This window comes from Opisthocomus hoazin, chromosome 2 (genome assembly GCF_030867145.1).
Source record: "Opisthocomus hoazin isolate bOpiHoa1 chromosome 2, bOpiHoa1.hap1, whole genome shotgun sequence".
NCBI classification, from domain to species: Eukaryota; Metazoa; Chordata; class Aves; order Opisthocomiformes; family Opisthocomidae; genus Opisthocomus; species Opisthocomus hoazin.
This window is the reverse complement of record NC_134415.1, coordinates 41,897,945-42,007,231: the sequence shown is the minus strand read 5'-3', so window position 1 is coordinate 42,007,231 and position 109,287 is coordinate 41,897,945. Positions and strand designations below refer to the sequence as shown.

The following is a 109,287-nucleotide window of genomic DNA, read 5'->3' as shown; positions in this document are numbered from 1 at the left end:
TGGGAGTTAATCCTACCTGAGGAGGCAGCCTGCTGTATCAACTAATGGAGAGAGTTACACATTGATTTTAATCTCTGCCAACAGATTAATGCAGGGTTTGGGGTTGTTTGGTTTTTTTTGTTTTCCACATCTAAGAAATCTGATGTGCACAGTATAACCAGGACATAACAGGTAGAGAACAGAACTGGAAGGGTTCCACCCTCCCTTTCTCTGGAACCCCAGAATGGCAGAGGCGGGAAGGGACCTGGCCCACTGCTCAAGCAGTGCCACCGCCAGCCAGCTGCCCTGGTCCACGTCCCTCTCCACAGGTGGGGACTCCATTCTCTACCCTGCTGTCTGGGCAGCCGGCTACCAGCATGTTCCTGGCCCTGGGCTACCCCTCCCCAGGGGCTTCCTGCTGGCCCCATTCCAGGTGGTGAGGTCCCCTGGGTCTGTCTGCTGCTTTGCTCCCTCGAGCTCGCTGGGGGTGTGCCCTGGGCTTGCATTCACCCACTCCATGGGTGAGAAACAAAACAGCAGCTACTTCTTGGTAAAGGAAATAATAAATTAACAAGGTCATAGGTGTTTTAGCTAATCTTTCTTGATTATTTCAAATCATGGAATCATTAAGGTTGGAAAAGACCTCTAAGATCTGTCACCCCAATACTACCATGCCTGCTGAACCATGTCCTGAAGTGCCACATTACACATTTTATGAACACCTCCAGGGACGGTGACTCCACCACTTCCCTGGGCAGCCTGTTCCAATGCCTGACCATTCTTTCAATAAAGAAATTTTTCCTAATGTCCAACCTAAACCTCCTCTGATGCAACTTGAGGCCACTGCCTCTCATCCTATTGCTAGTTACCTGGGAGAAGGGACCAATACCTGCTTCACTACAACCTCCTTTCAGGTAGCTGTAGAGAGCAATAAGGTCTCCCCTCAGCCTCCTCTTCTCCAGATTAAACAATCCCAGGTCCCTCAGCCACTCCTCATAATATTTGTTCTCCAGACCCCTCACCAGCCTCATTGCTCTTCTCTGGACACGCTCCAGCACCTCGATGTTCTTCTTGTAGTGCGGGGTCCAAAACTGAACACAGTACTCGAGGTGTGGCCTCACCAGTGCTGAGTCCAGGGGCACAATCACCTCCCTGCTCCTGCTGGCCACACTGTTCCTGACACAAGCCAGGATGCTGTTGGGCTTCTTGGCCACCTGGGCACACTGCTGGCTCATGTTCAGCCAGCTGTCAACCAGCACCCCAAGGTCCTTTTCCGCCAGGCAGCTTTCCAGCTACTATTCCCCAAGCCTGCAGGGTTGCATGGGGTTGTTGTGACCCAAGTGCAGGACTCAGCATTTGGGCTTGTTAAACCTCATACAGCTGGCCTCAACTCATCGATCCAGCCCGTCCAGATCCCTCTGCAGAGCCTTCCTACCTTGCAGCAGATCAACACTCCCGCCCAACTTGGTGTCATCTGCAAACTTACTGAGGGAGCACTCAATCCTGTCATCCAGTGGAATCCCCTCATCCAAACATCTGTGGAAGAGGTAGGCTGAAACACACTACGCGTGATCCGTTGCTTTTTGTTTGTGGGGTTTTTTTTAAAGGCTCCCTCTGTTTTAACAGTTATTGACTGCTGTCTGTAACTAAAGCCGATTGAACACCTGGGGGTCAAGCCCTACAGCCGGGTGATACACTGACAGAGCCAGAAATACGAAAAACAGCAAGGTCTCTCAGCGTCAGGGAAAGCGGGAGTGAGGCTCAGAGAAGCAAATAAACGGCGGCACCTGGGAAAGTAAATTCTTCTTCCCTCTCCTTGAGCTAAGTAAACGCGGGCGAGGAGCAAGCACCAACACCCGGAGGCTCCTCAGGTCCCCCGAGAGGTCCCTTACGGTAAAGCCAGGCCTCGCCTCCCTCCGCGAAGGGCTGGGCAGAGAACGGCCGGGACAACAGCCGCGAAGCCGCCCCGCCGTGCGGGGGAGCGGGGGGAGCCCGGCAGCCGCCCGCCATGCCGCCATGGACGCCGCCGCCCGTGCCCGGGGATCCCCCGGCCGTCAGGTAAGGCGGAAAGCGGTGGGGAAAGCGTTTTCGCCCGCTTTGTTCCTCACGGCTGGGATTTACTTTCTAATTCAGCCGCCGCGCGTGGCAGCCTGCCGTAAAGCGCGCGGCCCAGAGAGGAGGGGGACGGCTGCCGTAAAACGCCGCAAAAAGTCGCACGTCTTCCCCCCCCACGCCACCGCCGCACACGCCCGCCCCGCGGCTCGCACCCTGTCCCCAGGTCCCCGCCAGTCCGTCGGGGCGGCCGATGGCGCCAGCGGCCGGAGGCCGCTCGCTCCCGCGGGCAGGGCCGCAGCGCTCGTAGGGGCCGCGGGGCGGGCGCCACCCCCACGCCATGCTGGCCGCCGCTTGGCTGGGCAGGGGGGCGGTCTGGGGGCTCCTCAGCGGCGCGGGGCGCAGGCGGCCGGGCGGCGGCAGGCCTCTGGCCGGCCGGCCCGGGGCTGCGGCGGCGGGGCGCGGCGGAGGGGCGAGCGGCCGCCGCCATGGCAACGGCGGCGTCTTCTGCGCGGCGGCGGGCGCGGGGGCTCTGGCGGGGGCCCTGAGGCAGCACCCACGGCTGCTGCGCGCGCCCCCGCCCCGCGCCGCCGCCGCCTGGCGCCTCCTCAGCGGCGGGGCCGGGCCGGCGGAGCCCCCCCGGGAGCGGCGTGCGGCCGGGCGCTACGCCGAGCTGGTACGTGACCCCGGGGGGTGGGTGGGGGGAGCGCCGGTCACCCCGTAACGCAGCCAGAGTCCTGCTGCCCACCCGGGCGCGGGCTCTCGCGTCTCCGTTGGAGGCCGCGCTAACGCTGAGCGGTGAGGAGGCGCGGGCGGCAGCTCGCTGCCGAGAGCTGCCGAGGCTCCCCGGCCTGGAAGTGCGTGCTCGCCGCGATGAACCGCGCTGCCTGCCAGGCTGGGGCTTGCCTTCCCGGCCTGCAGCGTTTGCTTTCTTGCTCTGCAGTATGAAAACCCCTGGACGATCCCAAACATACTGTCGATGGCGAGAATGGGCTTGGCGCCGGTTTTAGGCTATTTGATCGTCGAGGAGAATTTCAGCGTTGCACTCGGCGTGTTTGTTTTGGCTGGCGTCACGGATTTGGTACGTTTGCGTTGGTTTGGAAATACCGGGGGGGTAGCGTGGGTTACGGCGATCCCGTTGGCATGTGGTGTTTCTGGTGCAGAATGGAAATGAATAAACAGATTCAGTTTTAGATTGTTTTCTATAAACGGTGTACACATCCTTTGCAACCCTGCGAGGGGAGCTCACAGGCAGCCGAAGGGGACTTAGTGCTGGTGGAGCAACGGGGGGGTGTCAGGGGTCCCTGCCCGGCCCCGGGCGGGCATTGTCCGGTCAGCGCTCGGGCATCCCGCAGTCCGTTACCCTGTGCAGGGCTGCCTGCTGCACCCGTTGTGGCAATAACTCTGCGAATTTCAGAATATCAGTTACCTTTTTTTTTTTTAAATAATGAGAAGTGAATATGTTCACAGGCTTCCAGAACCTGGAATGTAATGTGAAAAAAGCGTGATACAAATATCAGCTGGCAGGTATCATATCTCATCTTAGTTGAACTGGCTGTGTTAGGCGATGTCATTCATGAGAGATCTCTGTAACAGTAGCATGTATAAGCTATTTTTGTTTTTAGTTTTCTAACAGACAAACATTGAACTTTGTTCTCCCTAGTTGGATGGATTTATTGCACGAAACTGGGCTAATCAGAAATCAGCTTTGGGAAGTGCTCTTGATCCTCTGGCTGATAAAATTCTCATCAGTGTGCTCTACGTAAGCCTAACTTGTGCAAATCTTATCCCAGGTGAGAAAATGTGATTACTTGCATGTACTATATAGGACAAAGAAGCTAATTTTACGTACAGTAGTACTTATTGTGTATCTAGAAAGAAGACTGTGTATAGCTTGAAACTCTTGCTTTGTCAGTTGCACTTTGCTGTCTGCTCTTACTAAATTCTTAGAAAACATCCCTCCCCCACCACAACAGACCTGCAAAACAAAAAGCATTACTACTACTGGTTTCAAATGTGCTTTCTTTGGAGCAGTAGTAGTTAGTAGTTGTGTAAAAAGTTTTCTCATAGACTGGATTGTTTCAAGACTTTAGATGAAACCCTTTTGGAAGTCATCTTAAAAATCTGCAGTCATACATAAAACTTGTTCAGAAGCAGTTGATAGTGGTTATTTCTTCTTGCTTCATATTTTTTCATGTTCTGATTTTTGTTTTGGTTTTAATTGTGGACGTGATTTTTCACTAGATCTTGTTGGCTTGGTTTTTCAGTTTCACTTACTTCCATGATCATTCTGAGGGATGTGGTGCTCATTGCTGCTGTTTTTTATGTGCGATACAAAACTCTTTCTCCACCGGTAAGTGCGTAGCATTAAACAAAATTGTGTGAACATGTAATCGTCTTATCTTCAGTATTTTTACAAGTATAAAAAGAATGAATAAACCTTTACCAAAGCTGTAGCTGAGAGATTTTCATCTTGAGATTTGTTGGTTGCTCAAAACTTGGGTGGATATCATAGGATGTAATGCTGTATTTGTTCTTTTGACAGATAGATTTGCAAGCAGAACAGTTTTTCATAAAATGGATTTCATAAAGATGAGTCAGAGCTACTGATAACTTTTTTTTTTTTCCTGTGTATGATGTGTAATAAATCATGTAAGAGCAGTAGCGGTATAGTTCTTTAGTGCTACGGTTGACTTCTGTATCACGCGAAGAGGTATATCAAACAATATACTAGAATTGCCTTTGTTTTTCTTCTCTTTTCTCCTCCAACAGAGAACACTCAGTAGGTATTTTAACCCTTGTTATGCTACTGCCCAATTAAAACCAACATTCGTTAGCAAGGTAAGAGTAGTAACACGTTACAGAAGGTAACTCCTCAATACTTGGGGTGGTGTGTAGTTTGAAGGGAGGAGTGGTTTACTACTACTGCTGAGTGCAGTTTCAAAATAGTGCCAGGTAATTTGGGGGCAACTTAAATCCCAAAAGGTCTTCAAATGTACTCTGTCAGAGCACGTGCTAATTTTGAATGTGTAAGATGCTTTGTTAAAAGAGGGTTCTAAATAAATTTTCTGTGTATAGACTAATACTTAAACCAGTAATAAAAGTGTAAATTGGTATTACTTGCTTTGCACACGTCTTCATTTTGGTCACATTTCCTGTCTTGCTTTTATCAGATGAATACAGCGGTTCAGCTAATTTTGGTGGCAGCTTCTTTAGCAGCTCCTGTTTTCAATTACGTGGACAGCGTGTATCTGCAGACGTTATGGTAACTTCTCTCTTCATTTTTTTTCACATAATTTAATGTACTCTGAAAGAAACTCGTAATTGAGATTAATCTAATTTTGTGGAACACAAAAACAGTGCCCAGATGATGTAATAGACCCACATGCCTGGATTTTTACACATTTATTGTTAACTGACACAGGAGCTAGATATTTATTGGTACTTAATTTACAATGCAAGAAAAAAGTAGTCAAATGAAACTAGTCAAGATCCAGGAATAACAGCTAAGAAACAAGTCTTTAGAATACACATGGTGTACGCAGGCGAAGTGTAAATTCAGACTAATAGAAAAGAAGGGAATGGGAAGAAAGGCTGAATGGGTTCTTTATTTGTTTGTGCCAGAACTGTCCTTGAAAAAGCAACCTTGCTATCAGTAAAAATAGGCAGGAAGTGTTTCCTTATTTTTGCTTTGTACTGTACCTGCTATCTTGAAATCTAGGTTTCTGAAGCCCCTCTGAACAGCACGTGAAGAAATTGGTGATTCCTGCTAGACTATAGGAAGGAAGGGGAGAGATTGAAAGAAAACAGGCACACAGGAGCATACCTCCATAGATAATGGCTGTTCCTTTCACTGCTGTCACTGGAGATCTGAGCTGTATCTGAATCTGAACTAGCTGGTAGCAGGTGTTGAAAGTGCAGTTACTTCTCCTGAGCAGCTGGGTAAGAGTTCAGAACAAAGAGGCCAAACAGCAGATAGCAGCATTACTTAGTAACTTAGTTTAAAGCAGTGGAAGATCAGGTGTTACCAAAAACCTCAAAAAAACTCAAAGCTTTTAAGGAACTAGGAACCTTGATCTTAACAGTCAGTGTGTTTTTTTTTCATCTTGTTGGAAAGCCAAATCTAGAATTGCGTCTGTGAAAGATGCTTACCTTGCTGCTTCTTTGGGACTCTGAGACAGAGTTACCATGTTGTGAGTAACGCAGAAACGCTGCGTGTAGCTTACCGGGGTCTTCTATAAACTCTCTCAGAAATGACCTGGGTGTCCAGGGAGGGCAGCGGCAATGGAGGGGCCGGACTATAGTGGTGGCTCACACCTGAGTGCTGGCAGCTTTTGACTCAGAAGAGCACTGCTAATTTAGAAATACGGTTATTACCCAGCATCTGGGAAGGGAACAAAAGAGGCTGGAGTCGAAACTTGTGCTTTAGTTTTGGAACTTGGTAAAATAAGTTCAAGCCTTGTATGATTTGATCGTTCCCCTTTCAAACAACCAAAGGATAGTTTCTGATGTCAGCCAGTTCTCAAGCTGGTAAAAACTGCGCAGGCTACAAATACTGAATCTTTTGTCTTCCCTTCTCTAAAACAAGCGCTAATATGGTAAAACGTTGGCCTAGTATGCAATTACACTGAAGCATGCTGCGTAGTGCTGAATGGAAGTTCCTCTGTAGATCTCATCCTCCACTTAGTACTGAATTTCAGCATATAAACTGTAAACTGCATTTCTGTAGGACGTAGTCTGTGACTGTATACTGAAAAATACAGAAAACGCTTAAAAATAACTTTTTTTTATTATCGTACTTGGACGCAAACAACTTACAGGAACTGTTTTCCCCAAAGGTGCATCACAGCTCTCACAACAGTAACATCTGCGTACAGCTATTACCACTATGGCCGAAAAACGGTTCAGGTGATAAACGACAAATGAAGTATTCCTGAAGGGACCGGGTCGCGGCAGCGTGGCGTGCTGTACTGCCGAAGGGGGTCGTAAGGCGACTGAGCTTTGGATCAAGGACTTCTGTTTTTCTGCTTAAACCGTGGCATCACAATGAAGTGAAGTTTGAACATGTACTGTGTATATAGACAGAGAGAGACTTTTCAATGTATTTTTAATTTGTTTAAAAATAAGGTTGTTTACAAAAACAAATAAATAATATTCGTAAAGACACAGGTCACTGGTTGCTGCCATGTGCATTCTGAATAATTTTATACTGGTTTTGAAGTCAGAATATGCACTTTTCACCAGCTTTTTTGCCATCTTCATGCAAGGCACTGAGTAGCCTGAGATCTGAGAAGAAAAAGCAGTTATAGGAACAAATTTGTCTTTGTACCTCCACCTAAGTCAATAAACCAGCATTGCTCGTTAGGACTTACTGACATGCGCCAGCTTGCAGCAGAAGAAAGCATGTCCTCAAGGAACAGTATCTTCAGAAACTTAAACCGGAGCAATAGAAATTTTACTTCGTATTCCATGGTGATACGGATAAGCCGTGAAGAGGTACCACCCTGCTCCTTTTTTCTTTTTAAATATGAGCAACAGTGAACTGTACTCGTCAGAGAAGAGCTCTGAGTCTTGGAAAGGTCAGCTGTGCAGTGAAGAGTCTGTGCCCGGGTGGAGTTACGCTTCTCACACTACGTATTTGTTCCTCGTGATCAAAAGAAACTCTCCTGTATCTCCGGATTCTTTAAAGCTTCCAAAGGTGCTGTTTAATCTAAATACCATGGGGGAAAAAGGACGTTTTAAAAATCATCCAAATGAGTGGAGAGAGGGGAAGAAACTTTGATGTGCGTACCGTTAACTCTTCCACTACCTCTGGCTTCGAGAGGTGTACACTGTGACCCCCCTCAGGCAGGAACAACTTCCACGTGTTCTTTGCCTGTCCTCTACTTAGAAAAAGATGCAGAATGAAGAGCTAGGCAGAACAGATCATGTTGATTATAAACTAATGTTTGTATTTTCCAGCAACGTGTGATTTCTTGTATGTCATAAAAAAAGAGTGCATCAATGAAGGGCTTAAATAATTGAAATCTGGTGGTATGTGATACCACTGTATTATTAGCAGAAGAAAAATTGCTGTAGACATCTCATTTGAGAGCACAGTCTCTTTTGTGACTGCATAGGCTTGTATATACAAAGCATTTTAATATTTTTTTTATATTTAAAATTGTATAGAATGGTGCACAGAGAAAACACTTGATTTTTGTTAGTACCTCTTTCTCAACTGCCTTGTGTGTTTTGTGATCTGCTCCGCATCTTACAGCGAAGGGACGGAGGGCAAAACCCCTGGAAGTTTCCCTAAATAGATTACTATTTAGTAAAACGGAGTACTGTTTTTCTTGAAGAAACAGTTTAGAAAGCAGAAATTTACGGTACCGGGTCAGGTCACTCCTGTTTGGTTCTGATCGGTGGGAGTGGGGGTTGGTTGGGGGGTTTTGGGGGGTTTGGGTTCCCCTCCCCGCCCCTTCTTTTTTCTCTTTCATAATCACAGATACATTTGGAACGTGGCATGAGATGGTCAGGGAATGGCAGAACCCTGGTCAGTGAAGGCTCCGCGTTGGCGCGTGTCGTTCGTTACCTGCGGCGATAACGAGTTAAATGTGCAGTTACGCGGTGGTACGTGCCTGAACATGTGTGTTCAATAAAATCCCTCTGGGTGGTGCCGTCGCTGCTCTTCCCCGTTGCGTGTTGGGTGCCAGAGGGTGTGAATTAGCTTGAGAACAGCACAACCCATCTCCCCCCCCCCCGTGAGAAAACCCGGGGCACGCGTGGGCGGCGCGGCGTGTCCCCGCGCGGCCGCCGTACTCCGGCCCGGGGGCGGGGCCGGCAGCGGCTCCGCCCTTTCCACCATGGCGGTTCCGGAGCCGCCGCCGCTGCCCGAGGGCTCGAAGCCGCTGAGCGCGCTCCTCAGCGGCATCGCCCAGGCCGCCTACTACGGCAACGCGGCCGTCACGGACGAGCTGCTGCGCGGGCAGCTGTACCCCGAGGCGCCGCCGGAGGAGTTCCGCGCCCTGCGCGCCAAGATGGGCGGCCTCCTCCAGGTACCGGCCGGCGGCTGCCTCCGGGTGTCCGGCGTCCCCCTCCGCGGCGGGGCCTCCCGTGCGAAGCGGGCCGTGGTCAGCGGCGAACAGACCTGTGCTCGGCAGGCGGGTGGGGAGCTGGGGGCTTTGCCCCCCCTCAGGGAGGGGTGCGTGGAGCGGCGGCCGGACGGGGCGGGCAGCCCCCGGGTGCGGAGCGCTGGGGTGGGCGCTGCCGCCCGGGCGTTAAACCCGCGGCTGCCTGGCAGGGCTTGCGGGCTCGGTCGGCGGCGTTTGGTACCCTCACGTGAGGAAAACAATTAACTGAATGCAGCGGCGTCGTTTCGGCTGGACGATTCCTCCTTCCCCGACCCCCGCACTTAGCAGCGAGCTTCTAACGTTGTCTTCTTCCCTTGCCTAAAGCGCCTGGTTTGACACGCAGGTAGAGCTGCAGCTTGTTTGCCTGCTGCTTTCCCCATCGCTGCACCTCATTTTTACTGCCTGCTGTTCGTATTGCTGAAGGTGTTCAAAACGTCTTTTAAATTACTGTGCTCTAAAGAATCCTTGCCATTACCTTGTGTTAGTATGATGAAAAAAAGGTCAGACGTTTTAAGAGGAATTGGCTTTGCTTGCTTTTATCTGTGCCCTTATTGGTTACAAGGTCAAAAGTAAGCATGTATGTGATTTTTAGAAGAAAAAGTACTGTAAAACGTCTTTTTTTTTCCCTTGTATATTCCTGCTTCTGTATCAGGAGTCGGTGTGTTAGTGCAAACACGCATGCTAGCGCAGCAGATGAATGGTTAACCGCAGCTTTACGTGACCGAATCACTGGGTTCAGTGCCACCAGATTCAGCAGAGAACGCCACTTCGTTGCTCACGGTTACGCTGTGCCCACGCTGCTGCTGGCGGCAGCCTCCCTCTCTGGATCAGGAACAGAACGGCGCGTGCGAAGCGTACCGTGCCGGTTTGGTGTTTGTTTCTTGTCACTTGTGCCTGAAGATGGCTGCCTGGGTGGGCAGCGCAGTCGGGCCTGCCGCGCGTTCCATAAGGTGCGGTATGTCAGGTGGGAAGTACGTTATTGCCAAAATGGGGGGTGTTGCCCCTTTCACCCCATCCACTGCCACTTGTTCTTGCCTTTTGACAGCTACAGTGCTTTCTGGACTGCTCTGTGAGCTAACAGTTTTCTGCCAGGTTATTGAAGAACTCACAGGGAGGGAGAAGAAGAGGAGTACTGCAAAGTTCCTGAGTTTGAATTGTCTCCTGACACAGATCTGACGAGCATCAGAGGAGATTAAAGGAGACAGCTGGGACTACATAGCCAGGAGGGGAGGGGAGCGGGAAGCAAGATGTGTCTGTTTTTCAGTAGCAAGCTATTTTGCTGGCATATTGAAGTAAACTGAAAGGAATGGCTTTTGATACACTGCGCAGTGAACTAGTTTCTCAGAATTGGGCACACTGCCTGTTCTTTGCTCTGTCTCATCAGGTGATGGTGGCCTGCACTACCAGAGCTTGGGAGCCAAAGCCCAGTGAGGATCAGTGTCTGAATCCGTGGCTAAAAGCCAGGAAGGTTTGAGTTCTATCTGACAGTATCACTGAAGAAAAAAGATGTCTTTCCACTGTATCATATCCTTTTAGAAAAATAAATGAATACTCTCTACGTTCTTACCCCCTCCCCATGTATTCTGGCTGATATTTCAACACTTTGCTGTAGATTCCTGTTCAATTCTTGATTCGCTTTTTGGTTTTGTTTTTAAAATTAGTTTCCTCTTGAAATCTGCCTGAGCCAAATTACATGGTTGTACCCATTCTCCCCTGTTCTAGTAACAGTTCTTCAGACCTGATGGTTATATCCTTTTCTTTGTTTGATTTTTTTTGTTTTTTTCCTCAGCTATTTTTCTTGGTGCCTTTTTCTGAAGTGATTTTGACTTACCTCTGAGAGAAGATGTGTCAGATAACACAAGCAGTATATTTCTAGTTATTTCAGTGCAGTACTGCAGTATGGTAACATTAGATAAATGATAACTTCATATGAATAATCTCCAGACTTTGTATGGGCTTTGTTTTTCTGTTTGTCGAAATGGGTAGCCCTTTAGCCATCACTGAAATGTGGCAGCTGCTCAGCCAATATGATGTGGTTAGGGCCAGAAGAAAAGACAGTGCCACATCCAGAGGAAATAGCTAGAGAAACTTAGGTAGGCGAATGTAGTTGACAGATTTGGAATTTGATGGGGAAGCTAGCAATCATTTTCTGATTTTATGATGGGCCCATTAAAGAAATGGTCAGATTCATATGGTGCCCTGAAGAGCCTGGAATTAAAGCTGAATCATAAAGATTGACTCTCTCAGGACTTTAGACTCTCTGGTTTTGTCTGTGAGTTGGTTTTTTTCTTTCCCTCTCAAATAAGTTGAGATGTCATATACTGGACATAATGTTAATTCAGGCCCCAGAAAACACAGATGATTAAGATTATTGGATATTTACCTGTCGTAACATAGGCATATAGCTTAGGAAGATGGCAGTGCGTTGGGCAGAGGATATCGTATTCCCTGTGTGCTGCTTTAAGAACCAAAACTGGCAACAACTGTGGTCTTCAAAGTCATGCCTTCCAATGTAAATTAGCATCTTGCAGTTATCAGGTGTGTCTCATGGTCTTCCTGGCCACTACTCTTCACAGAATCACAGAATGGTAGGGGGTTGGAAGGGACCTCTGTGGGTCATCTAGTCCAACCCTCCTGCCGAAGCAGGGTCACCTACAGTAGGCTGCACAGGATCTTGTCCAGGTGAATCTTGAATATCTCCAGAGAAGGAGACTCCACCACCTCCCTGGGTAGCCTGTTCCAGGGCTCCGTCACCCTCACAGTGAAGAAGTTCTTCCTCATGTTCAGATGGAACTTCCTCTGCTTCAGTTTGTGCCCATTGCCCCTTGTCCTGTCGCTGGGCACCACTGAAAAGAGTTTGGCCCCATCCTCCTGACACCCACCCTTCAGATATTTATAAGCATATATTAGGTCCCCTCACAGCCTTCTCTTCTTCAGGCTGAACAAGCCCAGCTCCCTCAGCCTTTCCTCATAGGAGAGATGCTCCAGTCCCCTCATCATCCTCGTAGCCCTCTGCTGGACTCTCTCCAGTAGCTCTTCATCTTTCTTGAACTGGGGAGCCCAGAACTGGACAGAGTACTCCAGATGAGGCCTCACTAGGGCAGTGTAGAGGGGAAGGAGAACCTCCCTCGTCCTGCTGGCCACACTCTTCGTAATGCACCCCAGGATCCCATTGGCCTTCTTGGCAGCCAGGGCACACTGCTGGCTCATGGTTAACCTGTCGTCCACTAGGATACCCAGGTCCCTCTCCACAGAGCTGCTCTCCAGCAGGTCCGCCCCAAGCCTGTACTGATGCATGGGGTTGTTCCTCCCCAGGTGCAGGACCCTGCACTTGCCCTTGTTGAACCTCATCAGGTTCCTCTCTGCCCAACTTTCCAGCCTGTCGAGGTCACGCTGAATGGCAGCACAGCCTTCTGGTGTATCTACCACACCTCCCAGTTTGGTGTCATCAGCATACTTGGTGAGGGTACATTCTAACTCTTCATCCAGGTCGTTGATGAAGAAGTTAAACAAGACTGGGCCCAGTACTGACCCCTGGGGGACACCACTAGTTACCGGCCTCCAACTAGACTTAGCGAGGCTGATGACAACCCTCTTGAGTTCTGCCATTCAGCCAGTTCTCAATCCACCTCAATCACCTCTTTTCATCTCCTTATGGATGAAGTTCCTGGGGAATTACCAAAGTTTACGCAGTTCAACACACTTTGAAGTTTTGAGCTAAGCAATACACAAACTACTTTCATAGAATCATAGAACAGTTTGGGTTGGAAGGGACCTTTAAAGGTCATCCAGCCTGACCCCTCTGCAATGAGAAGAGCCATCTTCTACTAGACCAGGTTGCTCAGAGCCCCGTCCAACCTGACCTTGAATGTTTCCAGGGATGTGGCATCTACCACCTCTCTGGGGTACCCGTTCCAGTGTTTGACCACCCTCATCATAAAAACTGTCTTCCTTATATCCAGTCTGAATCAACTCTTTTAGTTTAAAGCTGTTACCCCTTGTTCTATTGCAGCAGGCCCTGCTAAAAAGTTTGTCCCCATCTTTCTTGTAAGCCCCCGTTAAATACTGAAAGGCTGCAATAAGGTCTCCCTGGAGCCTTTTCTTCATCAGACTGAACAGCCCCAACTGTCTCAGCCTGTCCTCACAGGAGAGGTGCTCTAGCCCTCGGATCATTTTTGTGGCCCTCCTCTGGACCTGCTCCAACAGCTCCGTGTCTTTCCTGTGCTGAGGGCTCCAGAGCTGGACGCAGGACTCCAGGTGGGGTCTCACCAGAGCGGAGCAGGGGGGCAGTATCCTCTCCCTCAACCTGCTGGCCACGCTGCTTTGATGCAGCCCAGGATACGGTTGGCCTTCTGGGCTGCGAGTGCACACTGCCAGCTCATGTGCAGTTTTTCATCCACCGGTACACGCAAGTCCTTCTTCTCAGGGCTGCTCTGAATCCCTTCATCCCCCAGCCTGTATTGATATCTGGGGTTGTCCTGACCCAGGTGCAGGACTTTGCACTTGGCCTTGTTGAACCTCATGAGGTTCACATGTGCCCAATTCTCAAGCTTGTCTGGGTCGCTCTGGATGACATCCCTTCCCCTAGGCGTGTCGACTGCACCACTCAGCTTGGTGTCATCTGCCAGCTTTCTGGGGGTGCACTCGATCCCGCTACGCAATGCTTGTGTTACCTTTTTGTGGTTGTTTTTTCCTTCCTCCTCTGGGTGGTGGAGGAAGTGGAGCAAACAGCAGAATAGCAACAGAAAAACAGAGTACCTGTTTGTGCAGCCATTTGCCTGGTGTGGCAGTGATCTGCATCTGAAATTCAGAGGAAGATGGGTAACTTTTATGCCTCTGTTGAAGATAATACCTAATCGCACCAAATACCTTCTTTCAGGAGGTGGCCATACTTTATTTTCAAGTACCTCATTTAGAAACCCAGGTCACCGATCTCCATCTGGACAATGAGCTTTTTACAGACACAACTTCATGTCAAGTATGCATGTATTTTGGGGTGCTTGTTTCTAGTGGGTGACTTGAAGGATGTAACACCTAAGTCCTGTGGATACTTTCAGGATCTCTGTGCTAGAGCATCTTAAAAAATCCTGTGGCTTTCTGGTCATTTTGAGGGCCCTCTCTCTTTCACACCTCCCAGTATGGGGTGGAAGGTTGTTGTTAGAGTTGTGGTTTGGAAGTAGGGAGCCTTAAGCTTGCTTTCCTCTCCCTCCATCTACCTAGTGGAAAAATCCATTGTCCTAGCTATTATTTGTGATAGCTCCTTTTCAGTTCTCACAGCTAGCCTGCGTGTCTCTGCCTCTTGCATAAACGGGCTCCTCTGAAGCCATCACGCAGCGATACGGTGTGAGCTGTTTCCTTTTGTGCGAACGGTGTGCCAGGGGGAGGGTGAAGGGAAAGCTGTTCTTGGCCCTACAAGTTGCTTAAGTGAATCTTTAAGCATTTCAGAACTGCAAAACACACGTGCATACTTCAGAGAGTTGCCTGGAATACATCTAGTGTCTCTGAGAATGTAAACGTGGGGTTTTCCGGTGTTGTATTGTGTTTGCTGATAACAGCAAAGTTCAAAAGCGTTCTTCTGTGCTTGTAACATCTTAGTCTTTGGACACGCGTCTCGGATGCTGGTGTCTCCGCAGCACCTGAAGGAGCAAGCTCCATTTGAAGATCTCAGTTGTCGCTTCCTTGTTGATTGTCACATGAGCTTCTGAGCAAATTTATATCAATCTTGGTATTTAATTCATTGCGAAAAATCTGCATGGGTAAAATGTTAACAGCAATGCTGGTGTTTCATTTCTGTGGTTGTATTTTTTCCTTCCTCCTCTGGGTGGTGGAGGAAGGGGAGCAAACAGCAGAATAGTAACAGAAAGACAGAGTGCCTGTTTATGCAGCCAGTTCCTTGGTGTGGCGGTAATCTGCATCTGAAATTCAGAAGACGACAGGTAACTTTTATGTCTCCATTGAAGATAATACCTAATCGCACCAAATACCTTCTTTCGTGTGGGGGCCATACTGTTTATTTTCAAGTACCTCATTTAGAAGCCCAGGAGGTCCTTTGTATGGTCAATATGAAAAAGATTAAATGTCTTATACTGTCTTCTGTTGACTTTACAGGGAATGTAAGCACCTAAATTGGATGGGTTGAATAATGCCTCCTTCCTGTCTCTTGAGGATTTCTTTTCTCTGACACCCATCTTGATGGCTAGAAGCAGAGAGATTCATTGCCCTTGTGACTTAATTGCTGTAGTACTTCATGTCTTCTGAGTAGTAAGCATAGATGTGTAACATAAGTCAACCACTTGCTTGCATTGGAGCTGAGTGTGAAGAAGGTGAAGGACTTTTGGGTATCCTCCTGCCTTCCATCTGTGCAAAGCATAGTGCCTGTGAAAAGTATGGAAATGAGTAAGGGCCACAAAAGGGTATAATATTTACCGCAGCAATAAGCATTTAAATGTTTCTTTTTCCCTGGTCTGTGTATAGTTTAGTCCTGGTTTTGTATTTATAAAAGATGTTGTTATGACGTACTTATTACAGCTCTTTCCTTTCCTGCCCATAAATCTGCTGAATGCGCCTGACATCTGACCTCTTTCTAAAATTCCAAATTTATTTTTTAGAGAAATCATGTTACCTTATTAAATTTGCTTTAAAAAAAAAAATCTCGTTTCTTCTCTTATGTGGAGTATCTTGGAAGGATAGAATTATTTTCTTACCCCCTGCCTTCATACTTCCCAGCCTCCTATCCCATAAGGTTGAGAAACTGGGGGAGATCACCTTTTACAGATTCTCACTCCAGATTTTTTGGTTTTCAAAGACTTCTTCATCCTGATTAAAATACTGAATTTGTCTCCTCCTTACATAGGTTTAATTTACTGTATTAGTTCCAACGGTGATGAAAGTTACTTTCCATCTGGAGTCATTCTGCTGTGTTCCATTTGGTGGCAGTAGGCGATTGGGTTTATTTGCTGCTGTGTTGGAAGCATCCTGGTTCACTCTTCGGCTCCAGGACAAACTGTACGTTGGCTAAATGACAATGAAAATTTCAGCGTGAGGAGTTTCAATATTTTATTATATTTGATTTATAATTATTTATTTTCACAAATACTGAGAGTGTCACCATCTGCCAGAAATGTACTGTATATCTTCAGTAAAATATTAATCAGACTGTACTTAAGTAAGATGTGAGAACCAAGAGCTTGATATCCAACGTGCAAGATGCGCCCAAACTGTATGTATACACTTTATAACATTCGCTAGCCATCTTCCATTAGTGGTTTTCGTTAGGAATCATCATGGTATTTCTACCAGATTTTTCTAATGACTGTGATGTTTCATTTCACTGTTTTCCACCTATTTCTAGTGATTGCTTTTCTTCATGCCTTCGGAGGAAGTCTGTTGAGTAAGAAATTTTTTTATCAAAATCTCGTCTAAAGGCTTGTGAGGGGATAACTTAGTGCCCCTAGTGATTAAAATTGCTCGGTGCATAAAATGCTCTGGAGGAGCACCAGGAAACTGCTGGTGTTTTGGAGGCTGATCCGTGCCACTGTCATGTGTTGTCCCTAAAGACTGTCACTGTCCTGCAAGGGACTGCAGTCGTTTCCCCGGGAAGTTGCTGTTGTTACCTAGAGAGGAGGTCCCAAAGCATTACTGCCCCTGCTTGAGAAGGAAAAGGCTATTGGATCTTCATAAAAGGGGTCTGCCCGTGGGTGAAAAGTTGGAGCAGAAAAACAGCCGTACGGTTCACTCAGTTGTGAAGGATAAAGGCCTCTGCATCTTCTTCAGCAGCATTTCTGCTGACGGCCTCTTGTGGGAGACAAATGACTTCTTGCATTTTGTAATAAGGCAAGAGAGTTGTCATTCTTCTCTCTCCCCAGATAACTTGTGATTCCTGAAGTATGTGGGCTGAGGCAGAACAGCCTCGGTCCAAAGACTGAGATAAAACCATTTGGCAAGAGTTAACAGGAGAGAACTGCTTGCTTTCTGCCATTTAGAATTGCAATTGTGCCCGCATCTACTAACTACAAAGAACTTGGTAAATATACTCATTCTTCTCAATTCAGGTAAAAGAATACAATCTATCCAAATATGCGTCCTGCGTAGCGTTACACCTTCCACGCAGCGAATGACTGTGCTTATTATGAATGGTTGCATTTGTTATTGGACTAGGTGAAAATATACGAACAACAACTTTGCACAGAATTTTGGGAGGGAGAAGTGTCTACGGTGTTATAACTGGGCATACATGAGAAAATTATTATAATCTCAGTTGATGTCTGCCCGGAACAACTGAATAACAATCCTAGTTTTTTTTGGTTTTTTTTTTTTATTTTGTGAAAACCCACTACTATATAGCTCGCTACTCTGAACACAGCTCGATTGCCACCTCTGCAGTGTCTGGTGTGGCAGCATACAGTTTCTCTTCTCAGTATGTAAAGCCTACAGTTACTGCTTCTTTTTTGCCCTATTTCAGTGTCGTCTTACGAGGACAGAAATTTGCTGTGTTACGCTGATGACAATGTTTATGGATACTACCCCAAAACATTCTTATTAGTGCTTCCAATATGAGTTATTTCAGATTTTAGGTATGTGCATGTGCAGTCAGTTCAAATAAGGACAGGTGCATCTGGCAGTTATAGGAATAACGTGAAGTACAGGGGAAAAATGCTTCGAAAGAATGAATTGGAGAGGAAGGCTGGCTGCAGGATGTTACATGGTTGAAAAACATGGACGGGAGTGGTAAGATCAGTGCTTCACTGCCTAGAGCAGCAATTTATTGCTTGTATGTGTCAGTTGGGAAGGACGATGTATCTGCATCATTCTGGATTTTTTTACTACTCACCCTCTTGCCATTTCTCCAGTTTTTGTATTAAGACCTTTCATATTTGCAATACAGTTTTCATTGCTATTTTAATTATTGAAGAGACATGTAGAAGGCAGTGTTTTTGCTGGTAGCTGTGGGATGTGGATATGATGGTGTTCTGCACTGTGAGTAGATCTGTATGAACTGGGCTGTCATTTAAACAACAGGGTGTGAGCAAGCATTCCCATCCACACCTCTATATTACAAAACTGCTACTGCGTGACTATGAGTGTAACTCCTGAAGGCAGGCAGAAACAGGAGGGCTATTATAATGTAGTTAGTTTAATCAGTAGTATTTTCTGTTACTCTTGTGAGATAGAGGTGAAAGGTCGTTTATCTAACGAGGCCAATCCAAGACACATTTCATTTGAGATTGTCAAGTGCTGGTATGCTGTAACAGTGCCACTTCAGTGCGAATGGCTTACCTTACATTTAATAGTTTACTTGACCTTTTGTATCATTATTTTTTAGTGTTCTTATCTATGGAAAAGTGGTAAATCAAAAGAAGTCGGCAGACCTGCGTCACTGATACATAATAGGTGTGGTAAACTCCGTATTGCCCAAACGAAAAGCAAGTCTCTGTCTCTGTCTCTCTCTCTCTGTATTTTTCCTCAATTACAGTGTTGATTACATCTCTGCAAGTAGAGATCTAGTTGCTTTGTCCCAGTTGCGAAGGTGGGGTCTGTCGTGTCTAGAGCAGTCAGGTCAGTGCCAGCTCTTCAGGTTTATAATGACTCTGCATTACCTCTTAGTTTTAAAATGCCCTACTGAAAATCTGCTAATTGTCTGCTAATGGACTTTCAGAACAGCATGCTGCTGAGAAAGGTGGATTCCCTGGTGGTCGGATGCTTCATATTGTGTTGGTTTCCCTTTACGCATCCAAATGTATGGTTCAGTTTGTTGCATTTGTAGAACTTTTGCCAGTAAGCAGTACTTTCATCATTAGTAACACCAGCAAGTTTTGGATGCACTCTTTATTTCTCATATGTATATATATGTGTGTGTGTGTGATTAGCATATGTTGTGTATATACGTGTGTGCACACACACGTGCACAGAAAGGCAATATTGATTATGCTGGAATTCATTAGTTCAGTCTGATTCCTGCAGTGTTTCTTTTGACCTTAGCAAGAGTCTGCTCTGATTGAAGACTAGGGAGTCGGATCTTGCCTTTGAAGTTCATTACTACAAATTAAATGCATCTGCTATACTTAATTAGTATTCATCAAACACATGCTGTATGGAGTATATTTCAAAAAGGAAAAAGACTCCCTTAGGGTTTACATGTAGTTTCATGCCTTTAATTCAGCAACACTAATGCTCCGTTGCCTATTCCCCAAAGTGTGGGGGAAATGCTGAAGAGTATAATGAGGTTCACTGCCATCATCTCAGCACTGGTGATTTACTGGACTAGTGTGAGTTGTCTTTTCGCTTTAAATGTGGCCTACGAAAAGCAGAGAACTTGAGTTGTCTCTTCAATTTGATGCATAAAGAAGGACTAAAGGAAAGGCTGTACACTAAAATGATGTTCTTTATTATATGATACTTTTAAAATCGTGTCTGTTACAACCGGTGTGGAAGAAGATTAGTGCTTGTTTGCTCCAGGAGAGTACTGATGTTGGCAGTGGAGTAAAAATTCTTATTCCAACCTTACTGGTATCACGTGAGGCTGCCACACAGCTGAACAGATAAGAGATTTCTTTCTTTCTTCAAATATACTTTTTTCATTGCAGATGATTGATCTTATTAAGATGAAAGAGTAGTCAGTGGATCTTTTACACTGGGGTGAGCATAATCTCCTATGCTAACACATACATCCTCATTTCTCAGAAAGTTCGGAACAAGAAGAGAGCAACAGAAAGAGCTGTTAATGCACTGAATCACCAACATGCTGTCAAAGGTGCAGAGCTGTGGGATTCACTTGAGCCACTGAAGGTCACAGCTAGTGTATGAAAAAGAAATTTGGATGACACAAGTCAACCTTTTTATAAGCTGAACATCTGAAATTTTCCATTCCTGGTAATGCTTAGCAGCTACAGTCTTGGTATGACATACATTGCTTTTTCTGCTGTGCTAGTTTGTAGCAACTGGATGCAGTATATCCAACAACTTGTTAAAAAAGAAAAAAGCTGACAATACCAAAAACTTAGACTGGTGAAAATGCTGTATGGCTAGAATTATTCCATTTTGCAGCTTGTACTCTCTGGATTTCTTCCAGTCTGGTGACCAAGTTTGATGGAGCCTTGAATTCTTCAACATATTTGGATGACGTTGATTTTTCAGTAGTTTATTTAATAAAAACAAAAAGAAAAAGCATTACTGGCACAAAATAACAGATACTGCAGTTGTTATGTGAAGTCTTTTGTTCATTGATGTTTTAGTCATTGAGCCCAATGGGGCAGAAGTTGTCGCGTAAGAACTTCTGGCATCTTGAACTGCAGTCTGAATGGCTGGTTGTATTTGGCTTGTGTGACAAGGTTTTGGTAGCGGGGGGAGGCTACACGGGTGGCTTCTGTGAGAAGCTGCCAGAAGCTTCCCCCATGTCCGACAGAGCCAATGACAGCTGGCTCCAAGATGGACCTGCTGCTGGCCAAGGCCAAGCCTGTCAGCAATGGGGGTAACACCTCTGGGATAACACATTGAAGAAGGGGAAACAATTACAGTGGGACAGAGGAGTGAGAATATGGGAGAGAGGGAAACAACTCTGCAGACACCAAGGTCATTGAAGAAGGAGGGAGAGGAGGTGCTCCAAGCGCTGGAGCAGAGATTCCCCTGCAGCCCATGGAGAAGACCATGGTGAGGCAGGCTGTCCCCCTGCAGCCCATGGAGGTCCACGGTGGAGCAGATATCTACCCGCAGCCCAGGGAGGACCCCACACCGAAGCAGGTGGATGTGCCCAAAGAATGCTGTGACCCTGTGGAAAGACTGTGCTGGAGCAGGCTCCTGGCAGGATCTGTGGAACCGTGGAAAGAGGAGTCCACGCCAGAGCATGTTTGCTGGCAGGGCTTGTGATCCCGTGGGGGATCCACGCTGGAGCAGTCTGTTCCTGAAGAGCTGCAGCCTGTGGGAAGGACTCATGGTGGAGCCGGGGAAGTGGAAGAGGAGTCCACCACTGTGGAGGAAGGAATGGCGGAGACAATGTGTGATGAACTCACCTCAGCCCCCATTCCCCGTCCCCCTGCGCTCAGGGGGGGCAGGTAGAGAATTTGGGAGTAAAGTTAAGCCTGGGAAGAAGGGAGGGGTGGAGGGAGAGTGTTTTTAAGATTTGTTTTCATTCTCATTGTCCTACTCTTGATTTGGTTGGTAATAAATTAAATTAATTTTTCCTCAAGTTGAGTTTTTTGCCTGTGACAGTGATTGATGAATGATCTCTCCCTGTCTGTGTCTCGACCCATGAGCCTTTCATTATCTTTTCTCTCCCCTGTCCATCTGAGGAGGGAGAGTGATAGAGCTGCTCGCTGGGCACCTGGCGTCCAGCCAGGGTCAGCCCACCACCCGAGTCTGGTTCCATGTGAGACTCCCTGGGCAGGAAGGGTTGGCTGCAACTGACTGAGGGGGCTCCAGGTTCATCCCTAGAGGATCATTGGCTTTAGAACAAGATGAAGTGAGTGGCTTTCTTTAACGGCAGAGTCTGAAATATCCCTTGTAAAAATTTTGTATTTATCATTATAAATACATGCTTTTACACATAACTTTTTTAAAAAAAGTATCTAATATGTGGAGTAAGTCAGAACTGACTGGAACATGGATGGCCTCCACTGTGAAGGATTAGGAGTTCATTATTGGGAAAACCAAACTATTTTTTTGTTTTGGGACCTTTTTGTTGTGTATTCTGAACACTGAAGATTAAGCACAGTGGGTTTCCTGTAACTGTGTTCCACTGTATATAGTAGTCATATACAGGGAAAATAAATCTTACGAATCATACAAGGAAACCAAATCACCCTGTACTTGTTTTAGCCACCCGATGATTTAAAATTGGACTGTTTGAGCAAAGCAAGTGGGATTTACCTTTCACTTTGTTACAGTGCGTGAACACCTTTTTGTAGCTGATAGCCCAAGATCTAATTCAGAGTACTGGGTCTGTTGTAAAGTTGGTAGTTCTATAGTTGTACAGCAAGCCTGTGACTCCCTCCTCCTTCTCGACTCTCTCCTGCTTCTCAGCTCCCTGAGGAGTTCAATATCTGTTTATCTGCTGTCCTTGAGGACTGTGTGTTTCATTTCTAAAGGTGACAGTGATCTTGGAATATGTTTTTTATCCCTTGAATTCTTTGGCACCTTCTCTTAACAATACTGTTTTATATGTAATTCCACATAAGTAAAAATAGATTACAACAGAATCTCACTGAAAGACATAAAATATACTGTGCACAGCAAATGTGAAATAATAGCCAACTTGTCCAAACAATTTTTAGGCTTAAGTGTTTTTCTAAATATTTAAAAAAAAATTTTTGTAATTATCATTTTACATATGTTAATATATTTCTGAAAGCATGTTTTTCATCTCTCTCTCCCTCCTAACAATAAGAAGTCGCAATACGAATATAGTTTGAGTGAAATTCTGTGTTTTTCCAAATAAGGTTAGATTTTTTTTCCGGTTGAGATGTTTTGGGATCTCTGCCAAAAGTTTCCTACCTCAGCTTGGTGGGTAGTTTTTTCTTTCCCTTCTTTGCAGTCTCTATAAACCATGATACCAGGATTATGAAACATGTTCTGACGATATATGCAGACACTGGAGTAGTATCTGTGTAAAAGGCAAGTAAGCAACAGACATTTTTACTCCTTGTCTGACATTTACACATGGCTTTGTTGTCTCTCGTCAGACTGTCACATCAGATGTGCTGTTCTGTTTTACTCTTTTTGCCATTTCTGGTTCAAATGCAGTTTATATTCTGTTCTAACAAGCTGTTTGTATAAGTACCCTTTAGTTTTACATGGTCAAATATGGTGCGAGTATTTTATATGTCTTAATTAGTTGTGATTTCTTTTGTATTTTTTCATAAAACTCAATTTTTACCTTTTTAAAGTGAAAAAAAATGCATAACTTCCTTTTTCTGCAGAAGAAGAAACAGCAGATTTAGGCAGTGTGTGATTATTTTGGTCAGGTATTCATATGGTGCTCACAGATACGTTTACAGAGTAGGTATGCACACATGCAAACATAAGAAGAAAGGTCAGAAATGAGCGCCCTTCTAACACCATTCAGTGACACACTGAGGTTTGTATGCATTGCCTAGGACGAAGATGATAAGCTGTGGTTCTGAGGCTGGTTGGGGTCTTGCAATGTGTCGCATGGTTTGCTTTCCAGTGTTACGGGCGAGATGGGTGGTTTTCCAGAGCTGTGCGTTACTGATGGGTCCTCAAGAGGCTACGGGTTGTTATGCTGCTTCAGACCTCTTGGGACCTCTAAGATGGTTTTCTCTCGAGGACTCTAAGGAGCCCAAAGGCAGGAGCAGCTGATGCAACTTTGTAGAAGGACTCTTCTCCCATCGGTTACTGGATGTGTCTCCTTGTATGCAATGAGTACCCACGTATGTGCTTCTATTTTGCATCTGCTTATAAAGTCTCCTCCTGCATGACCAAAAGAGAAGGATCTGGCTCTGGCTTCTTGTGAACCAGGTTAGAAGAGTGTCAGTCGTTTCTTGCTCAGGGGAGAAAGTGCTTTTGTTCACAGGATTCATGTTATGACCTGTCAATTTATGAATTTATGACGTGTCAGAACATCTATAAAAAATCTCGTAAAGAAAAGAAAGTGATAGAGAAATTTTCCAGTTTGTGTGGACAAATGGTAGGGAGTTTATTGAATATGGGTAGCCCCCAATTTGACTTACAGCCAAAGAAAAACCATGGGAAAAACTAATTGAATTCTTTTTGGCGGCCATAGGCAGCACTATCTTGGAGCATCTGAGTGCTGAAGTTTTTAGTTGTTTAGGCCTGCGACGGTGAAACCTAAAGTTAAATTTTGTTTATCACCAAACAGTTTTCACTGGTGATGTGTCTTGTGCAATTTGGTATACTGCTTGTGTGGAACTTGTTTAGCACTAGTATTTAGCATTTAGCATTAGCCTTTCTTAGCATTAGTAGCTAAATTTGCAGAAGCCTTAGGCCGCAAGCTGTGAACTTTCACCTAAATATATTGAACTTTTACCTGGTTGAGTAAAAGAAGGCCCCAGAGCTGGTTCAAGCCAAAAAGCTAAGGAAGCTACATTCGTTAACAGAAGCTGCAACCTTAGAGATAGGCAAGGGACGGGCCACCTAGAGATAATGGGGGAACCCAATGATGAATGGGAAGACCCTAGACCCCAGTATTACTACTGGTCTGAACTGCGTGTGAAGGCTGGGGGATTTAGACTGTAAGGGTGTAATTGCCCAAGGATATCTTTGTTTGATGTCCCTGTTTGGAGGCATCCAGTTCAAGCTGTAGTGCTATTAATAAAAATTACTTTATAGAAGAATCCCTTTTAGAATGGCTGGGATTGTAAGGGACGTAAAAAATCATCTAGTTCCAACCCCCCTGCCATAAGCAGCGACACCTTTCACTAGACCAGGTTCCTCAAAGCCCCATCCAACCTGGCCTTGAACCCTTCCAGGGCGAGGGCAGCCACAGTTTCTCTGGCCCACCTGTTCCAGTGACTCACCACCCTCACAGTAAAGAATTTCTTCTTTATATTCAGTCTACATCTACCTTCTTTCAGTTTAAAGCCATTACCTCTTATCCTATCGCTGCATGCCCTTGTAAAAAGTCCATCTCCAACTTTCTTATAGGCCTCCTTCAGGTACTGGAAGGCTGTGATAAGGTCTCCCCACAGCCTTCTCTTCTGCAGGCTGAACAGCCCCAACTGTTTCAGCCTTTCCTCGTAGGGGAGGTGTTCCAGCCCTCGGACCATTTTTGTGGCCTTCTTCTGGACCAGCTCCAACAGTTCCATGTCCCTCTTGTGCTGAGGGCTCCAGAGCTGGATGCAGGACTCCAGGTGGGGTCTGACCAGAGCGTTAAATCACCGTGTTATTTCTGTAGTGTGTGTGTCTGCAAGCTCTGCAAACCGCTGTTGTGTATGTGCAGTTCTTGAGGCCAATGCATGTTGTCTGTGGAGGCACAGAGGTGGGGAGTTGTTCCTACAAACTCACTGGAAAACCTCATTACTTGGACAGCTCTACTGATAGATGTCTTGGTTAGGAGCCTAACCTGACAGAAATAGAGAATGCAATGCCCTTGGGGTAATTAAGGGGGTCATTAATATTTAATGTAATTCTATTGGAGAATACTTTCAGATTGATGTTTTGGCTGTTTCATTAAGTCTTTAGCCTTTTTTTCCCCCCCCAAAAAAAAACATTTATTAGTTCCAAGAGCATTTTTGGTACAGCAAATGATGCTTAAATCTTTATGAGAAAGTGAGGTACGGTTTCTTCTGAGCTCCCCAGCTTGGGCTTTGCTCCCGATCAAGTGATTTTTCCCAGCACCAGGGGGTGAGTGGGGACTTTTACAGAGCAGTTGTGATTCCTACAGTGAAGAGTTTGACCTGCTGCTGCTTTCTCCTATAAAGGCTCAGCTGTTAACAACCACCATGGCTGCTACTGGTTTGGGGAATGTGTTTTCTATTTCACTGAGCTGCCAGGAGGGAAAACCATTTTATCCATGCGGAAAGAAAGACCTGCTGGCTGGTATCCTGAGACTGAAAGCTTACCTCTTGTCTGTCAAAGCTGTCAACATGTAACACGAGTTGTCAAAATAGGTGATGAATGACCAAATGGTAAAACACTTTTACTTGCTTCCCTTGAAACTGTGTAGTCTGTAAGTTTGTCTCCTTTAGCTGGTGATCTCTTTGCTGCTGCGAAATGTGTCTGCAAGGCTTTGGGCTAAGGCAGTGATACACTGCAGCGTGAGCCTGGTTTAGGAGTATAGGAACCTTGCTGCTTCCAGGTAGGAAAATGTAACTCTGGCTATTGCCCAGAATAGTACAGAAGATATACAATAGTGCTGTGAAAGGAAGGAAAGCGGAGCCTGGAGTCAGAATTTGGCTCCGAATCAGAGTATATGGCAAGACACCATACAGTTGAGGGGTGCAACTCATGTATTTCATGTTGTTCACTGCTGGAGCATCTATGCTTTGCTATAAAGGAAGCTGACGTGCAAATGTAAACCAAGAGGGAAAATAGCTGAGTTAATCATAAGCTTTTAAGATGCAAACAATCAAGATACACTGAGTAAAAGTGAACACGAATTGTGTTGTCTGTGCATGGTTCATAATAAAGCAAGTTTGTGCTTTGTCTGATTTTACTGACAGGAGCGCTGCCTGCAGAGAGCTACAGTAAGCTCTGCTAATGTCTGCACCGTTACTGCACGCAGGGTAGGGCTGCAACTGTTTTTCTTCTACATGCCTTCAAAATATGAGCTGCTCCAACTTCTACTTTTAACTCTCCTAAGTGAAACAAGATTAAACATGAAGCAGTAGTCCGCGGCAGCAAGTAATTTTCCCAGAATGATTGTAGAAACCTGATAAACACAGTTCTCATTCATTGTATTAAGAGAACAGAGGAGCAGAAAAAAAACCAATCACATGGTTTCTTAAGGGAAGGACAGGTCACGTCACCAGTTCTGGGACTGTTACTGTGTTTGTCTCTCTTTTCCGGCTTTTACTCCCTCCCTTGAATTTTTTTGTGTTTACCATCTGATGTTTATTCTGCCCTATCTGGGTTTCTCTCCGCCTTTTATTTTCCTCTCTGTCTTTAGCAACACTGCATAGAATGAATGGCTTCTGTCTGTTGAGAGTTCTTATTTCTGAATCCAGCTCCTTCAGGAGGACTGAAGAATAAACTATTTTAGACTGAATAACATAACGTGCAAAGTTTTAGACATTCTCAAAGAAAGCAACCTGCTTCTACTGAAGCATAGTTCAGGGAGCGCATGTGTATGCACATTCGTTTTGAAAAAGGTTGAACCTATCAGACTTGTCTGTAACACAGCTGCATGTTTAAGAACTATTGGAAATGCGACATCTCTTTGCCTCCACCCCAAGTGGCAAAATGCTTTCTAAACCATAGCAAAAAATTTGTCTCAAGCAGGCAGAAAACTGATAGCAAAGCTTGGGATTTTTTTGCTGCAATTCAGTTGAGTACAGGCCAGGATGGATGATCTATATTTACATTTTTAATTCTAATATATTTTTAATCCTCCTATTTGACCCTTTTAGTTGCAAGTTTATCTGCTATTAGTAGAATATTTTTTTGGTTCCCTGTTTTATCTCCCTCTAGCCGGTCCAATGCCTATCTGTGCTCTCTGAGGAGCGCTTCCCATTGCCTTTTTCCTTGTACATCTCTTCCTCTGTCTAGTTTAAATAATTTCAGTAGTTTGGAAACTGTTATACAGGAAGGGGGTGGCACTTCCTTTTTTTATGTTTGTTGCTTAAAATCCAAGCTTTTAGTATCTATGTGTAATCTGAGTATGCAGTCATCATTTTAAGATCTGGCTATGACTAACATTATTAGTGAGTGGGCTTGGTCTGTTGCGGTTTTTTTTCATTTATTCTTGTTCTGTAAGTGGTATAAAGCCTAGACAGAGTCTTTAAGTAGGTCCGGACACAGTAATACTGACGATTCTCAGTTTTCCTTCAGCTAAAGATGGTTTTTAGGATGGGGCTGGGGTGGGGGATCCACTTTTTGGAGCTCAGCACAGCAGGTTTGCAGGAAGAATGATCTGACCACAGGAGCATGGCTCAGGTTGTGGTTCATCTGGTGGCTGCCGATTTTAATCAACCTTTCATCCTTCTTTGTCGTCAAATGAGTCTTCATACTGCAGAAAAATGATGTTTCCTGCAAATAAATTTAGGAAGTGGTGTTGTATGGAATTAGGAGTTCAAACTGGTCGTTTCCCACAGACGCACAGACTAATGGTAGAGGCAGGCTGGAGGGAAAATGGTCTGGTCACTTCAGATGCTTTTAAAAACTAATGCTGAGATCTCTTTTGCGTTCAATTGTAAGCTAGGCCAAAAATAGCTGTATATGTGCTTCCCCGTTATTGAACTTCATGTTCAGATGAAACAGTAATTTTAGCAGAGAACATTGGGGTTGGTGAGCTTGTGTGCAAAAATATAACATAGGGGTTTGGGGGGTTTTGCTTTGTGGGAACCTGGGAACCTTGAGGTAGAAAATGGAGGAGTCAGTCAAGAAGCATGAAGGCGACCCACTGAGAAGAGACCTTCTATGTGCACATTTGACAAGTTTGGGTGTAATCAAGCTTAAAAAGATTAGAAACGCAGGAAGGATGTAATTTTGCCAGAAACTTCATCATGCACACACATTTTTCCCATCTGCAGTAGCAGTGAAGTAATTTTATTGTTGTTGCTGTGTATTGCAAGTCCTCCCGTCCAAGAGGAAAGCTCGATGGAAGTCGGAATAACTCAAATCTAAAAATATTTACAAGTCTGCTGAATGTCCATTGGCCTGGTTAGTGTCTCCTTGGCAATGCATTAGAAGGCTATGAATGTTGGAATAAGAAATAGGTATTGCAGAAGATGTATTACACACTAGAAAAAAATCTAACTACAGGCTTTTAAACAATATATATATATATTATTATCCTCTTAGTGATTCACAGTTAGCTCTCTTTCTCTTACCAAACAGTTTCATTTCACTTTTAACTGTATTACAGCTCAAACTAAAGTAAGATTGGGACATACTATGAAACTTGAATAAAAGAAATTCGTGTGATCTCCCTTGCAGAAGATGAAGACTTAAAGATTAGTTAAAACCTTTCTACTTTGATATAGAAGTACTAAATGTATTGTTAAGGTCACTTGTGATTTCTGACTTTCAAATTTGCAGGGGATGTAGAAGCCTTTTGCTTTGGGTTTTTTTCTGAAAGATGGATCTCCATTTCCAAGAGCAAACAAGCAGGCTGTTGCGTCTAATTTTATCTTAATCCAATTCTCAAGAGAGCTCGTGGACTCTAATAAACAGTGTTTGTGAGGCACAACCTACCAAGTCTCTGAAAACCTCCACTGTCTCCAGAAACGTGGGAAAGTCTGCTGGACTGATATCCAGGGAACATCTATGGGAACAGCTCATTTCTTACAGGACTGGATATCTTAGCAGCCCTTGGGAGAGTGTCTGGTTAGTAGATTCTTACAGGGGAGCACCCAGAAACCACAGGGCTGCAGAGATGTTCTCAAATTCCTCCTGTCTAAAGGTACTATTTGCAGAAGAATGTGCTGAGCTAACTTGGACAAATAGCTTGGTGTCGCCAGGACCCGCGTGTGCCATTATGCCCAAAGATGGTGAGACCGGCTTCTGTTCCCCCCCTGCTCCCCCAGGCTTGCCCTTCTTTTTAGATAAGGATAAAGATGCTGCACACCCCAAACCTGCATGCAGCAGGCACTCTCTTTTTGGCCCAGATCCAGTAAGCATTTTCTTCTGAGGATGAGAAGTGAAAGAAATGCACAGTATCCTGACGTTAACAGGAGTTGCTTTTGTGTGATCAAAACGTTTTGGCCGAGTGGGGTCCCTTGACGTGTTCCTCTTGTCTGCGGCTGGTCCGCCCTCTCCGTGCATGCACTCCAGGGGACTGAGAAACAGTTTTGAAGGTTGTATTTCTAAGAGCATCTGAGTTACCAGAGTTGTGATACAGGAATAGCCTCTCAGCCCCAGATCCCCCAGAACTTGGGGGGGTCATTAGTAGGGTGCATGGCACAGTATTGTTTGCTTCTCTGAGCTTGTGATGTCTTTGTGCTACAGGCTGGCAGCAGCCTGTGATTTTGAGGGTCAGCTGGAGAAAATGCCTACACTTGCTGGCATGGCCAGCTCTTGGAGCTCTTCCATAATGGTTGACAAATAATGTTTTGTTTCTGGAAATGAAGTGTGTTCTTTTTTCCCAGTGGATTGTACCAATTGTTGTTTCTCACTAGTATTGTATGCTTGTCAGGCTTTATTTCTCAGGAGAGATAATGAATTTAAGTCTCTCTTCCTGTTCTGTGTACCAAGGCACATGTCTAATGGATCTAATTAAGGCAGTACAAAACTCTCCAGATTATCAAATATTGTTCCATTAAGGAAATAGTATTTGAAGTCTTATTTTTATTGGATGAATTATATTTGAAGACATAGTGGGTGGGTGTTGAGGGTGAATACAAGGAGAAGTCAGTATGACCAAAACTGTTTCTTGTTATTTAAAAGCACCTGCCCAGCCTCTGGAAAGAAAGGTGCAGCCGGTTGCTGAGGGCAGGATTTGCACGTTTGTAGTGTGACATGCTGTCCATAAGCTGTGCTTTCTAGGGGGAAAAAAAAGCATACTTTAGTAAATCTCAAAATACATAATGTGAGGAAATTTTTAATAGCTAATGGTGTTCTTTTACAGACTCTATTTTTGAAAATAGGCTTTTTTTACTTAGTCACTCAAGTGAATAGTCATAGTAATGTAAATGAAATTACTCACTGGCATACTGTAGCTACAATTTTATACTTACTTAGAAAACTTTTCTGCTTTTTGTTAGTTGAAGATTTTTATGTCAAAATAGTAAACTATTTGTGATTACCAATAAAAATTGGAATTAGAATCATGGAATCATAGGTTGGAAAAGACCTCTAAGATCATCAAGTCTAACCGTCAACCCAACACCACCATGCCTGCTAAACCATATCCCGAAGTGCCACATCTACACTTTTTTTCCTTGGTGTCATACTTCTAGCGCAGCTCTTCTTGATGTGCTGTAGAACTGCGTAGAGATCGGACAGTCTGTAAATAAAATGGAGGCTGTGATAATATATTGCAAAAGTATGGTTATTGAAAAATTCTTCACTGAAAGAGTGGTTAGGCGTTGGACCAGGCTGCCCAGGGAAGTGATGGAGTCACCATCCCTGGATGGGTTCAAAAAATGTGTAGATATGGCACTTTGGGACGTGGTTTAGCAGGCATGGTGGTGTTGGGTTGACGGTTGGACTTGATGATCTTAGAGGTCTTTTCCAGCCCTAATGATTCTATGATTCTGTGACTGCTGAAGAGATGAGGTGGCAGGATCTCCATGTACACACACTTCATTCAGGATATAAAGTCAATATAATAGAATGACATGTGCCACTGACAGTACAGTGGCTCAAGTTACTGCAGTAGATTCTGCACTTTAAGGTCTGTTTGTACTAAGTAATTGGCATTGATAAGATATATCCCTCTTGGAGCAATGCTGATAGTGGTTCAGCTGTAGGAGCTGGTGGATAAAATAGGTTTCAACAACTGTAAGTCCTGAGAAGTTTCCAGTAATGATGCTAAAATGTCTGTGTTGTTTATTCCAGCAGTGAAACTGTCTTCATCACTGCTGTGGGAGCTGGACAACATCGGTCTTTGTCCTGGTGGTGGTAAATGCTCATCCGAAGCTCCAAGGGTTTAAAAGCGTGAGGGGGAGACATAGAATCAGATATATTTTATCTGTCTTTAGTTATAAGCACAGAAGAACCGCTTGTGTTTTAACTTTAAATAAATCCTTGGAAATATCAATAAGGTGCATTTACTGTAATTTGATATTCTATGTAATAAATAAGCATTGTTAAAAGTAATGGAAAGAACTGTTTGTAATGCTGTTCAGAATATGAGTGGAAATATATATTTTTTGTCAAGTTAAATTGAAACATTTCCTCAAGCTTAAAAAGAAGTCCACAGTTTAACTGTGGTCATTCGTATGAGCAATGGGGTAGAATTACGCTTGTTTAAAGAATGAGCTGTGTAAGTGTTCGTACAAGAAAGGAGATGGAAAATCAGCAAAGACCGTAATTGTTCTCTCATTCTTTGTAACTTCTATCAAGTTTCCTGTCCGCAGTGAAATGTTGCCAAGTTAAGATGAAGAAGAATATTAAAATGAGTTGCTGTTCTTCTGTGACTTGAAAACCTTTATAGCCAGTAGGTTTTGTTGAGGAATTTCAAAGAAAATAGCCTTCATTAATATCTTCATGCAACTGTACTGAGGTATAACTCATTGATTGCTTCTACCTGCTTCCAATTAATTTTTTTTTTTTTTTTAACAAAAGGAGTTTTTAAGTTGCAGTCCTGTTTCCAAGCTGAGAGGGATTCTAGTCGGAATGATGGACTGTATCGATATGTTAATTTAAAACATGCATCATCTGAGAAATATTCTGCCAAAATACAGTATGGCTGTTATCTTCTGGTTCCTTAGCTGTGTATGTATGTTTGATAGAGCCCTGGAACAGGCTGCCCAGGGAGGTTGTGGAGTCTCCTTCTCTGGAGATATTCAAGACCTGACTGGACAAGGTCCTGTGCAGCCTGCTGTAGGTGACCCTGCTTTGTCAGGGGGGTTGGACTAGATGACCCACAGAGGTCCCTTCCAACCCCAAACATTCTGTGATTCTGTGTGTGCAGTATTAAGCGATCCATATTGTGTGTACATGTGCACACGTGTCTGAGAGAGAGAGAGAAATGATTATTAAGTGTGATAGATGGTTTCCTTCCTCTGGTTTATGTGATGGTATTTTGGTAGCAAAATGTATCAGGGTGCTTATAGTACATGAACGTACAGAGATTTTAAATGTAGCTCGTGCTGGGTCTTAACTAACCATCAATCTGTTGATGATATTTGCCAAACAGGCAAGTTTAACTGTCCTGTATAAACCCTGGTAATGTTGTTTTGTCTTCCTTACACTTCAACTGCAAGCTTGGTCATAAGCTTCCTCTTTCAGATAGACTTAGCAGTTAGATTTATGTCATGTTTCAAGCACAATAAGGAAGTTTGTGTGTGTATTTTATCAGCTTAGCAAAGCACTGCCAGAGATCTTGCTGCATCTGGCAAAAGAGTTGTTGTGAAGGGGGTGAGGTTAAAAGAAACCTCTAAGAATTACAAATGTGATATATTTGACAGTTATAAAATCAAGCCAAGGAAAGGGTTACCTGGTTGTTTGATCTGGTGGATCTGCATTAGGTTCACATTTAGTACAGATTAGATGTTTCTCCATGACACCTTTGCTTCATTCAGTGCAGAGGACGCAGTTTGTGTTCTTGGTTGCTGCACAGGAATAGAACAGAAGGCAATTTTCTGCACAGCTGAACTGAGAAGAAAGCCTGTGTTTTGACTTGATCTTGGTCTTGACAGGGCTTACACATGGTGCTGGGGTCTGAAGTTGCTTTTTCACCTCTGTTCCTCTCCCCTTCACAGAAACCGGCACAAAAGGTGGACATAAGCAGCAGTTGGTGTCACATAACATGTAAGCAGATCCCCACACAGATGTAGTGATATGAAAAATATGAAAACAGATAATATTTCACACAGCTGTTCATAGACAGTCCTGTTCATGTAAGATGTGGGTGTAGGAAAGGACTATAAATCTAAATAGCTTTTCTTTTGAAAATGAAGTGCTTTTTTCACTACAGCATAGTTAGATATTATGGGATAATTACTCTTAAGTTAAATAACTTCATGATAAAAGCAAACAACATATACAGATACGCTGAATGCCTTGTAGAAAAGACAGAGCGGTGCACCACGCATCTGAAATTTTGTAGTAAATTGGCAGGTGCTCCTATTAAGCTGAAACCCTGATACAGGCGAGCAGTTACTTCATGTGGATTGCCATTTCATTTCTCGATCACGTAACAGATGGCAGCTAATCCATTGTGAGAGCGAGGGAAAGCAGTGCTTCCTCTTATAAAAAATACCACAAAACCCTTAGGAGAAAGATCTTATACACTGGATGATAAAAGGCAGCGTAAGAGTTGTAAATCTAAGTTGTTTGTTTGGGTTTTTTAGGGGAGTTGTTTCTTGTTTGCTTTTCTCTTGGAAAAAAACTCAGGGCACGGAGGATGTGGCGGTGTATCTGCTGAAGGTTGAGCACGTCACGATGTTGGCTTTGCTCCCTTCAGAGCAGCAAACCCACCGCCTTTCTCTGTTGCTTATGTGACGTGTGAGCTCTTTGTTTCAGGCTAGTTCTTGTGCTTGTTTTTTTTTCTTACCTGCCTTTTTATTTGAGGCTGCTCCCGAGGTGGCTAAGATCGCATCCTCTGATATTGGTCTGGTCTAGAGGAAGGCAGCAAAGCCTACCCGGTAGCTCACCCCACTGCCAACTTCAGTTCGTCACCGATGAAATGGGGAGAAGCAGCAGGTCTCGCGTCCTCGGCGAGCTCACGGAGCGCTAACCCGTTGGTTTTTAGATAAGCGACACCCAATTTTGCAGACAAGCGCTGTGAAGCACACAGTGTGTGTCCGGCCAAAAGCCACACGCTGCCACGCCCTTGGCTAACGAGAGCGAGATCGTTACTTCCCTGAACATACGGAGTACAGCAGTGGGAATACTGTGTCAAGGAAAACTACATGGAGGGAAATCCCAAGGGTTGCAGTGTTGGCTGCACTTCACCTGCTATGCTCCCTATCGCTGCCTGCTTGGAGGTGGCGTGTTCATTTAGGATAAGCTGCACCCGTTTTGGGTGAGAATGAAGCAAAAGCATCTGCTTGAAACTACGATGGGGAAACTTGGCCACAGTTTCCTCTCTCTCCACCGCTGGTCATCCCCTCCCTTCATGGCTGTATTTAGCAACCATTGCCAGTTAGGCAATGCAAATTTAAGGCTGTAGGATTATCAGCTTTGGAAAAATAGGTGGAAAAAATGGATATCTATTAAAAAAGTGGTTTGGGAAGAATCATTTCTGTCGCTGTGAAGGGAGGAGGAGTAAATGATCCCTTACACCCCCTTGCAAAAGACAGATACAGTATTTATCCTCACAGGGTCCCCTCACGCTTCAGAAGAAGCTGCAATTGCATTTTTAAGGGCTGCTTCACGCTCTCTCTTGGGAGACTCGCGCTCTTGCTGCTGCAGCTTGGCTGGTGCAGCGTTTCCCAGTTTTGCTTCCTTGTCTGCGGTGTGGAGGTGGCAGATGAAACTGGATGTTGCAACGAGCTGGGATGTCTCGTCACTCATTTCAGCCTTGGCTGGGCACATGCCGTGCTTGCCCCAGCTTTCCTGTTTAACAGACCATCACAACAGCAGTATTGTGCCTGACCCAGTGCTCTCAGCAGTGACCATTTGGGTATGCCTAGGCCTTACTGGGGAAAGGGCCAGGCAGACAGTGAGAAGCCTCCTTGTTATCCTGTACCAGTACTGCATTCCCAAAGGCGCTCCCGCATTCCTCATCACTGTTAACGATCCATTACCCTCCAGCTGTCTGGGGACAGGGATCTTGGAGAAGTGGTAGGCGCTTGCAAATTGAGTTTTAATGAAAGTTGTCAGGTTGTTTCCATAACCCAGCTTTGTTTGCACTATCCCTTTAAAGTCCAATCTTTGTAAAACCCCAAATGTGCGACCTTTTCGTAGACTGTTCAGCTTAGACTGTTAGAGAGTATTTTTGATCAAGCTTCTCCCTTTTTCTGCTCTTATTTTCCCTACAGTCAATTGCTTCAGCGGACATGGATTTGAATCAGCTGGAGGCTTTTCTCACTGCCCAAACCAAAAAACAAGGTGGCATCACATCAGATCAGGCTGCAGTCATTGCAAAATTTTGGAAGAACCACCGCATAAAGATCCACGAGAGCATGATCAATCAAAGCCGTTGGGATAATGTCTTGAGAAACATGAACTGGCGAGTCGATCTGAAGGCACAGTCAAGACGCATCGATCAGATAAACACTCCTGTTGCAATAGTTGAAATGGAACTGGGAAAAAATGGGCAGGTAAACTTTCTTTTGCAAAATATACTAACCTGATTTAGCTATGTATGCGCTGAGACATTCTGCCTGGTGCTGAATTCACTGCATCCAAATCAAATCAGTGTAATTTTCACCACTGGGCCTTTAACGTACTTGAACTTGTGGTCCATCTTCGGATACAAAGATACATTCTGGGTGGTGAATGCAATTTTTGCTTGTTTTGTATCTTCATATATGTATTGACAGTTCTCTTTTTGTTAAGCTTTGAAAATTTGAGGATGTAGAAATCAAACATAAAATCAGCTGTACTAGCAGTTACATTAAAATTGTATTCCATGCACTGCAAAGTCAATTAATTTTTTTTTTTTTTCCCCGATCAAATACTAACATTAGGTAATACCTGCAAAATAGAAGCTGAAAAAGAATAAAGTTCACAAATTATGATGGTCAAGCATCCCTTACATTTTAGGACAAATGAGGGGAAAGACTCCTCTTTATTTTACATAACACCTATTTTCATGTTACAAGTACATCTTTATTACCAGTCATGTTGTGCAATCTGGTCTTATCTGCCTGAAAGAGATGTATAGCTCTATCCGTCTGAAGACTGCATTTCTTTTTAATCTTTATAATTCATATGAATGTACAACTAAAGGCACGGCTTCCTATCTTCTCTTTTTCTCTTTTTCTGGCAGGAAATGTGTTTGAGTTTGGTATCTTTTTCCTCTGCAATGTGTTAGCAATTCTTCAAACCTCGTTTCTTAGCAGTAGCTACTGGAAACCATACCATCAGCTAATTTGGGGGTTTTGATGTTAATAGTTAACAGTTAGCAAGTTTCCTTGGATTTCATAATATTTTAATAGCTTATAGCAAAACAGTACCTAGATTAAGTACACCGAAACTGTGTGTGTGTATATAAAAAGGTGGAGTTTTCTGTTCAGGATCTTGAGATTGGATAAAATATATTCCATTAGTGTACACACACACACACGCACGCACGCGCACACACACACCCACACACACCCACACACACACACACACCCACACACACACACACACACACACACACCCCCAGAGTATACCTGTGCAGACCGAGTGATTTACTTGAAACTGTGTGGCTATACCAAGGCGAGAATGAATGTACAAGTAAATTGGGATCCTACAGAGACAGTATATATTGTTGGAAGTTCTTCTGTTGATCCACTTTTTCTCCCAGTCTTTGAAAGCCTACCCTCCCTAGGTGGTGACCCTCCACCTTCCACTTGTGTATCCCTGTAGTGACCGATGCAATAATGGTGTGTGTTTTTAGGTTTTTTCCTAGCCTCAAAAAGGTTGAGTTTTCTGCTCAGGATCTTGAGATTGGAAAAAATTATACTCCATTAGTAACAAATGGAAAAAGTTTTTTTAAAAAAGGGGTTACAGTAAGTAAGTTACAATGAGTACATCAGTGAGCAAATGGGAAGAATACCCGTGTTCATTAAAAAAAAAAATCCTTAACTCAGAGCCACTGTTGTATTTCGTAAGGGAATTATGTAGTTAGTGACTCTTGTTTTGAAATTGTTTCTTCCCCAGTAATGGATGATTACGGTAACATCAATCAGCAAGTACATTTATATTTCTTCCACCCTGTGCAATGAGAGAAAGGGCATATGAATGTGAAGGAAGAATATGCATTTCTGAGGCACTGTAATTTCTCTTACTGAAGAGCCCCACAACGAAACCAAAATGAATTATTTTAGCAATGTGGCTTCATATTTCAAAAGGAAGGGGTTGTGTGGATGTATTTTCTGAACTGCCATCAGACGTAACTTTTGCCTCCTTTGCTGAGGAGAGTAGTGAGCTGTTGGCAAGTCTGATGCTTGGTGCGAATAAGGGTATTAGACTGGTACTTACAGAAATAATCACGGAGTAATTACCATTGTCACCACTTGAGGCAAAATTGGCATTTATTTTAAGAGCTGTGATTTCATGTAGTCTTCAGCTTTGGATTAAATAGGTTCTCTGCTGAAAAGCTTTTGGTTGAGGCAGTTCACATCAGGCTGCACACTCCTGTAATGGGCTGAGTTTTGGGAACCCTGGGGCTGAAAAGGCAGCAAGTGAGTTGCCAGAACAGTTCATCCAACCCTCAGCCTCTTCCCACATGTGTTTGGGAACCTCCTGGAAAGATAGTCGCAGAGACAACTATTGGAGGTTGAACAAGTTGTTCTTGCGCACTGGATCCAGCCCACAAACTTAAAACCATCACGTTTTATAGCCTTTGTACATGTTTTTGCTTTGTTGTTAGCATATTTGTATCTGTTCTAAATAGCAAGTTTTGTAGCACATCAAATACACATATGCTGGTACCTTTCTGAAACTTAATAGAGAGAACATCTTTTCTAAAAGGTTGTCAGTCGTAGATGTGATTTGGCGAATAGTGAAGATCTCCTGGATTTACAGAAGAAAGCTGGCTGATGATTCAGGACTAAATTATTCAGAACAGACTGTTTTCATTTGGGCACTTGATAACAGGGGAGTATACAAATGCATTGATGTGTAATGAATCGGCATTAATTTTTCATGTGTTTTGACAGAAGCAAAGAAATGCTCTGTAGAAAATGTGCCTTTCCAGAGTTTAAAGTCGCTCTGATTCTTCTCCGTGTCTCTGAACTGGATTTAGATCTCTGCCCAGCAGAAGGCTGGGCAGTCTGGTGGCGTGTCTACTCCTTCTGCTTCAATAAGTAACCTTGCTTTCTGCTTGCCATCTCTGAATTTTAATAGGTCAGTTTTTTCATGGTGGAAAGACTGTATGTGTAAGACCTAATGTGGCTAGAAATGGGGAATTTGAAGTGACTGGTTCATAAATGCCAGTAGACTGAGTTTACATGAATTATGTCAAATTTCATTAATATTTTCTGATGATAGATGTTTCTGGTTTTGAGAATCCATTACAACTTGCATACATAAATTCTTACTGTCCTTGACATTACTGATAATACTACAAAATGAACCCTTTCCTCTAAGTACTCTTAAAAACACTTCTAATGAGAAACATTCTGCAGTACTGGTGCTTCAAACTTTGGAAAGTTAGGTTCAGGATCTGTAGCTGACAGTTTGAGGTCTTTTTGTTCAGTAAAGAGTTTACAGCAACATTTAAAGTTTCCTTTATTCTGGCAATGTAGTCTTTATACATCCTGGTTAAAGGCAGATGAACGTGCTATCATGAAGTAGTCTGCTTTGAAAGCCAATTTTCTCGAACAATATGACTAAAAATAAAATCCTAAAGCAGTTGCACTTTAGCCTGCATTTGCCTTCATCTGTTCTTGATATTCAGTGCTCATCACTGCTGGTTCATTCTCTCCTTTTGAGCAGTCCATCTTTTCTTTTGCACAATGGTTTTGTCCTCCTCTATCCCTATACCTTGCTGGCTTTCCCTGAAAACATCTATAGCTCCCTGCCCCCTTCTTTATGTCCTTTTTAATCTTGTTGTCCCTCTCTGAGCATCGCTGTAAAGCTCTTTTGGCATGAAATTTCAACCGGACGCGAATCTGCCGGGAGGGCCAGGGGAATGAGCTGGAGAGTTGCCCTTCTCGTGCCCTTCCTGCCCCTCCGCATCAACGCTGCTCCATATGGTGAACGGTCGCTGCTGCTCAGTGTTAGGTTAGCTGCAGATTTCAGTCACAGATTTATATCTGACCTTGTCATTAATAGAAAATAAATGCATTGGTTTTGCACTGTTCCTTGGCATTAAGATGCATTTGAACTTGTTTTATGGACTTTGTCATGTTATTTTCCATATGAGATGTGCCTCTCCCCTGGGGCTGTGTTCTGCCACTAGTATTCTGGGCTGATTTGCCAATAAGTTTTATTTCCTTGCAGCATTATATATTTTGCAGTTTAATATCTGAGACTGATCAAATATTATACATTAGCGTGAGTATTTGCTCTTGGCTTTTATATGCTTGAACTTATTCACAGAGTGGGTGTTTTTCACACGCATTTCTTTTCAATGTTTAAGGTACTGGTGATCCATGCAACTGCACTTTTGTTGGAGTTTTGTGAGATGTTAAGCAAGTTTTATGAGCAAAGAGTATTTTCTGTCCTAATTGAATATGAAGTCTGGGATTCCACTGCAGGATTCTTCCCAGAAAAACGTGAGGAAATCACGTCAGGATTATGGATTAGAGGGTTTTTCCCAAAACTTTGTATATCTCTTCTGTTTCCTTTTTTAAAACATCTGCCTGACAGAGGTGTCATGAAACTTAGTTAATAGTATACAGTACTATATAGCAAATATGCCGAGTTTCAGCATCCATGCAGGGACAGGAATGACTCTCACACATTGATACAATGCACAGCCGATTCGATTTATTGCTCTGCTTGCGTGGTTATATACATTTTTCACATCTGCACACGCGATCACGCTTATTCGAATAGGCTACAGACATAAATCACGCGCTGTTCACGCACCCCACATTCCCTTATGGTTGGTAACTATGCACTAACGCCAATAGCAACAGACCGCCTGCACATCCTTGAACACATCTTGTTTTTGCTAACCCACACCATGTGCACTATCAGAACTTTCTCAATTGTTATTCTCAGCTGTCCTTTCCAACGGCCCGTCCAGGTATGCTAACTGTTTTGCTTAAGCGGCCTAGTCATGCTGACTCTCAAACTACATCGACCGCAACACAAATACTAAAAGCAACAGCGTAAATTAAGAAATTAGGATAATTTCTTTCAAATTTAAGGGCAAAGAGCAGCCTCTTATTCCATGTCATTTTTCTGAAGTCTAAAATCACCAGGGATATGTATCTTTATGTAAAACAAATATCTTTCTTTAAAGAACAGGCAAGCATTAGTAATAGCCTTCTGATAAATTGAAAATCTATAGTTTGCTAGTTCTGACTGTATTTTGGTTGTCACTTTAAACTCTCACCATCGGGATAAATACTTTCTGGTGAAAGGACTTCCTAGATGAAGTGATGCTTTGCTAGTGCAAGAACTCACCTGATACTGAAAAAAGTAAGAACTGTCAGCTCGTAGTTTGCCTTAGGTATAACACATCTGCTCTCTGCTGACGGCTTGATCCAGACCCTGGTAATTCAGAGAAAATAACAATAATTCAGGTAACAATTCTGATAATTCAGGAGTGTGGAAAGAATTCATAGTGAACGTAGACAATTGTCATGTGCTATATGTAGGAGGTAAAATGCTATCAGGATTTTGGAGGTCGGGAGCGTGAAATTTCATCATTTTTTAGTTTGTATCACTATGAAGATAAAATTCTTTTAATGTTATGGGAAGGAGTGAAGTAGATCTCAAAGTAAACTTCTGGGACTTGTTTTTGACTTGTTAATTGTGTAGATTCTATACAAATTTAGGTTGAAATTTGTATCAACAGTGCTATAAACAAATGATAAGCTGAATTCACAGACGTTGATGAATATTAAAATTGAACATGTTTTCACAGTGTAATAAAAATCTTAGGATTTAGCTTCTATAAATCTCATTACCTTGCTAGGATTACAGACTGAATGCCGCTGAGGATCTGCTGGTGTTTTGCACATTTTTGTAAGCACGGGTCTCTTGGTTTCCCTAGGCTGCCGTTATCTCCAGCAATAGCTTTCGCTGCTGAAGAAAGGTCAGATCAAGAAAACGTCACGAGTAAACTCGTGCTATAGGGAGGAAGGATTATGGCTGCGCTTGCTTTTGCCTTCGTGTGGCTCCAGGTCAGGCTGCATCAGAGCTATCGCTGAAAATAACTTCAGATAATTGACTTCCAGTCCTTTTTGTGTAGGATCTGTTCTGAAAAGACCAACCGTTTTTTGTAGGATATCAGTATGGGTAAAAGTGATGCTTAAGGAGACGAAAAGCAATTCTAGGTACCCGAACCAAAATAAGGGCAACCTGGCCTGTGAAGGGGAAGAAAAAACAACCACCAAACAATTTTTCCTTTCCAGCCTTAATCCATTTTAATTTTTGTAGTTATTAACATTATCAGAACTATTGTTCCAGTCAAAAATGGGAAAGCGCAGATGTTTAGAAGCCGAATCGATCAACTTAACCGCAACAGGCTTAATACTTTTATGTGTTTAAAGATATAAAACCTGGTAAGTAGAAGTTAGTGGAAAAAAATCACCTTTGTGGCCAAGCTGAATGTAATCGCTTGAGCTTTTGTTCACCTTGGAAATTCATGAGCTGGAGAGAACAGTTACGTAAAGCAATACAGTGAAAAGCAAATAAAAACGAGAGAGGGCAAAGGGTTACTCGGCACAGAGAAAACTGGAACATGGTTGACTGACTTAGTTATTTTTTTAATCCTCTGCATGGCACTCTCTGTAGTCCTTTGCTTCGACAGTTCAATTTTCGTCGCCTTATCCTGAAAGCAAAGTGAAATTTGGGGAACAGGAAGAGAATTTTATTATTTGTGGCTGTTGGGATTTTTAAATGTAATATGTTACGGAGATAAGAGCATTAAATTTAGAGATTAAATAACTGTCTGACTTGAATTGTCAGTTTTCCACTGTATATATTTGACATTATTTTTTCATGAGTACCTTGTCTGTTCACCCTATATGAAGCAAGGATATTATAAATTAGTGGTACTAACAGTTTCCATCCTTGTTTATTTGTGCCATGTATATACACATACAGGTGTACAGGCACACGTATATTCCTTGTCAACTGTTTTTACTCTGGAGCTGGATTTGCTGAAGTAATTTGATAATTTGCTATTAAGAAATATAATTATTATTATTGTAAATATTAATAATTGAAGTGAGAAAAATAATTTTGGTTGTAGCTGAGCTCAGGGTATTATGAGGAGAATTCTGGAGTAATTGAAGGTGAGCTGTATGAAGATACATATTGTCATAATGATGCCTATTTACTGCCTTTCATCTGCCTAAATTCAGATTCAGTCCTGGACCCTTGAAATTTTTTACCTTCTCAGAAAATATATTGAGATCTTGGACATTATGACAGGGGACTTGCCATACATTATGTATCTCATGCAATCAACAAATATGTTGCAATCTAACATCAATTTGTCATTCTCGTACAGTGATACAATGTTGCGTATCTTTGATGAAACACCCTCCAGAGTCATCTCTTGCAGCCTTGGGATGCAGACTATGATGAGGGTGGGACAGGGGCAACTGGGTTCAACAGACCTGTCTGGTGAAAATTGTCTCCAGCAAATGCATTTCATCGCTCAGCTATGCCTTCTCCTGGAATTGGTGCTACACATTTGCAAGTTAGTCAGAAGGACTTCCTTCTTCCTTTTCTCATCCATCCCTATGTTATCCCTATCTCTTTATGGCTTTTCTGGAGGTCCTCACCCTGGTTTTCTATCAGCTCCCTTGCCCCCAGACATGGTTGGTCCACTTTTTCAGCGTTTCAGTTCCTTCCCTATTCGCCGAACCTCATGTGGAAGATCGAGCTAAGAGTGTGTCTCTGTTGCTTTTGTATTTTGTGCTTTAGTTCAGTCTGAATGGGTGAACTTCTGAGTCTGGAAATCGGGAGTTCGGTTTCAGCAGAGGGAGAGCGGTTGTTTGGGAACTGTAACACTGGGTGTTGTGTTGGGGGGCAAGGAAAAAGCTGATGGCGTTTAGAGAGAACACGTTGCAGAGGCTGGATGCAAAGATGGCTGATGAGCTTGAATACCTCTGCAGCTCTGGCTCTGTGCTCTAATAAGAAAGTGGCTGTGTCACTAATGAGCTTAGAGGATGGTTATGAGTTTCTTGTGCTTCCTCATCACGTTGCATTAATGGGGTGATTTGGATACCCTGAACTGCATACCCTCCATCAGCAAAGGAATTGGTCGGTTTGAGGCAGGCTGGAAGAGCAGTTGCAACGTGACGATTGCACTACTGCTGTTGTGCAAATAATCGCAGACAACTCCACTGTCTGTGCAGTCCCCCACCACCATGGACTTGGAGCTGTATAGAGACTGACTGCAATTATGCAAATTAAAGCATCACATTTGCGCAAAATGCCACATGAAGACTGGCACAATTTGGCTGTGTGAGCTTGCCCTAATGTAAGCCTAGTCAGACCTTCTGCCCTCTTCAGAGCGTGCCGCCTGGCCTGGGTCACTGCTGGAGGGTAGAGGAGCAGCTCTGCATTTCCCACATCTACCAGCCAGCTAGGGATTCAAGCTTGCTGCAGCAAAGCCAGGCTTTAATTGAGGTGAAATGTAGTGTAAGGCTTGGAAGGATGGAGCTTTAATGTATGAAGTGGAAGGCCTTTGGAGATTTGCAGAAGGTGAGATAAAACTGAAATGGAAAAGGTAGATTAATAAATGCTGCCATTTCTCATTATACTTATACCAAGCTTGGGGCAGGAGGCAGAGGGGACCATGCTTGGCCAATGTGATTGATTCCTGGCTTATTAAAAAGCAACTTTGCAATGCAAAGATTGGGTCTGTTGGCTACCGTGTTGCCAACTGTAAAGGACTCGGAGAGACCGTTTGCCGGTGTGAGGACTCCTAGGGGTAAATATGTAGGAATTAGTGATTTCTTTTGACATTGCCCACCTTTTGTAAAACTAGCAGCATGTAGTTTGGGTGTGAAAGTGAGTATGTTCTGTGAAATAATTTATCTCAGGATAAATCCCAGAGCAAATATTATTTTGTGAAATATATTTACCCCAGGAGGCTTTCAGGGAAGGAGAATGTGGTTGAAAGACCAAAAATTGTAATCACCGCTAGCTTCTTTTTAACAAAAGCAAGAAGTCTTGCTTCATTCTCAAAACAATTTTTTAAAAAGTGGAATTTCTTTGCTGGAGACTCTGTATACAGCAAATCAAAACACCTGGCCTTTTTGCATCTTACCTCCGGTGTAGCTGTCCATCTGCATTCTTCAGAGGACTTGGATGTCAACATTAGCAAATTCTTAGAAAACTCAAGGGAAAAAAAGGAGTTGCTATGAACATAAGTGCCCACTGCCTTAGCTGACAAAGCATCTTGTTTTTACAGGCCTAGCCTGGCCAAGTACATTTAAAATTGTTGTTTTGCCAGTTGGCCAGCCTTCCCACCTTGGACAATATGCCATGTTGCCACTGAAAAGTGCTTTGGAGATCCTTGCAGGTTTGTCATGGTCTCTCTTGAGATCCCTGAATAGTAGTGTTTAGGGGTGTAAATAAGAACAGGTTCTTACTTAGTTTATTTTAATTAGGAAGAGCTGCTGCAGGAGAAGGTATCAGAAGATATAAAATTAGAAAGCTGGCACATAACTGGGGAGAAATGCTTGTAACTCACACCCTCCTTTGCTGCTTAATCCTTTGGATTGTCTTTATTCTGTCTTGAATATATATATACATACTCTTTATAAAAGCTGGACTCCAGCTTTGGTGGTGCAAGAATTGATCCAACAAAAAACCCCCACCCAACAGTACATGATGGCAAAGCAAAGTCACTGCAAACTATACAATTAAACTTGTCGTATTTTTTCTGTGTGTGTTAGTTTTCTGAGAAAAGAGTGAACCTGTGTCATTTCTTTTGATCAGCTTGTGTGTTATCTGCCAGCAGCTTTATTTTTTCACCTTTCTTCACGAATTGAATTCCCACGTGGTGAGCAGTTCTATTAATACATTAGACAGCAGCAGGCATGGGCAACAGGAGAATGCAATTTGTAGGCAGTTCTCAGTATAATCTTTTTATTGAGGAAATATTTCTCTTCCAATTTCTAGCAAGCTATGGCTTTCCATTCTTCTAGTGCTCCTACTCGTATGTCTTGTCCTAGTTAAAAGTGGAAAAGAAGATAAACATCACTTTTTTTCCTTCCTTTTCTTCGTATCATTCCCTTTACAAAAATGTGTAGCGGAGGGATTTTGCTGGCAGCTGCTAGAATTTGTTGGTGTACAAAACTGCCCTTGGCAGTCATTAACTTAGCATTAATGCTGAGGTATTATGGGCTCCCTGTACAGAAATCTAGTTAATCAACATGTGAAATATTTGGAATACTAGCGCTGGGTCTGCATAAAAGCAAGCTCTCATTCCTGCTGCAGATGTTCTTGCTGCTATCAGTTTATACTCCTAGCAATGGTACCTGGGGACTTCTAGATCCCAGCAAAAAAATTTTGGGAGATGCTCATGCCCCTTCCCAAGGGAATGAATTAAGACTGTAGGAAACAAAGCTCTTTTTGCAGATACAAACTTCCACATTGTATAGGTCAGGTTTTCAGCAGATGACTGGCGGGAGTTTGCACCGAAGAAGTCCAAATGTTCCATCTGTGTTTGCAGGTTCATTTACCTCCATATTAAATGGAAGTGTCTTACAGGTGCGCCTTAGTACACTGGCCTTTGCTTTGTCTTGTTAAAAACATATACTGAAAGGAAGGCAGTAGATAGAACTGCCATGGAAAATCTCATGTGGGTCTTAGATGGTAGTTTCAGGTTACAAGTCTTTTTCTTGCAGCAACGTGGACTTAAAGTTCTGACCTTTTCTACTTGTTCTCACCGTTGCGCTACCCGTGTAGTTACGCATTTACAGAGCTGGAAGTCAAAACTGTCTGAGCGAGTCCAAATTAAAGTTTTTTTGTTCCCTCCCCACACTTTTTGTTTTTTCCCAAATTATTTTGAGTCCAGATCAATTTGTTGAAGGGACAGGATGAGGGCAAAACTGAGCAAAAGAAATTGAAAACTCTGCCATGTCATTTAAAAATGCCTTTTTAAACATAGGTCTTCGAAGGATCGCCCATTTTAAATCCTAGGTAGTGGTCTCTTAAACATAAGAAGTAAAGCAGCTTTCCTTGAGCGCTAAGGATAACCTCTCCAAAGTGCAAGCGTTTCCCTAAAGAGTGGAGGAGGAATAGAAAATGAGAGACACGACTGTTGGACAAGTTTGGTATTGTAGACTTAATCTGGAGAAGTGTGGAAAAGGTGTCTGTTTTGGAAATTATCTAAAATGGCATCTGGAGGTGGGAACCTGCTAAGATTTCAAGAACAGAGGAATCTTGGTATTTTAGCAGTGTTAGTATTCTTTGTTTCTAGAAAATATCTCAGCTACACACATTCATGACAGTCATTAGTGAGAAACATGATTGAAATACTTGTCTTATTACTTGTCCAATTAATTTCTCCACTGTTAGGTGGGAAATAGGCAAGCTGAGCTACTAAGTTGGCTGAGTTGGCTGGAGTGATGCTGGAAGTATGGGAACAAGCGAGGAGTAGAGCTGAACAGCAAGCGAGTCCTGACATAGTCACAGTTTTAACAAATGAACTGGTTTGATTTACTGAATCAATTACTGAAAATTAACTGAATTTTCTTTCATTCAGTTGTTACAAGAAATTGATTGCTGTCAACAATTTCGTCATCAAAATAGCTTCCCCCGTTTCCTTGTGTGCCTCTGTTTCTTTTTTTTTTTCTTTTTTTTGTTTTGAAAATACTTACTGAGGCAGTGTGTTGAAGTATAAGCTTCCCAGCTTTTCTCTGGAAGGAGATAGTTGGGAGCAGATCACTGGCAGTTCTTTTGGTTAAGACATCATTGTCCTATCTACAGCTTTATAAGTTGAGGAAATGACTACTTTGAACATAGTTCCAAGAGCAAGTCCTCTTCATTTAGAAAGAGATTCTCATTTTAGCTTACAAAAGATACAAAACAACCCTTTGATTAAGGAACCTCTCTAAGCTGTAATTTTACATCGACCTTGACACAAGTTTTGGTTTTTTTCTGTCTTCCTCTCAAGCTGTCTGTTGCAAAACTCCACAAAGATAATCAGACATGCAAATCTTCAATATATTTTTAGTTCAACTCACTGATGTATATTCATTAATATGTTAATAAGACAAGGAAAGCATATTTTAAATTGCATATGATTAATTTGGTTAATAAATATTTGAAATACAGTCCCACTTTTAAAAGTAACCATATGAGTGATGCTGCTTTTTGAGGATTTTTTCTCTTAAGTCACAAGGAGGGTATGAAGCCTCTTGGTTTAGTGACAAAAGTAAGTTTCTAGTGCTTTTTAGCCTGACCCTGCACAACCAAAGGACCTCTGTCCTGAATTTTAGTCCTCCATGCATCATCACATTCCTAATGATTTAATTGTAATAAATTGTGCCAGTGGAGACCAAGTGAAGATCATGGCATTGTAATTTGAGTTCCCAAACAATGAAAGGATCGAGAGCAGCCCTGCTGAGAGGGACTTGGGGGTACCGATAGACGAAAGGCTGGACATGAGCCGGCAATGTGCGCTGGCAGCCCAGAGGGCCAACCGTGTCCTGGGCTGCATCAAGAGAAGCATGGCCAGCAGGTCGAGAGAGGTGATTGTGCCCCTCTACTCTGCTCTGGTGAGACCTCACCTGGAGTACTGCGTTCAGCTCTGGAGCCCTCAGCACAAGAAGGACATGGAGCTGTTGGAGCGGGTCCAAAGGAGGACTACAAAAATGATCCGAGGGCTGGAGCACCTCTCCTATGAGGACAGGCTGAGGGAGTTGGGCTTGTTCAGCCTGCAGAAGAGAAGGCTGCGGGGAGACCTGATTGCAGCCTTTCAGTACTTAAAGGGAGCCTATAGGAAAGATGGGGACAATCTTTTTAGCAGAGACAACAGTGACAGGACGAGGGGTAATGGTTTTAAACTAAAACAGGGTAGGTTTAGGCTAGATATAAGGAAGAAATTCTTTATAATGAGGGTGGTGAAACACTGGAACGGGTTGCCCAGAGAGGTGGTGGAGGCCCCATCCCTGGAAACATTCAAGACCAGGTTGGACAGGGCTCTGAGCAACCTGATCTAGTTAGCGGTGTCCCTGCTCGCTGCGGGGGGGTTGGACTAGATGACGTCTAGGGGTCCCTTCCAACCCAAAACTTTCTATGATTCTGTGATTCTATAAGGTGGAGTTAGATAGGCAGGTACAAGATGGAAAGAACAAAGTTTCCTTGCGTTTGAATACGGCTAAGCCTCGCCAATGCAAATCAGAGACATGCTCACCCTATATTTAGTTTGCAGCGGCCTAACCAAATGATATAGTCTCAAATTACTACTGGAATTAGAATAAATTCTCTGACAGCTTCTGAACCTTGCTTGAACATGCAAAACTGCTGTAATACCAATTTCTTTAAACCTCTGAAATGAGATTTGAATGCTTACAGGCAATAAACTTTTAAGTCAATTGATTCCATTTCTGTTGAATTGCTCTCAAAAGTGGAGCTGTGCTTTAAGAACTATTAAAAAAATTTCATTCCATTTAACCTGTAAATACGCCACAGGACTTGAGAAAATGAGCTTGATAATGGCATTTTTTTTTAAGGCTTCAGCCTGGAAGGCAGCATCTTAAAAGAACTCGGCATTGAGGAGAGTCTCTAACGTATCCGGTTACACTGGCCCGACATATTTGGTGTGAAGTAATGAGGCATGACAGATCATGAGTGCAGCGCATCATGTTCAGAACCAATAACCCCTTTCAGAAAATTACATTTCTGCTCTAAGCAGTCATTTTGAGTTATCTGTAGCTAATTTTAAACTGCCTGCGTTTATGGAAATGGAGGGCTTGCGTTTCCTGGAAAATATCACCGTGATGCTCAGAGATGGCTATAAAGTGAGACTGTCTGGGAAAAAGCTCAAGTCTGAGCAAACTTAATTAGACTGGAACCTGTTCCTGCCTACAAATATCTTGATTATACAATGAAAACAAACATGACACTTGACAGAATCGGCTTTTGTGATACCGACTGCTGCGAGGACGTGAAAGAGAAGCTGTTGATTCACATGCTCTCTTTCGCCGAAGTTGCAGTCATTGGCAACAGCGTCTTCCCATATTGTTTCTCTTCTTACTGTCCATTTCCACTAGAAGTGAAAAGATACTGATTGAATCCAGTCAACTTCTGTGTGCAGTAAAACGTGCTTTTTTTTCACTGCCATTGCTGTCCTGTGGTGTTCAGGTCACCACCACTGGATTTTGATCAATGAGCCATGCCTGTATCTGGCCAGTCACCCGGAGCTCACCGGGGAGCACGTGGAGAAACCCAGACTGTTTGAGGGAGCGGTAAATCTGGTTCAGTTCAGGTGTCTGCCCTGGACCATTCGCTCAAAACATCTGTTTCCATGGACTCCTGAAGGAAAGGAAGGGTTGCTGATTTGGCTCTAGGGGCCTGAAGTTTGGTGAGATAGATCCCACCCTTTGGTGGAACCCTATAGTGGTTAATGACATCTTAACAACCACTCTTCTCAGATGAACGGTGTGGATAAAACCTTGTTAGTTAGTTCAGCTCAGGGCAGATGAGGCAAACTGTCTCGGGCTTTGTTTTCTAGGAAGCAAAACAGAAGAGAAAGGCAGGGGGATGTGTAGCTGAGTGAATGTCATTAAACTCCGTCACCCAAAGAAGTGCAGGCTGCTGGGTGACAGAGGCCTGTATTTGCATTTAATCGAAACTTGGGGTAAAATTAATGCAAGATGTAAATGAAAGGATAAAGAAACCCTCTGTAAATGCGTGTTTCTTTTTTTAAAGTCATATTAAATAAGCATTAGGTTTGCAGAGTAGAAGTACTTACAGGTTCAAAAGTGCCAAATGCTATGCATGACAGTTAACTGCGCTGATAGGCAGTGATCCAAGAGCACGGAAATATCATCGTGGTCTGGATACGGTGTGTGACCGAGCCACATTGGGTCATAACACATTCCTCTGCAAACACATTGAGCTTAGTGGATGCTTGGGCAGAATAAACAGAAGAAAGACAATACCCCTAGCTGAGAGCAAAGATTTGAAAGACTGTGGACAAATAGATCGGTTTCAAGGACCTGAAGCTTCTCTCTCAGTGGGAGGGAAAAGAAAAAAAGAGAGGCTTGTTTTTCCAGGCACAGAGCTCGAAGATCAAAAAGACATGCTCATCTCCAAAGGAGACTGTTCCCCAGAGCTGCTGGAGGAGAGCTTAGCTGAGGGACTTGCGGGGCTGGATGGTGCTGCCACATCCCAGTGGCCTTGGAGTTGTCTGGGGGATGTTGGCTTGCCGTGATCCTCGTGCAGAAGCTACCTGGTAAGAAAACTGCATTTGAGGAATCTTTGTATTTTATTCTAAACCATCGACTTTTGCTCTGCAGAGGCAGTACTTTATTTCAGAGAGCTTCGGACGTTGCTTTTCTCAGTCGTTGCTTTTTGGAAGAAGATTTTTGGAAGGGTTTGTCAGAGGTGTGATGCTGTGCATTAAGCCTGTGACACAACCTTGTTCCTTCTGCCCCTTCGTGTGCATTTCTTGCACCCCCTGTTTGCATGACAACATGTAGAGCTCTCCACAAGCTCTGCTGGCTCCCAGGAGAGATTTCAACTCACACCTTTCTGTCAGGGCAACAAGCAGAGCAACGGGCCAGAGGGCTGTGTATTGCAAGCACTTATACCCTATTCAAATAGGGTGTGAGAAATTTGCTGTCAGCCAGGAACTTGCACATGACTTCAGTTGCTTGCTGTGCTCTGGACTGGCCTGGCTCGTGATCTCCCATCCTAAGAAGTGACAGCAGTGTCCGACAACCCTCTCTCCTTCAGAGAGCAGGACTTTCTCCTTCAGGCAACGGCTTGTCACCAGGCCTCTCGCTTTGCATTCTCACCGCCTTCCCCATTCGGCACCATTCCCTGCTTGAGCACAGCTCAGCTGCTCCCGCCTTTTATGCCGTTTGCTTGGCTCTGGTTGTGTGTTTGTTTTCTCTCCCACACGGTCTCTGTTTCATTCACTGCCCAGAATAATAAGGGGCTTGTTGAAAGGGTGCTGCTAAGTAGTTTATCTTCTTAATTCATTCTCTCTTTATTTATTTAACATTCATTTTCAGTGTGCATTGAATACGAAATTATTAATTTCTTCATGGTTTTATAGAATAATACAATCCTAGAATGGTTTGGGTTGGAAGGGACCTTATGATCTCGTTCCAGCCCCCCCTGCCATGGGCAGGGACACCTTCCACTAGACCAGGTTCCTCAAAGCCCCGTCCAAACTGGCCTTGAACCCTTCCAGGGCGGGGGCAGCCACAGTTTATCTGGGCAACCTGTTCCAGTGCCTTTCCACCCTGACAGTAAAGAATTTCTTCCTTATATTTAGTCTACATCTACCTTCTTTCAGTTTAAAGCCGTTACCCCTTGTCCTATTGCTGCACGCCCTTGTAAAAAGTCCCTCTCCAGCTTTCTTATAGGCCTCCTTCAGGTATTGGAAGGCTGTGATAAGGTCTCCCCACAGCCTTCTCTTCTGCAGGCTGAACAGCCCCAACTGTTTCAGCCTTTCCTCGTAGGGGAGGTGTTCCATCCCTCTGATCATTTTTGTGGCCCTCCTCTGGATCCGGTGCAGTAGGTCCATGTAAGGGACAGGTCATGTTTACTGTAATAGTATTTATTATTTTGGAGGCTCCTATGTAAACCCTCTTACTGCCATAAAAATCTCGTAAATAAATCATTAAAATCAGTTATGATGGTGTTATAATTGCCATTTCAAGATAAAATCTGAGGGCAGAGAACATAAACAAATTTCCATTGATTCTGGTGCCCGTTTTGAAAAACCCTCAGCCAGAGTTCCCAGAGTGCCTTGTTGGTATAGCCAGCATACATTTCTGATTGTGCACCCATGACTGTGACAGACATCAGTCCTTCTGCAAACCAGACCCCAGTTGCCTCAGACTGAGCCTGGAGAAAACAGGGAACACCCAGTGATTGACCACCTGGAAAAATGTTGGTGTGACTTGCCTGCCCTTTCATGGGCTTTCTTGTAGAGGCACAGCCCATTTCTCCAGGATATCGTTCAGCTGCTTTAACCATGAGATCCTTCTTTCTCTTCGGCAGTTCCCCATCTGCTTTGTTCCGCACCTTCCAGTTTCTGCAATGCAAGTGAGCCTGGGCAGCCCACATACCACAGCCTGCTTGACTACACAAATCCGATTCATTGCTGGGGCACTGCCTGCAACAGAGTTCAGCTGGAAAATAAGTAGTGTTGGATCTTGCCGTGGCAGCCTGTGCTACAGCGCAAATGCGAAAGGACAGAAGGTTGTTTAAGGTTGCCTGGCAACTGTAATTCTGACATTTTCTGTATTTTGATAATTTTACATTGTAGTGCTCTTGTTCCTTAATACAGTTTTTAAGAATAGGGTTGGAAAGGGTTTCTTAAGATTATGCATGCAGAAGATCCTGCTTTGGACCTCCTCCTGTGCGCACACAAGAACATTTACCTGTGGGCAAATAAATTTACTTAATGGTTGCTTGCAAATAAAGGCAGAACATTCGTGATATTCATAAGCCACTGGAGAAAATACTAGTGGGAGTCTTCCAGCCGAAGAAAATCTGAGATGGAGGTATATTGGAGCAGAATATTAGTACCTCCTCATCCGAAGTCAGATGCTGCCTTTTATCTGAAGTGGTTTGCCCAGAGACTTGTGCTCCATGCAAATGTGTGTATTATCCAGCCTCATTCTTTTTTTAACACCTTCCCTTTTCCAGATTTTGAAGTGTGAAGCAATAGCTTTTTATACATAGTGAAATGTAATCATATGGTTATATTGTATGCACTCTAGTCAATAAGGTGACGATCAGGTTTAGCTAGGGGAGTAGGCAATCATGCAGAGAAGTCTAAATTATACTGGTGTGGTATGTTAGGTGTAATGCACCTTGCTTTTGGAAACCAGAGCCTGCCCAGCTACAACTGAAATACACCCTGGGCAGGTGCTGCGTTTTTTTTCATGGCTAAAATGTGTATTTTGCAAGGCTGGAAAGCTAGGCAGGAAGCACGTTATAAAACAACTAGCGTTGGGCTGTGTTTGTCCAAGGAAGTGTGTGTCATGTTTGATAGGGGAGAAAGGTTGTTTTTTTTGGAACATCTGTAGAAGATTGTTCAATGTGTGGCATGTCAACATGCAGGATTTGCTTTTAAAATACTATGCTGCTTTTCTAAATTATAGGCCATTGCTTGAAGATTGCCTAGGCATCAGTTGTAATGGGTTTGCTCGTAGTCAGGGGATTATTTCCAGGGTTAGCTGATAAATAGGGGACTGCTTGAGAAGGGTTAGCTGGGGGTAGGAGGCTCTAGCAGAGTTGCCCAAGGCAGAGTCCCAGGGAGGGCTTGACTCCAGCAGGTCCTGAGATGCAGATCACCTCTCGGCAATGGCAGCATGTTCCTCACTGAGTTTGGGTCATCCTGTTTCTCCCCTGCCTTTCTCTGCTGGTTCTGCTTTCGTTTCTTCTCTTTCTCCCCTTTCCCCTTCTGCCCCCGTGCCCTCAGGGTGCTGCTCTGCCTCTCTCCTCCCTCTTTTCATCTCTTTGGCTTCTTCCTCGCTCTCAAACTTGGTTCTTAGTTTCGTTTCAGCAGAGCTACCTAGGATTTTTTCTTTATTGGAGTTGTGCAGCACAGCAGAGGGCCATGAACCGTCCCAGGTCAAAGCTGCCCTTGACCACGTGAAAGTACGGTTGCTCACCTGGGGAAGGTTCAGGTTTGCAAGGTGTCTCCATTTGCTGTCTCTCTACGTTACTGTACTGAGACCAGTTCTGTGTTATGGAAACAGCTGTTTTTCTAGCTCTGTGGCAAAGCTCATTTTTCTAGGAAGCTGTAAATAGATAAGTTGTGTACTTGGGGTTGTGTGTGTTTTTGTGTTTTTTTTTTTTTTTTTTAAAGCAGCATATGAAATCTTCACTTGAAACTGTGTGAAACTCCTTGTCTGTAGTTCTTCTGTGGATTTAGTGAACTACAATATCAAAAGTAGAGCTTTAAAAACAAGGATGGAGCATATAGGAGTTACTTGGCACCTGCGTATTCTAACATATTCTAAATAATGCATTTTATGTGGTGTGTTTATGTAGCTGAGCTGTGTAATTTTGTTCACGGTGATGATTATGCTGAGAATCAGCTTTGCTAGTTGAGATACACACGAACGCAACCCAGGCTTATTACCCTAGAGCCTTGAGTAGCAATAGTGCTGGGATTGGGCAGAGGGCAGCTTAAAAGTAAGTGTATTTGTATTTTAAGTGAGCTGTAGTTGCCGTGACGGTATGCAAACCACTGTCAATTAAAATTGTATGTCAGACTGTACAAATGGTGCTGCATGCTAATGCTCCGACACATGGCTCTAAGGCGCGTGAGGACACTGGTTCTTTCTGATGTTTTTTCCCCTTTGGGGTAGTGGATCATATGGCAATCTCAGCTTCAAACAGGATGCCATCAAGGGGTTTAGTAGATTTACTGAGAGAGTCGATTGTGTGTATGTTGGATGAAGTCTTCAGATGTCTCATTAAATATCAGCAAACCGAAGGGCCATCATCTCTTCCCCCCGCCGCCCCCTTACTTCATCTGTCATGTGTTTGTAGCCTGCACAAAAGTCTTTCTCTTTAAACCTTTACTTTTGAGTTGGACTTAGCTTGAAAATAAATTCTGAGAACTGAAGATTGGCATATATGAACAAACGGGTCCATTTATTTAGAGAAGACTAGCTCTGTATGTTGCATATGGAAATAGATATTTTTTTTTTCTTTTTCCTTTTCCTGGTGGTAAACACACTTCACACTACAAGCATTGTTAATGCAAAGCCCAGCATCCTGTTGACACTTGATATTTTTGACGGAGGCAAGGATTGGGTCACCAAAGAGGATGGAACATGGCTTTTTATGCTGAAAACAAACACGTTCAAATCTCTTAACTTGAAATTATGAAGATGTGTTTTGTCCATAGTTTCTCTCTGCTCTGTACAACCACATCTTTATCTCTCAGGCTTGTGTTTAGACTTTAGGCTTGTGTGGTACTAACTAGAGACAAACCAGGTGGAAAGCAATGAGTCAGATGTTGAAGAAGAGATGTGCCTTTTTTGGATCAAAGTGCTTTACATATACAACCTATATTTCTGGATAAGCTGGAGGACTATTCCATGTCCTTCCATGGTATTTTTGGGTGTTAAAGTGGTAGCATAAGAACCTAACCTACAGGAAAACCATGTATTACAATTATGGGCCTGCTGCATCACCAGAGAAGTTGCCTTCATGCACAGTAAGTTCTGCACTGTACTCAGGGGCAAGAAAAGTCATGATTTACAAAGCTAATGGCGTATCTCCATGCCCCTGATAAATTTAGTTTCAAATGCAGCCTTACATTTATGTAAGCATCTGGTTATAACAAGCTATTCTGGCTTTTCCTGGTCTTCATTTTGTCTCCTTTTCCTTCTTACCTCTGAAATTTTCACTCTGATTTGAGTCATTGCAATGTGTTGGGTACTCTTGTAACTCACCCCCTCGCAAACACACATGCCCATGGACTTTTATCTTTTTTGGAAACTTGTGTTCAAACTCACAAGGCTGCAACCCTGCTGACTTGCTGTAGGTAGGTGGGCCAGGAGCAGAGTATCCTTTACTGACACCAAAGGAAATTTCCAGGGTGGAGGAGGCCCCGGAGATACCCAGAGAGCATTTCTTCTGAGGTTCCTGTAAGGCTAGAAATCTGGTTATCTCACTAGAAATAAATGCAGAGTTCTGCTTTACTCATGTTAGTACCAATGCTGTCTGTGTTACCCTTGATTTATTTTTTATTTCTGTCATATTAAAAATGTCACACATGGGTAACAATTCTTAGGTGTGCCAGCACAGGAGTGGGATACAGACAGTTGTTTTTATGTTAGGGATAGAGATGGGGGCATGCAGAGCTTGTCATTTGCTGATTCATTATAAAAATCACTGTTTGCATTAAATATCTGCCATAGCAGCTCTTCCCTGTCCACAGCTATTTTTGTTTGTCTCTCTCCTCACAGGAGTGCAGGGAAACAGAAATTCTTTACTTCTTTCTGGATGTAGAAGAGAAATTGGTTAGTGCCATATGTCATGCTTATGAATGATTAGTCCCAGTCCTAACCTTATAAAGATGCTATTGTGTACTATATTTGTGTATCTTCAAATATTTTACTTGTCCTTGAGCATTTAATTTCTAATAATTCTGAGATTAAGGGAGTGTTTTAAGGGGAGGGAGTACATACTGGTTTTCAAGTACTGACTTGCTTATTAGCATAAGCTGCATCACCCTGGAGTCGTATCATCCCCAGGGACTCTGAACACAATCGCCATCACTAGGTTTTCTGAGTGTAAAAGGAAACAACTATCTTTCCCACCCCAAACTGCAAGGTCTCTTGTGTGGCAGTAAGTAATACAAAGAATATCTTGTCTTTGTGCACTTGCCTCCACTTTCTTTTTCTACCCAAGGAAATCAGAATCTGAAAGTGAGCCTCAGAACTTGTTTCGTTTGAAACACCTCCAGATTTCTGGCTTGCTGTCACTGTCATTGCGGCAGCGTTGCAGTCAGGTACCATGGTGATCTTAAAACACTGTCACACTGCCTGCATGTACTTGTCAAATAATTTTTATAAGGTTTTTCTTACTGCTTTGATTCCAAGATGATTAAACAACGGGCATATCTAATTCCCACTGCAATGTCAATGCTATTTACCTTAGAAGAAAATAACTTCTAAAGATTTGCTTAGTGCTTGTAAGTGCCTTACTGCTTTGTACTGCTTCAGCCTCAGAACAGCTTCTGACATGGGAATCTGCCTGTGTGAAAGTGCTGCTCACTGAAATACAAATGGATCCCTACTTCTAGGAATGTGTTTCAAATGAACACTGGTGAGGAACTCTTTTGTGCTTCTGTTTTGAAAGTAGAAATACAAAATGACGCCATATTGTCCGAAATTCCCTGGCCTTTAATTTGTTCAGGAAGCAATTCTTAACGGTCTTGTTCTGAAACGTGAAACAGAATTTTCTAAAACATGGGAAAATGCCTTGCTTACAGAGCTCAAGGCCATGGCTGCAGGCGTGAGAGCAGTAACAACGCATAACTGTGTTTAGACATTGCTGGTGGCAGCAGGGGGGGTACAGTTTTCCTTCCCTGTGTGTCAAAGCCTCCTGTGATTCCAGAATCTTGTTGAAATTACAGATACAACAGTATCCTGTTGCTTACAGGGCAGGACAGTGGTTAGTATCATTATTTGGCTAACGTTATCCTGGAAAAATTTGCCACATGGGTTAAGATTGAAGTTATGCATCATATTAGAGAGGGTCTAACAAACTGCCTTAGCTAAAAGAGAGGTTTTAGTCCCCTGTCACGTCCTCTCCTCCTTTCCTCTCCCAGAAAGCAATTTGCTTGCTTTACTGGGTTGAATTTTGGCCAAGTTAGTGGACAGAATTGGCTCAGAGAAGACTCCAGTGATTGCTAGCACTGGCGTAGGGGGAGTTTCTGGAAAGGAGAGAGGACCTCTGTTTGGCTGCTGTGTGTAACTCGAAGAGGCTCCGCTAGAAGCTAGCTCTAAGTCATGGTGCTCACAATCTGGCTGTGACGGTCATGATTCTGAAGGGTTCATCCTCTCTCTGAACCAGTGATGCTGCAATTACTAGTTCTTCCTGACCTGAGCATACTTTGCTTTCAACAATCAAAAATAAGCCTGAGATTTATTTTGAGGGGCTGTTAAGTTTGGTAGAGTCAACAAACAAGTTAATGAGAACTTAAACTATAAGCATACCATAATTCTTTGTTTTTTCTCCTATCCCATGGGTCTCATAAGGACCAAGTGGCCAGAAGCACTGAAAGCCAACTTACTGTATACCAGGAAGCTGTGTGTGTGTGTGTGGAAATCTGTTGAGTGGGATAGCTTTCTCCTGGGAGGACTCTAAGAATATAAACATTGAAACACAGAAAATCCGGTTCTATCTAAATAACTTGTCATGCTGGCTTGACAAAGGCTAATTTTCAGTATCTACAGTAAAAGGGTCCTTTTACTAATTTTGGGGAAAGTTATTAATTTCTAATCTCAGGATCTGAGATTCAAGATAGTTTATTTTTTCTCCTCCTTCAAAAAGAAAGCCCCAAGCTTGTTGCCATGGGCTTGAGGAAGATACTTCTATTGAATTTCACAGAAAGGACCGTGTTTCACTCTGGCTTTTTGAGGAGCTTAGAAGAGTGAAGCTAAGTCATATTAGCAATAATTAGATTTAGAAATTAAGAGTGGTACACATATATATATATATATGTAAAAGATCAGCTGCCAGGAATATGTGGAGCTGACTGAACATAGAAACGTAAAAGATTCCGTGGATCATCAGCTAAAACACTTTTCCAGCAGAGAAAATCTACTAAGAATTAGTGAAAGTAGATGTTTGATTCTTCTGTTTCTCTGTCTCTTGTGCATACCAGAGTCGCTTGTCGCGGGGCTGCTTCCATGGATTAGACAACTCCCATGGGAGAAAGACGCGTGGAGTGTGGCACCTTGTTTTGTTGGGTTGGGTGAAGATACAGGGTACTGAATACAACATGAAAAACAGAGCATTTCAAATGTAAAATGATGAGATAGATGCTGGGTTCATAGCAAAACAGCCTTCCATAAAGGCGTATTTAGATGCTGGCAGCCCTGCTGAGTCATTCCTCCTGCAGAGCTCTGCCAGAGTGTGCAGCACCTACCTGGGGTCAGGCTTCCCGGGGCAAAGCCCTGGGGTTTTTTGTTTGTTCACCTAAAACTCTGTCCTTAGAGACTTGTGCTTGGTTTTTGTACAAAAGTTCAGAAAGAGAGAAGAGGCCCTATGTAATGAATTACGGGTCTGTTTTACTAATGGCTTGTATTGCACTGAGGACGTAACTGAAATCTGGCAATATTGCTTGCTCAAAGAGATGTTGTTACAGCAGGAAGTTTGAAAATATTGCAGGGGTTTGTGTGCTTTCACGAGGACTTCAATTCCAACTTTTCTGTGTGATGCTCGTCGTCCCTAGCATACCCCCATTACACTGGATGCCTGTTTTCCTGCTGCACAGGGGCTTGGGATAGTGTCTGAAAATGTGAATTATAGTGAAATGAATGGAATTGCTTGGGTTCTAGTTTGTTTCTGCTCCTGCCAGCAGCTGAAGGAGAGGATTTGTTTTCAAAGTACAGTGCCAAAACGTCAGTGAAATTTCTGACGGACACTGATCTCCTGAGACATGGCAGTAGTTTGTTCTTCTTCAGCTTGGTTGGACCCTCAGCAGTCTTCATCTGCAATGATGTGGGTTTTTTTCCTCTGTATTATGGATCCTGATACACTCACAGACCTTTTGGCTGTTCCTTAAAGTTTATTGATAGTGGGAACAGGTTCGTGGAGCATTATCTCCAGAGATAACCTTGGAAAAGGTCTTTTTCTAGGGGGATACAAAATTAACATGACCTGGTGGACTGTCTGAATAAAAACAGTGAAGAAACAAAAAACTAAACAAAAAATTCAAGCAACCTGCCTCCAAGAAGTGCAAGGTTGGGAAGATTCATTCCCTACCTTACCTTTGGCAACCAAAATTGCTTCTGAACTGCGTGTGCTGAGTCTCATCTGTGTAGGCTCCTTGTGTAGTCAGTGGAGGGAGAGACTTCTCCAGGGAGTGACTCAGGGTTGATTCAGAGCGCAAATTTAGCCCAACACTACCTTAAGCACCATAGCTACCTGGACCTCATGTGAATACTCCTCAGTGTTGTTTATTGTGCAGATATTTGTAAAAGACTGTTGGTTGTTCGGCTAGCATCTCAGAAAGCCATCGTCCAACTTCAACTGATGCAGTAAAGAGGTTTCTTTGTGATACTAAAATGTATGTTTACTGTCCATCCTCGGTGAAGACAACCGTTTGTCATCTTTTCCTATCCTGCCCCTGCTTGATCTTATCTCTCTTCAAAATCACATGCATTCACGCTTTGAGTGGCATCATTTTCCTGCATCTTTTTGGTAGGTCACACTCTTTAGTCTTTTTATTGCCAGTGGTAAGAATGGGGTCATCGGGAAGGGTGTGCTACGAAAGGAATTTTTAGTGAGATATTTTTTTGTCTCATGTTATCTCGGTGACATTGTAATAGCTGTGCCTGTAACATCATCCTTAAATAAAAGCTGAGAGTTTGCTGATTGTTACCTTCCGGTGCTGGAGGGGTGTCCTGTTTAGTCCTGTGCGAAGCGGTATTACTTTGTCTTTTACACTTTGACTTCTCAGACAGTTTTTAGAACAAGACGGAAATTCAAGACGAGTACAGTTTTGTGATAAACAGTACACGTGTAGAAGTTGTAATAGTAATAGCAGAAAAATAATACTTTTCTGTTTATAAAAAAAGAGGAACAGGCTGAAGAATTTATTCCTCTAGTGCTGTAAATGAAACAAAAATCCTCATGCACAAGTTGATCAGCTTTCACCAACAGAAATAGCTCTGTGTGGCTCAGAGTAGTTTTCTGAACTTGCAACCAAAGATGTGAATGCTCCTGCGAAAAGTTAAACCTCTTTAATTCTGCTTTCCTTTCTCTTTCTTTCTTTTGCCTGAGACTGTTCTGCCTTTATTAATCTTTAGCAAGTATATCTTTCTGTCTTAAAAATATGGAACAATTTGAATTCAATATTGTATCAGTATTTTCACAGTGATTACCAGTTGCACTAAGAAAGATTTACCATAGGGTTAATAAAAGGACTTCAGCATTCTTTACTGCAAAATTGTAGGAAGCTGTGATGCATCAAATTGCTCGTTACATGATGTTTAGAGTAGGAGGGACTTTGTTTGACAGCAAGGCTGTGAAAGCAGACAGAATTAAACCCAGTTGGTTTTATCTTTTCATTGAAAGATGTCAATGTATCCTAAAAACCAACTATTTATTCAAATTTCAAACATGATCTACACTGGTAAAATAAATCCCTTTTTGTCTGAGCAGGAAGCGGCCAGCGCTATCTACGGAGTTTTCCCATTGGGGATAAATCTGCAGGAATGCCTACTGACCTCTCCCTGTCTTAAACTTCTAGCTTAGTCTGGTTTGCCTGTGCACTCCTTGCGTAAGGGAATTTGCTGATAATCAGGATTCAGAAACCTCCTTAAAAAAAAAAATGCAAGTAAATGCACAGGTCAAAAAGAGGGAAATTTTAGTCGAGGTTTTATTGGTAAATTTTTTATTACTATCACTTTATAGAAATACATATTGTATTAACTGTAAACCAGAGAAAAAGCATTGTGTACTTTTGCTTCTTAAAAATTTTGTACATGCAAAATATGTATCTTTGAAAATACGTCTCGGCTAATTCATTGGTAAGGGAAAAGCTCTTGCTGGGCTTTGTTGCGGGGTGTTCTGTGGCAGGACTTGTATAGTCAAATCCTGGAGTGCAAATGACGCTAGCTTAAAAAGACTTTCCAAATTCTCACATTTTGGTGTTACGAACCATGCTGGAAAGATTGCAGGCACAAGATCTGCAGTGGATGGGAAGCTGCAGGTCAGGCTGAGGAGTTTCTGATCACCGAGCTCTGAGTTTCTCTCTCTTCTAGGTTTAGGAGCAGCAGCAGCGACCGGGAGCCTCTTCGGGAAGGAGTTAATGAGCAGGGCTGGCTTGTACATAAAGCGCAGGAGTCCCTGGTTTAGAGTTTCTGCTGGCAGGAAAGCCTGCCTTCACCCCTGGTCGCACTGCCACAGCTTTACTTTTCATCCCTTGGCCCAGGTGTTGAGGGAGAAGCTGTACCCTTGAATTTAACCGTGCCTGCCAAAAATCCACGCACCTGTGCTGTTGTGCTCTGTGTGTATTTGCATGGCCAAAAGATAAAAAAAAAAACAACAACCCAAACCAAAACAGAACAAGGTGTTGAGGTGATGGCCAGTAGCTGAAGGGTAAGGCCCGGCAAGGATGGGCAAAGCGTTTAGCTTTGGGACAGGGAGAGCTGCAGTTCACAGCAGCCGGTTTTTAAAGCTTTGGGTTTCTTTCTGTTCTTCCCAGCATGCGGAAAGCTTTGTTTTTGTAGTGTTTCTGGAGAACGTCTAAGCAGTAAGGTTAAATTCTTTCAGGGCAAGTTCATTGTATCTGACCTGGGGAGGGAAGTCTTTTGTGCTTATCTCTAAAGTGCATTTTAAATAAAAATTAGAGAAAAACAATAAACAACGAAGGAGACAGTGCTATTTGTGGTCATCTGATATTCTGCCTTCTGTCACATGCGCACATGCTGTAATTTACTGTAGCATTTGCACTTGCAGAAGGCTCCTTCAATGGTTGGCATAAAACATTGATAAATTAATCTGCAAAATGATTTTCTGCAGAGGTGTGTCCCTGTGTGCGTGCATGCACAAAGCCTGGGAGGGAGACGAAGCCCTTTCTCCTGGCATTGCGGCAGCTGTGCAGCTGGGGGTCAGAGGAGTCTCTCTCCTCTTTCTGGCAGGGAAAGAGATGTTTTCCTACAAAATTCATCTTCTCTCGTGTTGGCTTGCTTGGTGCCTGGTGAAAGAAGAGTAGCAGGGGAGAGTATCTCACAAGGAAGAACTGGAACAGCGTCTCCTTTATTTTCAGGGTTTAAATTTAGTACCTTTTGGCATTGCTACATGAAAAACATGGGCCTGATGGGTGAAGCTTAGCTTTGCCATATGCTTTATTTATTCAGGTCGTCGTTAGGCTTGTTCACGTGGGAAGAATCGGGTCTTCCACTGTTTTCTGGGCACTGAATTGGAGTCCTTGTTACAGCTCCTGATTATAAAGTCACAGCTCCCAAGAAAGATGTTTTTATCTGGTAGAGTGCGGCAGGCTGAACGCTTGTCAGCAGCGCGGTCTGCGCAGCTGGGCAGCAGTTGCAGACACTTGGTTTTCAACACTTTGCCTGCCAGACTGCAGTGGTATCTGATGGGGGCCGCTTCCAGCCACTTCTTGCCAACTTAACTGTCGAGATGCTGGTGCCTGTTATGGTTTACAAATAGGTTATTGAAAAAGGTTTTGGGGCAGGGTATGTTTTCCCAGGGAGAGGGCTTGTTTTTTTCCAAAGTGTTGTCCACCAGACTGTTGCACCACAGCTGTGTGCAGGTAGTCACCCATGGCACCCCCATGTCAGGATGCCACATGGTTCCTCAACCATGGTATATCTAGATCACCCAAAAAGCTTTAGGGACATTTTCTGACCTGAAGCCATGCTCAGAGCATGAACCAGCCCAGCCCCACATCCCAGTGTCAATTCCCGGGCGTGTTCCTGGCTTCCAGCAGTGAGAGGAAGGCTCACATCTCCTGCTGTTCAGACAAACATAATTAGCTTAAACTTTGTTTTTTGGACAACACGCATTAATTGTGTGGCAAGGCTTTTAATGGTTTGCTTTTCCCTCATGAAGTTACTCATGCACTGACACAGTCGTTTGGTTTAAGAGACAAGTTTATTGGGAAGACACAGCGTGTTGCCATGGTCTGAAGTTACCCCAGGCTCATCTCAGCAGCAGATCTTGCCGCTTTATTTAGAAAATGTCTTTGACAAGATTGCAGCCTATGTCATTCAGTGATGCTTTTTCCTCTTGTGCTGGGCTTAAGTCTCCTGCATGCGTTTTCTTGTGCTGCAGGTTAACAGGATTCAAAGACTCGTAGGTTGCATGTCTTGAAGCTATGTTTCTATCAGTGTCCTGGGGTTTTATTGTTGTTTTATGAACAACAAAAAAGCTGAGGTGAGCTGCACTTCCCTATTATATGTTTCCTGTTTTTACTATACCCAGTCTTTTATGGGTGTTTAGTTTTTCAGACTGCTGTTGCAAAAGAAAAATCAAAAAGTCCAAAATTTCATTCTCTAATAACTATTTTGGAAAGTTGCCATTGCAGACCTGATACAAAGTTAGTGGCAAGCCTTTAAATATTACAAATTACTTATAGCTTGTGATATGTTTTTCTCAAACGCTGGCCAGGTCGTACAAGGACCGCTCCATTTCAGACCAGTGGTTTTGAGCAGCAAGCACAGCGCTGCCCATCAGCATCTCTGCATGCCCGGCTTGAGAAGACATGTGTGATATCCATCGCCCATCCTTGAGGTGTTAAGCTTCAGGGTTTTGAATGCCTATGGGGACCCTTCAGCCATGTCTTAAATACATTTTATGGTTCTTGTGGCTCACCTGCCATGATCCTGGATGTCCAATGATCCAGCTCGCAGAACTACTTCTTTCCCACTTGCATTATGCTTTTTAGTAACATGCTATTAGTAAGATGAGGTTCATTTTTATTTACTCTCAGTGAACACTTTGAGAAGAGAATTAATCTTGTCTTTTCTTGAAGAAGTCAGAAGGTGCTAAATTGCATGGAAGCGCTGGCCGTGCTCACTTCATTGCGTGCTCCCACACACGTCCTGAGCATGCACACGTCGCTGCTGAAACTTGTTAACCGTTGGAGCATGGCTCCTCGTGAGCTCGAGAGGCTGTGACATAAACCACTAAGGCAGTCTAGGCCTGTAGGTAATACTTTCACTGAAGTATGTTAACGGATCCTTTTGTGGATAGAGCAGTTGTAGCTAAAAAGTCAGTGCATGGTTAGGGTCCAGCAAAAGCTGTATTTTATTAAATTGTCAACCTTGTAAAAGGAAACAGAATTGTAAGTTAAGGCATTTACAAATTTGTTTTTTGTTATTTCTAAAGGAAAGTACCTATTTCTAAGAATTCTCTTTATTGCTTTTGTGATAAATCTTATAAAATGCAAAAATAAGTAATAATTACTGTTATTCAGGAAATTTGGAATTTATTGCAAATTTAGAAAAATATTCTAATATTTTGTGCTTATCTTATTACTAAGCTTTGCTGCAAAGATAATTGTTATCCCTTGAAATGATACCGAATTCTTAAAACTGGTGGTGAGTACCCTCTGTCTTTGAGGAGGGAGAAACTGATGGTGTTCTCTCTTTAGCCAGCTTGTCTTCCCACTCCTTCTGTGAGCATTTGAACTGTATGCAAATAACCACTTACGTTCCATTTTACATTGTTTTAATTAAATGCATCTCTTCTTCCTCTGTAATTCTCTGTCTTCAGACATTGGTCATTCTGCTGATTTTCAGGGTGTTTGTGGAGAAGGCTGATGGCTTGTTCCGCACTTGCAGAGATAAATTATAAATACTGCTGTAGATTCCTATGAAGCTGAAGCCTTAAGAATCTGCTGTTAATAATTTCAATTTTTGACAATGTATTAGGTAGAAATGCATTGCGTAACATAAAGCATGCATGTATTTCAAAGCAAGAAACGTGCAAAGTATGGAAATTACCAGCAAGTAGCTTTGTGAGGGTATTTAATAAGGGTTTAATAAGGGGTTTAAGACAGGTTGTTTTTTAACTGTGGCTACACAAAAACATTCTTTCGCATTAGCGCATTGGCCAATGTAAGCCGTAGTATTTGGGCCAAAATAAGAGGGTCAGGGAACTTGGAGGTGACGTTTTGTCATCAAATGTGGTATTTTAAAATACGCAGCAGGTGGACATAGTAGACTTGTAATCTGCAAGTTTGGGTTGATTGCTGGGATTTGGGGTGGGGGATATCTTTTTTGGGTGAGATGCCCAAGTCTGACAATGAAACCAGCTCTATAGAAAAAAAGCACCTATAACAAAAGTTTCTGTGACACATTTGATGTGAATAACACATCGGGTTTTATTACCAGTAAATATCCTGGTAGGGAATTTTTGAAACATGGAACTTGAAGTGCATGTTTAACAACCCGTGGGAGAAAAGCAGATTGTTCAAGCATGAATGTTTTAATGAAAAGCCTCACTGAGAACTGCAGTCTTTTCCTGTGTTCATTCTGTATTTTTCACAGTCATCTCTTACTTAAAATATTTTCAGTTTGGTGTTTGTTCTAGAGCTTATTCGGGATGCTCCATAACAAGCTTCAGGGAGAATATTTGTAATCCTGTGTTTTGAGGAGAGCGTCAAAAACCGATAATCCAGGATCAGGAGTTCCATTTGTGGAATTGTTGACTATAATGTATCCTACCATTTGAAATACTTGAAGACCTAATTAACCATTTTCTGGCTTTGATTTCTGACACCATATAGCTCAGGCTGCTGCACTCCTCTGATCTGGAACTCTGTCAGGAGCCTGTAGCTTTGGTAGTTTTGAGGAAGATAAACCTTCTATTTTTGTTTCTAATTCCTTTGGCAGGCATAACATTTGGAGGATAAGGAGGGAACGATGCTTATTAAACTGGATAATTTGTTTTGGTCAAAACTCTGTTAAGGGCAAGCTATTTTTAGAGCTTTATCTGCGGCATGAGTTAACTGAGGTGTTTTGAAGCTCACTCCGATAGGAACAGGGATTGTTTTACCAGCAAATGTGAACAACTTTGTTTTGTAACTTGAAATCTGTGTTTAGTTACTCTGTCAATGTCTTTGTGGATCACAGTTGTGAGAAGATTGAGGATGTAGATAACAAGGGAAACTGCTGAAACAAGTGCACCCAGGGAGCAAAATTGAAAGGGCTATGGAGATGTATTGTGCCTTTTTTCACATTGATTGCCAAAATAACTTTGCTTTTCATGTTACAGAATACTGATTGTTTTCCATAATTTGCTGAAGGTACAATAGCTCATCTGTGTTTAACAGCATGAATGAATACACCTAACCCAGATGCAACATCAGCCTCAATTAAATAGAATAAACCTTTCATTAGCAGATTCCATAGACCTCCATTTCCTAATTTTTTTTAGAACAAACATCTTAACAGGCATCAGTAAACAGAGTTAGAAAAAAGAAATGCTGAGCTTTCTGGTGATGCTAAGCTAATTTCTTGTGTGCAGAAGGATGAACTGGTTGGCCAGGCCTAAGCCAGTTACAGTCCAAGTGCTCTCTTCAGATGAGACCAGGCGTCTGGTCCCCTTCCCTTCCCTTCCCTTCCCTTCCCTCTTCCCTCTTCCCTCTTCCCTCTTCCCTCTTCCCTCTTCCCTCTTCCCCCTTCCCCCTTCCCCCTTCCCCTTCCTTCCCCCTTCCCCCTTCCCCTTCCTTCCCCCTTCCCCCTTCCCCCTTCCCCCTTCCCCTTCCTTCCCCCTTCCCCCTTCTCCTCCCCTCCCGCCATGCACTCCTTAACCCATATGCTGAGATCTCCAGATAGTATTTCATGGGTGAGTTTACTACCAATCTCTTGAAAGTTAGCACACCAAGTGCTGTATTAATTAGGGTACTGAGGCCTTGCTCTGTCAGTGTTTAACCCGTTAAATTTTCCAAGATGTGGAAGTAATAAGTGTACTGTTTTTTCCAAGAAAAAAAATACTGACAGGTACTTCCAGACTTAAGAAAAACAAGCTTTTGTAGCTTAAAAAAAAGTAATTGTTGCTAATGAAAACTTTGAAGGAGAATAGAATGCATGGGAGCAAGGCACTTTCACATCAGTATATAGGGCGTTATGCTGGCACTTCTTTACTGAGAATATTCAAACCTCTAATTAATCGAGATTGCTGGATGTAGCAGCAGAAGTTTGTAGTCTCAGGTTTCGATTGTATTTTGGTCTTGTGCCTTTTAATGGGTGTGGAAAGAGCACTCCGATTAGAGCTCTAATTTCAAAAGCATGAACTGTAAAAACTGAAAAATGAGAGAAATCCCTTTGTCAGGCCTGATGTTTTCCTCACAAGTACTTAATTGCTGCTCGCATGCACCTATAGGCATCCCTTAAAAAAAGAAAGTGAGATGGAGGTGAAAAGGACCTCAGATTCCTTCAGGCTCCTGGAGGCTCCTGGAACAACGTCTGGAGCTGGAGACAGGAGCAGGTCACATCATTGCTTTTAGTTCTGCCTGTTGTTTCTTCTGGTCATTAGTGATCCGCCCTCTCCCAGCACAGGGAGCTTCAAAGATCTTTAAAAGCCACTGGCTTTTTCCTTGATTTGGATGGGAGGAGGGGTGGGATTTCTTGCTGCCGAGACTTCGTTTTCTAAGGTGGTGAGTCTCAAGTGCAATTTTTCTTCTGTAGATTTGAGGATCTGAAAGATTCCTTGGCCTTCATCTTGGGTATTTCACATCATTTCACCTTCCTCCCAGTTTTGAGATGCAAAGACTATCTTACAGCTCTGAAAATTTGTCCAAGCTTGAATTTGGCGATTAGCTGCTGTTGCCAGCTGGTATTGATCCCTTGCTAAACAATGACTTAAAAACAAGTCCAGTTACTTAAAAACAAGTCCAGTTGTTGTCATCTGACAGAGGCCATTGATTTGTGAGGTTCTTTCCTGCTTCTTTAAAGTTCTTCTTTTTTTCAATGGAAATCAATATGGGTTTGTAGGTACAATCATTAATAGATGGTAAATACAGATAAAATTCATTTAAAGCTCACTGTCAAGGAAGAAAAAAGCAAGTGTCACACAAACATTTATGTAAACAATTCATCACCAATATAAGCATTTTTATTCATAGCAAGCATCATCAGTTCATCTCAAACATTTTCAGGTTCTTTTTCTTACAAAGAGGGAACTACAGTAACATTTTTGGAAACTAGATTATAGACTAGACACATTGATCAAGATGAAATCCACATACAGTCCAGTTTCCTGTAAAGGTTATGCAACAAATTTGCAATCTTATACAAACTGTTCTCATGTTGAATGTGTTATGGCTTTGTATAATAGGAGTCTGATACCATGTCTACCATTTTTAAAGCAGAGCTGGATAATCCATGAGCAAAACAGTAAGGGCATCAGAAATGAAATGGAAGACTAATGACCACTAATGGATTGCTGGATTTCTGGTTTTGAAACTCTCAAGGCAGTCACTTGCGCTGTGAGCTGGTGTCTCTGTTTCAAATAACCAGACCGGCTCAGACGTTAAAGCAGGAGTTTCGCATGAACTACCTTGCTGTGGTAGTTCCTAAAGGGTTTGCATTATTCGGTTAGGGATGTTTACTGTCTTGAGCAGTCCATACAAATATGCAGAATATCAAATTCTGGTAATAAAACCTGTCCTTGATAGTAAAATTCTAATAATAAAAATTCTTGGTAATATAAAATGCTGATAATAAAACCAGTCCTTGATTAGATATTTAAAATGTACCCATGCCTTACTGTTCTGTTCACGAGTGGGGTGCTTAGTACATGCCTTCCTGCCTGTGCTTTTCCCAAGAGCTCTGGGCACGTGGCAGCACGGTTTTAAGAACTTCGTGGGTTAAGCAAGTGGAAACTTCAAAGCAGCAGATGAGGAAGATCTCCAGCAGAGTAATTCAGTGCTGTGGCTCTGTTGTTGTGGGTGGGAGGTGGCAGCTTTCTCCTAGTCCTTTCTCATGAATGGTGTTTTATCACACAAGGAGCAAAACTGCTGAAAAGTCTGGTCATATTTCAGGCTTTTTGTGGTGCGTGCCATTTAATAACAAATACTTAAACACATTAACAAACCTGTGAAATCATGCTAAGGTATTGAAGGGTATTTCTGAGACAGGACACTGTGTTTAAAGACTGCTTCAAATTTTGCTTTTCCATGCTAAGTTGTATTGTGCTTCATGTAAGTTAAGTCTCAGGTGGTTCATTTAGATACCCTGTCACATCTGCTTGTTTGCTGAAAGAGAAACTAAGAAAGTACATGCTAATTTTGATTTCTTCAGCCAGAAATGTTTCGTGCGTTTTAGGCAGTTACATCTGTGGTGCCTAATGTTAGTGATTTAAAAGGAGTGGTAAAGGTTTTGCGAGGGCTTCCTTCCCTCCCAGCAAGAAGCATTTCTGTATTTACTTCAAAGAGTGCTGCCTGGTTGTGTCACCTACGAAAACATCAAATGAAAGGCAGCAAAAGCACCTGAAAAAATTGTTTCTTCTGTGGACCAAGTTGGTAAGTTGGAAAGCTGCTGTAGTGGAGTAATGACTGGCAAACTGTCTTCTCCCCAAAATGAAATTGTACCATCCTTAGTTTTCTGTGAGCTGCAACACTTACTGCCTGTAAGGATGGAACAGTTCTTCATTCTTTGACCTTTACACTTTTTTCCCCTAACAACCTTTTTCCTACTGGTGTTTTCTTTTTACTACACCTGTTCCTCTTCCCCCCTTGATGCAAAAGCAGGTTAATCATTAACATTCATACACGTGGCTGAAAAGATGCCTTTTCAAAGCTGCGTTTAGCTGAGGTATAAATATTAACCAGCAGGTCCACCAGTAGCTGTAGGACCGCTTTTTAAGTGCTGCGGCTATTAAATGCGCCAGGTTTGCGTCTGAGAGGTACTGGTCTGCCGTTACGCCCTGGGAGATGCTCAGTCCGTGGGTAATGGACCCAAAAAATGAACAGCAGTGTTAAGGGACAGAGGTGACATGATCTCAAAATGGTTACAGCACGTGCCAGTATTAAGCTCTCTTCCATTTAATATCATCTTGGAAGGGTGCCTGTAGCGTGGGATCATCTTTTTTGCGTTATGGAGCCCAAAATATTTTGCTGGAGGTACTGGACTCTTTGGAAGCGTCACGCACGGGTGGCTCCAAAGGAAATCTATGAAATCAGTTTTCTTCGTTAACTCTTCCTCATCTCTTGAAAGTGCTTCAAGGATTCCAGGGTAAAACCTGCTGCATTAGGCATGTTGAAAGGTGTTGTTAGAAATGGTCTCTAGTTACCAAACTGCTAATGGAAAGCAATGAGGGAAGATGAAGAGGAAGAAACAACTTCTTTTTTTAAATAATAAATGCTGTTCTTCTACATTGTTTTTCTTTCCGCTCTCTTTGCTGACAGCTACTCGCAGAGTCACCCTGATAGGAGTGAGCATTGTATTGCAGTTTTAAAGTGAAGATGCCTTGACTTTCATATACCAAAGGCTGTCCCAAGGAAGGAGTATTGTAATCAAAGCAGCAAGTGGTGGTCTTCTCTGTTGCTGCAGAGACAGAGAGACAAGATGCGAGATATGAATCAGAAAAGCTAACATAGAGAAGCTTATAATATTGATGATGTAAGATAGAGAGCAGAGAGAGTATTCCACCAGTGGGAAAAAGAGGAAGATGCATTAGATTTAGTGTTAGATATAATCCTCGGCCAGCTGCTTACTTACACTCTTGCTGTGGTACATTCTGCACTGCAAACCGAAGTGTGATGTTTAAGCCAACAGCATTATACATTTATAATGTTTCTGTGCTTTTAACACTGGCATTGCTGCTAGAAAATGACAGCAGTCACAACCATGATGCCAAGAAGTTATAGAGGGAGATGTTTCAGATATAAATTGAATGTAACACATTCAAATGATCTGTTTTTTGGAGGGTGCTGATGACGTCTTCTCCAAAGAAGAGATGTGAAACTCAGCTTGGTAGAGGATTTGTTTTTTCCACTTAGAAAATTGTGTTTCCTGCTGTCAGTGAAGAGTCCCAGAATGCCTGCTCTGAACCACACAGAGACAAGCCATGTCAGAGAGAGTCTAGGACAGGAGGAAAAAGTAGATCACGGACTAAGCACAAAAAGTTGCAAACTGAAAGGTATCTTTAGGGGACAATATCCCCTGGGCTCCATGGTCCAGATTGCCCAACCCTCCTTTGAGAATAAACCAAATCTTTTTCTTTCTGTTCACTAGTTACTTCCCCTGTTTTGGAGCTGTCAGCTGATGGCAGATGTCTGCGCCTGCAGTGAGATCTCGCTGCGGCAGCGTCTCTCAGGTCAGCAAGGGCACAGGGAGTGATGATGTAACAGACTCCAAACATATGGTGGGTTTGGGGTTTTTTGGGTTTGTTTTTGTTTTCCTAAAAAACAAAACCCCTTGATTTTGCCCTTTGTAGCTGAAAACTAAGAGGACAGTGATTAGAGCTTTTACCTAAGACAAAAAAATTAGTAAAGCTGCTTTTCTGACCATTTTATGTAATAGCAATAAATCTCATCAAGCAGAGTGCATTTATATTTATGGGTGCGGGTATTCTGAGGGTAAAGATGTTCAGAAGGTGCTGCCAGCACTTTAAACCCAGGTACCGGGGTCTTTTTGCTCCTGCAGTAGTTGTATTTTAGTGGATGAATCTGTAGAGATTAGAACATCAAATGCTGGCTCCTCATTATAGTCACATAACTGGGTTATAGCTAGGAAAAAGTATGGTGATTCACTTTTTAGTGAAAAGAAATGGCTTCAGTTCTGTTTCTGCTAATACGTTGTCTTCGAAGTGTGTTGTCTTGAAAAAGTGTAATCCCAGTTTTAAACACTATGGTTTTTTATTTGAACTTACTGCCTTGGTTTTCCAGTATCAGTATTCCTCTCAGGCTATTATTTTTAGATTCTTAAGACTCTTGTTTAAAAATAAAAAGTATGTAGCTTGGAGTTTGATGCAGCCAGGTCAATAAATAAGAGTAATTTTTCAGTGTTTCCATCCCTCTACCCTCCCCATCCAGAGCTCTTCAAGAGAACCTATTGATGAAATTGTCTCTAGTTATTATACGCATTACAAAGGGATGAGGGAATGCTCTGGACGGCCTTTATTGTCTTCATCCTGTTCATGAATGATTCAAAGAACAGTATCCAGTTCCTGGAAGCTCTAGGGCTTCATTTTTAATTTTGACTAATTGTTTTCTCAAAATAATGAGCAGTGATGACTTCAGAAAGCACAGTCTTCTGGCGCCCAGATCATTAGTGACTCACCATATCTTTAGCAACACTTAGAAATATGCTTCACCACAATTTTGAAAACTCCTGGTCGTTTTGCTCACAAAGCATGTGTAACTTACGGTAGGAACAAGTGGAGATGTTGTATTTGCTTATTATTTCCTATTCGTGGCTGTTTTGAGACATAGAATCCGAGGCAACCAAAAACTAGCAAGAAAAGGGGAGTTGCATTGGAGGACTGATCCGGATGGAAAATACTGTCTGGGGTGTTTTTTTTAACCTGGCGTATGACAAAATCATGGGCAGTGGCCCGCTTGCCTGCTCCTTAACTCCTCTACAGTGATGCAGTGCAAGTACTGCTCCATGTTTTTGAGGCTTGTCTGTAGTAGGAGCACTAAAATTAGTCCCCTGTTGAGGAAGATTTTGGCTTTCTTGGAGATTTCATGGTGGAGATTTCATCGCATCTGTTTTTCACATGAGCAGCGCTGGAGGACAGTGGAGGGAGGAGAGCACATTATCCACCCAGGGTTGGCAAAGGTTTCCAGCAAGGGAGGTCCCTCATCACTTCTCTCAAGCGCTGAGCAGGCAGGTCCATTCTCATGCCAACTTGGTTTCCACCTTGAGGAAAAGTCCTTTAGGGCCTCATGCTGTCTGAGCTTCAAATGCTTCCATGAAGTTGCTGCTCAAGATAGATCACAGAGTCTTTCCAGCCTGGGGTGTGACTGCGCTCTCCCAGGCCCAGCTCCCCATGCAGCGGGGCAATGGCTGTCCTAAGCAAACACCTTCAAGCTCTTAGACCCTCATCCAAAATGTGCTTTCCCAGAGGCCAGTTAAACCTTTAGTCAAGACCTTCCCATGGTGTTGGCCGCCACGTGTGCTTCCCAGTGCCCATGACGCCCCGAAGGCCAGCGGTAAGAGACTGGCTATGATCGTCAGCTCCTTCTGGAGAAAGCCACCTGCCGCAAATAGCACACACAGAAGCTACTCAGAGATCACACAGGTGGCCAAGGGGTTATCATGTCAGAAGCAGGACCTTTGGCATGGTTTTCACAAAGCTTTGGGGTGGTTATGTGATAGGAACAGAGAAGAACTTTTTATTTTTTCAAGGAGCATTGACTGGAAGAAAGCTTGGAAGTGGAGGCAAAGAAACATCATCCTGGTGTTTGATTCCCTATCGCATCTTGTTGAACAAAACTCGGTGCCTGTAGGTATAGATTTGTGGGTACTTATATACTAAGTGTGTGTATGCACAGACATACATTTCTCGGTCTATGTCAGCTTTTGCTCTTAAGAGACACCAAAACATAGATGAACCATCTGAGTCAAAAAGAGGTGGTGAACTGTGCAGGGAAGGATGCATTCAAGGCATGATACAGGACCACGTCAGAATGAACATGAGTGCTCGAGGAATTTGGTGTCTGATGTGCTTGGGCAAAGTGAAGTACAGGGGTGGTCACTGTCAGGTGTAACTCTGCAGGCGTCTCTTTGAATTTGCCAGGTTTCAGCCTCAGTGGTGTTCAAGTCTGTTGTAAGGTCAAAAATTTGCACAGAATTGCCTGAAGTTACAGTGAAAATTATAAAAGTCAAGGATACGATATCCCCAGTTCAGTGAAGGACAACTCTTCTTGGCAGAGGCAAGAAACATTAGGCAGAGCTTTGCCACAGCTATTGCAGATACTTTGCTGTTAGTCCACCCAAAGAGTTCACATATCTGTGAACTTTTTTTTGTCTAGTTTCGTGACATGGGAGTTTTTTTAATGATATCCAAAACTGCTGTATCGGGATTTCCTCACATCTGTTCAGATAATATATAAAGAAATACAGAAATATATATTTCTGTATATCAAGACAGCCAAGCCAGTATACCCACCTTCAAAGACAGCCATTGAACAGTTTGTCCATTCTTTCTTCCCTTCATCATTTGCAGTATGTTATGAAATCGCATGGAGAAGAGCAATGGGATGTCAAAAACAACAACAAGATGGGTTTCTTCAACTACATCAGCAGCAAAAGGAAGGCTAGGGACAATGTGGGGCCGCTGCTGAATGAGGCGGGTGTCCTGGTGACGGAGGATGCAGAGAAGGCAGAGCTACTGAATGCCTTCTTTGCTTCAGTCTTCAGTGCTAAGACTGGCCCTCAGGAATCCCAGGCGCCGGAGGTAAGAGAAGAAGCCTACAAAGAGGACGACTTTCCCTTGGTTGAGGAGGACTGTGTGAGGGATCGCTTAAGCGATCTGGACATCCACAAATCCAAGGGCCCCGATGGAATGCACCCACGAGTGCTGAGAGAGCTGGTGGATGTCATTGCTGAGCCACTCTCCATCATCTTTGAGAGGTCCTGGAGGACAGGAGAGGTGCCTGAGGACTGGAGAAAGGCCAATGTCACTCCAATCTTCAAAAAGGGCAAGAAGGAGGACCCAGGGAACTACAGGCCGGTCAGCCTCACCTCCATCCCGGGAAAGGTGATGGAGCAGCTTATCCTGGAGGCCATCATCAAGCAAGTGGAAGAAAAGAAGGTTATCAGGAGTAGTCAGCATGGATTCACCAAGGGGAAATCATGCCTGACCAATCTGATAGCTTTCTACGATGACATGACTGGCTGGGTAGACGAAGGGAGAGCCGTGGATGTTGTCTATCTCGATTTCAGCAAGGTTTTCGACACAGTCTCCCATGATATCCTCCTAGGGAAGCTGAGGAAGTGTGGGCTGGATGAGTGGTTGGTGAAGTGGATTGAGAACTGGCTGAATGGCAGAACTCAGAGGGTTGTCATCAGCGGCGCTGAGTCTAGTTGGAGGCTGGTAACTAGTGGTGTCCCCCAAGGGTCAGTACTGGGCCCAGTCTTGTTTAACTTCTTCATCAACGACCTGGATGAAGAGTTAGAATGTACCCTCAGCAAGTTTGCTGATGACACCAAACTGGGAGGTGTGGTAGACACACCGGAAGGCTGTGCTGCCATTCAGCGTGACCTGGATAGGCTGGAAAGTTGGGCAGAGAGGAACCTGATGAGATTCAGCAAAGGCAAATGCAGGGTCCTGCACCTGGGGAGGAACAACCCCATGCACCAGTACAGGCTTGGGGCGGACCTGCTGGAGAGCAGCTCTGCGGAGAAGGACCTGGGTGTCCTGGTGGACGACAGGTTAACCATGAGCCAGCAGTGTGCCCTGGCTGCCAAGAAAGCCAATGGGATCCTGGGGTGCATCAAGAAGAGTGTGGCCAGCAGGACGAGGGAGGTTCTCCTTCCCCTCTACACTGCCCTAGTGAGGCCTCATCTGGAGTACTCTGTCCAGTTCTGGGCTCCCCAGTTCAAGAAAGATGAAGAGCTACTGGAGAGAGTCCAGCGGAGGGCTACGAGGATGATGAGGGGACTGGAACATCTCCCCTACGAGGAGAGGCTGAGGGAGCTGGGCTTGTTCAGCCTGAAGAAGAGAAGGCTGCGAGGGGACCTAATAAATGCTTATAAATATCTGAAGGGTGGGTGTCAGGAGGATGGGGCCAAGCTCTTTTCAGTGGTGCCTAGTGACAGGACAAGGGGCAATGGGCACAAACTGAGGCACAGGAAGTTCCGTCTGAACATGAGGAAGAACTTCTTCCCTCTGAGGGTGACGGAGCACTGGAACAGGCTACCCAGGGAGGTGGTGGAGTCTCCTTCTCTGGAGATATTCAAGACCCGCCTGGACAAGGTCCTGTGCAGCCTGCTGTAGGTGACCCTGCTTCGGTGGGAGGGTTGGACTAGATGACCCACAGAGGTCCCTTCCAACCCCTACTATTCTGTGATTCTGTGATTCTATGTGATAAGATAAACCCAGTGAGGTTAAAAAAGAGAAAGCCAAGTCTAATGTTGTCTGTACCTATTTTATTGTTTAAAATTAATCAGTGGCCTGAAATGTGGATCAACTCCTTTGCACTAGCACAGGATTCAACAGCACATTAGAAGAGTTTCTTCTGGAAAGCGTCTCTCAGACGTTTTTTGGCAAGGGTGTGTTGTTCTGTTTATATAATACACCAAAGGTGTATTTGATTTCTTCATGTCACTGACTGGCTTTGTTAAAAGTTATAGCAGAAGTTACGTTTTTGGTGCAGGGGATGCTCGTGGTGGCCAGTGTCCTCCCCTATTCTGCTACCACAACAACAAAAGACCCAAACAAAAACCTATCACTGCCAATGCATTGGTTTGAAATGAGAAGCTGAGCTCTGTAATGTGAAGATAAGGTATTTTATCAGCATTTAATTACAGCTCTTTATTAAACGGGTGCATACAGAAGTAGCACAAACCCATTAAATGGTAATGCTGAGTTCTCATCAAGAACTTGTTTATTGGAGAATCAGTTGAAGGAGGCCAAAAATCCATCTTCACTTTCCGTTTATTTTAGGAGCTCATTATAGCACAAACACCTTTTTCATAACCAGGGCTGATATTTTAGAAAATATCACTGTACTAAAATTCTCCTTACATGTCTACAACTTGTTTCCAAAACTGTTAATTGGATCTGTGGAGAGAAAGGCTGTTCCAAATATGAAGTTGCTTCCCAGCATACTTTATCTCAGCATAATCCTTTTATCCAAGGAAATTAAGGCACATTTTATAACATCCAGCTGTACATTACCCATTTTTAAAAAGGGTGAAAAGGAAGACCCGGGGAACTACAGGCCAGTCAGTCTCATCTCTGTGCCTGGCAAGACCGTGGAGCAGATCCTCCTGGAAACTATGCTAAGGCACATGGAAAATAAGGAGGTGACTGGTGACAGCCAGCATGGCTTCACTAAGGGCAAATCGTGCCTGACAAGTGTGGTGGCCTGCTACGATGGGGTTACAGTGTTGGTGAATAAGGGAAGAGCAACTGATGTCATCTACCTGGACTTGAGCAAAGCATTTGACACTGTCCCGCACAACATCCTTGTCTCTAAATAGGATTTGATGTATGGACCGCTGGGTGGATAAGGAATCAGCACTCACAGAGTTGCGGTCAATGGCTCAATGTCCAAGTGGAGACCAGTGATGAGTGGCATTCCTCAGGCGTCCACACTGGGACTGGTGCTGTTTAACATCTCTGTCGGCGACATGGACAGTGGGATTGAATGCACCCTCAGCAAGTTTGCCAATGACACCAAGCTGTGTGGTGCAGTCGACACACTGGAGGGAAGGGATGCCATCCAGAGGGACCTGGACAGGCTTGAGAGGTGGGTCTGTGCGAACCTCATGAGGTTCAACAAGGCCAAGTGCAAGGTCCTGCACCTGGGTCGGGGCAATCCCAAGCACAAATACAGGCTGGGCAGAGAATGGATTGAGAGCAGCCCTGCCAAGAAGGACTTGAGGGTGCTGGCTGATGAGAAGCTCAGCATGACCCGTTGTGCGCTCACAGCCCAGAAACTCAACTGTATCCTGGGCTGCATCAAAAGCAGCGTGGCCAGCAGGTCGAGGGAGGTGAGTCTGCCCCCTTACTCTGCTCTGGTGAGACCCCACCTGGAGTCCTGTGTCTAGCTCTGGAGCCCTCAGCACAGGAAAGACCTGTTGGAGCAGATCCAGAGGAGGGCCAAAAATGATCCGAGGGCTGGAGTAACTCTCCTATAAGGACAGGCTGAGAGAGTTGGGGCTGTTCAGCCTGCAGAAGAGAAGGCTGCAGGGAGACCTTACAGCGGCCTTCCAGTACCTGAAGGGGGCCTAGAAGAGAGCTGGAGAGGGACTTTTTACAAGGGCACGTAGGACAAGGGGTAATGGCTTTAAACTGAAAGAGGGTAGGTTTAGATTAGCTATAAGGAAGAAATTCTTCACCTTGAGGGTGGCGAGGCACTGGAACTGGTTGCCCAGAGAAGCTGTGGCTGCCCCCTCCCTGGAAGGGTTCAAAGCCAGGTTGGACGGGGCTTTGAGCAACCTGGTCTAGTGGAAGGTGTCCCTGCCCATGGCAGGGGGATTGGAACTAGGTGATCTTTGAGGTCCCTTCCTACCCAAACCATTCTAGGATTCTGTGATTCCCAAGCCTGCGGTGGAGCAGAATGAATGCAATAAGTCCAGCATGCCACCATGTCCATTGTTTTTAGAAATTCTTAGCTATTTATCAAGCTAAGTCTTCAATTTATGAGCGAACTTAGTTCTCCTGAAAACAAAGCACTGTTTTTGGCTTTGCATCAAGCATAATGCAGGCAAACTCATGCTGGCGTTCACCACGCACCTCTCTCTTTGTCTGCAGCACCACTGATGCATTGTCTTGGGGTCTTCCTGCAAACACTTTGGCAGGCTCCAAGAAATTAATCACTGTGGTTCTGTGGTAGATACAAACAGCAGCTAACATGAGTTGAACCCAGCTTTGCTAATTTATATAGCCAAGATGTATTTTTGTAAAAAAACTTTTAAGTGATGCTTTGGAGAAGGAGTCGTTTGGATTTTGTAAACTTCTCTAAGCTCTGTGTGTTCTGTAAAGGCTTGTGAAGGAAGGCAAAGCCAGGGGTGCAAGTGTTGGATGGTCAGTAAAAATCCCCATTTGACATTCAGCAGCTGTTCAGATAAAAGCAAGCTTAAAGAATGGGAGGAAATAAACCTGAAAATTTAATTATTTACTGCTGCTGCAAAATCTGTGCTAGCTCTTGGCTTCTAACCTTGAAGAAAGATGTAATAGACGTAGAAAGATACAATAAGCCTTAGCAGGGTGAGGAGAGACATCAAAATCCTGTGGGCAGGGAGAGGAGGCAGACACTCCTTGTTGTCATTGCCAATCCTTTCCTTTATATGCAGGACACTTTTTGCCCTGCTAGCCCCCAAAATAGTCCAAATCCTTCCATACAGTCTCCACTACCTCCCAGCCCTTTGGTAGAACAGTAAGCAGGGGAATTGAAAAACAAGATGTTTAAACCAGAAACCAGTATTTTTATTACTACGGTGCACAGCTAGTCCTGGCTTTGGTAGTGTCTTTTGGTCAAGAGTGCAGCAGGAAGATCAGCCATCGGTACAAACCCCTAGGCTTGCAAGGATTGAAAAAGTGTAGTGCTTTGATGTTTGAAAGGCAAAGAAACACATGCATTTTAAGGACACGGGCCCACTCACAAATTTTGTTATACTTCCACTTCAGGACAGTTGTCTAAAACCAGGCAACAGCGTTCGGTATTGCATGTCCTCCAGTTCCCTGCTTCCTTAAGGAAGTGGTGGCTTTGAGCTTTACAATGCTGCTCTCCATCTCCCTGCCTTAAATAACATCACAATTAATTTTTCCTTTGTCTGAGAGCTGCTTCATGGCTTGGTTCTTCTTCTTCCATTTAAGAGCTGCAGTGCGAAGACAAAGGGTGGTGTCACTGGGTCCTCATGGCCATGATGTGCCAGGCCAGCCCGAGGTCCACGAGGCAAGGTCCTTGGTGCTTGGGCTGGTCTCCCAGGATCACATGTGTAGTCTGGTCGCAGGAACGGGGAGGAGGTGAAACATGTCCTGTTTCTCACAGTCCTAAGGCAAGAGCGATGACCTTACATCTGCCAAGGGGAACCAGTCACAAATCTTAGGTGTTGTTGATGCAGAACAGGGGTGCAGCGTTACAGATTTACTACCAATGAGAAATGTGTCTATTCTGCTAAATGCTGATGTCCAGACTGTGGAGGCAGACTGAAAAAGAAAGGTTGCTGTTGTGGAGAGAAAAAAAAGAGACACTTCTCTGCTTCAAAGACACAGAGCGCTAAATGAGCTGTTCACGTCATCTCCATTTTCCTCAGGAGAAGTGGTGAAGTTCTTTTATATTTCATTGCCCTCTCCTCCCCTTGTTCAGGGGGAGAAAAAGAAAGAGATATCTAATTAAATACCTGACGTGAAGGAGCTGCAGCCTTTCTTTGTGCAGAGGTATCTCTGATTCTCACGTGCTTATTTTCATACTCAGTTTTCATGTGCCGAGCAGATCACTTATTAATTGTTAAATGACTGCTCTGCAATTCACTTATGGAAATGATTTCTACTTCCGTACCACTTGCCCTTGAATTGAGAACAAGAGGTCAACCAAAATTAGACAACTTTTCTTTGAATATTTTCTCTTTCTAAAAAAAGGTATGGTTCAACGTGATGTCTGTCAAGAAGACTATGAAGTGCCGTACATTAAAACGGTCTTCATGGCGAGGCTGTTTTGGGGGTCGCGTTGGGAACTGATGTCCTGGTGAGACTTTTAAACAGATGAATCCAGGTGTGGTGCATTGACTGTAATGCAGAGTTCGTATTCTATTGCCTGTATTTATTTCTAGGATGAATTTCGAAATTGCAGCTCAAATAAAACAAATTGTAATATTAGCTGAGGCAGAGAGCTGTATGGGCAGAGCCTTACAGCCCCTTGACTTCAGTGGGATTCTGCACAGGCAGAAGTGTCCTCCCACACTAATCTTTTTGCAGGATTGCACCTACAGCTTCGGCTTTCATTGTGAGCCTTTGCTTCTCCTCTTATACAAGGAAAGAGGCTGGGGAAAAAAAAAAAAAGGAGTTGTGTATCATGCAGAAAATATTAGCAAGGACATACTCTGTGTTTAAAAAAAAAAAGAAGGCAAAGAATCTGCAGCTTCTTCATTTTTTTCAGCAGAGAGCCGGTGTCTCCCTGCTGGCAGGTAACGCTGATATTTTAGTGCATTTGATCCAAAGGTCACTGAAGTTGGTACAGATTCCCACTGTCTTAGTGGGCTTTGTACCACACTCAGCAAGAGCTGCTAATTTGCTGACAAATCCGAGTGCGAGTGCGGTGCCTGTCCCGAGGCCTTAGAACAGCAGTAGCAGCAGGGTTGGAGGGGCTGTAAAACAGGCTGGACTGCGAATACGTGGCTGCCCACCTTGCCGTGGGAGATTTCTTATGGCGAGTTGAGAGACAGCAGTTTGCATTCTAAAAGAAATGGGAAAAAAATATCAAAAAATAAATAAAATATTTTTTTTTTCCAATTTGGCTTTTTTCCCCTTGTAAGTTCATACATTCGAATTACTGAAGAGAAACAAGTACAGTTATTTTGGTGCTGCTGAGAATATGTGCTTGCAGTGGCAACGTAATCTGAGTAGTCCCTTTTGTCCCCATAAATTATATTTTCAGATTGTCGGAAAGGATATAGATAAATGACCTAAAAACAGGGAGGGAAAAAAGCCTGTTTGGCGTGACCAGTTTTTCTTGTTACATATTTTTAAGAAGGATCACAGAAAACCCAGCTGCAAGTGTATTCTCGAGCCTCCAAGTACACGGTTTTCATATTTTTAGCTGAGTCCTTCTGCCCTAATGACAGTAACTTTTCACTCTCCCTTCAGTGGCAGATTCATGTGTAATTCAGCGTTCACATGACGCACCAGTGTGCCAGGGCCAGAGGGTTAATGTTTTCGTAAGGAGATGGGGATGCTGCCGGTGGTGTGCATGCCTGACAGGATCTGTTCTGCTGGGCTTTGTGCTCTGCCTCCTCCAGGTGCTAAAATACCCCGGAGCAAATGGATGCCTGGCATCTCTGCGATGTGAGAAGCACAACTGGGGTAGCTGCGCATAAACAGATGCCCTTGAAAAATTACTTCATGAAAAATTCCATTTTGTGGGCACAAATGCATTTGCTGTAGCCGCGTCGTACTGATCTAAGAGCTTAGGTGCAAGAATATAGGGACTTTTTGACTATGGGATTTTTAAGGGTCATTGCCTGTCACTATTCAGAGGTGTAGACCAGCAGAAGATTTGCATGGCCTTTCCTAAACACTTGTGAAACTTGCAGCAACCAAAATAAACACCATTGTACTTTTTGTTCAGCTCTGCGTGTTGAAGTATTTCAGCCACATGCCCTGTTCTCCCCTCGTCTGCTCCTCTGTCTCAGGCCAGTCCGGGTGCCTTTTACCCCACAGAGCAAGTCCACACTGTTCACAGAGGGGCAGAAAAGAAGGTTTTAAACATGTCTTATTCCAAAATGGTGTTTCAGAGCAATTTTAATCTTCAGTCTCTTCTTTGACCAAACCAGGTATGGTCTTGGCTAAACACAGATTGGAGTCAAGAAGCCAAGATGTTCTAGCCACTGCCATCAGCAGCAGCCAGCATTGCCTGCTGTCGTGGAAAACAAGGCCACTTGAACTGTCTCGGGGTATTCATTTCTACTCAGCTTTTGTATTTGTTGTAATACCTTTAGGCAGGACACTAATGGACACTTGAATCCTTTATGTAACAGAGAAACTAAAACATTAAAGAGCTGCAAGGGAGCAAGGGAGATGTGTTTTGGGGATGCTAACCAAGTTATTCAGCATGCAAGCTGATAGTGTGCTCAGCCAGAAAATGCCAGGATCCCAAGCCATGCAGCCTGCTAAAGGCTGGGTATTCTCTGCTCAGGTCTTGACTGTGTTCTTTGACGGTGAGACTGTTGTTAACAGATTACTTAAACTGTGCCTATGTAGTTGGTATAAAAGTAATTCTGAACTCCACAGTTCATTCCTGTTTTCCTGCCAGTAAATATTGCAGAAACGAAGAGGAATGTGATTGACACTGATTTGATTAAATAAGCAGTTAAGTTAAAAGCACAGAAATTTCCTTGTGTAGTTAAGAGTTAACCAAATGCACACTCTGCAAACTCCAGTCTCGGCTGTACCCTGTAACAAAAACATGCCCCGGTGGCACAGGGGCGGGGTTGATGTTGTAATATGGCAATTTGTAATACATTTAAGAAAATGGTAAATAATATCACAAAGTAGTTGAAACTTGATTCTGAAAAGGTGGTTTTTTATGATGCTGAATGATGCTTGATTTTAATTTTTTTGTGATGCTGAATGACTCCCGTGTTAGAGAACAGGGAGGTTAAAATGTAACGAATATGAATTTCAGGTCTGATTAAGGTTCTCACTAGAGAAGCCTAATTTAGGGTAAAAGCCGAAGATGCTTCCAGTACAGGCTCTCTTTTTTTTAGACTAATTTCATACTGCAATTAAGTGCTACAAGACTGAAAAAACAGAGACTAGCCTGGGTATTTGCAGATTAAACATGTATCAAGAAAGGTGTAGACTGATATTTCAGCTGTGTGAGCAGGCTTAAAAACAGCCAAATGAAATATGGTGCAAGAAAACAAGTACAGCTGTCAAACAAAATAGAAATAGAAAAATGCAGATCAGCACAGGAAGGCAACAATTGTAAGTGAGGAAGGACATTTACCCTTTAAGGTCCCCTGCAGGGGACTTTTGAAGGAAAGTACATCACTGTGCAGTGGTTCACTGAGAGACTCTTCATTAGTTAAGAGCTGACACAGCAGACAGAGCTCGAATAAATGATGATGGAGCTTTCTCATTGCTGGTATCCTTGTGAGCACCAGCAGTGGAAGGATTACCAGTGGTGGGATTGCTGAGATGGGCTGGAGAAAAATGTGATTAAGAAGTAAGATGAGAACCCAATGCCTTGCCAGTGGTGTAGTGTATTTCCTTTAGTTTTTAAATGCATGTGTTGAGTCAAATCTCACAGTGCTACAAAGGTAATTTTTTTTTTTTAAATGCTGTTTTTATATGCTTCTCTGTACAGTTTGATGAAACTTGCAGATATCACTGTATTTTATTCTTTTAAAACCTGTTAAGCCCTGCCAGATACCCATCAGCATGCACTAGGGCATTCAGCTGGAGAAGGTGCATACAAATGTTAAATATAGTATTTCAGCCTCTGTTTCCCTAAGATTGCATCCTATGACAGACACTGCAATTGCATAGGATCCCCAAAGGCCTTCTTCTAAAGGAAGAAAAATAATGTGAAACTTTCAGTCTAATTTGCATTTTTATGGTTACTGGCAACAGTGTTTTTTACAGAATTAACGTGGTTCCGCATAAAGCTTTTATGTACGAATTCCCAAATGGGGGCTACACCAGTGACGGCCGGTCTGTGAGGGTAGATTCACAGTGGATATGAGGAGGAAATTTTTTACAATGAGGGTGGTGAAACACTGGCACAGGTTGCCCAGAGAGGTGGTAGATAGCCCATCCCTGGAAACATTCAAGGTCAGGTTGGACGGGGCTCTGAGCAGCCTGATCCAGTTGAAGATGTCCCTGCTCATTGCAGGGGGGTTGGACTAGATGACCTCTAAAGGTCCTTTCCAACCCAAAGCATTCTGTGATGATTCTATGATTCTGTGATGTCCAAAAACTCACCACAGGTCCCTAAATAAATTCTCCCTAAATTGTCCCTTAATAAGCCTCGACCTTGAAGAGCCCTGGCTCTCTAGACTTGCATTGCCTCTTTCTTCTTGTTGTAAGGAGGAAATGACCGTGCCAGTAGGACAGGGGAAGAGCAGGGCTTTCTCCCTAATATGCACATGAAGGGATATGAATCTCTGCAGTCTGTCTGCATGGTGGTCTTTTAAGCTTGCCTAAAGGAAACAAAGTTTGTGCAAAGAATAGTTAGAAAGCAAATGCATTTCTGAGTTGGTGATTTTAAACCTCTGCTTGTTTACACCTTCTTCTCTGTAACAGTTGGGCTCGAGACCCAACCATCGTTGCATACCAACATCACCAAGAAAGTGTCAGCAGAATAAGCAGGTGAAGTGATTTATTTTGCATGCTGTTCCACCTATTTGCTTCAAGCCGATCAAGCAGCAGGAGAAAACTGCCCCTGTTAAAGAATAAACATCCCACACTCATCGTTTCAGGGTTTGAAAGAACTCTTGAGCTCAATTGTGCTTTCAAAGAGGCTGGAACTCAACTGAAAACAGTCTTGATGTGCCTTCTATGTCAAAATAGTGTCTCTAGAGGCAGAGAGGAGTTGGGGGGGGATGTGTTCTTTTTGCATTATTTTTCAGAAATCAGTTTAGGTGCAGAGCTGCCTCATCTTTCACTCCTGCACTAGGAGTTAGATTGTAAGACTGCTTGTTCTCTTGCCGCAGCTCCCATTCCTATATAAAGAAAGCAACGGTGATGGCAGTGCCTTTAGTTAGGGTTACCCAACCCTATATTTAGTGGCCTTTGGCTTTGACCAACTTACATGGTCAGTATTTCCCATACCAGGCTGAATCCTTCCCCAGACTGGTTTGTCCATCTCCAAGATCAAGACTAGGAGGGAAAAAATGTTCTGAGGGTTTCTCCTTAAATGTATTTTAATATAGGAAGTGCCATAATGCTTTTGAGGAAAAAAAACGTTGGAAATAGTAAGCTCAAGATTTTACAGCAAGGTCAGAAAGGTGCCTCTTGGTGCCCTTATGAAAAAAAAATGGCCTTAAAAAATTTAGGAGCCTTTGAAAATCTTATTTGTACATCCTTGATAGAGATTTTGTCCAGCAGCTCAGTCCCTAGAGGATTTTGCCTGAATTGAGCACGTTCCAGGGTGGAAATGCAGCCTCTGGATGCTCTGGGCACTGCTGTAGGTACCCGGCTCTTGGTTCAGGCTGATGAACAGGCTGCCCCAGGGTAGGGGACAGGGCACTGCCAGGAGGTGAGAGACAACCTCATGCTTAAGGCAGGGAAACGCAACCTCTCGCCTTATTTCAATCTGCAGAGCCCTGGTGTGAGGCTTGATGAAACCAGCCTCACCTGAGCACTTCAGGGTTGTTTCCTACCGAGATGTTCCCCATTTTCTGGGTGCTCGAGGCAGATGCGGGTAAATCTGCTTATGACCACAGGTGGTCGGAGCTGTGTTGAAAAGGTATGGAGCACTATTAAAAACACTGCAGGTTTCTGGAAAATGGGGTTAATATCTCAAACTGTGGCTACACCGGAGGAATTTTAGGTTCTGGCTCTCTTTGCCTGTTCACCAAGTGCTGAAATGAAGCTGATGCAGCTTCGTGGGGATGATCGACTTTGCAGCCTAAGCATTGGTGCTCAATGTTGGCATGTGGGACTCGGGAGGAGAAACTAGGCTATTTTTAAACAATTATTAACACATTTCAGTCACTCCACATTTATGAAGCTGGTTGACTGCGAGGTTGGAGAAATCACTGGGAATTCCCTATCAAATTCACAGTTTTATAATTAGTGACTTGAACTGTGAACAGACAGGAGGCCAAAATACTGTGTATGTTACGTACGTTTAAACATACGCCGCTCTTCAGCGGGGGCGAGCCATAAAGGGTTTTTCCATTCTGGTAGCCTCCCTTGGTGGCCAATGACCACAGCAGATTTGGAAATGCATTTTATGGGTTAACTTGTGTCTTAACTACTTGAAGACGTTGTAAAAGGATGTTGGAGGAACCAAGTATGCAAGTTTAGCAAGTGGCAATCGATCAGATAAGCCTGCATAAAAAGTTACAGGTATAATCTTGCAAAGAGTCATCGGTAAATGAGAATTAAATTTGCATTTTGTCAACATAATCTGGTCTTCTTTTTCTGAATTGTATTGGTACCAGCAGAACTGTGGCTTTTTATAATCTTTCCTTTCTGGCCACAGCAAATTGCTGTATGAGGTGGCTCAGCATTTGGGGTATTTCAGTGTGTTTTGCCCTCGTAGGAAAGACATTTGCAGTGTTTTCTGCAAAACAACTGAGGATTTGGGCTAACAGACGTACATAATGAATGAGCAGTGTCCTAGCAGCATCGGGAACACAGCGGTTATGACTGAGCGCTCTTTCAATAATGAAAAGAAACAGGAGATCACTAATCACAAATGCAGGGTAATGACCCATGTTAGACATCCACCATTTGTTTATTGTCAGCATCTGTATTTACGCACTGTGGTATAATATTTGTAAGTGGAAGCGTGGATAAGTAACCCCTGTAATACAGAGTTTGCGCAGGGCCAGCGTACAGGGCAGGATGCTGCTCTCTGGGCGGGATATAGGGAATACATAAGGTTAAAGCAGTTCAAAAAAAGGAAATGGGTACAAATCAAATCAGAAAGAGAGGAAATTGAAAGGCTTAAAGAAACCAATACAGGTTAACATCAGCAGACTGAAAATGGCATAGCCATATAGAAAGTATGTAAAGCTTGCACGAACGTGTTAAGCTGTTTTTTTTTCTTATTAATTCTTTATTCTATGTTGTTAATTCTTTGCTGTGAAATGTATAAAAACTGCAGTGTACGCATCCTTCTAATTAGTTGTACTGATTAAAACATTGTTTGGGGTTTTTTTTCTGCAGCCCTTTCTGAAAGGAGACCTGTGCTTCCAAAAGGCACAAACCCCAGCAGGTTAAAGCATGTGCATCTCTGCATCCATAAGTACTCATCTTTCATTTCAGGTATAAAGTATTAGATGGAATATTTTCGGTACAGAAAAGCAATGACATTATATTTGCTGTGCAGTATCATAGACCTAGTCTTAATGCTCCTGGAATTACTCCAGTTTCTACAATCCTGTATCTATTTAATCTGTGATATTACAGGCTTGATGTTACATTAAAAGTATTAAAAAATATGCAAGCGGGTTAACTTTTTTTCCCTATGTGGATGTAATAATCATTCGCTTAAGAGAGTCTTGGTTCATGTATTACCAAACTAATGTAGAAAATTAGAAGGGACTTCCGGTTACAAATACTCATGCTTTATTTTATGCAGTATTATAGAAATGAATTGCACTTTGCCTTAGTGTTTTTGAAGGCCATGATGATAGGTTTGTTGCAAAAATGGCTTTGAACTGAATTAAAGATAATGAATTTAGTATTGTCAGAAATGTGGTTCTATGAATCAGTGGATTGCCATCCATTCCAGTTTTTCTGGAATTATCTAGACTTTGCTGTCATTATCTTATGTCCCAGTGTTATCTGGCAGAATATTAATGAATCTAAAAATAACTTGTGAAGTTTGCAGTGGGATCATGATTGATGCAATGTGAGAGAAGACTCGATGCAGCATCTCGTACTTCTGTCGCCCTGCATTGGTTTGTGGCAGCTCAGGAGTTTTTTTCTTTTTACCTCTTGTCAGGGGTTCCTAATCTGAGAATCTAAGCAGCAAAAATAAATCACCATCATAAACATCTGACACGAAATATTTCTACTTAGCATGAATCACCCAGTTCAAGGTGGTATTACCCTGATTCTTGAAGAAGAAAAAATAAGCTCAAATCTAATATTATTCTTCTTTTTGGGTCATCTTTTCCTCCTTCCAAGAGCATTGTCATGGTAACTTCTGCGTTATCTTTTTTTTTTCTTTTTTTTTTTTAGCATGAATTACACAGGTCGTTTCTGTCTCCCTCTTCTCCCAGTCCTGCTAGGAATGGCGTGAGCAACCACGCCTCAGAGAAGCAAACTTGGAGCAGTAAAGTAGTGCCCTGTGCTGCAAGCGATCTGCCCTGATGGTCTGCGAGGAGATCAAGTGTAATTTGCTTTGTATTTTGACATGTAGCAGCACAAACCCCAATACCTCTTAACCAGGCAGCCTTTCCAGCCCTCCCAGCGATACCAGGGTGAGTCACATCTGAATTGTGTGCACCGGGTGTCACGAAGAGGTCCTCTGAAGAAAGGCTTGGAAGCAAGTAATAATAATAATAATGCTGAGGTGAGTTTATCAGGGTTTATTTATCAGGGTTTATTTATTTTCTGCCATCAGACAGTACAATAGCAAATTCTCACAGTAATGAGTAAGAGAGTGGTCTACGATGAAGGGAGGCTTCTACAACAGAGCCAGGCGGCATCATTGCAAAAATGACTTGAAGATGTGCCTTTTCCAAAGAAAATGCATCCTTGCACTGTTTTAAAAAGTGTCTACTTTCCAATTTGAATTTCGGGTTGGGCTGGCATTTTTTTGATTTTTTTTTATTTTTCTCTTGTCTTTTTTGGGATGGCGATTGTTTGGAACTAGTTTGATTTTCTTTTTTTTTTCTCTTTTTTTAATGAAGATTTGCATCTCTTTACCATGTAAGCCTCTAAGCAGGTCCAGCTAAACCTTGAAGGTAATATCTTATTATTTCTGTCCAAATAACTCTTAATGCCTTCTGGCAGTGGCCAAGGCGCTGGCATAACTGGGGCTGTTGGCCAGCTTCCTTGGAACACCAGAGCCAGTGGGCTCTGCCAGCAGCTCGCTGTCGCTGCCTTGGAGCCACCTCCACTCCTCCTGCTCCCAGCAGCGCTAATGTGTCGAGGAATGACCAGAGCCACCTTGTGCTTTAAATCTATTGACTTCAAAACCAGCCAGGTGACCCTGATGGAGCACTGCTTAACAAAGGTCCAAAGGACTTTGACTGGTTTGCATTTGTTTTAACTTGCAAAGTTACAGTGCAGTTATTACTGTCAGGTCTGCACTACCCCCTTCTCGGTTCTCTAGGTTCACTCAGTAGCTATTTCCAGACACTTTCTTTTCAACTACAATTATAATCTTTTAGTGATTAAGAAATAAAAAAAGGGATAACTGGGGATGTGCAATCCTTGGTTATAGAGTGGGAAGCCAGACCATACTGGCACTGGCAAAGCCCGTTCTGGTGCTGAGCCAGTGAGGAGAAAAGCGCAGCCGGAGGGAGCGTCAGTACCTCTCTGTAAGGGGACCAAGGTATAAAATGGGAGCTCATAAGGTAATTGGCCATTATGGATTTTCCTATTGAAATACTATTATACTTGTGACTTGGGATATTACGTGCAGGGTAGTCCCTGCAGGTGTTTTACTAAAAAGCATTTAAATGGAATTAGCAAATCTGGAGGAAGTGAGAGAGTTGACATTTTCAGATAAAGCAGAAGATTTTTTGGTAATCCTAACTGGTGCTGCTGAAGCAGGTTATATCTAAGCCCATGCATACATTTCCTTTTCCTCCATGTAAGCAGTCTCTTAATACTTGTTTGCAAAAGGGAAGGGGGGGGAAATGATAGGCTATGGATTTACTCTGAAATCAGTATTTTGTCTTTTCTGTTTAATTAATACCTTGGAAACAAAGTGACATTTGTTTCTGCCTGTGGGTGTTGCTGGAGACGATGAGTGTGCTTTGAATTCCCATGCACGTTTGCTGCTGCGCTCGCTGCTGCGTGATGCAAGCCGACCGCAAGTCCAGGCTTGCGTGATGTCTTAGTGACCGGCTTCTTGTACCGCACCGTGCTGGAGCAGCTTTCGCAGGGATTGTTTCCTTTACCCCCCACCAGCTTTTCTGTTTGCAGCCTAATTTGCTTGTATTGTGAATTGTAAGATATTCATCCAGTGTTAATATATCACTGATTTAACCTTAACCCTGCTGCTTTGATGTAAGCAAAGCCCGCCGTTCCTTTAGTGCACTTAGAATAACAGTCAAAGGTGTTTTTTTAGATATGTATGTACAGAGATAATGCTGTTTGAAAGAAAATGATAGGTTAGCTTGTAATGTATGTGGCTTTATGTATCTTTGCACCACTTCTGAATATAAGACATACATTATTGAGACATGTAAGTATGCCTGAAATCCTCCAAAGGCAGGCTGTCCTTCTATACATTTCAGTACTTTTTCCTGCTACAAAGAATAAGCCTGTCTGAGCAAGATGCCTGGCACCTGACTTTGCAGCAGGAGGGTGCCCACAGCTAGGTGCGCTTGCTGGGCAGTCGTCGGCGTCCACGGAGGAGCGGTGAAACCCCATGGGGCTGGCGGTGGCCGCCTTGTTTGTCTCGTCCCGGGCTGCTGCCGCACACGTCTGACCGCAGATCGGCACGGGCTGACCTGCAGCACGTGAGCCAGATGCGATCTGCAGGTGACTCCCGGCCCACCGCCTCTTCCACAGAGGGGACCGGGGCAGATGTTCAGGTGGAAAACTATATGTGGTCATCTCCCGGCATATTACAGTAGAAGATTATACCATTTGGGAGGTATTCCCTCCTGGTTTTGCTATCCAAGCTAACATAAAATGCTGAGAGGTTTGACAGTCATGACTCCAGTCTTTATTTACCAGTGATGCACTTCATTACTTATGTAATAGATAACTTGGTGTTTTTCCTGGTTAGCAGAGGAGGTAGGAGATTTGCTTGGCTGCAGAATATTCAGTGAGCTGGAAGGAAAAGTGATATGGAGTAGTAAAAAAAATTATTTATTGCTTAGCCATGAGGAACTCAGAAGTTGTTGAAAAGCATCAAAATTAATTTCTATAGGAAATGTTATGCCAGAAATATCTTTGCTTTACCCTTTCACACATCTAACTAACAAATGGAGAAAGAAGTTCCTTTTTATTTTAATCACGTATCACTGAATGGCTGGGCTTCAGCCCAAAAAAAGGCAGCATTTCTGAACTCTACTACTTTTGTTAATAACTTTTACTGAAATTCTGGCTTCTGCAATTCTTTTTATTAAGAAAAAACCCTCCATAATTAAAGCATTTTGCTTACCACAGTATCAAAAACTGTTAATAAGGGTACAAGATTTCCTTGCTAGCAAGCAAATGCGTAACTGCGGATGTAAAGCTGTTTAATCAGTTAGTCCTTTCCAAAGCCACTTAATGTCATGTTGACCAAAAAAATTGGAAAGGCTGAAAGTTAATGTGGGTTCTTAATCACAATGAAAGGTACGAGGATGTTTGAAGGCAAGTTGGGCTTCTGGTGACGTTACAGATGTGGGTTTTACTTACAACACAAGGGGCAGCTAAATCTTTAAAGCATCCTGATCTAATGCAAAACCTAAGCCAGGAGAATAAAGTATCTTCCAGAGCAATGAACTTGCATTGAACCTCAGCCTCTGTGGAGGAAATGACTGCATTACCTGTACCTAAGACCCGAGAAACCACGATACTCCTATTGTTACAGGAAGCAGCTGCCTCAGTACAAAAGTCCATGTCCTGTACCTGTCTGCCTCTCTGTCTGTTTGCATGCAGGCATCACAAGCTGGTGCTCTTCTAGTATCTAAAGAGTTTGCTTTCCTGGTGTTTCATCCCCGGTGTATATCCCCAGTGAGGGGTAGGAGGGAAGACTGGGTGATTGCTTTGCAAAGAGCCACTGATGATCTCAGGAACACTGTGTCAAGTTGAGAAGGCTTTTATGCATGGGACTGGCATGTTGGCTGGTGGCTGCCCATCATGGGGTGTCGTTGAGGTTTCTGCTTCACCCCTGGTCGCTCAGGATGAGCTCCATGGGTCCCAGTTTGCAGCATCTCTGGTTATCTGCCTCCACGTTATCTGAAGCAGTTCTCCTCCCGCGGGCCCCTCTCGGTAGTGGCACCCACAACCCGGTGGCCCCTGGGACCCCAAATCAAGCAGTTGTGAGTGGGCTTGTTCCCAAGGGATGTGGACCCTGTGCTTGCTCCTGGCACGTCTGAAATCCTTGGAGGTGAGGATGGGCACACAGCATCGCCTGTATTCTCTTTGCACAGGGTTTTAAAATGCAACTGCTTTTAATATGAAGTAGTATCTAATTGGACAAACCCTGCATTTCTCTGGGTCTCAGTTTCTTGAATGCCGTAGAGCACACATACTGTGTGTGACGGTGGGCTTGGCTCCCTCTGCCCTGGCACGTGACACCTCCATTGAACCACGGAGACCTGCTCTCCAGCTCTCAGCTTGGCAGCACTTCTCTGATTTAATGGAAGAAAGCCCCTGGTCCCTTGAACCCACGTGAGTTGTGAGTTCTTCAGGTTGTCGTCAACACCTTGGCATCTTTGTTCAGTTGCTGAGCAATTTTTGTTTCCACCGCTTGGCAGGGGGTTCTCCTTACCTCTCTCAGAGCTTTGTCTGAGGTGTTTCCACCTGGGTAGGCAAATACTTGCATGTGGCAGCCTTCACTGTCCTTGGGCCAGCAAGCGTGAGGCATGGCACCCCACTGATTGCCCCCCTACCAGCGTCTCCCTTGCAACCACCGTTTGCTAAAAAAGCTCAGTTCCTAACTTCTGCCTCGGGAGGTGCCCTAAGCCACCACCCTGAGCTCATGGAGCGAGCCTTAGTGAAGACGCTGCGGGATCCAAAGGAAATTTATCACCCACTTACATTGCAGTCCTAGCAGTGGCCAGGTTACCTGAATGCTGAATGTTGTAGGAGGTCTCTGAATCAAGTGGGAATGAATAAAATGATACATAAATTCAGAGGGGTTTATTTTTGTTTTTTGAAGTGTAATGGCTGAAACTTAAAAATACTAGACGTATCAAAGTTGCTGGGAACCATTTTAAGTAGCTGGTCAAACTGATGCAATAGAGAACAATTGTAATTTTTAAAGTTTTGAATGTGTGAGGATTGGTTTTCTAAAAATACGGGGGTTTTTAAGTGTTTACTGAGATACAGAAAATCATGCTTCTCTTAGTCTCTCATATAAATATTTTTGCAGCTCTCTCTTGTTCCTGAAAAAGCAAAAAAACCTAGAAGACCTAATTCGTGGCTGGGTGGAGTTTGTGTATCTTGGATGTTTGTTTAGCAGCTTGTTTTATAGGCCAGGCTCAGGAGGGAAATGGAAGGAGGCGTGGGAGAAAACGAAGACGGTCACAGGACATGGACGTCCATTCCCACACCTTTGTGAAAGCATCAAGCTTGGCTTTCCAACCTGAAGGTGGGGATGCATGTGCTGTTTCCATCGCACACGCACGTGTTCTAACAACGCTGCTCATGTGTGTACACGCACCTTTTTCCACAGATCACATCCATTTCCGTGAAGGGCTCAGCTGAAGTCCGCATTCCGGTCTGGGAGGCAAGTGTGCTGTGCTTCAGGGCTTTGAGGCACCGCTACTCACGCTTTGGGCATGAAACATTCACCACAGCAGATCCCGGTCCAGTGAAAGGGCTCATGGTGCCGTCATCATGTGTGTGGTGGCTTCAGCTAAGCGAGTGTTTGGTAGCCTGTGGATGTTCTTGTTTGTTAGCTTCTGGGTTTATTTTTAATGAATGACTCATTCCATTTTGGGTTTGCTTAACTACAAGAGATCCAAGTGGATGAAAATTTCTGTAACAACAGGAAGTATCAAAAGGGGTGCCTTGTTTCTTGCTGAGAAGGAGCAGAGAGACACCAGATTTGTCCTGCTCCTGGAGGACATGTTAGAGGAGCAATGGGAAGTTTTAATTTCACAGCTCCATCTTCTTTTTTATTCCTTTTTTCTACTTCTTTGGACCTCTATGAAGGATATAAACTAATGAAGCATTAAATAAAACTAAAGCATAATTCTGAGCAGCCTGATTTACAGCCCTCTCAGTCATGTTTTAGGTTGGTCCACGTGAAAGTGTGATTAACAATTTAGATACCGTCCAATCCACATAGGAAAATTTTAGCTGCTTTACAGATAAAAGCATGCTTTATAAGTACACTTATACTTCTGTAAAGTGGCATGAAGAGACTTAGTGTAATCCAAGAGTGTCCTTTTGCTCAATTTGCATTCCTTTTAACTGACAAAACCTGAAGAGGAAAAAAAAAGCCTCCTTATGCCTTAAGCTCATGCAAAAACATCTCCACCAGAGCTGGGAGCTTCAGTCTTCTCCTGTCCACTCACACTGACCATGTGATTAAGCCATAAAATCAGCTTATGCAGAGCTTAAAGGCTGCACACCCTGGCCTGGGGAGGTCTCCTGATACACTCAGGTGACTTGGGGTGCACACCTGTGGCTGGAAGGCCACAGAAGTCAACAGGAGTTTGGCCTTGGAGTTTGTCCTGTGGAGGACCATGACCGAGGGCTGCGTAGCACAGCACCACCGCTTGTTCCCTAAAGGGTCAAGATGGAAATCAGCCTGTGGCCATGGCACAAGTGTTGAGGAAAGAGAGGTCAGGTTACAGAGAGAAGACGTGTTTTCAGATGTTGTCTGTGCAACAAGACTTGTAACGTGTTACAGAGATTGGGATGATTTTAGGTTGGTGAGAAAAGCTTCTGCAGTAGCCCTTCTGTGAAAGTGAGCTCAAAACTTTTTTTCCCCTCAGGTCTGGGAAAACAAGGTTGCTAAAACTGGGGGGATTTAGCTGGGGGAGTGAGGAGGCATTGGCTTTGCAGTCCCGATTTGCAGCAGTTGCACCAGCTGGGCTGCCGCTGCCATTTCTGCTCATTTCAGTGGAGAATGGTTTACTCCAGCAAGGGTCTGTGATCTGCTTTCACCACGATGCTTCACAAAGCCTCAGGGGTTAACTCACGGATTGCTTGAGATTTGACTTTTCCAGTGCTTCCTAAACAAGGAATGCATGGAGAGATATCTCAGGGTTTCATTCAGGCTTTCTTATGCAATCTCCTGCAAATTCTTCTTCAGGCAGATCCAGCCTAGACTGTTTTCAGTGCGCTCCTAATCAGACGGGAAACGACAAGAAAGCCCACTGCCAAATGGAGTTAAGTTGTCAAATTCCTCACCAGACATTTTCTTTCTGCACAGTGACCAGCTGTAATTATGCTTTGCTGTAATTGTGCTTTGCAGAGGTATTTTCCTTAAGATGGGTTGATAACCATTGTCAAGGACAAGAAAAACGGTGTGAGAAAGCCCTTGCTTCCAAGTCCTAGACTTTATGTTGCTATTGATCCTGAATGTTTAATGCTACTTATGTGATGTTTTGGAATGTACTAAGTAATATTGTAGAAATGAATGATTAAATTTCAAAAAAAAAACCCAAACCTACAGTAACAGTTTTCAATAGGATGCTGTTTATGAGCATAATTGCTTGCTCAGGCAAAGGCCTTTCCTAATAGTCATCTGTATGTTCTACACAGTATATATTTAGTTGCATGACTACTACTGAACTTTACTGATAGTTCATTCATTCAAAGTTCTCCTTAATTCTGCAAAACCTTTTCTAATCAGCAGCACCCACATACTAAATACGTAACTTGATCTCTGCACCTTGGTCTGTTGGCCGATTTGGTCATTAGCAGATAAGAGAATAAACCTTTCACAAAGACAGACTTGTCCAGTGTAGCTATGGTAAGTCTAAAGTACTCACCGCTCTCATTGTATGACATCTTCCTTCTTAGAAGGTTTCAAGTTTTAAGGTTTAAATCACCATTTTGATTTCTGCCTTGAACTGCGGTAGTTCCCTGTGTGACTGATGTCTGGGCAGAAGCCCCAGCATAACCTTTCCATGTGCTTGACATGCTTGGCTTTCTGATCACTGACTTCTGGCTCCTCGTTTCTTTCCTGTTAGCGTCCTTCTGGCAGTGCCTTTCGTGATAATTGCACACAGAATGAGCCCTTGCTGTCTCTGTCAGCATTTTGGTGTGTACCTCACTTGCTGGTTTGGTTCTTACAAAAAATGAAACAACCCAGGCATCCCTGGGAGAGCAGGAGAGGGTGAAAGGTAAAACTACTCCTGCAGCCTGGGGGAGAATGTTTGTAGCGGTTCTAATATGTACTTCATAAAAATTGGTGGGTTTAATTTGCACGATGATTTTATCCTTGTGCATTAACTATTAATTCCATAAATGTAAAGGAAGAAGTTGTGGTGGTTTGGGTAGATGCTAATTGTATGGAAAAAAAGTATTGTGAAATAATGATAGAAATTTTAGTCTGGTAGAAAGCAGATGAGACCTGGAGATGCCCTTTTGCTTGTATAAGCACCACAGGGTCTGTGTTACATACAGAAATTCAGTGGATATACAGTGATTCTGATGGCTAAAACTATTGCAATGTCTCATAAGGAAACCCCTCCCCCAGTACTGGCTGCACTTTAATTTTCAAATATTTTCGATTTGTTTCTCTATCACTGATGGTGCTTCACCTGGAACGACCTTTAGTACACAATCATGCTCCCGGCAGTCTCAAATGTTTGTTCTGCCACAATCACTATAGGAAACATTCTGTAACTCTAGACATACCGGTAGGTAAAGCTAATGGACTGGAGATCTCAGGAGGCCTTTTCACACTGGTGTTTATTAATGAGTTCCATATAATTTGAACTTTATGTATATATACACACACACACGTATATATATTCTTTATTTTTTTAATATCTTTTCTTTATTTTCTGGGCCTTTGACAAGACCCTTTTACTATCCCAATATCCATCTTATCAGAGAATAACTATTTTTTTAAGATGTGACAGGACTTTTCAGAGCAAATCAGTGCTGCTTCTTAACTTGCTTCTGAGTTTAAATTGACACTAGAGCCCATGTGTAAGAAAATGTAAAACTCTCCTGAACTTCTGGACTGGAGTGTCCTGTACAAGACTGTGTTCTGGATTCTTGTTTCCCCTGTATTAAGTCTGGTTTTTGTATCTGACAAGCTTTGCGCGGTGGCTCCAGCCACTTTGCAGTTCCTAGTGTCTGCAGCAACAGCTCTGGGGATCACCAGATTGGAAAGAAAAGTGGAAGTCTCAGATATAATTAAATTTCTACAAGTTTAGCGAAAGCCTGCAGCTAAGCAGAGACCCAAACTGATGCCTACGTTGAAAGGAAAGGCGGGCAGGGCTTAGACTGCCTATGTCCTTTATGGCAGCCGCTGGCTGGCTTGCCAGCACATACTGCTCTCGCTTGGTAGGTGTGTAGCCAACCTCCAGACCTACTGAGGTTATTCAAGCAGTACCAGGAGAAAAGCAGACGCGGGACACAAATCATCAGGAAACTGGAAGTCACTGTGCGCCCTCTGTTATACGCCTGAAAAGCTGTCATCTTTCTCAACTATTGTTCTTGCACTTTTGTTTTGTAGGAATCGGAGTTTCTTTGTCTGGAGTTTGATGAGGCCAAGGTGAGCCAGATGCTGAAGAACCTCGCCGAAATTGAGGAGAGCATGACTTTGTTGACTCAGACCACTTAACCAAATAAAGAGACTGTAACTCAGAAAACAAACGGTGTTCAGTATTTTTTCATAATTCCTTTTTCTGCACATAAAATAGGGAATGATTGTGAAATCCCGGTTATAACTGTACAACAAATTCACAACCAAGTATGGGCTGTTACACGGTGAAGCTTTCTCCAACCCCTCCTCCAGGCCTATTCTCCAAGGTGGCGGTGGCGTTGTTCGCATAAAGCTGTGCATAATCAGGCGTTCGAGTTTAGTGTAGCTTTTCTCTTTTCTCCCTCAGTCAGTTTTTGGGTCTTCCAGGTGCTGTAAATACTGGGCTAGATGAACAGCAAAGGTAAATTGGCCAGTTGTGGCAGGGGAGAAATGAGCGGAAGGAACAGGCAGGCTGGGGGGGGACTTGTGTTTATTCTTTCAAACCATGGGCTATGTAGGACAAATCCACTGGCCCAAACTCTGCCTGCCTGGAGCTTAAAGCCTGGGAGTGTAAATCAAGTGCAGCGAGTTCAGGGAGCAGAGACAGAAACGTGCACTGCTGTAACGGCGAGGCTCTATGCTGCTGTAGATTCAATGGTTCCCAAGGTGTGATGAGGTGGCCAACCTTGCTGGTCCATTCAGTCACACCTACCCGACGCTGTGCGGAGCCAGGGGACAATCAGGGGAGCATCTCTTGGGCGGTGGGAGGTGATGCTGGTTTCCCAAAAGGAGAAGCCCTCCAGTGTGTGCTGAGCAAGCCTTCAGAGCCACTTCTGACCTGCTTCCCTGAAGGCCAGCCACCCTCATCAGCCTTCTTGAGCTGCAGTGGTGCAGCACTGGCACTGAGCTGTGTGGTGCGTTTCAGAGGACAGGGCTTTGTCAGGGCACAGTTTAACTTGGCTGCTCTTAGTCCTGTTTGTCATGAAGTTTGTCTTGACCTCAAAAAAGCACCAGGTTAAACCCAGGTTTTCTACTGTGTGCTTGTTCAGCATGGACTTTGGGTAAAAGTAAAAGCATCCTTGGCAGCCTGGCAGGTTCAAGCACTATCAATAAAACAGAAGTGAAGAAAGCTTCCAGAGGCAGATGAAGTACGAACAGGGCACCACGATCTGAACTGCCCGGGTTGCTGTGGCTCTCGGCTGTCGCTGGCACCCACATCTCTCTGCCATAGCGCGAAACTGCAGAGCAACCACTATGCTTCCAGCTAAAGAGGGCTGAGCAGAAATGGTTTCCGTTTCAGATGTTTCCGTTCGGGGGTGCAGCCTTGTCGACCTCGTCACAGCAGGGTGTGTAACCATACTTACTGGCTTATCAGAGCAGGAGGACCTGGAGGGGCTGTTCTGAGCAGGCTAATGCTTGTATGGAGCATGATGGTCCCTACTGGAGAACTGCGTTACAGTCCATAAAATTGTGACGGACCAGCTGGAGATGATACCCGCTTGCTGTTTTGCTTTGTTACTTAACTGGAAGGTGTGCACACACATTTGGTTGGAGGCTACATTGATTCTTTCCATTTTATTTTCACTTCATAAGCAACCTCCTCCTGAGCTAAAATTATATTGAGGACTTGTACCAAGATAGAGATGACAGCATAAAATGTTCTTGTGCCATAACTAAAGTACTCGTTATTGCTTCTCCTTGTGAATTTATTGCTTGTGGAGTTGCCAGATTGTACTTGGAAGCAAACTGTCTCTTCAGAGCAAGGGAAGGGCACCTTTTCCCACCTGCCTGGTCAAAAGCGAAAGCATCACTCAAGCCAATTTGTGTCACTGCATTAGGAATTAACATTTCTTTTCCCTTGCCCGTCCCACTGGCACCTCGTCCCTTACGGCTGCCTGGTTCTCCCCTCCATCTTGTGGAGGGACTGCACAGCCCACAGCTCCTCACTTTCCCCATCTGCCTCCAGCTGACAGATGTCAGAGTGGAACTGGACTGTAACCACCAACAATCCTCACGCCGGTCCCCGGGTAAGCGGCTGCCAGCGCGGGTGTGAAATGCTGAGTGGTTGCTGATTCTCTGAGCTTTCCGCTTGCTTTTCGTCACAGTTCATTGAAATGTTTTTCTGCAATTTAGAGCATGTTTAAAAAAAAAAAAGATCAGGGAAGGATCATGATCTTAAGTAACTTGCGTTGTGTCAAACATGCTTATTGTTTTATTTTAACATGGTCAGAGGATAGGAAAATGTGCTATAAATGGAAATTAAAGAAAAAGAAACTGGGAACAGATGTCAGGAAGTATTATTTCATGCAAAGAATAATAAATACGTGAAATGGCTAACCAGGCTGAGGCAAAAAACATCAGGGTGATTTAAGAAATCATTAGATGCTTTCCTAGTAGAGGTGTGAAGTTAAAAAGGGACACATTTCTATGGGTGGCCACTTCTCTCTCTTCCTAATCCTCCCTCTCCTGAATGTCTAATGCTCCTGGTTTTCTTCTTGGTGGATCTTTGTAAACTACGGTGCAAAATGAGGAAAGCAAGCTGAGCGTTTTGAGGACCACAATCTGCTTGGCCCTTGGTAAGGGCACAGGAGTGTCACTGGGCAGTGAAATCATTTCTGCTTCACGAGGTTTGACGTGGGCAGGGGAAGAGGATGCTGCAGTTCCCCAGACTGCTCTAATCCCCAGCTGGTACTGGGGCATGGAGAAGAGATTTCCCCCTTGAGCAGAGCCATGCCTTCCTACTGAGATGGTTTATGTGTGTGTGTCCGTCCATCTGTCCCTCCCTACAGAGTTTTGAACTTCTATTGGCCACTTTTGGCTGAACTTGGAGAAGAGGCCTCCGATGCTGCTCTGCTTTGGTTCCCTGAGTGAAGGACACAAGCATCCATGGCTTTTTGGTGGGCTTCATGGGTGTTGCTAACTAAATGGTGTTACTAGCTAGATGGTCCTGCTAAGTATCTCTGTGGTGTTGGCAAATGAAAGCTGCTGCTTATGTGCTTCAGGAGAGATTTCAGATTCCTTCCCCAAAGCCCAGATGTAAATGAGACTCGGCCCGAAGACGTGGCCAAGCAGCTCCCGCTGTGGCTAGGGCCACACGTGGATGCTGGCCTCCTGCGTGGGTCTGTCTGAGCAGACATCCCAGCACAGCCCTGTTGGATGCAGGGGTCTCATCCTGTTTTGGAGACCACTGCAGCCTGTCATGGTACCAGCTCCCATGCCAGCGTGCTGAGCCATGCCAGCAGTGTGACACCAGGGCCATCACCTCCTCCTCTTCCTTCTTCCCTCAGGGGTGCAGCCACGTGGCAGTGTGCCTTGAGCCACCAGTCCAGCCTGCTGGGCAGTTTTTAGATTTACAGCGGCGACATGAGCAGCTCAGCACAGCCAGAGGAGGAAAGGGAGGGAGACGGGGAAGCAGTGGGAAGAAGGGCTGAAGGAGGGCCCCTGCCTGAGATCCACCTGGGAGAGGTTTCCCTGCCCGGTCCTCAAAAGGAGCCAGGGAAGAAGGTGGGACATAACTCATGCCACGCTCCCGTGTCCCTAACCTCAGAAAACTCCCCTTCCTACTTGCCCCTCTGCAGGTATACCTGCCTGCGATCTGCCCGATCTCCACCCTTCCTGGTTTACTGACAACTAAAAACCACTCGTGAGTGGGACTGCCGTGTGCCACAGGGTTTGGGCAGGCTTGGTTTCGCTCAAAGCCTGGAGATTTGTTCTGACCTCCACGATGTTGGTGGAGGCAGGGCAGGGAGTGGCCAGGTAGGTGCTGCTCAGGCACAGTACGGCAGCTGGCAGCACCAGCAATTTTCTCCGGTCCCACTTTTGCTGGCACTTTCCTGGGTGATGGCTCAATGAAGCCACAGTGGATTTGCCCTGCGGTGAGCTAGGGCTGCTGCTGTAGCTCTGGCACTGTGTACGTGATGACTCCAGATGTGCAGCTCCAGATATGCAGCCCATCCCAAGCTCTGCTGCTTCTTACCGAAGAGTTGTAAGCAGTAGCCACATGTTGTTGCAACCTTCAGCTAGTTCTTCCTCAGATGTCACCTTTTGCACCACTAAAATGCCTGGCAATTTATTCATGCAATCGCTGCTTGTTTTCTGGGAATTCCTCCAAGCTGCCACTCGTTTATGATCTGGTGCTCCCTAAAATATCTGCAAGTGCTGTCGCCTTCAATCACGCATTATACAATTGGCAAGCCCTGCACTCGCTCTCTGCTTGGCAAGGCGATTCCTCTTAGCGCAGTTTTCTTTTTTCTTGGTCCGCATATTCCCAGAACTGCTGAATTTTTAGAGTGTTTTTCTAGGCGTATCTGTATTTCAAAAAAATAGTTTAGGCACACCATGTTTTTCCAAATCCAAGCCAAGCAAGCGCTGTGTTTCATAAAGCTTTGGGCCATGGAAAGCAGCAGATGACGAGGCATACTTATTTTATGTGCATGTTGCTTTACTTTCCCAATGTTCAGATTACTCAGTCTCATTTTATTTTACATTTGGTTTTTTATTTTTCTTTCTTGCAGATCCTTTTTGCAAGTGTACATATCAGAATTAACGTTTGTGCTTTCATTTTGTTTCACAGGAGGGTTTTCAGTGGAGCCCATGACCTCCACATTTTATTGTGCTTTAACTTTTTGATAAACTGGTTGATATTTTGAGAGATTTTCTTTTCTGTATGTCTGTCTTTCTTTCTTTGCTATCTATCGATAAAATAAATCTCTTACCATTTTTCTGAGGCGATTTCCTGATTTAGATATTTACCAGCCATCTGTGGGTGCGCAAGTCTCCTAGAAGTTTTACCTGATGACTCATGCTTGCCCCACGTTGCTCACAGAAATGTTTCCTTCCCCTTCTGGGGAATTTCAACAGTTTATTCATTTATTCCAAATATTTATAAAGAGGCACTCAGTCGGTGCCAGGGACAGAGGAAGCCTTTTTAAGAATGCGATACCGCATGGTGATGGCTGGGCAGGGGATTGCAGCAGTCCTTTGCAACAGCCGCTGATGACTTTTTAATGCATTATGTTTCTTGTGGCTTGCAACCGGAAAAATAGATGATGACTCCTTGCCTTGGAGCCGGGCCTGTTAAAATCTGCCTCTTAAATTATTCCCAAATCCCAGGGAAGTGGCGTTCGGGGTGCTGTTTAATCCAGCATGGAGGCCAGGCTGCGCTCCTGGGCCTCCCTCGCCGTGTCAGGAGGTAAAGGTGACAGCGTAGGAAGATCGGCAGCTGCCACCATTGATGCTTTCTACCCTCAGCGCAGCAGAATAAAGCTGTTTCTATCCATAAAAGTCACCCTGGTTTAGCCAAGCCTTGCCAAAGCTGTGGGTAAGTCCCCCTTTCTTCAAAAGGGATGCACGTACATCAACAAAAATGCCTTTTCCCAGTAGCTTGAATCCCATGGGTGATCTGTGGGGCCACTGGAGTCCCCAGAGGACATGGTGTGTCACCTCCCATGAAAGGGTGGCAGGGGGCTTGCAGCTACAGCCTCACCTGGTGCAAATCCACCTCCAAGCAGCTGGTACCACTTGAGCAGGATTGTTTTGGGATGTCACCTGAGCTTGTTGTCCCAGCACAAAATCCATGGGTGGGAGAGGCTGGTGCTATGAAGCCTTCCTCCCAGATGTAATGGGGTTGATCATCCCCATGCTCAAATCCCCAAATGCCTTGCCATTCCTCCTTCCTTTCAGTAGTAGCAAAGCAGATCTTGAAATGCAAGAGATTGCAAGAAAAACGGGTTTGATAACATATCGGAAGGAGGGGGCCGGGGCAGCTGTGGACAGAGAGCCTGCCTGGGATGTTCGGCCCCAGGGCATTTTGCAGGTGGCCCTTAGCGTTATTGAAGGAAGCGAGACCCAAGGGTAGGTCCCTGAAATGTGGCACTGTCAGAGGACATTGGCCAACAGAGAGGTATGAAATACTTCTCTGTCGACGTTTCCTGTTTCCCCTGAGCGCAGGTGACCTGGAGCTTGCATTTTAATTCACTTAGCAGCCAGCCGCACTGAAACTCCAGCACTCAGCCATTAGCTTTCGTAATGAGATGGTACTGAAGAATATGTAAAACCAGGTAATTGAATAAATGGCATTTTTGGATGCTGGCGAGTGTCTTAGACGCTTGAGGAGTGATGTTTTACAGGGGTAGATGGGGGAAAACAGTGATCGCAGCACAAAACCCAAAGCCATAGTGCTTCTGAGCGGAGCCTGGGAGCAAAATGCATCATTTGGGTTTGATGGTACCTAATTTCTCTGCCATATTTCCTGAGCTTTCTGGCCGGTTGGCAGCCCTGGCCGAATACAGCATTACCGGGAAATTATATGATATAGTGCATTTTAGTAATAAGTGGCACTCTTCCTGCCTTGCAAATTAAACCATGTAGAGCATTAGAGTTTTCATGGCATCTCTGTTCTTGGCAGTGAAAGAAGAAAATAAGCAAAGCCACGTCAGGAAGAGATGGCAGGCTCAAGCAGAGAGAGGTATCCATTTGATCCCAGCTGCTGGCGAGTGGCTCGGGGCTCTCCCTGTGCTCCGAAAATATGGCAGCCGCCACCCCACCACCCTCCGCAAAATGTCTGGTGGCTTGGTGAGCCCTGGCCTCCTCCAGGCATCCCTCAAAATTAGTTTGCTACTGCAGAACCTCAGGATAAATCTGCATTTTTCCACATCTGAGGAACACTGTGTAAAACTAATCCCCTGCTCCAAGGTCCTGCAAGGCAATGGCATGCAGAAGTACAAGGTTAAAAAACACCATCAAGAAGCAGCAGCCAGGAACCATAAATACCTTTCAAGCAGTCCTTAGGCACATCAGGACACGAGCAAACAAAGCAACTGGAATTTATAAACTTACATAATTAATTTTTCTTTGCGAGGAGAACAAACATTCCCATGTTCCAGCTCTCTCAGGGCCTTTGACAATCGGGCTCCTTTCTATAAATAATGTTATGTAAGTTTATATATTTCAATTAGTGCTTGTTCTAGCCTCTCGCAGCCCAAGGATGTTTTCACTCCAGTTTATTATTTAGGCTGTGGATAGATAATTTTGCCTTGGTGCATCCATAATGTGATTTAAATTAAGATGTTTGCAAGCAGCATAGTAGTAATGAAACGGTCTCTGGAAAACATTGGCACATCCCCAGTGAGAACGAGAGAGAGAAATGAGCTTTACATTGCAGCGTCCCACAAAATGTCTGCACCCTCCTCTGCAGGGCAGGAGCCAGATTTCTCTGTCCGAGGACGCGGCCTGCGAAGGGAGAGTGCTGTACCTGGGCTGCGCCACAGAGCCACCGGCAATATGGTGTAATGGCCACGGATGTTTGTTTTCCAAAGCAGGAACATCTCCGAGTCATCCTACAGCCCTGTAACTACAACGTGCTGCAATCAGAGCTGGTAGAAATGCTTAACCCCAGCGGCTTAATCCCCAGACATTCCAAATTAGTACAGCTCCGTTAACTTCAGAGGACTATTTACATGGGGGAGGTTAAATATGTACAGGATCAGGCACAAAACCTGCAGCGATCTTGTATGTGGGGCAGTGGTTTACTAATTTACAAGGCTAGATCTCATCTGTGCTGTGTGCTGGCTTCTGAAATTTTATTTATTTATAGTGAGCACATCATGTCAGAGGGATTTCTCCATCGAGTGGCATGCAGAAAACCCTTCATTTACTCTGATTATGTTGCTGAGCTCAGTCCCTAACACAGGAGCTATCTTCCCTCCAGGTCATTTTTTAGTAACCCATAAGTATGAGGCTGGATATTAAAACTAGATATGTGGATTACTTCATTTCCCTTTGCCCTCTTTTTTATTTCTTAAGTTTATCTGCAGATCCTACAATAACAAGATAAAAGCTTTCTGATCTCCTTTTCTGATATATTGTAATTCTGATACACAGGGGGCCATATCCTGCACCCCGGGTGGTACTGCTGGCCTCTGCTCATTGCACTGAGCTCCAGGTGGTAATGGATGTGTGTAACCAAGCAATGCAGCATGGCGAATGGCCTGCGGCCTCTGAGGTGGCTTTTACGAGCATAAATACATGTGAAAAGGTTACAGGGGATCCATGGGGCCTGGGGGAAATCAGACGAGCCCCGAGCGCCTGCGAGATGCCATCAGCAGCTGGATGGTGGAGGGCAGGAGTTTCCCATGCAGGAGCACGTCCCCTGGGTGCTCTGCGAACCGGGGGTCCAGTGTGCTGGATGGGTGCCTGCACCCAGGGGCCAGCACAGAGGATGCAGGGAGCAGCACGGCCAAAACCAGGGCTTGTAACTGCTTTCCTGCCAGGGTCCCCAGAGACCTGGCACAAAAATGAGAATGCCCTGCATCTCCCTCTAGATAGGGCCTGGTAAGTGCCTCAGAGGGAGTTTTCAAACAGCCCAGCTAGGTCCCACTGCAACCCTGCTGCCCTAGGAGCCCGCCACTGCTGCCTCCCCTGACACAGGGCCACTCTCCCCACCCTGATTTTGGAGACCCTTTTGCTCATGTCACGCAGAGGAGGAGCCCTCAGTGAGGAGTGCCAGTCCCAAGCCCTGGTGGTGAAACACTCGCTGTGCCACTGGGGCTGGTCTGCAAGCCCCGTGGGCTGAGCAGGATTGCACTCTGGTGACGGCTGAAAGTGCCTTGCCAGGCTGTTGGGAGTGTCTTGAAAAACCTCCTGCGCACGGTGTTGGCTTAGTTTTCTTTGCCACCCAGAAAACAGCCAGCTTGAATGTCAGCACCCTTCCAGATACAGGACTGGTTTTAATTGGAGTTGCCTTACCCAAGCTGACACCACAAGAGTCTGAGGGAAATCACGCAGCAGAGCCTTGTCCAGGACATGCCTGAAGTCAAGATGGTTTAAAAAATCTAAGTTACATGTGAGGACTGGCTGTTTTCCCACAGCTGGTGTTTTGCTGGTGCTTAAAACTGCATCTGCTAAAACATAAAAATAAAATGGAAATGGTTCTGCTGAAGTGGGACCAGTACATTTTTTCCTAAGTGTAAACAGTTTTCTCACCTTTGAAGAGAGTCAGCTGCAGCCTCTGCTGCCGGGCAGTTTTCAGCTTTGTGACTCTTCAGGTCTTGCTGCAAAATGCTGTGGGATGCTTCGTTCAGAAGTAAGGAGAGGTGTGAGGGGCTCATATTTCCGGGACACAAAAAAGCTGTTTTGCACATAGAAGGTGCTTTTTTTGTTGTTTGCAAAATAGCTATTGTCTTGTTTCTGCTGATATAGAAGTTGAGTTTCAAGTGAATCTTCTCCATCATCTTGCCTGCATTCTGCACTGCTGTGCCTTCTGTCTGCAAGGAACAGGAGCCTCACCAGGAGGAAAATGCTGTTAGTTACTGCAGCCTTTGTCTGGAACAGGCAGGTTATGTCCTTCTAGAGCAAGGAAACACTGACTTTAATCCAAGCAGCTCAAGGAGTAATTATTCTTGGCAAACGTGAATCAATACAAGCACAATGCAGCTCTGCCCACAGCTTGCAGATGAGAGCACACAGCACAGCAGGAGTGAGTTTCTTTCCACCGTCACCATCCTGCCCCGCTTTGCCTGCAAGAGCAAGCTGCAATGCTCCAGAAAAAAAAGTGGTGCTCTGGGGTACATGGATGCATGTGCCAATCTCTTCAACTGGAGTGGTTTTGCCAAAGCTGAATGTGCTACTCGGATCTCCTCCTTCTCACCAAGGCACAAAAGCAAAGGGAAGTGGAGCAAAACAGCTCTGCAGCGGTTACTCTTGCTGCACTGGTTTGCATGCGTGTGTCGGGGAGAAACTGGGGAAATGACTGTGTGAGGAGACCACTGAAATGTGTTCATGTTGCTGGCAAGCCTTGCTGACAAACCTTGCTGACAAACCTTGCTGACAAACCTTGCCTACCCTGGGAGAGACTCTTTGCTTGGATGAGTTCCAGGCTCAAACATTTGGGTGGGAAAAAACGGGTTCATTTGTGGAGGAACTAAGATGCTCCAGCTCCAATTGCATGTCATCTTTGCAATTTTTTTTTTCTTATCTTCAGTGTTTGAAAATCAGGGTTGTTGCTCAAGTGCTCACATGCCACAGGAGCAATCTTTAGGCTTTAACCTCTTATCTTGTGTTCTTATTCTCCTTGGTCACAGAGGCACACTCAGGTTAGTCCCACGCTTTCCAGCTGTCCTCTAGCCACACCACTCTGTCCCCAAAAATCAGATAGACCTGCGTCCTGGATCAACTTTGGTCTATCGCGGAAAATTAATTCCAGCTGCACCGGCCTTACTGGAGCATTTGAATCAGGGGAACTAGGCAAGTATTTACAAGAGGGAGGCTGGGAAGTGTTTCAGTACATGTGTGCCTGCAGCCCGCAGTGGCTTTGGCCCAGGCGGTGGGTGCATGCTTTGGAGCAGGGGCTATGGTGCTAAAAGACGTCACAAATATTCTGGGATCTGGTGTGAGGGGTCTGTGTGAAGCACTTCTTCAAGTAAATGACTACCAGCCGTGCTGGACTTGCAGGTGCTCCCTGTGGAAAGGAGCTAGTCACTGTTTCAGTGAGACAGGTGCTGGTCCCTTGTGGCAAGCTGCTGTCAGGGAGAAGGCACTGACCATGTTCACCAGGGTGCCTGCAAGCAGGTACCTGGGAATCCCGAGCAATATATATAGGTTCAAGGGAAAATCCAGTGTCTGCTGCTTTCCGGTAGCTGGGGGAGGACGTGCCTGCAGCTGCTGCGATGAGCCCGAGAGATGTGCCAGGGCAGGACGCACTGCGACGTTGCTCCCCTGGGAGAGCCCACGGCCCCCAGGGGTGAGCGCCCCATGGCCAGGCCCTGTCTCGCCACAACCCAGCTGCATCAGACTTCTCTCGCTCTTGCTCTGCTGCTGTAAAACAGGAAGAGCAACATAACCTTGAAGACTTTATAACCTGGGACTCGTTCCTACTTCTCCTTTGCTCCTGGCAATGTACCAATTATTAATTAACAGGCAAATGCTGGAGAAAAGGCCAATGTACATAGCTCATTTCCATAGCTGTACATGTGGTAGCCCCGCAACCGGCTTTTATTCCAGTGCACCCAATTGCTATGACAGCAATGAACAAATAGCCTGGAAAAAGTAGAAACAATTCTGAGCCTGATAAAAAATGAGAACTGAATTCTTTTAAGAGACTCTCTTTTCTGGCTGTCATGCATATCGTGCTACCTGTAGAAAAACTCAGGCAACGAGAATTCATGTCATCAAGTGACACGATGCCAG

At 44.0% G+C, this 109,287-nt stretch overlaps 2 protein-coding genes across 3 annotated transcripts; both read left to right on the top strand.

Annotated features, from left to right (window-relative positions):
• Positions 1 to 2,214: 2,214 nt before the first annotated feature.
• CRLS1 (cardiolipin synthase 1) lies at positions 2,215 to 7,204 on the top strand. The gene is made up of 7 exons (XM_075413366.1): positions 2,215 to 2,707; positions 2,975 to 3,112; positions 3,695 to 3,824; positions 4,299 to 4,384; positions 4,804 to 4,872; positions 5,205 to 5,296; positions 6,870 to 7,204. Exons 1-7 carry the CDS (start codon positions 2,372 to 2,374, stop codon positions 6,955 to 6,957), a joined length of 939 nt encoding a protein of 312 aa, XP_075269481.1. The 5' UTR covers positions 2,215 to 2,371; the 3' UTR covers positions 6,958 to 7,204.
• A 1,641-nt stretch (positions 7,205 to 8,845) lies between these two features.
• COMMD1 (copper metabolism domain containing 1) lies at positions 8,846 to 98,234 on the top strand. Of its 2 annotated transcripts, XM_075413365.1 has the most exons (4): positions 8,846 to 9,068; positions 35,363 to 35,644; positions 93,922 to 94,038; positions 98,095 to 98,234. In XM_075413365.1, the coding sequence occupies exons 1-3, from the start codon at positions 8,877 to 8,879 to the stop codon at positions 94,006 to 94,008; spliced, it is 561 nt and encodes a 186-aa protein (XP_075269480.1). In that variant the 5' UTR covers positions 8,846 to 8,876; the 3' UTR covers positions 94,009 to 94,038; positions 98,095 to 98,234. The 2 variants fall into 2 exon arrangements, with proteins under 2 accessions (XP_075269480.1, XP_075269479.1); XM_075413364.1 differs by lacking the exon at positions 93,922 to 94,038.
• The last annotated feature ends 11,053 nt before the right edge of the window (positions 98,235 to 109,287 follow it).

Excerpts from the sequence above, each read along its gene's own strand:
- CRLS1 (XM_075413366.1), top strand. The coding sequence starts at position 2,372 with ATGCTGGCCGCCGCTTGGCTGGGCAGGGGGGCGGTCTGGGGGCTCCTC. Across the intron at positions 3,113-3,694 it reads TGGCTGGCGTCACGGATTTG|TTGGATGGATTTATTGCACG; the intron begins GTACGTTTGCGT and ends TGTTCTCCCTAG. Across the intron at positions 5,297-6,869 it reads GTGTATCTGCAGACGTTATG|GTGCATCACAGCTCTCACAA; the intron begins GTAACTTCTCTC and ends TTTTCCCCAAAG.
- COMMD1 (XM_075413364.1), top strand. The coding sequence starts at position 8,877 with ATGGCGGTTCCGGAGCCGCCGCCGCTGCCCGAGGGCTCGAAGCCGCTG. Across the intron at positions 9,069-35,362 it reads AGATGGGCGGCCTCCTCCAG|TCAATTGCTTCAGCGGACAT; the intron begins GTACCGGCCGGC and ends TTTTCCCTACAG. Across the intron at positions 35,645-98,094 it reads AACTGGGAAAAAATGGGCAG|GAATCGGAGTTTCTTTGTCT; the intron begins GTAAACTTTCTT and ends TTTGTTTTGTAG.